The sequence below is a fragment of the Larimichthys crocea genome, chromosome IX (genome assembly GCF_000972845.2).
Source record: "Larimichthys crocea isolate SSNF chromosome IX, L_crocea_2.0, whole genome shotgun sequence".
NCBI classification, from domain to species: Eukaryota; Metazoa; Chordata; class Actinopteri; family Sciaenidae; genus Larimichthys; species Larimichthys crocea.
In genome coordinates, this window is record NC_040019.1 from 3047152 (window position 1) to 3191330 (window position 144179).

The 144179-nt window shown below is 41.7% G+C and overlaps 4 protein-coding genes across 11 annotated transcripts in view; 2 read left to right on the forward strand and 2 right to left on the reverse strand.

Annotated features, from left to right (window-relative positions):
• usp20 (ubiquitin specific peptidase 20) overlaps nt 1–11716 on the forward strand; it is a 14951-nt gene extending 3235 nt beyond the window's left edge. For all 3 annotated transcript variants that reach the window (XM_019269134.2, XM_019269136.2, XM_019269135.2), the window contains exons 10-25: nt 1–352; nt 461–610; nt 946–1058; nt 1379–1551; nt 3065–3159; nt 3250–3283; nt 3364–3409; nt 3518–3698; nt 3830–3956; nt 4037–4206; nt 6889–6970; nt 7716–7824; nt 7922–8024; nt 8101–8169; nt 8258–8426; nt 8775–11716. The exon at nt 1–352 is cut by the window's left edge and continues 165 nt beyond it. In XM_019269134.2, the coding sequence (XP_019124679.2) occupies nt 1–352; nt 461–610; nt 946–1058; nt 1379–1551; nt 3065–3159; nt 3250–3283; nt 3364–3409; nt 3518–3698; nt 3830–3956; nt 4037–4206; nt 6889–6970; nt 7716–7824; nt 7922–8024; nt 8101–8169; nt 8258–8415 (1962 nt within the window). In that variant the 3' untranslated portion in view covers nt 8416–8426; nt 8775–11716. The remainder of the gene's footprint in view (nt 353–460; nt 611–945; nt 1059–1378; nt 1552–3064; nt 3160–3249; nt 3284–3363; nt 3410–3517; nt 3699–3829; nt 3957–4036; nt 4207–6888; nt 6971–7715; nt 7825–7921; nt 8025–8100; nt 8170–8257; nt 8427–8774) is intronic.
• A 7452-nt stretch (nt 11717–19168) lies between these two features.
• ptges (prostaglandin E synthase) lies at nt 19169–21776 on the forward strand. The gene is made up of 3 exons (XM_010750942.3): nt 19169–19378; nt 19469–19551; nt 20878–21776. Exons 1-3 carry the CDS (start codon nt 19262–19264, stop codon nt 21125–21127), a joined length of 450 nt encoding a protein of 149 aa, XP_010749244.1. The 5' UTR covers nt 19169–19261; the 3' UTR covers nt 21128–21776.
• Nucleotides 21777–27101: 5325 nt separating this feature from the next.
• Nucleotides 27102–98148, reverse strand: garnl3 (GTPase activating Rap/RanGAP domain like 3). 5 transcript variants are annotated; one of them, XM_027282027.1, is made up of 32 exons: nt 97985–98148; nt 95473–96073; nt 74543–74612; nt 60032–60106; nt 58539–58638; nt 56733–56851; nt 55095–55159; nt 53927–53990; nt 53728–53754; nt 53290–53365; nt 52685–52783; nt 52482–52585; nt 49338–49446; nt 49134–49179; nt 48921–49027; nt 48719–48834; nt 48110–48214; nt 44501–44575; nt 43859–43973; nt 43689–43715; nt 43482–43586; nt 42590–42706; nt 41349–41509; nt 40316–40474; nt 39935–40001; nt 39614–39721; nt 37465–37583; nt 36758–36893; nt 34045–34104; nt 30963–31181; nt 30717–30837; nt 27102–30617 (listed from the first exon to the last, which is right to left on the reverse strand). In XM_027282027.1, exons 2-32 carry the CDS (start codon nt 95568–95570, stop codon nt 30452–30454), a joined length of 3135 nt encoding a protein of 1044 aa, XP_027137828.1. In that variant the 5' UTR covers nt 95571–96073; nt 97985–98148; the 3' UTR covers nt 27102–30451. The 5 variants fall into 5 exon arrangements, with proteins under 5 accessions (XP_027137828.1, XP_019124660.2, XP_027137831.1 ...); XM_019269115.2 differs by having other exon boundaries at nt 48110–48232; nt 97985–98146; XM_027282030.1 differs by lacking the exon at nt 34045–34104.
• A 26174-nt stretch (nt 98149–124322) lies between these two features.
• Nucleotides 124323–144179, reverse strand: part of si:dkey-34e4.1 (carboxyl-terminal PDZ ligand of neuronal nitric oxide synthase protein) — a 50524-nt gene continuing 30667 nt past the window's right edge. Inside the window, exons 8-11 of one of the 2 annotated variants that reach the window (XM_010750940.3) lie at nt 140947–141108; nt 139834–140038; nt 137773–138094; nt 124323–126384 (exon numbers count right to left, since the gene is read on the reverse strand). In XM_010750940.3, coding sequence (XP_010749242.2) covers nt 125820–126384; nt 137773–138094; nt 139834–140038; nt 140947–141108 — 1254 coding nt within the window. In that variant the 3' untranslated portion in view covers nt 124323–125819. Of the gene's footprint in view, nt 126385–130767; nt 131017–137772; nt 138095–139833; nt 140039–140946; nt 141109–144179 lie in introns of those variants that run through there. The other variant, XM_019269061.2, reaches the window with a different exon arrangement.

Sequence of the window (144179 nt, forward strand, 5' to 3'; positions counted from 1 at the left end):
AGCAGTGACCGGGGTGAGGGAGGAGGAGCGGGTGACGGCGAGCTGCTCCTGCAGGATGAGTGTGACGGGGTCAGATCGCCGGCGGGAGGGATGGTGGGCGTCGGTACCGGCGGCGTGATCTCGGAGAAGGAGAGGCTCAAGGAGAGGAGGGTGTCTGGCTCGCCTCTCCGTGGAGGCTCCCAAGAGATGGACGAGGATGCTGATGTGGATACAGCAGCCGATGAGGGGGCTCCTGAGAGGGGAGAGGAAGAGGAGATAACACCAACCACAAACACTGAAGCCCAAACTCAAGAGAACAACCAGTTATCTGATACAGGGCAAGGGCAAGGGCAAACCCAGAGCAACCCCTCAGGTATAAATCCAGCAGGAGTATGAAAGTGGACTACATTCTGAGCATCATTTGGCACTCAACTGTCAATTTTGTGCATCCAACATACTGTTTTTTAATTTATTTTTTTAGAACCAGACAATGAAGCGTCAATGACCCAAGCCCAGTCCACTCCCTGCAGTCCCGTGCGAACTCTCCAGGAGCTGCATCCCAAACTGTCCTCCAGCCCTCCTCGCTCCAGCCCACTGCGCTCTGCAGGACCTGCATACTCCTTCAAAAAAGGTAAGTAAAGGCGTGGGCTTCAGTGAATAAGATTGAAGATGCTTCATCAGTTTTAAGGTCACATTGGAGTCAAACAATCAAGAAGTCAAGGCGCCAAATGTGAGATGCTTTTTGAATTTAATATGAATTTGATTAATTCAGTGAAGGTTTCCAACACATACAGCCGATGTCTTTCTCAATGTCTCAACTATGTGTTTGCTCCGAGTTTAAGTCCCTAGATTTGGTACATGATCTCTAAAAGTTTCTACGTGGTGCACAATGTTTTTCCTCGATTCAGGTGCTCTGTTAATCTTTGATTAAGTTTGACCTCTAATATGCTGTCACAACTCTTCCAGCTCAGCTGATGCTCAGTGCCAGGAAGAAGAAACAGTCTCACTATCGCAGTGTGATCTCCGACATCTTCGACGGCTCCATCCTCAGTCTGGTCCAGTGTTTAACCTGTGATAGGGTGAGATGTGCCGCACACGTTTAAACACTAGATGGAGCTGGATATTAAGTCAGAAACCACAATGTACTGCAAAAAAAGTTTGTATTAAGTGACATTTAGATAAATTTATAGTCTAAATAAAGCTGGCAAGAGTGTTTTATGTGATTGGAATAAATAAAAAAAGATCTTTGCATTTGTTTAAACATGTAAATTCATTTTAATCTGAAACAACACTCACTGATTTGTTGAGATAAGCATTCATTTCATAACTTTCTAAGGAAGCTTTACTTCCTTCTGATGTTACCATGCTGTGTAAACTAATCCTTTTGAATCTGTGACAGGTCTCTACTACCGTGGAAACCTTCCAAGACTTGTCCCTCCCTATTCCCGGTAAAGAGGACTTGGCAAAACTCCACTCCTCCATACATCAGAACCTTCCAGTTAAGACGGGCGTTTGTCCAGACACATATAGTTCGCAGGGCTGGATCTCCTACATCATGGACTCCATACGCCGGTCAGTGGACCATGTTAAACCCAAACACGTGGATTCACTCGAATCCAGCACGATAATATGTTAATATGGTAACAGGATGCAGCTTTCGTTTTGACTTGACTGTTCGGATGTGAGCTGGGAGTAGCTTACCGAGGAAGTCCGACAAGTGGAATCATGAGTTGTTTTTATAAAAAGTTATACTACTGAAAAATCAACCACAGCGATGCATCCAAGCATTCATTTTGAGTTTGGCTTCAGTGAGGTCGCTCCACAGTGGAGACCACACTAGAAGATGCAGGTGACGGCACGTAGGCATCGGAGGGCTTTGCCAAATCTTTTAAGGCAATTTATGTCACCTTGTTTTGCTTTCTGCACTTCTCCTGGAGTCAGTAAACCTCTTGATTGACTTGTGTTGTGAGGTGAATCAGCTATGCATGCTCTTTACTTCCTGCTAGTTGCAGGAAGTAAAGAGATGCCACAGCTGATTATCTTCCATCCATCTCTTTATACAGTCATAAAACGCCTTATTTCAATCTTTCCATCGCAGCTACAAGACCTGCACCACGAAACGATGACCCCGCCTGATCAGACTTTACTCAGACCAGGAATCCAGCAAAACAGAGGTTATTTTTCATGCCTCAAAGCTGATAAAGACTTTGTGTCTGGTTCGTGCAGTGTGAAGGCCTTGAGGAGGTCTGGGAGTCAGCCCAGGACTGATGCACTGGAGAGATTATGTAGACTGAAGAGATCTTTAAAATGCTTGATCCAGTGCTCCAAGACAACATTTCAGAGCTCTCCTCAGTCAACATAATCTCTCCAGTCCATCAGTCCTGTGCTGACTGAGGAGGGCTTCGAAATGCTTGATCAGGACAAGATTTGAGTGCTCAGCCACCAGATTACCCAACAGTAGTGATGTTGCATTTTTAAGGGCTGTAACTGTGCAGTTAAATGTGTAGTTATCGTCAGCAAAGCTGTGGGTTTCCTGAGATTTTCTGACCCCTCTCATTTTCTGGTTTCTACTGATCAAAAGGGGCTGCTTCCTGGACATAAAAACCACTTCCTTTGCATTTCCACATACCTAAACTGTGTTTATCATATTAGATATTTAGGTCAACCACAGGCCAACCGGAGCAGCCCAGCAGCAAGTTGATCTGAAAACAGTGTTGTCGGCGTCGTCGGGTGCATTCTCCAACTGAACAATGATCATCAGGCCCATCCCGGTGCTTCTGTGTAACACAGTAACACACATATCGTCTCAGCATAATAATTTAAAGAAAGGGGAACATAATTCCTGCCTTGTTCAAGGGGTAAGAGAACTCTCTTATTTGAGGAGCAAGCATTTCAGGACACTGTGAGATCAGGTGTATGTAGGTCAGAGGCTGCCCTTCAAACTTACTGCCATTAAACATCGCTGACATCGCCACGGGCAGCAGTGCTTTTGGGTCATTTACTCATTAAAAGTTGCTGATCCTCATGAAGGTCATTGTCAGCACACAGACTGAAGAGCACGTCTTTGTGTCATGACTCTGAACAGGTTCGTAGTCTCGTGTATCCCCACTTGGTTTTGGGGGCCCATGGTAACCCTAGAGGACTGCCTCGCTGCCTTCTTTGCTGCAGATGAACTCAAAGGTACAACGATATTATTACACAATGCACTATTGTACTGTAACACTGTAGATGAGAGAGTTTTCACACAATTTACATTCATTCTTTTCCCAGGGGACAACATGTACAGCTGTGAGAGATGTAAAAAGTGAGTAAATCGAGGCGGATAAATTGCTTAAAAAGATATTTTTTCATTGATTTATTCACACAGCGTTTTGTTTTCTACAGGTTGAGAAATGGCGTCAAATATTGCAAAGTACTTCGACTTCCAGAGGTACATTTTTTTCTTTTAATCTGATCTTTCTTGCTGCAGATAACAAGTTTTGCGTTTGGCTGCATGAGGTGTTTTTTTGTTTTTTTAACAAACTCTCAACTCACGCAGATTCTGTGCATCCACCTGAAACGCTTCCGGCACGAGGTCATGTACTCGTTCAAGATTAGCAGCCACGTATCCTTCCCATTGGAGGGACTTGACATGCGACCTTTCCTGGCTAAAGAGAGCCCATCACAAGTCACCACCTATGATCTGCTGTCAGTCATCTGTCACCATGGCACTGCAGGAAGTATGATAAACCCTACAGATAAGTGCTGTAATGTGTGAAATGTTATTTCCGGACAGAATGTGCAAACTTATGTTTCGTCGACTCTAATCATCTTATTTTGATCATTTTTTACATTTTCTATGGTCCTGCAGGTGGACACTACATAGCTTACTGTCAGAATGTGATCAACGGCCAGTGGTACGAGTTTGATGACCAGTACGTCACAGAAGTCCATGAGACGGTTGTACAGAACGCAGAGGCCTATGTTTTGTTCTATAGGTAAGCATTTGGAAACCTGAATCAACGCCGATTTACTCGAAATAATGTTACCGACTGTATTTTTCTTGGGACTCCTGCAGGAAAAGTAGCGAGGAGTCGGTGAGAGAGAGGCAGAAAGTGGTGGCTCTCGCCAATATGAAGGAGCCCAGTCTGCTGCAGTTTTACATCTCCAGAGAATGGCTGAATAAGTTCAACACCTTCGCCGAACCAGGCCCCATCAGCAACCACACGTTTCTTTGTCAACATGGAGGCACGTGACAGGAAAATTCCTGCCTTATCACACGTCTACATACTTTAACAGATGTAAACACAACACACTAGTCAAGAAGAATACATCTTTGGCCTGGCTTTGGGTTCAAAGTGTAGCTGTTACTCACTATATTACATGATTAATCAAGCAGCAGCAAAGATAATATTACTTGTTACGTTCAGTTCTTTGCTTAAAAAGTGCCTTTAAATACCTCCACACACACACACATCACATATTCTGTATTAAATTCAGTGCCTTGCAAAAGTATTCACCCCCCTTGGCATTTTTTGTGTTTTGTTGCCTCACAACCTGGAATTAACATGGATTATTTGAGGATTTGCATCAATTAATTTACAGAACATGCCTACAACTTTGAAGATTATTATTGTGAAGCAAACAACAAATAGGACAGAATAACAGAAAAAGTCAATGTGCGTAACTATTCACCCCCCTAAAGTCAATACTTTGTAGAGCCACCTTTTCCAGGAATCACAGCTCCAAGTCGCTTTGGATAAGTCTCTATGAGCTTGCCACATCTTACACCACTGGGATTTTTGCCCATTCCTCCTTGCGAAACTGCTCCAGCTCCTTCAAGTTGGATGGTTTGCTCTTGTGAACAGCAACCTTTAAGTCTCACCACAGATTTTTTTTCTATTGGATTGAGGTCTGGGCTTTGACCTTCCAAAATACATTTTGGGAGTCTCCCACATGCCTTTTCGCAAACTCAAAAACGTGCCAATTTGTTTTTTTGCTAAAAGTAATGTCTTTCTTCTGGCCACTCTGCCATAAAAGCTCAACTCCATGGAGTGTACGGCTTATTGTTGTCTCTGTTGTGGAGCTCTGCAGCTCCTCCAGGGTTACCGTAGATCTCTCTGCTGCCTCTCTGATTAATGCCATCCATGCCCGGTGAGTGAGTTTTGGTGGGCGGCTGTCTCTTGGCAGGTTTACTGTTGTGCCATGTTCTTTCCATTTGGTTATGGCTAAGATTTGATGGTGCTCCTGGGGATCATCAAAGATTTGGATATTTTTTGAAAACCTAACCCTGACTTGTACTTGTTTGGAGAGTTCCTTGGTTTTCATGGCAGTGTTTGGTTAGTGGTGCCTCTTGCTTAGGTGTTGCAACCTCTGGGGGCTTTCAAAAAAGGTGTGTATATGTACTGACAGATCATGTGACGCTTAGATTGCACACATCATTTTACTAATTATGTGACTTCTGAAGGTTGGTTGCGCCAGAGCTTTTTATGGGCTTCATAACAAATAACAAATACATATGTACATGCCAATTTTCAGTTTTTATATTTCTAAAAAAATAGTTTTATGTATATATTTTTCTTATTTCACTTCACCAACTTAGACTATTGTGTTCTGATCCATCACCTACATTCAGATTACAAAAACATTGAACTACAGGCTGTAATGTAACAAAATAGGTAAAAAGCCGAGGGGGGTGAATACTTTTGCAAGGCGCTGTATGTAGAAACAGAAAACAAGACTTGTTTATACAGGCTGCCTGACATAGACAGGACTAACCAGAAGCCTTTGCTTCAACCTGACATCGATGAGGTTAGATGATGAGTTGATAGATTTATTATAAAACTAATTAAAGAACAGCCCCAGACATGAGCTTCAGACCAATGTTTTTGATCACAGTGGTAAGAGAACTAAGTCTTTTCCATATAAAAGTGTCCATACTGGACACTCACTCCGCTCTAGTATTCAGTACCATTAAAATGTGGTTTTGGCACCAGTGTTGCAGTACCCGAGACTAATTTCTGAAGCTCTCAGCCTTGTCTTGGAATCAGCTGCATTTTTAGTTGGCCTTATCTCAGTCTTGGACAAAGACGACTCTGGATTTAGTCTATTACAGCAGTATGTAACTTCTGCAATGCAGCACTTACTGAGACGGCTTGGACAACGCCTCACACAAAGACATTTAGAAAGCACCTAAGTCAGCTGGATGCTGTCTGGTCTTGACTTTGTCTCAAGCCTTCAAAGTCCTGGTCCTGATTCTCTTGTCGCTTATATTAACTTGTGGGATTCCCCAAGGATCGATTTTAGGACCACTACTTTTTTTTTTTGCATCTATGCATCTCTATAGATATATAGATATGCTGATGACACACAATTATATGTAGCCATGTCTCCTGATGATTCAGGATCAATGATGCTCTTCTTAAATGTATTTTAGACATTAATGCTCACAAAACCTTTTGACCGTTCTGTTTTTATCAGCTTCTTAGGAGTACATTTATGTTATGGAAGTGAAATAATCACGCGAGTATCCGTTTAAGAGCAAATACACACTGGAAATAACCTAATTTTTCCTCATGTATTTCATTTCAGGCTTTTTAAAACAAACCAACACATTCAACTTACAGTTCACACATATTATTCAGCAGATTTACATCTGGTAAATGATGGAGGACAGTGCTTTTAAACTGAATTTCAGCTCTTAAACTGAATAATTCTTGTCCCCACCCTATTAACAAAGAGTATTTCACATCAGGATGTACTCTCTGGATGTTTCTTTTTGATTCGTAGGAGAGCTACGAGCTGTTTTTTAGTTCTCTTTTAGAAAAAAACTTTATTGCTTTAATGTTTTATAGACCGTGTCAGCAGGAATCAGGGTGGGGAAGGTCATAGACTCCTCCTGTAACTCTAACATATTTTATCTCTGTACAGGGATCCCTCCTAATAAATACCACTATATTGATGACCTGGTCGTGATTGTTCCCCAGAATGTATGGGAGTACCTTTACAACAGGTAAACATGCATCACACTCTTATTTTAGTTCCCTTTTGAGTCCAGTACAGCCTCATCTGTTCAGTACTGTTTGTACTACGAGTAATACTGGCTTCCAACTGGTACAAGTTTTTCATTTGGCTTTATTTATATAAAACAAAGAGACATGGAAGATTAGGATGGTACACGATAAAGGTACCAGGACCCCAAACCAAGAAGTCCATTTATTCACCCTTAAATCCACCAGGACACAAATGATCCAGTGTTCAAGCACTCCCATTTTTATCACCCTTTGAATTACAAGTTGAGTAATGTGGGGATTGTTTTGTTGGTTTAGATATAGTGGAGCGTTTAGCATCCAAAGAGCCAGATATTTCCCTCAGGACTTGTTGTAGACCAGAAACAGGACTGTGAATGAATGCTAATGTCACTTCATGTCTGCTGGATGTGTAAATAGACGATTTAGTAACACGCTCACCACAAATTGGCAAAAACAAAAATCAGTTAATGCAATTTTTTTCCAAAATGTTGTGAATGATACTAAAGATTAGGAGCATAGCCATGTCAAAAAGTATTTAATTAATGTGATAATTGTTTAATCACAGCTGAGGACAGTGTGTTTCAATGATAGGTTTTGAGGTCCTTGAGCACTCCCTGCAAACTAAACATCTGTAGCTCTGCAATAATCTAATAAAACAAGAATGTATCTGAAATTAGTGCCTTTGAAATAAGTGCCTTTGTGTTACATTTTTTCCCCTGTCCTCAGTTTTGGAGGAGGCCCAGCAGTGAACCATCTTTACATGTGCGCCATCTGCCAGGTAGAAATCGAAGCTCTGGCTAAACGAAGAAAAATGGAAATAGACACATTCATCAAGGTAAAAGCCCGAATTCTTCAAAGGTTTTACCTGTATGTAATTATACCTTTCCGCTTTGTGGTTGGATGTTGAATGAGCGCTTCTCTCTTGTCTGTAGCTGAACAAAGAGTTTCAGGCGGAGGAGGCTCCGACTGTGATCCTGTGCATCAGCATGCAGTGGTTCAGAGAGTGGGAGAGCTTTGTGAAGGGCAAAGACAACGGTATGACCCCGCAGCTAGACAAATACAGCAGTGCATTCATGTCATTCTTGTGTCTTCACGTAATTTGTTCTCTCAGAGCCACCTGGTCCCATCGACAACAGTAAAATTGGCGTCATGAAAGGAGGACACATACAGCTTAAGCAAGGTAAACTGGTTTAAAAAGGATTTAAAATGTGGAATTAGGTAAAACAGATGTTTCTAAATGTTTTTTTTTATGTGTTTCTCCCTTCAAGGCGCAGACTATGGTCAGATCTCAGAGGAAACATGGCAGTACTTGTTGGGTATTTACGCCGGGGGCCCTGAGATCGCAGTGAGACAGACGGTCGCCCCGGCTGACCCCGACAGCCTTCATGGAGAGAGGAAGATCGAGGCAGAGACCAGAGCACTTTGAGATAAAAAGAGGTTGGAATGTTTACTTTTTGGGAAATGCTGTAAAACCGCCATAATCTGTCATCAGAAGCTACATTCCCCCTCGCCGTGTACACATAGCTGCATACAAGTTGGTTAATGTGTAGCAATTTATCGTTGTAATCATGGATCTTGTAGCCTGGCCTTCGAACCGGTCTTCCAAATCTACTTGGCTTACGTCAGCCGCATGAGTTCATAAATTCCTTCTAGACAGCGAGGATTACGATATATCCACTCAAGGGGCCAAGAATAATGTCGGCACCACATCCAGCCAATGAACAGCTGCAAATTCAATCTGTGCCTGTTCTCAACTTTGTTTTTCCAACTTTTCGTTATCTCCAGGTCTTCTGATTTCCCCTTTCCAACTCCTGCCCTCACAGGAAGCTGAGGAATTTGCACCCTGGTGAAGAAGCCTCGCGTGAGCACTTTGTAAATGTAGCAACGCATTATTCTGAAGCCGCGTCGCTTCGAGGGGTGAAGCGGTACTTAAATATCACGTAGTTTTATTTATTGGATAACTCTGATCCTCGATGTTAAAGTGTAAAAAAAAAAAAAAAAAGACGTCATGTCACATCTCTTCAGCTGTTTTTTGGTAGCTATGGTGTTTCAGTGGCTGCTGTAGTGACTAGGTGTCATGTACTGCTCAGCTGATGTGATGAACCAGTTCGCCGAGGAGGAAAACTGAACTACAGTGCGATGTTTGGTTTTGAGGACTATTTTTTCAGCAAACCAGGAGACATTAAGAAGCTTTATGTTGTTTGCCTGTTTACCACTAGACACATAGCAACAAGTTCAGACATCAATCTCACTCTTTGCACCTCCAACCTTAAACACACAGTATAACTGAGCCCTCAGGAATGGAAGTCTTTCGCTCGTTCAAGCTGGTGAAATGAAGGTTAGCTTTAAAAAAGCGTGCATGTGTTTTCAAAAAGACCACATTTTCATTTGTGTTTGAAAAGCTTCAAGATGCATGTAACCACAACGTCTTTACTCGGACCTGTAAGGACAATTCGCTGACGGGACGAGGTGTTTGCCTAAACACACAATAACTCCTTAAGGTGCTCAAAATGACGGAAATATTGAGTCACCCCTGTTCACCACTATCCATAAACAGACATTCATGCGTATAAATATATGGCTATAATTTCAAACAGAGTAGATTGCGTCGTACGCGGCAGGAGGTTTACGTATCGTACGTAGGGGGTTACGAGCGAATCTTGTGCAGCAGAATATCTTAACTGCCTTTTCTGATAACAGCCGACGTAGTGAGTTTGTAATTCTTCTGAAACATCACCGTGAATTACCTCGCATCAGTTTATTCCAAAACGATTAACAACGCAGTACCTGCATATACCAAAAGAGGGCAGTATTAAGTGAATCGCAGGACAGAAAGTATCTCGCAAAATCACGAAAATAATTAGCACAACATGCACAAATCCAGACCTGTTACAACATTAAGGTAATTTATGGTTACTGTTTTGATTGATCAGGTATATTTTCTTATTATAATTGTGCATGTTTCGTCATCAGGTCATCGGAAACATGAAGATGTATCCTGTGCTCGGGATTTTCAAAATTATATTTGCGCATCTGCAAAAAGAAATTGTGCATTTTATGTTGAAGATGCCTTTTAAAATTTCTCTGTAAATATAAAACATCCGTCTTCACTCCATTTAGACACTGTGGTTTATTTTCTGATGTAAGATCTGAACACCTCCGTCTAAACAGGAACCGATCTGTCAGAACAATCACATAACCGCAGCGTTTTGAGGAAACTAGATTCAGATCAGCTTATTCTGTTTTTTGTTTTTTTTTAATATCTTTTGATCGCTGATAAGAGCATGCTGTGCAAACTGAGTAAACAACCTCTGACTCCTGTTTGAATAAGCCAACGTGTCGAGTTACTTTACAGCGTTTTTTGTTTTTTTTCTGATCGTTGTTTTAATCCAAAGTATCAAAAGTAACATTATATACAGTTTTTTTTTTCTAAATTCATTTTTTTTATTTTAATATCTAATCTAAGCTCAGCTCAGTAGACCTAAAGTCCTCATTTCATGTCCTCCTCCGTTTCATTGTAGATAAATCACACGCTTGCCTTTTTTTAACTGTACAGAGCTGCATTGGCAACGTTTACCACAAAGCTCGGCTTTAACTGCTTATAATGTTGAGTGTAATTTTTAATATAAAACTCTAACTTATTGATTACTATTCATTTTCAAAGCCTAAACTAGAAGGAAATAAAAGATTTATAGTTGCATTTACTGTTTGATGGTAAAACCCCTTGAGCTATATTACACAAAGCTCCGATGCACGACTCACAAATTGTTCTTAAATCTTTTGGTTTATCAATAATCATGTAGAATCCACTCTGATAAATACAACTCCGCAGCTATTACCAGTCTAAATGGCCACAGGTTGTGATAGTAAACACAAACAGTAAAGTCTCAACAACAACGTCTCAAAGCCAAATCTGAGAGTTACGCAAAACGCAACGCAAAACTTGAATTAACACTGATTTTAATATTTAATGGCCGTGCAGTATTCACACAGGGATACAGTAGCTCTGTAATATAAACTGAAATGTGAAAAATATTATGATGTAATAATCTGTGTTCTGCAATATGGATTACAGTGCCTTCACGCCAATACACAACCGCAACGCACCCGCACAGGTGTCTTTATATATTTTGCCTGATAACAAAACTATATACTATATACAGACAGTGGTATAGTGACAGCACGGTAACTGAAAACACCCGTGTGTGTGTGTGCAGGCACTTCGGTGAAACTTCCCATCCAACTTGAATGGACTATTTAGCTGCGTACCACTAATCCAGCTGTATTACACTGGAAGATCAATCAGAAAAGGTGAAACTGATCCCAGAAGGGTACAAACATTAATTCAAATATGCGATAAAGCCACTTTTCAACGAGCTGACAAGTAAAAAGCTCATCCTCGAGTTGCATTTGTTCGTTGCTGGAGTCACTCTTAGCCAACATTCTGCATCTTGAGATCTGATAATTGCAATTAGTCCAGTAATAATTTATTAATCACAAGCTGAGCAGATATTCAGAAGCGTAATTATCGGAAGTTCTGTCTCCAACCAATAGACCGCAATACCCAAGATGTTTTAATGGACCTTTTTTCACAGCAGATACTTTGACCTGTCATAGTAGGAAAATCACAAGTGTAACTAATACCAACTTTACAACCAGACTTTCAGCTTTTAGTGTCTGGTTTTTAAAAGTTAAGCCTACTATAACTGTTTTTTTTATTTTGGCCATTTACATTAGATTAGATTATACTTTTTATTTATCCCACAAAGGGTAAATTCACTTGTTACAGCAGCAGAAAAGTGTAATATACACTACAGAAGTAGAATCAAATAAAAGGGCAAGAACCCACAGAAATTAAACAGGCAGAAATATCTGTAATCTGTAAACACGAAAAACAATCAACCTTCAAACAGACAAGTACTGAGGATGGAAATGGCATGATATATAATATATACAAACACCCAAAACAAGGTGTAAACACAACACTGACATATCATCACTTTTTATAGGTTAATATGATGAACTTGTCAGCACATCCAGAAGTTATGGATCAACATTATATTTTAGTTGGAGTCCAATATTCTCTCTCCTTTTACCTCCGTTTTTGGTCTCTACCAACTCTTAAAGGAAAATAGACTCTCAAGCTTCTGGATAATTGTGGGCTGGACGGCTAAACGATGAGAAACAACTCACTATAAAGATCTGTAAAGCCAAAGCAGCTGCAGATTCAGATGTAAATTCTCATCTGTCGTTATCTCAGTGAACCCCTTTTATTGTTTGTTCCGATCAGATCATAAAATATTTGAACGGATTGACGTCACTGAATCTAGATCTGCGGTTGAGATTGAGAGCTGAATAGCCTGCGACCAAATACCAGATAATTAAAGACTAAATGGAAGGCAGCCATCATCAATGTTATTAATTTCTCTTGATATTCTCTTGCCATGACATGTCAAACGTCAGCCATTGATCGTGGCCTATAGTGATCCATGCTTGCTGTTTTTTTTTTGTTTACGTGTCCAAAGAGCAATTCATCAACTTTAATAAGAAGCATTGTTTTGTGGTGTTAGAGTGTTTTGTTTTGTTTTTTCCCCACACACGTCCAGTCTGTATCTACAAGAGATAATATAAATACTACAGCGATGTGTGTGTGCTATGTTTAGATACCTTTTTTTGGGGGGAGTAAGTGCAATGAAAAAAAAATAAATAAATAAGAAGACAAATCTTTGTGCAATCTTAGCTGCGTCATCAAAGATGCACCGGACAGCTCGTAGACACAGAGCAGTTTGAACAGCTGACAGTAAAGAGTGAAAATTAGTGAGAAGTGCAGCATATGTCGAGAAATGTTGAGCAGTAATTACAAAGTTATCCCCTCAGGAGTTTGTTTGTGTTACAACACGTAGCTATGCGTGTGAAATTTCAAGTTTTTGCTGGAAGATCCGAGCGTCGCTGTGGTTGGACGAGATGGTTCATCATTAATATGATGCTCTGCAGACAGCATGAATACTGACTCATGTTTTCCAAACCTTTTACAGTGTGCGCCGGTTCATAATAACGGTAAAGCTTTGATTAAAAAGGAGGGGGGGGCTCAAGTGGTTCGACCTCAATTCAATGCAATGTCTTAATGTCTGTAGAAATGATGTAATTACTCATGACTGGTTAAATGATTAAAATTGCCTGGTCTTTGATTTGATGTGAATTTTCTTTGATGTTATGCTTAAAGACTCTTACAACCACACTCATGTTTTTTTCTGATGAATAGAGACAGCTTAGCATAAAGAGTGTAAACAGGGGGAAACTGTTGCCTGGTTTGGTCCAAAAGGGAAGTAGAAAACTTAAAGTAAACATGTCATTACTTCTTTTCTTTCTTTTTAAAAAAATACTAAACCTGAAGTGTAAAAACCAATGACAGTACAAAGAATGGAAACAGCCTGAGTGAAGTCACCCGTAGCCATCATGTTGGACGTGTTGCTTCTTTCACCTCCTGAGTAATCTAAATATTTTGGCAATGACGTGGATCATCGGTGGACTTGAGACCCAAAAAAAATAAGTTGTCTGATAAAGTTGGCTGTAAATGTGTCTAGAATAGGAATTCCAGTTTTTTAGCACTTACACATTTGCTTAATTTCCCAGAACCAGAAGTTCCCACTTGTGTACTTAGCTTTGAATGGCTATTTCCCCTTGTTACCAAGCTTCCCAAAATGTCTCAACTATTCCTTGGGCTTGAGCAAGAGGGGGTTTTCTAAACTATGATTGATATTTTTGGCCTCTGCTGCAAGGATTTTTTTTTTGGCCTTTTATGCCTTTAATGATAGTACAGCTGACGATAGACAGAAAGCAGGGGGCAGAGAGACACACAGTAAATGACCGTCCGATGCGGGATTCGAACCGGGCCAGCTGCAGCGAGGACTATAGCCTCCACACACGGGGCGGCCGCTTAACCCACTACGCTCCCGACCACCCCTGCTGCAAAGATTTTGACCAATATTCTTTTTTTTTTAAAGCTGTCTTTTCTGAATCCTCCAACTTGATAGGACTGAAATTAGGAAAATAGATACATAAAAATACAATGAATCAGCGAATGTATATTTTCCCTTGACTTTATTATAGTGGACGTCCATTTCAGCATCATCCCTGCTAATCTAGAGTAAAGCTTTGACCAAAAGGGAATTCTGCTGCTTCTTTTAGTCACTTTTGCTGTCTACTGTTAAAAATACAGTGAAGTGTAACAGACCGGGGAGAGTGAGAGAGAAAGGAGGGTTCACCTGTTTTCATTTGAGAAAGAGGGAGCTACTCTCAAGTGAGCAGCTGTGATGTCATCTCAAGTCCCAATCGTATGCTGAGCTGTACCCAGCCCAGACAGAGGCAGACCGGGAAGGAAAACACAAGCCGGGCTGATGGGAGGAGAATGATGCTGGGCATTGGTAAAGACGGGAGAGGAGACGCGCTGTACAGTCCAGGTAAGAGACAAACAAAAACCGCCTCGAGGGATCAGATTTTATATACAGTATATATATACACAGAGATGCAGCTGCAGCATCCGTCACCAAAACACTGGCATGTTTCCTGCACTGCGTGTGTGTCACGGAAGCTGTGGGTGGACTTAGTTGTACTTGTAAGAGATGCATTTTGCGTGACAGCAGATACACTGATGAATGATTAAGTGTCCCACAGCAGGAGGTGTGCAGGATATTGAATATTAAATCAGCAGATCAGAAAACGATGAGAATCCAGGACAGCAGAGGGAGGAAGCCTGGCTGGCTTTAAGTGGCTTGCCCCTGACGTTCACTGGGATGGGATGGGTGTGGCGAGTAGCAGCAGACCACTTGTCCTTTCCAGCCTCATCATGAATGTCATTTCTCACTCTGGGCAGCCGAAGGTCGGACGATAGACTTAGCAGGGCAGGCTGAGATGTGTGTTAATAAACTGGATGAATCAATCATGCGTGGAAATATCTGTGCCAGTGTGAAAGATATGTTGTCACACAGAAGCAACAGTGCTGCAGTGTTGTTGTTGCTGCAGCTGAAAGGACAAACTGGAATCTGTATATACATATTTAACATCACACACTATTAACTCTTGAGTGGTTCACACATTTGACCTCAGGATATCCAGTGGTTACCCCTTCTCTGCAACTCATTGATTTTTTGACAGCAAACATCCATTTTATGTTTCTACCACAGAACTAACAGCTGATTCAGAAGTCTGCTGACCAGGACCAGGAGAAGGAGAGAGCATGTTACATATGTTCAATAAATAGTTGCTGAAAACATGTGAAAAGACTACGATATGTCACCAGTTTTCAGTCCAGGATTTTGTGGGCGGTGCTTAAAGGGTGGCTCGATGACACGCTGAGGCCGCCCTGAGCATACCCCTACACCCCTAGCAGAGAGATAAATTAATCTCGCTCAGTGTTTCAAAGTTAGTCATGTCATTTTCTGAACATTACAGTCGCTATAAAATAGCTGCTTGACTGCTCCCATGAGTGGGCGTGGCTTCAGCGGACACACCCCCACAGTCCGGGAGCTGAGCTGCTCATTTTTTTATTTTTTTAAAGATTATTTTTTGGCCTTTTTTAATGATAGGACAGCTGAAGATAGACAGGAAGCAGAGAGAGGGGGAATGACACGCAGTAAATTAGCCGTGCGATGCGGGATCCGAACTGGGGACAGCTGCAGCGAGGACTAAAGCCTCCACACATGGGGCGGCCGCTTAACCCAATATGCTACTGACCTCCCCGAGCTGCTCATTTTTACCTGATTTTGCCACCTAATTTCATAAACTTGTCAATATTTCTAATTGATCAAATTTGGCTGTGTGGTTAATAACACTTTCTTCTGTAGTCTGACAAACTCAGAACACATATTTATTGTTTACACGGACTTTAAAGCGCTTCATGATCTTGCTGTGGTTGTCTGACAATCTGAACTAGCATTAAACTTTTAGTTTTAATGCTCCGAGTCAATAAAACAGTCTGACCAAAGATCTCAGAGCAGCTCGAAATATTTTGATTAAAATGTTACATTTAATTGATTGCATTCACTTTCTCTATTTTATTAGTTGTCTTAAATGTTTATTTTACTTTTCTGTTTTACCAGATGTTATATTATGACTTTTCAAGACACTTCCTTATGTCCTTAAACTTGTCTTGAAAAGTCATAATACAACATCTGCGTAAATCTGCCGCTAACTAACCTCCATCTGTTTCTTTCCTCAGGCATATAACACAACTTATCCGACAGCCATGCTTCATCACAGCAAATGGAAGACACCCAACATGACACGGGAAGACATTTATATATCAGAGCTCCAGTATGAGCAGGCCCAGTCGTGATCAGAGGATCAGCCTCCGGATGAGTCGTGTCCTGGACTAACTCAGCCCTTCTCTCTGTATTTTTTGTGACTCCTGTAAATATTTACATGTCGTGTCTGGCGGCTCCTGGAAACAAGACAGAGAACAGCTTGAAACACACACTCCATGAACTTTTTCACCAGTGGAAAGCTTGCGGGCCCTGCAGGCAGGGCTGGATACATGACTGCTGTGGTTTATTGGTTTTCGAAAACAGGAGAGAACAAGATCAGTACCTCCTCCTCTTCTTCTTCTTGTTGGTACTTTGTTCCACGACTCCTTTCCCCTCCTCGCGCTTGTCTATTTTCTTTCCCAGCTGCAAGATCTTTTACAGGAGAAAGCTCAGATAAACACACATTAGGGGAAACAATTACTCACAGGCTTCGTACTGCAGCGTCTGACTGTAACGCCCACCCTTTCCTTTCCAGAGCAAGCATCAAAAACACAATTCGATATATTAGAAACACGATTAAATATATTTAATCTCTCCGCATACTGCATATTATGGTATGCATGCATATATATTGTCATTTACTTGAATGTATGCCAAATATAATAACCATACATCCCTTATTTTTATATTTAGCTGGCAAAACGCATATGAAAAGTAAAAATCATTTACATTTATTGCAATAAATTGTAAATATACTCTTCAATATCTAAGTGTGTGCATATATATATATATATATTTCTCTTGCTTAGTTCGTAGATGTGTGTAGCAGGATTGCAACTGCAAACTATATCAGTGAGGATGAGTGTTTATACTGGTGCCTGTGTGAGTGTGTAGTAAATGTTTATACCTGTATAATCTGTCTCCGGACCTGTTTGCACACACACACACACACACACACACACACCATGGGCTGTGCCATGTGCTCCCAGCTGGTTGACATGTGGACTGTGAGAGTGAGCAGGACAGGCCGCAGGGCCATGGAGCTCACCGCCTACCCACAGATGCTGCAGGGAGGCTACCACAGAGTGACCGGCCTCCACTACATGTCCTCCTTCTCTGACGCCGAGGACTGCTGTGACGACACCAGCTCGGGCAGCTCTCTCACCTTGGACTGGCAGCCCGAGAACGACGGATGACCCTTGGCCCGAGAGGGCGTCGTTATAGCAACATGTAAATAAACATGATGAAATGCACAGGAAATGTGGCGTGTGTGCAATAAATGATGGGAGTCCATCCGCAAATAATGTCCTCTTTGTCATTCAGCTGTGGAAGGAGATATTTGACTTCAGTAAAGTAGCAATATAGTGTAGAAATACACAAATACAAGTACAAAATCTAACTTAAGCAGTGGTGGTAACTAAGTAACTGAGTAGATATGCTGAATTACTGGACTTGAAGACAGTTCTGAGTGTATTTTTTCCACCACGGTTCACTGATAAATATTGTACTTCTTCCTTCCATCAGCTGGAGTTACTGGTAACTTTTCAGATTAAAAGTTTACATGAAATACATATAATTACTTTATGACACATGAGTCATTGATATGTGTAACAGTATACTGTATATAGTGACTACCTTAACTAACTACTGTGTTAAAATGCTCATTACACATTAAAACATTATGAAAGTGGACGGAGTACTTTTTGCTTTTTGATACTTTAAGTACATTTACCTGATAATACTTTTACTGAAGTAAAAATGCGGATGCAGGATTTATAGTCATAACTAAGTACTTTTACTCAAGTACTACTGTATTCAATTACATTTCTGAGTTGCTTGAGTATTTCCATTTTATGTTTCTTTATACTTTAGATCAATGCAAAACATACACCAACTAATACATTATGACATATTATTGTAGGTTGAGCTATACAATATATAAAGCATTTAAAAATGAACACACTAATGCACCAATTATATCAATGAATCACTAATTATAAGCCAGTGTTATGTATGATTATGCATTTAACAGAGTACTGCTACAGACATAAATCCTTCTCACATCAATGAATATAAAGTGGAATTAAATGGAAACGCTCATAAAGTCACGTAACTCAAAGTTTCATATAATTTAATTCGTCAGTCATCATTAAAATGTTTTCATCATGCTGTTGAGCCACCATATGCCATGATCCGGCACCGTGGTTGCTCAACATCACCATCCGCCCGTCACCATTGCATTGCGAAACTTGTTTCTTCTTTTACAACCAACTTCCCTCCGGAAACATTATTTGCCAAAAAATCATTCCATGCATGACCACCGCAGTACTACGAAGTGAAATGACGGCTGCAAGCGTCAATGAACTGAGTCAGATCATATGAGTCTGCATTTGATTTGATTTTCCCCCAAATGCATTACGCAGAACACAGGACGTGTCAGCTCTTAGAAATAACCCCCCCGGTGTTTGTTACAGAGCAGATGGTGTTAGAGGATCACACTTTAGGTTGTAACTTTAGAAATAAATGTAAATACTCGAGTATTGTACTTGAGTATAAATCTGAGATACTTGCACTTACATTTCATGCTATTTTATACTTCAGCTCCACTTCATTTAATAGGAAATACACTTATTTAATGCAGTTTGGTGAAGAATAACTCCCCTCCAGACAATTTGTTCCATATCTAGCGAGCATAAGTAATAATACTCTGACTTTGTCTCATTTTAAATACTTGCTTTTTGAATGAACATGTTTTTTTTCTGGCGTCATACTGTTACTTTTACTTCCAAGAAAATGTGTGATTTATGACTGTCATCAGTGTCTGTATAACTTAAAAGTCGCCAAGAAAGTGTGATTCACCGAATACTGAATAATGAATGGGATCTTCTGTCTGACCTATCATCATGACAGTGGGTGGAGGCAGAGCAAACAAAACCCGCTTTCCTCTCCCCCTGTGGTCACTCCACAGCTCAGAGCTCTGCCTTGATTTTTTACTCCAGCCTCAGTTTTCGTTGATCATTCAAACAAACCATGGCAGTCATCATAAGGAATGAAGTTTTCTCCTGCTTTGTTTTCTACGGAGTGCTTCTGCTGTTAAAAATGTACATCATCGCGATAATAACGGGACAAGTGAGGCTGCGTAAAAAGGTGAGTGACTATCAGAGAGCAGAGAGAAATCTGATTTCTGCACTGAAGGATTTTCACTGATGCCAAGTTTTTTTTTCCTTCCCTAAAAAGGCTTTTGCCAACCCAGAGGACGCGCTGAGACACGGAGGTTTGGAGTTTTACAGATTGGATCCAGACGTGGAGAGATGCAGAAGGTAAGAGAGGAGAAAGTTTGTCATGCTTTTACTTTGAAAAGAAAAGTTATTAATTTATGTCCAAAGATTTTAATCTGCAAAAACAGAGACTATAACCACAAGAAAAAGATGTTTTGTAAATTTTTGAATTTTTGAAATTTTTAATTTTTAAAAAATGTTAGGTATAGGTATTTTTGAGTCGACTATCAAAAGTTTCTGAAGTATTTTGATCCTTTATTGAAGTAAAACTACTGATACCACACTGTAAAAATACTCTGTTACAAGTCCTGCACTGAAAGTACAAATGCAACATTGTAAAATCACTCTGTTAGTTCTGCATTGGAAATATTACTTAAGTAAAAAAACATTTACAATCAAGAAAATGTACTTAGAGTATTAAAAAGGAAAAAGTACTCCATGCAGAAAAAATATCACCCATGACCGACTTTTGCAGTCCTGCAGTCCTGATCATATTTTATAAGTTCCTATGTAAAGTCTAAAGTAACTATAAGCTTTGAAATGATAGTGGGGTTTAAAAAAAAAGTACCGCAGTGACATAAGTACATCATGTTGCTGTTCTAAGTGTCATTCAGTCACTGTGTCTCTCTGTGATTAGTAATTATGTTCAAATGTTAAATACTGAGTGTTCACAGCTCTCGTCCAGGGTTTGTGTGACTTATAATAATTAAAAAAAAAAACTCGGACTAATTAATTTCACTACAGTATTTCCTGTAATTGTTGATTTTCCATTAGGAGCACTTATTTTGTGTGTTTGTTTTTTTATGACTATCAATGAGGGCATCAGATTTCCTCTGTTGAGTTGGCAGCCTGTGTTGGAGCCGTACTTTGTTTTAACTTGTCGACGTGTGACAACAGCAAAGCAAAGCAAGATGCAAATCTTTCTTTAAAAACAAAAAACTTTGCTACGACATAATGTGTTCAAACAGCCCTCCGGCTGCCTTTTGCAAGAATAATATTATTGCAACTTTGGACCCATTGAGTAGAGAGGAAGTCTGACTGGGCTGGAAAGCCACAGACGTCTGTAGTGGAATGCAACTAAGATTACATTAATTCAGATACTTGTACTTCAGAAACTAAGAAACCACTTTATACTCATGATGCATTACATTTCACAGAGAAACATTGCACAACACATATAAAGAGGACCTTGTGATGACACTCTCACTACCAGGATTTCCTCCTCTGGTCTTCAATAAAACTGAGTCACCTTAATGAGAATTCACAGAGTTACACAAGAAGTGACTTTTACTTTTACTTCAAACGAATCACAGCATGACACGGGTGTTGTAAAAAACAGATGTGCGCTTGTGCTTTTACCTCCGACAGAGCTCACAATAACGACATGGAGAACATCTTCCCCTTCCTCTTCCTGGGTGCTATCTACTCCATGACTGGACCCTCGCTGGCTGTGGCCCGCCTTCACTTCCTGGTCTTCTTCTTGGCTCGTGTGCTGCATAGCGTTGCCTACTTGTTTGCCCTGCGAGCACCGACTCGCTCTCTGGCTTACACCGTGGCACAGATACCTTCTTTCTCCATGGCTGTGCAGATCTTGATGGCAGTGGCAGAATATGCCTGAATGACCTTTTTTTAATACGGGGCAGGGAATGAACTAGAGGTGGAAAAAAGCAGGAGGAGGAGGATCCCCTGAAAGGGCCTCTGTGGAGGGAAAAACAAGACTGTCAGTGCAATAATGTGTGGGATGACACCACAGCTGGGTTTTTTCAGTATTTTTTTATCATTTGTTACAAGATTGAACTGTGAGAAAGTCCTAAAAGTCATTTGAAGTTGTCATCTTGCACTGTATTTAATATGCAAAATGAAGGTTGTTGCTCTTTTGTGTGTGTGTGTGTGTGTGTGTGTGTGTGTGTGTGTGTAGCTTTTCACCTGGTTTATTCTGAAATGACTGAAAAGAGTTTAAAGCAGCGCTGCACTGTATGCCGATCCTCCTTTTGTGTTTATACACAACACAGACCACCATTCATGGTATCAACAACACAGCTATAATGGATCCTGACGTGACGACCGATGATGTGTTTTTTGATGTAACATCTTAAATTTTTTTACCGTGGAAGGAATAAGAAAGGACTCGCAACAACCTGCAGAGAAAAAAAAAGATGATGAAAGATGGTTTTTCTGTAATATTTTATTTCTATCTGTGAAAATGTATTTATTAATTTAACGTATACAATGTTTCTGTAGACAATAAAACAATTTACTTACTTGAACGTGTGTCAGTTCGATTGTCTTCCGGTAGAAAAGTTTTTCTGTCGCCTTTGCCAAGTCCTGCAGAGACAGTTTGTTCTAGTATTATGAGACAGGGCCCCACTTTGTGTTTGTGAGAGGATCCAGAAGTCTGCGGCAAAGCTCCAGCATTCCTTTACCTATTATGTAAGACCTTTGGCTGTGCTGTGCTCGTTTTTTGTATCCTGAGGGGACCTGGAATGGGGCTGGGAAACTATATAGAAATCTAAGTGTTCATATTGGGCACAATTACAGCATGTGTGCTCTGCATGTCAGCCTGCGTGAATGAAATCTCAACCTTTGGCTTGTTTATCTCACTCCTTTGTGACCTGCTTTTGGCTCCGAGCGAGCATTTCCCAGCCCTCAGATGATACTGTACTTCCAGAAGTTTAATTTACAGTGATTTTCCTACCAGTGATGACTAAAGAAAAGAAAAAAAACAACAAATCCAGAGAAGAAGGTGGGAGGAATGGAAAATCCTGGCCCTAATCCTTTGGTTTAAAGTCAATGACAATTAAAAATATGACCTGGGTGAAACATAAAACTAATTGCCGGGGACACAGGCAGGGGTGTGTCTGTATCCTGTATGCGTCAGCCGTGTGGTCGTCTCAACATGCCTATACCTTCAGGGTGAAAGGAAACAAGGCACATGTCCTCTTTCCTATACTCCTCACTTTTCCTCTCTTCTCTTCTCACGTTTTGTTGGGTGACTCACACAAAAATCACAGACCTCAATGTGGAGAAACGTGATGGGTAACAGGAAACGTATGGCTAAATACAAAACTTTCCCTCATCCTTCTGTTCAGATCAAGTAACAGCTCTTACTTTTGCCCCTGGCTGATCGTCGTCAGGAATTTATGTTAGACTAGGTCTAGTTTACAGGGTTTAGGCTCCTTTAATAAAAAGAGTGGAGAGTGGAAGTACTCGCATAAAACAGTGAGAAACTGAGCAGAAAAATCTGCAGAAAAAAGGTGCAGTTACGTCATTATTCATCCCCACCTTGTGGCCACAATCAACACTGGCAGATAAAGTGTTTGGATCCTTTAAAACAGCTGTGATCGATATTGTTATAAAAGTAAACAGTGTGGCAAGTTTCAGCTCATTATTCAGCTGTTGGATCTGCAAATGAACTGTTTTCATAGCGTTGTTTTTTTGGACTGCAGCAGGCAGCTGTTTTTTTCTCAGTGGAAAAAAAAAACAACCACTCCACATTATGTGATCCAAAAACAGTCGCAGTTAAAGACCAGCTCTGGAACATGGTGGAACATTCAGCAGCTAAAGAGCCTGATATTATCCTCAGGGGTTGGTAGAGTCCAGAGTGAACATTGGCCTTAGCGTTCATCACAGAGACACAAACAAATAAATCATCGTACGGCTCTGTAACTGGCAAAGTAGTTCACCGTAACAGCTTTAAATGATGATGTCGTGTTGCCTCAAAGTTTATTAGAGGTATCTAACTTCTCCTCCCTTAGCATGAAGGAGAAACTGTGAAATGGGAAATAAATGTGATTTAGTTTGACCGCTACTGTAGAAACATGGCGGTTCAAAATGACCGACTCCGTGGATGAGGACCCGTATCTGTAGATATAAAAGCCTCAAGATAATAAAATTCTCATTATCAGGCAATTATTAATTATCAGTCCATCTATTTCCTGTAACAGTTTTCATCCATATCGGGTTGCTGGAGGATGTCCTACAGTAGCTTGCATTGTGCAACACCCTAGGCACTTCGCCAGTTCATCACAGGGCTGACACATACATGACAAACTATGTGTAATTTAAAGTCACTAACTAACCAACCAAATCAAATGCATGTCTTTAAACAGTGGGAGGACGCTGGAGTACTCAGAGACAACCTGCACAGACACAGGGAGAACATACCACCATGCTGCCCGATTATAAACTAATGAAAACATAATTATTGACATTATTCTGCCATATAATTCTCTATATTTCTTGACATAATCTATAATTACAACCTCCTAGATCTTACATACTGGACCTTTAAGTTTTGTATTTATGATCGATATTGTATTTACTGTAATCTTTGCTTTTTAAAACTAAAAACATTCGATTATTTGACCATTTTTATCAAAATTTAGCTTAGTTTAGTGGACATGATGACATAGATATATGGCACATCATGTGTCACAAATCAGGATGATGCATGGCTTTTTATTTAACATTGTGTTTATTTTATAAGCTGATCACACGTTTCATTTCCGTGAACTCTTAATCTGAAGTGTAGTGGAGTAAAAAGTAGAATATTTCCATCTGAAACGTAGTGGAGTAGAAGTACACAGTAAAATATTTACACTACTGTTTGAGTAAATGTATTTAGCTTTGTTCCATCGCTGCTTATTAACAGTCACGTGACTTCAGTTTTCACCTTCTGAGGGAACAAATTGTGTGTGGCCTCTTACATAACCACACCCAAACTCCTCGTTAGCCTTCATGGCAGCACAGGTGGTACTTTGACTTTCCAATTTTGTTTTAATTACAGTAAATACCACAGAGGCAGACACAGTTTGATCTGGTAGAAATGAAACGTTAAGTGTGTGTGTGTGCTTGTATCCCTTTAGGAATCGTACCACCGTGTCATTAACAGCTCAAAGTGAGGAAAGGAGGCTTGAGAAAAATCGAGATTATACTGCAAAAATGTTTTTGATATCAGTTTTCTTCTCTCTAATTGAAACAAGCACATTTGGACGCCGGTGCAGAAAATGATTTTGACTTGATACAAAACAAGATTAAAGATTAAATTACTTACAAATTAATTATTAAAATAAGAAATTTTGTACAGACATTTGTGTTCTCCTCATAATATTTCCTTAATAACTCTGGTGATCATCTGCCTTCTTTTCCAGTGCTGTATATGTTGGCTTTTCCAGCATGGAGGTAAGGGATCACCAAAATTAATACAATGAATCCCATTTGGAACATGAATATGATAAGTTCATTTAAGTTGAGCAATTAATTAGGAAGGGTCTTCTGGACTAAGAGGCAAACAGTTAAATATTCACAACAGTTGATGGTTTAATATCAATCTCATTCAACATAGAAAGCACAACCTTGAAATACGTTTGACACATGTGGACGCCCTTTACATTCCTCTGACCTTCCTCTATTGTTTTTCTTATCAGATCCATTACTCATCTTATAGCTTCGGAAACAACCCCGATATATATTTGTCTTTCTTGGGCCTCCTTATACTAGGATTTCTACCAGATCTGTCAAAACAAACATGCTTTTACACAGGACATAAAACTTTCCTAACAACAGTCCATCTGTTGGTGGGCCTCCCTACAGAAGATGAAGTCACTTCATTTCAAATGTAGAGCCATCATCAGGTCCAAAAGAAGAACATAAAAAAGGAGGACCGCACAGAAACAGTTTAATTATTAAATTCAACTGTGCTTCAGCAAACTATACTGTGTTATGTCAGCAAGCAGAGCGTTGAGTATGGGTAGTTTACTATGAAACTGTAACCTGAACCAAAGCTAAACTAAACACAATGAACAACCAGACAAAAACCAAAGAGGGTGCACCGGCCTTTCAGGAGGGGCCGAGAACAAAACCAAGAAAAAAAAAAAGAGGCAAGACACAGCCATCTTGAGATCTTGTACTCTGAGTACTTGAGACCTGAAATAAAACAGAAGAAGGCCAACACAACACAGTCTTAAGACCTTAAGACCTGTCATGAGATAACATACCTGCAAAAACTTTGTGACTACATGTTGACCTTGAAATAACATTTGCAGATTGCTCTTAGTCACATATATAATAGACCTTTTTTACAGCATACCTTTTTTATTTTTTGGTATTTTAAATCATTATTTGATAGAGACAGCTGAAGAGTGACAGGATTATGAGGAGAGAGAGAGATAGGGGGAATGACATGCGGGAAAGAGCCACAGGTCGGATTCGAACCCTGGGCCGCTGCGGCAAGGACTGAGCGTTCGTACATGGGGCGGACGCTCCACCGACTGAGCTCACCAACACCCTATAGCAGCTATTTCAACGTGAAATACTCAGGTCAGCTCAGGCGTTTCCAATGATACTAATTAAGGCTCAGTTCCATTTAGTGCAGCAGAGTTTGCAGCGAGCCGCACCCTGACTCTGTTTGAACCTGAATGAGTATGATTAGGAGGTAACACCTCTGTTCTTTAAAGACTCGTGAGACATTTGAGTAAAACCAGTAAACGGAGCGCTGCTGGTCGTGAGACATTTGAGTAAAACCAGTAAACGGAGCGCTGCTGGTGTGAAACGGTTGCATGAATGATGGTTGTAGAGAGAAATATTTGGAGTTTTTGAGCAGATATAAACAAATCTGAACTGCTGATTTATTGTGTTGATCCAAGCAAAGACTGTATCTGGTGCCTGGTTGCACCAAACACCTTCTCAGACGGCAGAGACTCGACGTTTGGCTGATTACAAACATCCACCTGCTCACAGCAGCAGCCTCTGGACTCCTGGTGCACTCTGGGAAACTGAGTGTTTCCAAATAATAGCCCAAAAGTTCAAATTTCATAAATATTTATTACATATCAATGAACAGAATCGACTACTTTCACAGCAGTGGTCTACAGCACTTGTTTAAAATAATTGCTCAAATGATAATTAATAATAATAATAATAATAATATAGTTCAGTTTCATTTGAGGCCACATTTGATACACAAACATTTACAAGTAGTACTTGGCATTAAAAACGATGGCGATACAATATTTTAAGACACTTGGTGTTTTTTTTGTTAATTTTTCTTTCGTTTTGATATCACAGAGAGGTTCAGCAACAGTCTAAACAGTAAATATAGATTCAAATACAAAAAGAAAATAAAGAAAAAAACAAAACAAACAGTGAAAATGCCAAGGGGAGGTAGGAACAAAGAGTACTCGACAGAAATACAGGAGAAGTAGGAACATCATATGTGGGAGAAGCAGTGTCGTAAACTGTAACTGCCGGGCATCCCGCACTCATCCAGAGTAATAAACACTAAAGTAGAGTACCTTTTTAGTAAAAATCCCACCCCTGATTCCCATTTCTTCCTCTTCCCTTCTTAGTTTTTCTGAGTTGTGTTATAGTGTTGGAGGGTTTCACACTGCGACAGGCAGGAGGAGAACAGGGGGAGAAGGTGTGAGGGCAAAGGAAGGAGGGAGGTGGAGGAAGAGGAAGAGGAGGAGGCTCATGCAAAGATGTTGAAGGCTGCTGTGTTGTGAAACCACCACATCGAGGTGCTGTCATACCCACGTTAGAGTGATCAGAACCACAGCTCACAGATTGTGTGCGTCCTTAAAGCTTTCTCCTTTTTTTCCCCCCGACTGTCTAGTGTTCATTACTCATCTTTCTTGTTTCATGTTGATTGATTCACGCTGACTCACGGGACTGATTTAATGACCTCAGCGCTGAGTTCAAAGAAAAACTATATTTATGCAATTTCTGGAATAATTGCGTTGGGGATTGCTGGCTGCTGGGCGGACTTATGCTGAGCTGCATTGCTTCATGAGTAGCTGGGAGCTGAACAGCATTGCTGGTTTAACCTTTTTTAGGAGTGTGAACGGTTGGAATAAAGGGTGAGAAATAAAATGTAAGCAATGAAAAAGGTGTTGAAATGAGAGTTTTAGTGTAAGGAGAAACCAAGTGATGGTGACACAGCTGGTGTCTAAGCTACTGGGAGTTTAGTTTGTGTGTTCAGGTGTCAGTCAATTGTTTTTTTTAACATGCATCTATCAGTCATGAAGTGATGAAATGAGCGGAAATAAAATGTTTGTATCTGTATTAAAGCAGCGGTGACACCACCAGAGACCAGTCTAATCAGCACAGTCTCATTCAGCGCTTAACGGTTGTCATGGTGATGGAAATTGCCAATGAGTGACACCCGGGTCAGGCAGTTCATCTAATAAGAGAGTAAAGCTGAGAGGCACCACTCCATCTATAGCTCATTCCTCAAAGAGGGTCTTTGTGAGTGAGCGAGTGGATTCTGCTGTATAAAATCTGTTTGTGGTGTCCAAACGTAGCCAGTGTTTTGCTTTGATTATGTCACTTTGAGGCCCATAGGGCAAAATGTTTAAGTCTGTTTGCTGAGATTAAGTTAAAATAAGCAACATACTGAAACTTTTCTACCATGAAATAACAGATTTTTTTTATTATTTTGATGCTAATGATGTCTCTGTCATTCGTACGTGACTTTATGTTCCAGGTATGATCACCCACGAAAAGTACATAACATCCTAATAACAACGTTAAGTCGCACAGCACCAAATATTTCACTGATTTTGGGAAAACCGGATCGAATATTATGAGTTTTATGATGGACAGTGTAGTAAACTGCTGCAAACTATAGCTGCTGTTAGGTAGTCAGCTCAGTTTGTTAGTCGGGCTGCCCGGACTGTGAGCTCAGAGCACCGAGGGGAGTGTTAGTGTTTATGCCACAGGCGTTTTCTGGACCACCGAGGCAAATACTGACGGGAAGCAACACTGGTGTCGTGCCAGAACAGGAGCTGGGCAAGCAGGCAATGCAACCAGGCTCAGCAGCCTCTGTGGATATAATGGCAGAGGTGAAGAGACCGAAGGAGACATTGATGGAGCAAGAATCCGCCAGACAAGAGTCAATCTGGGACTGACTTTTAGCGGTGGTGCTAGTTTTTGATCCTAAGTAACATAATCATAACAAATACACATGTACAATGGTCCATATTTACGACGATGGTCTGAAACAGGGGGCACTAAATCTTAAAAATACCAATTTCTACCAAAAGGTTGCTTTACAAGAGAGAGAGAGGGGGTTAATTCAAGATGCTATCAAGCTGCATTGTGGGAAATGTAGGCGAATCAGAATATCTTCAGCTGATCTGAAACAGATTTTGCCTGATCAAAGACCTTTGAGTTCAGTTAGCGGCGTGTCTGATATATGATCAGTACATTAAACTCTTTGCAGGTGTGTCAAGACGTGTCTAGCTGTTTGTCAATGGGCACATGGTGAAATGGGAATAAAAGAAAATTGGAGTGTCAGCGGTGTCTTGTGAACTGGCCGACGATTCATAGCTGTAGCCTTGCACCAGGTGTCCGAGCTGTAAATCAGGACACCTGGAATGAAAACCAGCAAGGCATGTGGACTCTGAACCTCTGTGGATCACATTTAAAATAATACATAAAGCTTTAAAATAGTTAGCCCCAGTGAGCGCTGAATCCGTGATAGGTTTATTTCTTTTTAGTTTTAGTTGCTTTTCATGGACAGTTATTGATTTTTTTAATTCTACCTACAGCATGTATTAGTTTAGTTTTAGTTTAGTTGGCTAAAGATGACAATTTCTTAAAGATATCCATGTCTAAAATTCAGTATGCATTTGAAATGTTTCAACACCTTGGACCACTTCAAAAACACCAAAAATATTTCACCCCTTATTTTTTAGTTTAGTTATTTGTCAAGATAGTTTCATCTCTCTATACAATAATATCTTTTAACTTTAGTTTTTAATCTATAACTTGTGGTTTTATCTATAATTACCATCCATCATCACACGACAGTCTAGTAAAAAAAAGAAAAAAGCTTTTAACATCCGCACTCTTTCCGTCATCTCAGGTTGTGGTTTGCTCTATGCTGCTGTGTTTGATATGACGTCGCAGACCTCGTGGTTTCCAAAGAAGCTAATTTATTATTATTATTTTTTCTTTTGGCGCAGGAGACACAACACTTGTAGCAAAGGCAGGTCATGCAGATTTTATTATTATTTTTTAAAATCATTCTTCTTGGGTAAAAATGTCGCGTTGTGCCTCCGGTAAGTGAATTTATCCAAACTCAATGAAGCTGTGGGGTATCGCCGTAGTAATCTAACGTGGACCACAATCATGGCTGCTACTGTCAGACACCAGAATACGGTGAGCTGTTTAGAAGTGTAGTTCAGTGGAGGATGTTGTGGAGGAAATGGCACTTGTGGGAGACTTTGCCTCCAGCCCTGTCTACCTGTATACTGTGAATAAGGAGAGGAATAAGGACTAATATGTGCAGAGAGCATAAAACATCATACTTTTACTAAATATGGGAATAAAATGGATTTTTATAATATATCTATAAATATGCATCACAGGCATGACAGGCATACACGCCTGCCGCTGTGTATGCATTTTCATGTATAAACAGATGTACACATACATATGCATATCATACAACATTTGAAAGTGGATCGGAAATAACCACATAATATACAACACATATTAAGCTCTAGCAACGTCAGAGGGCATTGTGAATGAGATTTTTTTTTTGTCGTGCCTCGGTGCGCAGATTTACATTCAGTTTGTTGGTTTGGGATCAAACCGTTAACATTATCTCGAGAACTCTGAATAAACCACGGCATCTTACACAACCTCATCGCCTCTTTGGGTTATTTGCTGCGGGGAGGGCAACACAAACACCCAACACACAGTGGCTGAGGGGACTGCTCGTGAAAACAAACACACACACACTGACACATCTCCTTAACTCCCACTGCACCCATCTTGTCCGATGAATGGGGAGACCCAAGATACAGGGATATAAACAAGGAAAAAAATAAAAAGGATTCAACAAACGACAAAATTAAAAGCAAACCAACCAAAACAATAAAAATAAGTGTGACAGTACAGGAGTGGGTGGGCAGAGAAGTGCACGATGGGATTGTCTTCACTTTAGGTCCAGGACATCTTCTTCAAAGGATGTGGAGAGGGCGAATGCGCTGGCGAGAGGCGGGCTCTCCGCTCGCAGCAGCGCCTTCTCCGGCTCGGCCTCCGAACTGGACGAACAATGCAGCTGGACGTCCAGGTCTGATTCGACAGACTCTGAGGCTAACCTGCTGTGCACAGAGAGATATTAGCTCAGGTGACATCACGTTTTAAAAACGTACGATGCTGCTGCTGCTGATGCTGCTGTCGAAATCTGTCGGCGTCACCTGTCACTGTTCGTTGACGTCAGTGCTCGTGCTTTGGGCTCTTCCTCAGTGTTCTTCTTGCTCATCTTCCTCTGTTTGACTGTTCCACTGTCCGACTTCCCGCTCGGTTCCTCTGTCAAGCCTTCGTCGGTGTGAGGTAACAGAAAATGTGCATGAGTTAAATGAAAGAGTTCGACATTTGGGAAATACACAAGTCGCCAGGGCACAGAATACTGCTTCAATACATTCACAAGAAGTCAGTTTTACCGAGCAGCTCCTTCCGTGTGCGGCTGGCTATCTCTTTAATCTCCATGCGCGACAGTGAAAGCGAGTGCGTTGCGGAGATGAGGGGAGTCGGGGCCACCATGGTGGGGCCCGGCGTCGTCAGCACCTTGTTGACCAGGGGGGACTTGAGGGGTCTTTCAATGCTGCGGCCCACCAAGTTACACAGAGGGATCTTGAACATGTGCTTACATGCTGATTCACCTGGGACGAGGAAGAAATGGATGGAAAGGTGGAGGAGAGAGCGGCGGGTAAAGTCAGAAAGATAAAAAAAAAAAAAAGAGCATAGATGGGTTTAGGATGTCAGAAAAGAGACACATATAAAAAGGAAAAGGAAATGTGTGGCTGTTAATGTGAAATGTATGAAACTCACAACCTGACGCACTAAAATGCTTTTGCATGTTTTAGCTCATTAGCTACAGAAATGCATTATGTATTTAAAGCATAGCCTGTGCATGTGTTTCCATGCAGCCACTGAACATTTTGTGAAGTATTATATATATTTTTTCAAAATTACAAGACTCTTGCAGGATAATGCTGTTGGAAATAGTGATTATTTTGAAACTAGAGAAAGTTTAACTCTCAATTTCTTGTCAAGAGTTGAATAAGAAGATGGATACGACTCTCATGTCTGTCCGACAAAGATGAAACTAAATCCTGAAGGTGGTTATCTTAGCATAGTGATGAGAAAAAACAGCTAGACTGGCTCCGCCCAAATGTTAAAACATCTCAAAAATTCACTTAGTGACTTGAATTTAGCTAATTTATATAAAGACTGTAGCTTTTAATGAAATGTTTGTTAATTAAAGTTACTTAAAATGTTCATACAGATGGTTAGAAGAGTTTTGTATCATCACCCGGTATTTGTCCATCAGAGAAAAAGTTGTTGCTGTCTTCTTAAACACCTTCAAATTTATCAGACAGACATGAGAGTGGTATCAATCCTGGCAACAGCGTGAATTTGAATATTTCCCCAAATGTCAAACGACGCCTTTGAAACCCTCTTGGTGGTGCATTCAATGACCCTTTGACATTGCTCTCAGGTTTTATATTATCAGAAAAACAAAACATAGCAAGCAAACATACTGTGAGGTTGTTAAAAGCCTAATGCGGCCTAACTAGTCCTTGAATGCACCAATAGAGGAAGTTTTTGATTGCAACAGCATTTTCTTATGAAGCTTTAACAAATATAAAAAGAGTTTAATATGATTCAAGCGTGTTTCAAGCTCATTAAATTAATGTCAACGGATGTAAGAAATCAATCTAAAAAACTGAGGGTCATGTTGAGAAAAACGTGCTCGGTAGTTTATGAACTAAAAGATGCAAAATGGTAATTTTTGTGACTTTAAATAAAGTGTCTCTCTCTTTCTCTCGCTCACACACACACACACACACACACACACACACACACACACCAAACCTCACACAAGTCTGGAGGTTTTGACGAGCTGATACTAACAGAACCGAACCTCCATATCCAGATGAAGACACTCTGACATGATTAATAGTCCTATTTACCGAAACAGCATGTGATCTTAAAATTAATCATCCTTCCTACAGAGAGCTAATGTAATAAAACTGTTCAGTTGTAGCCATTTATAGCAGACCATCTATTATTCAGCAGAGACTATAAATGCGTCAAAAAAATCTGTTTGGGCCACATTAAATGGATGTTTTGGAGTTTTTCTTTTTTTTCTCCGAATGGCAACAATCTGCCCGCAAAAAGCTGCAGTGTGCCAACATGCAGTGCCCAATTATGCCATCAGGGCGCAGCATTGCAGTTCAGCAAGCCCGCACTCCTGGTCCACTGAGACAGGCTTGGTAGTAACATGGATGAGACTGAATTAATGTGAAGGCACAAAGAGAAGACCGTCTCATCCGGAACGTCAGCGGTTGAGAGGTGAGTAAAGAGCCACGGAGAAAAATAGAGGGTCACTGCTGTTGTTTGACAGGTGCACTGTGTTAGTGTTGTTACAGATCCTCTCTTCCTGTACCTGCGCTGTCACACAGCAAAAAAATAATAAGAAATAAAACAAAACAAACGTCAATAAATGCATAAAAGGAAAGCATGCAGTCATATGGAATATATAATCACGGAGATCAACATATTCCACATGCGTTTCTGGACCAGGGTGAGGTGTCACACTCCGTCGCACTGGCAGATTAATTTAAATATAAGCGTTTTTGTTTTTTTTCCAGCACTAATTGAGGTCGAATTCTCCAGAGCTGCTTTTTGCTGCAGGTCTTTGGTGTGTGTTTAAGCCAGCTGGAGGGAGGTGGCGGCAAGCAGCCACATCAGTAACAGCATCTTGTTCACATTACTGATGCGATTACATCAGATGAAACCCTCCCCGAGGAGCAGATACGGCAGGCACACAGGCAGTTAGAGGATGGGATTTTTGTCAGCACCCCTTCCACCTTTCTCCACCTTCTTCTTCTTCAGCCTCCTCCTTTTCCTCCTCCTTCTCCTCCTTGTGCTATACACCCCCTTCTCCCACCCTCATCCCCTCAGATTGTGGCACCGCTGTTTGGACTACCACTTTGGATCGAAGAGAGGGCTGACAAAAGTCTCCATGGCGACAGTGCAATCTGTAAATCATGCTGCGGCAGACGTGTCTTCTCCTTCCCTCTTTCCCTTCTTCTCTCCCCTAACCTCCTGCTTGTACACAACCCCTCCCATTTCTCCCCCCTCTTACCTTCTCTGCGTCTCCTCCTCCTCCTCCTCTCTTTCCCCCTCCGTAATTTAAAAACCCTCCACCCTTGATCAACGTTATCTCCCCTAACTCACTTTTTTACTTTGCACTCCGTCACCTTTCCTTCCCCCTTTTCACTCTCTCTCTCTCTCTCTTTCCTCGCACTAATGCTTTAATTAGTTAAGACAGAAGGGGGGATGGGGAAGACATAATGTTCACTTAACATTCAACCAACGTTCAAGTCAACATGCCGCCTTGGAGCAGACAGGGTGATACACTCTGGGAACATGTGCATGTTAGTGGGGCAGCGTTATGAGCGGTTTTTTTTTTTTTTTCATGAACTGAGGACGAGTTGCGGGAGAATCCTGCAGTACCTTCGGCATCCTTAGACATGTACAGGGAAAGCTTGGTACCATAGGGAATCCGTATAGAATCTGAACCAGGGATGAAGAAGAGGGTTACACACACAGTAACATACAGCACACTACACACACACACACACACACACACAGTAGGTTTGGTCTGTTAGGCGTTGGACTCCCGGTGATGCAGAATCATATGCATAACCAGCTTAAAAAAAACAGGAAAGAGAATGAGAATCCCTTCGAGAGAAATGATTACCCGAATCAGCCTAAAAGCATAAAAGCCTGCCCTCGGCCAATTGCGGCGGCGGCGACAGACAAACCTTTCACCCTGTTAGCCTTAATGGGACCTGTAAATATCCACTCCGCTCAGGGAAAACAGAGAAAGACCGCCTCTATGGTGCACACGACCAGAACATTTTAATAATTGTTTTCCTCTAACCCTTCCCTGCGGCCCGTCAGAGTGACGTGGATGCACCCGAGGATGACTTGAAGTCTAAAGCAAACAACATGATCCATCATGGCAAACCTGTATGTCCTAAACAACATTCATGACAGCTGAGCGTGACACAGTTTGTAGACGGTTGGAAGAGGTCAGCCTTTAGGGGGCGGCGGGAGTGTCGACTCCGAGTGGTCAAACACACAATGAAAGATGGAGGAGGGAGTGAAAGTGGGCTGGATGATGGGAGGGAGGGGCTCGTATTGATCCTCAATCATCCTTGAAAGCGCTCTCTGCCTCTGAGGACACTTATTGTGTCCCTTGAATGGTGGCGGCGGCGGCGGTGGGACGTATGTGGGTGATTAGTCTGTTCCTTTTAAGACTTTTAACGATGCTACAGAAAAAAAAAACATTTACATAAATGCCAAATATTTCCAATATTATTCATTTTTAAGCTGAATTCCCAACTGCAACAATAGATCTCCATTCATTTAACTATCACATGAAAATCAATTCGGAAGAGACACTAATCCATCGCAGGAGACAATTTTTTTAAAAGTAGGTTGATTGTTTTGAAAATTGGTGTGTTCAAGGATGCTGCAAAATCCTAGAGTTGGCTGCCTGAGAGCAAACCTTTTAAAAGGTTTAATGTGGAACATTTAGGAGAATCTATTGGCAGGAATGGAAAATATTATTAATATGTATGTTTTAATCATCTGAAGATAAGAATAGTTTTCCTTAAAATGAGCTCTTTATAGAGCAGGTCCTCTCACAGTGAGTGTTTAATCGTGGGTGAAGCATGGGCATCTACAACTTCACTGCTAGGTGTCACTAAATCCTCTAAAAGTCTAGATTTTTATTTAGATTATTATCAAAAAATCCCATGAAAAGACCAAAACCAACAATAAATTGATTAATACCCTGTGCTAACTGTGCAAAAACTGCAACAAGTACTAAAGCTGAATCCTTACCACGGCGGCCACAGCACTATTTACTCCTGATTAAAAAAATATTTGCAAAAAAACTTCTGTGCACAAAGTCTGTGTATCTAATCCTTAAAGCTTTGCATCTTTAGAAGGAGCCACCGAAGCTGGAGCCGCAGACAGAATAGAGAAGCTGAGTCAGACTTCAAATCAAAATTCTTGGTTTTGGCGTTTCAGTAGGGATTGCTGACATTAAGAAAAACATAAAAACACCAATTTTACTCCATAAAACCTCCAAAACAATTTTCCAATTATCCTTTGTTACCGTGTCCGTGCCTGTTTGTCTTCTACGTCTGATATTCTGACAAACATCTCTCACCAAAGCTCCGCTCCTCGGCAGTAAACTCTCGGATGTCAGAGGACGTTTGAACACACAAGGCAGAGGTAAAAAAATTGAAAATGACCCGGAACAGCAACGAAAAATGGAAAACACAGTCGGGGCAATCAATTCTTCACCGTAATAATGAATCACCTTCTCGTGTTTTCTGCATGAACACAAAGTTTTCACATCAGAGGTTTCTGCAACTCTGAGTATTAATGCTATATGTGTAATTATAAAAAAAGTATTCAAGTATAAAGCAGATAGCTGAAGATATATGTGAAGATTTGTATGTAGTGGGCTAAATTATTTAAAGGTCCAGTGTGTAATATTTAGAGGGCTCTGTTGACAGAATATATCGGTGTTAACTCTAAAGGGGCCTTTTTATATCTACAGATGCTGTGTGCATGTTGGGTCACCATATTTCTACAGCTAAACACTGACTACACATAGGGCTAGTCGCATGTTTTGCAGTTTCTCCTTAAACTAGGAAAGACGGGGTGAGACGAGAAGGTTGCAATCAGCAAATACACGTCTACACTGCTCCTTTAAAGCCATCAGTCGGATTATATTAGTTAATGTAAAAGAAGAATCTATGTGAAGGAGATTTGAAGCTCTGGGTCTTTTCCCAGTTTCATAACTGTGGTAAGCCCCAAAATGATGTCCGTATTATACAGTAGGAAAGGATGAGGTAATGGTGATGGGAGAGATGAATGCAATCAAATATCTTGCCCTAGAAAACGACCCATGATTCAACTGTGAGACGGAGAGAACTCTGGAGGAGAAAGGCTGCGACTTCAATGAAGCGTTTCTGCTGAGACGAGTTTATGTAAATGTCTCTCGAGCTCTGGGCTAACACAGCGGCGTCCAAAGTCAAACAGGTCTGCGGGCACGACTGACATTTGAAAACCTTTCATACCGGAGCATTAATATCAACATCCTCTGGTGCTCTCTCTCTCTCTCTCTCTCTTGTGTGGGGCTTACCATCACCGAGCGGGGAGGGGAACACGGGCATCTCGTAGCCGGTGGGCGTCTGCGGGGAACTCTGGGAACTGGTGTCTCTGGAACTGCAGTTGGAGGCCGAGCTCACCGGAGCCGACGAAACAAAATAGATGTCCGACTGCAGAGCGGGGAAAGAGATCAATAGAGTGACACGGCGGATATGTAACGATGCCAAGAAATATTAAGAGAGGTTAGAGGAGGGAGGTGAAACATGGAGAGAGAGAGAGAGAAAAGGAAAAGCAAAGAGATGGAATGAGTATTTGTTTTATGCCAGGCACACTGCGGTCTGTGTTAAATTACCTGCGTGTATGAATTATAAGTGTATTATTGCTTTGTAGCCATGCAGATTGTCAGCCATTTTTCCCACCAGGGTAATAAAGATTGATTGAAATGAGAGAGCTGAGACAGCTACTTCTATAACGCGGAGTGGGACCCGCTAACACTGAAAAGACTCACAGGAGAAAAGGGCTTTGTTAGAGTGAAACCAGAGTGTGTTGTATGTTCTGTTTTATTCATCTGGTGCCAATCTCAGAGAGCACGTCTAGACTGATGTATTTCCACTACCTGATTATCTCATTTCTGACCAGTTTTGCACATGAATTATGAATTATTTACAAAGTTCCTGCGTGCAGTGTTGACAAAAATCCGGGCACGGATGTGATATTGTGTTAGCTGTCAAGCATACTGACCCGTGAAGCAGCCAACTGTAGCTCTGGGACCACGGCTGTGTACACGAGGTTGCCATTGACCACCAGTCGGATCTCGATGGAGTCGGTCGTGAAGGCCAGGATGTAAGGAAACGCACAGACTGCAAAGACAACACGAGCATACGATCAACAACAGCCCCCCTCCAGGTTTGACTAGAAACGTTTAGAAACTCCCCCCTAATACGAGACATTTAAGAGTTTCACCGAGAATGGCATTTTGAAATGTCATCATTAGCCGATGATATATGCAGAACTGGGCTGAATATATCTCCTAGAGGCTCTAGACTCGAGGCACTTCCTTTCCTTCCTTCCTTGAAATGTAAAATAGCTTGAGAATGAACTGCGGCACAGCATGAAGACATCGTCGACAAGTTAAAGAAAATTCTCAAACAAACCATCTGACAGCAAAGCCTTTAATAATTCGTCTTGGTTAAACCTGCTATAACTGACTGTTTGGCCCCTTGGGAGCAGCACACCAAGCGTATTATCACCTTATAATATTGATATGGTCAACGTGTTAACAGATGAAGTAGTTGCCCATAAATCCAGCAGATACAGAGCAACATTAGCATTCATGTGGAGTTGTGTTTTCTGGCCACCTGATGAATCGAAGCTCTCCTGAGGGAAATGTGTAAGTAAGTGAAGATTTATTTATCTAGCACTTTTTTAAAGCACAAAGCTACAAAGTGCACAAAAAAATACATTACAAAATGAAAAAAACAAGCGCAACAAGAAACGGAAAACAAAGACAAAGAGAGGGATGGAGAGTCTGAGCGACTGGGGAAGGTGGTTTGAGAGGTTTGGAGCAGGGGATGGACAAAAAGGCTCACAAGATTTGAGAATCTTGTGAGAATCTTGGATCTTGTAGTTGATTTTATGAATGAATTTTAAAAGGAAGCCAAAAGGAGACCGGCAAGAGCAGAGGTAACATCAGACAGTTCAGATGGACTTGCTGACTGTGGTGTTGGAAAGGAGGATGCTGTCTAAGGTGTGGGCTATCTTGGACTATGACTCCCACCCACTCCATGAGCTGCTGGACAGACTCAGGAGCACCTTTGGCCCAGAGACTGCTGACACCAAGATGCTCCACAGAGAGACACAAGAAGTCTTTCCTACCAACTCCCCCCTCAAAATATCAGACACTCCAAGTCAAGTCCAGTAGCTATCGAACTGGTTTGTGCAATAAATAAGTGAAATCTTCCACACATGTATACTGCACTTACTGTTACTGGTTTTACTTAACTGTTATTTATACATGTGTATATAGTGTTAAAATAGGATATCGTATAGGTGTATAGTGTTAAAGTTTTATTTTCTTGCAATCACTTACTATTTAACTTACCGTTTGGGAGCTGCGGGGATTAATAAAGTGTTTCTGATTCTGATTCTAGTTAACAGCTGCATGGCAGCTGCATTTTGAACCCACTTTAAGTGGCTTGACTGAGACTGAGACTTATGATAAGATGGAAGAAAACTGGACGAGGACTGGACTGGACAAGCTTAGCAACAAGATAGTGTTTCTTTAGCTGCTAAAAGGCAAATTTCAAACCAGCTGTTTGGTCCCGTTATGGTCAATTAATCTTTTTTTTTTGTTTTGATATTTTGGGTGGAAACAGCTGCCTGTTGCAGAGCAAACCAAAATAGTTACAGGCTATAAAAACTAAAAACGATGAGCTGAAAGACACTAAAATGCTCAGAAAGGCTGAGAGCAACATATTCATTAGTTAACATAAAAAATATTGATTATAGACTGACTAAACAGTTGCTTTGAATCGGAGGCTCTCCGATATGTTTCAGAGCATCTGTTTTATTACTCAGCACATTTTGTTTGTTTTAGTGTGTGTGTGTGTGTGTGTGTGTGGACACACAGCAACCGAGAGCGGCAACATCATCATCAACAGGGTCAGGGTTACAGGTTTAGTAGCAATTGTGTTTGCTTTTCATCCCTTCCTGCATTAATAAAAACACACACACACACACATACACACAAATAATCACATAGGCCAATCGGATGCTTGTGGCTACACATGGTGTTTCCATGGCGACAGCAAGCTCCGGCCAGGCCAGCAGCAGCATGAGCATGGGTGGGGCCCCCCACCCCCCCAGAAGCGTTGTTGCCGTGGTAACCTACCGATAGCATTGGGCATCTGGTTCCAGCTGAAGTGGAAGTCGGAGGTGTTGGACTGGATCATCGGTGTGGAGCCGTTGAACGGACAAACTTTCTTATAGTAGCAAATATCTGGAAGAGGCACAAGAGGAGTTTATTTACTTTCTTCTGTTCAAGGAAGTCGACAGATATTTGTCCGATTATCCGGACGACAGTAGAAATTCGTAAATACTCTGAAGCAGACTCTGATTTTTCTTTCCAGAAATGTGTGATAGAAGAAGGTGAAAACATTCAGGCTTTGACAGCAGAGATCTGAAATCAAAAAACATTAAAAGGGAGACTCACAGTTGTAACACAAGAGCAGACCCGCCTCCCCGTCTTCATACACATCAATGGCTGCTACAAAATTTACCTGCAGGCAGAGACGAGTCAGCTTAGGCGAAGCGTTTTCAACTAGATCCAAAGGTTAAGATATGTTTTGCTCGTTCAAAAGGAGAAATATTTAAATGTGGTTAAATTAAGAGCGGCCGATTCATGCCACAGCCTAACTCGTTCTCATTTCTCCTCCGTCTCCTCTGCAGCTGGTGGCTGTGAACGACGACGTGTTGATTGCACAAAGCGAGCCTGTTAATCAGCAGGTAAATAACGCGACTAACCGAAGCCGGCTCAATCACGTGAAAACATAATACAAAAAAATGAGAATGTGCGTATGTGCGTGTGCCTCACCCTGTTGGCGTCTACGTGATGTAGCCGGTAGGCATCTCCAGTGCTCTCATTGATCAGGTCAAACTGATGTTTGTAGGCCACACAGATCATATTGTCGTTTTCCCCCGTCGGCCCGTCCACCAGCGCCATGACCACAGGCGGGTCGCACAGACAGATCTCCTAATGGGTGGATGGTACATGATAACCTCAGTGCTCACACACACACACACTTATTGACTTATAGGCTTGTCTGCGTATAATATTGTCTGACCTCACAAACTTCCATAGATACCCACATCGACTGGACATTCACAGCTCATGTCCAAAGAAATCATAGATAGATAATCATGCTCTAAGGTCTGGAACTACATTTCCCATAATGCTTTAGATATGGATTTGTGCATACAGTCTATGTTTTTATGTGTTTATTCACAACAATGCTGTCGACGTACCCATGCATCACTTGATCAATTCGACACTGAAGAAAACTTCAAAACGTCACGATTCTTGGGCGAGTTCTGGAGTTACGACGGGCGTTTTAGAAAGTATAACTCGCACTGAATTTGAAATTATCTGTATCATGTCCTGTGTGTTCTGATTTGATATGATATAAACTTTTTCCAAACGTATTTTTTGAGCTTTATTTGACAGAGAGAAAGGGGGATGACATGCAAGCAAAGGGGCCACGGGTCAGATTTGAATAGCTGCGGCAAAGGCTGAGCCTCTACTAGGTGAGCTAACCGGCCCCCCTGATATAATATAATATTGAACTGACACAAATCAGGACAATTAAGATACTTTAAAACCACCTTAATTGCCTCTATGAGCGGTGTGCCCCCTGCTGTTTTTAACACCTGCCTCTTTCACCTGCAGAATCTTTGTCTCCGCAGCTCCCTCGCTGTGCTTCAAAAATGTATATGTGTATCTAATATCTCCTTTTTTTAAATGAGAAAGCAGCTTTAAAAAGAGGAATTAACATTTTTTTATCCCGTTCATTTGTGAATCCGATTTCCATTCATTACTTTTTTAATAATTCATGCAGAACTTGTTGTACCCGTATGTACTGAAACTCCTCCACCGGTGAGTCTGCTCCCGGGGCAATGGCGCTGAAGCCTTCAAAGCGTTTCCTGGTGATGAGGAGGAGTTTGTTCCTGATGGCTGCTACTATCCTCAGCTCGGAGCCGTGGTGGGTGTTGATGGAGTACAAATGACAGCCTAGGACAAAGAGGAGGATGATGAGGAGGGGGGGGCAGAGTACATTGGACATGTGTTGTGCTGTAGGTGTTGTTCCCTGGCATCATCCCACAGATCGATGCGTCCGCCACAGACAGATGGCACGATACCAACAGCAGGTTAAATGTTACTAAAGGTCACAGCATCCTGCTTTAGGCTGATTTAAATGTTATTTTTCTTATTTAAATATTAAGAATCTTGTCAAGCACCATTTGCATCGACCTGTTTGCCAGGTTACAAACATATTGAGTTAATCTTTCTGCCAAAGCTGACAAGAAACAAGTCTGAAATGTGGATGGTTTGGTGGTGATGGAATATAAACGTCTATCAAGATACTGATTTTAACATTTTAACTACAAATACCAGAAAATAAAGTTCCATTTTTAAAAATCAGAGCTCAAAATGTCCTTTTTTGTCTATTATTATAGTACAAACCAACACACATGTATATCATCATTACTCCAAGTCAACCTTCTAAAAAATATTTCAAATTATTACTAACATGCTAAGCCTGCACACCTCCAAGTGTGACCTGCTTTAATGTGCAAAGAAACCTTATTCCGCCTCCTGACTCCCATGTTGATATCGAAGTCGGCGACACTATCCAGGTGAGCGGTAGTAGTAGTGTGAACGTCTGTGTGTTACATCCCTCTGCTGAAGCTCTACAACTATCAGGTGTAAAGTAAAATATGAACGCTATATACTTATTGGACATATAATTTCAAAGAGATCTTTTCCTAACAAGCTTTAAGATATATTGCAAAGTTTTTTTCTGAAGTTAATATCAGTTTAAGTTCATTTAAAAAGGGAAGTTCATAGTAAAATGATAATAACTAACTAAATTGAACTCATATTAACTTCCCACTACATATGCACATTAGGAATAGATCTCTTAATGGCCTGTATGAACAGGAGGAACGATTACAGCAGGCAGAAACTGTTTGAATGAACACGTGGGCAGATAAAATTAGTCAACACGTTCATTTAAATTGAGCTGAATCAAAGCAAATCCGTCCAGATTACAGTACACGTATCCGCTCGCATTCGTATGTTCCTGTGTACCTTTCGTCTTCTCCAGTTTATTCTCGCGGCTGTCGCACTTCCCTCTGACGAGCTGCTTCTCCTCCAGGCCTCTCTTGAGCGTGCTCAGTCTGAACACATAGAGCCGAGCGTCCTTCCCTGGAAACAACAAAAAACAAAAGCCACTTCTGGTTTTTCATGAAGGTTACTCTTAATTTGTCATCTCTTTCTCTCTGTTTTTTTTTTTTTTAAGCATCCTCCCACGGCCAGACAGCGGTGTCGTCGTACCGCAGGAGGATTACTCGAAGGCTTCTTAAGGCTCGTGCTCTCTCAGAAGCTTTATCAAAGCCCACACACAGTCGTGACAAATGTTTGCGCTGCCATCGCATAATCACTATCAAAACCGAGTCAGCCCTGTTTGTCAATATTAGGGTTAGCTAATCATCTGCAGGGTAATTAATTACACGCTCATCTGGTTGAGGCAAACATGGGACTAACCCTACATCTCTTTGTTAGTACACAGCAACTTCTTATTTACATTATTTGTGTTTTAATGCATTTTATTTCTGTCTATCTGCGTATCTGTCAGCCCTTTTTACACTCCACACAGTCAGTCCAGTCCTTGCAGGATAAACACACTCTCTCATACACGCACACCAACAAAACCTCGGCAGGGATTGGTTCTCTATAGGTCAGCTTCCTTAGATCACAGCGAGAGATCAATGTGTTCGCTGGGCCAATGGAAGTGGAAAAGGGTAAGTACGCACTCAAATAGCACAGAGAGAGAGATGACAGAGGTGAAATAAGAATAATGAGAGAGAAGATGTGCCGTGAAGACTGTTAAAAAAAAAGGACGGATGAATGAGAGGATGCTTCCAGGAGAGTGTTAACCAATAACCTTCTTCTTCTTCTTCTTCTTGTGGTCTACGCCTACCTTTGTCTGCCCGGGTGATGAGCAGGTCCTGAGGCTCGAGAACGTGCATCTGCTTCACCACCATGGTTTTGTCAAACACTTGCACCGGAGGCAGAGTCTGCGTCTCTGAAACACAACGTACACATCAGGATAAATGGATGAACATGTGAATTAACGTGGTTGAAATATTTGAAGTAAACAGAAGGGTCGGTCATTGTTGACACTCACCAGCGTTGGGCAAAGCCGGATCAGGGCCTGAAACGTGCACAACATCATTATCATCATCATGTTAGCTGTCGGCCATGGCATTCTGCTGAGTGCAGTATTGAATAGATATGGATGGCTGGCTTTATTTTAGAGGACATAGGGAGATATATATCGATTAGGCATGACCTCACCATCCAGCAGCATGACCCCCGCTGTGTCTGTGGCAGCCAGCAGAGACTGACCCCAGGAGTCGGCACACACGATCTCGTAGGGGAATGTGCTGCAGAACGACTGGGACTCCCATGGCTGCATCATACATGCACATGCAAACACACAAACACATGTAGATATACACAGAGACACGCATGATGGAAATAATATCCACTCGCTTTGGTAGAATACTAAAACAACTCTTCAACACTATAATTAAAAAGGGTGGTAAGTTATGTATACACTGCAAAAAAAAACCTTTAATTGCAAGTGATGTGAGATAAATCCACATTTCCAGGACACTTTTCAAGTATTAATATGCAAAATAAGACAGTTTTATTGTCTAATGACAATAAAACAAACAGAAAAAAGGAGAACAATAACAACTAACGAATAACGAATAATATTTCATCCTCGAGTCTGAAAAATAAGCGAGCGTATTGCACATTCATCTCTATATGTTGGCTGTAAATAACAACGGATTTATACTTCAGAGATGACAAAGACATGTTTGTGGTAACGGCACAGTTCATACCTTGATCACAGTCTTCGATCACCTCTTTGATTAGAGCATTTTGGGCTTCAGTAATACATTAAGATGAAGATTTTTTTTTTGCTCTCACCTCTTTTCTGCACAGGCCTGTGGTTACAAGGCTGGTCGGGGCATCTCCTCTCACAATGGTCTTCAGCTTCAGAGCCTGAAGATGAAACGGCATCATACATGAAACAGAGACACCTCTCAATTCTTTGATTTGCAGTGCTGCGGTGGAGGAAGTACTCAGATGATTTATTAAAATAAAAGCACCAATGCAAACAATGTCAAAATACTCCAGTACTCTTTACCTATATACAGCAGTTATGATTCTACATGTAGGTAAAAAGAAATATTTAAAATTCTACTAAAGTAACAGTACAGAAGTATTACGAGCAAATTGTAGTTCAAGTTTCAGAAATAGAAGTACTAACTCTTCACAAAAACATTAGACATTAATACATTAATATTTATGCAACAATGATGCTTTTGTGTGGCTAGTTTTAACTACTTTATATAGTTATTGTTGTTATTTAAGCCCAGCCCACCCAACAAAGGGTCACATGATAAATCTGAAGGATTATGACAAGATTAATGAGGGTTGGGAAGAGGAAGAACAAAATTATGCTGCCCAACGTTGTATTACTTTTCTCTAATCTTTGATTTTTAAAAATCAAATACTGGATAATTTGACTTTGGGCCTTGGACAGTTTAAATGAAACCACCTGAGGAGTTAAGAGTGGAAACCTCTCTTTGGTGTGACTGTTAAGAACTCAGAGACCTCTGAAACGTAACAAAGCGGCACCGACTAGAAACATCTTTAAATCGTTTTAAGCTTCTTTAATTGGGTCACACTTAAAAAGTATTTTATGGGCTTCTCGTGTTTCTTTTAAAGTCACATCTTAATTTGAAAATAAACAAAAGACAAACGTAGAGGAGGAAAAAACTACAAAATGTCTCTAATGAAATGAAAATCGCTCACTAAATAATGCGCTTGGTATTTAACAAACCGTGGACCCTGCATGGGATAAAGGAGTGTGCACCGCATGTGAATCATCCATATAAACATAAATGCATTACAAGGACAGCAGTGGACCGAGCTTGCTGAATTATGCACCTTGTATTCCATCACTAATATATAACAAGCCTGCCCTGCTTTCCATGCTTATTTAAGCACAGAGAACCGTGGCGACGGCTCACGGACGTGGAAAGGATCTGGACAAGCAGGCTGGCAAAAAAAAAAAAAGTGTCATGATACATTAAATAAAAAGGTGTAATTGCTTCAGCTTCCAAATACAATACAGTCTGCACGAATGCTCGAGCAGCAACCGTCTGATCGGATTGACAATTTCCCATCCAAGCTGCACAGTCAGGGTTTCTATTTACATATCTGCATAAACAGGCAGTCTGGAGATAATGAAATCAATACCCAGCAGCAGCACAATGGCTCGGCAGTGAGGTGCACTCCGACGCCCATGAGAAAATATCCATAACAAATACATATTCTAACCTATCAGGCATCCATGACGACGTGAAATCATTGTGTACAAACGCGCGTGACACAAACGAGCCGACGTACAAAGAGTCGGTTCAGTTGAGAACAAACGCCTCGTCTCTACAAAACTGGATAATCAATGACTCGACACGTCTTCCTTCCCTTTTGTTTTCACGCTCTACAGTGCAAGGTGTCAATGCGTCGCCCGGCTTTGTGTTTATGAGCCAAGGAAACGAGGGAGAAAGCGAGGAAAGGAGAACAAGGGTGAGCAAAAGGGAACAGGAGAGGAAGAAGCATAAACGTGCATCTTTATAACCTAATGACCTCATTTCTTGAGTCAGTTTCAAGATGATGATGAACGTCTCAGAGTGGGAACATTTAGTTTTTCGCACATATTAAGAGCAATTTCTGATTCATTACACAGACACATTTTCCCCCCTGAGGCTTTATGACCAAACTTGTTCAGTTAAGATAAAAGCACTCATTGTGCACAGTCTATTATCACGGCGGGCCGCACATTTGTCCAAAGAATATCTATTATCTCACAAACAACCTGAAACAAATGATTTAACATAATGCCAGAGATCATCCAGGACACTTCTTTACACACTTTTCTTCTTCTCGCTGTGTAATTATAGTTACATCATCGCCCAGCACAGAGGTGTAATGACGATTACATCAGCCACGTAATGACTACTGGACAGCGGCTCGGAGACCTTGTATCATTATTCTACTCTGACCCTCCTGAAAGCGAGAGAGTCCAACAGCTGGTCAGGACTTACGGACTTTGTCGTAGTACAAAGAGTCACAGGTCTTTTTAAAAGATGTCTGTAGCTTCTACTGCAACTGCAGTTTCTCTATTTGGCTCATCGTTATGTCAAAACAGGAAAAAAAACGCACTGGCGCCAGAAGATAAGTGAGAAAATCTCATTGTGCACCTGATTAGAGCAAAACCAGAACCACGTCCTCATCTATAATATATATTCTCCGTCATTTGAGCAGGACTTGAAGTCATTTCTACAATTCAAAGTGAGTTAAACGCTCACAGTTTGCTCACAGATCTTAAGTGACCGTATTAAATATGTATTTCTACGTAGATATTTCATTGCGGAGAGGTAAAACACACACGCGGCAACGTTTCTGTGCAGCCAAACGAGGTGATTTTATGACATACGGGGGTGTAATTTCCTCTGGGCATGTCGTCGGTACGCTCATCTGAGTCGCCTTCAATTATTACAGCGCACTCAAAGCAACAAGCTTAACGAGCGGCGGTGGGGAGTGGTACTTGGAGTCCCTCGCCGACGTGATTCTGCTACAAACAGGCAGCGATACTGTCCAGCTGGAGGTTGTTGGGGCAGTATGAATGAAATGAATACCTGTAGACACCACTCAGGGCTGAAAAATGTACATTACATTACATTCTTTGGTGTTTTTAATCTATATTCTTCTTCTTACTGTTATTATTTGAATTAAAGTTGATATTGTCCTATAAATAAAGACACCAGATAAAGATGCAAATGCAACAATTATAATGAGAAAATCCATAAAGGAAACTGATTTACAATAAAAAGGTTTGAAAACCACTAAAAATAAATTGATATACTGTTGTTTTTTTGATAGCTAAGTGCACCTTTCTCTTTTTTCTTTACTTTGGTGTTGAACTGATCTCAGATGTGTAACAGGTTTCATAGAGCCTGAAAGTCTTAATCCAACAGTCAGGTGCTTATAAATTAGGAATTTTGGAGCATTTTTGCACAAAACAAGGAGGACTCTGTCCCCTAACATAAAACAATGACATGAATATTGTTTGAAGAGAGAGTGAACCCACTGAAAAGACATTACAGTAATGCATAGTTCATAAAACTGACATGATTTCATCTGCCGATCTGCACAAATTGAGGAAATTGCAAAAGATGAATTTTGTGTGTGTGTGCATAAAATTAGATTCCTGAGCAGTTACATATTAGCTTCATGTATTATTATTATGCTCGGTCATAAACAATGTTCAAAGGTGCGTGTGTGTCGAGGTTTCTCAGGTGATCAGCTGTGTTTGTCTGCTTGGACATGCCCGCCTTTGTCTGGGTGTGTATCCTGGTTTCCATGTACGTATATCTGTGTACATGTGGGTGTTTTTGCCTTCATACTGCAGAGATCTGACTTGCTAATAACACTGTGTGTGTGTGTGTGTGTTTGTGACTGTGTTACCTGTCCTATCCTGACAAATTCGGCCTGCCGTGCTTCCTCCTTCTTGCGTGCCGACTTCGGAGACTCAGGCAGCACGTCGCTGAAGGATCGTCGGTTTAACATGTTCTGGGGAGAAAAAGGAACCTAAACGTGGAACACCAACCCACACACACACAGACACACACATAGAGAGACACACACACACACGACGAGAGGGGAAAAAGAAAGCAGAAATGGGCCTTAAGAGATTGACCCCGGCAGAGGGTGAGAACAGCAGCAGTGCAACACAGCGAAAACGGTGTCGTGTTAGGAGCAACAGTGAAAGGAGGGGGGTGGGAAAAAAACCAAAAAAAAAACAAGAGAAACAAGAACAAAAAGTGATGTGAGGAGAGAGAGAGAGCCGTGCTGAGAAAGTCAGCATTGCAGTAGTATCCAGTCAGTGTGGTGCAGTATGCAGTAGGCAGACCGAAGGGGGCTGCAGTGGAAACAGCAGAGCAGCAGCAGTGGCTACAGTCGCTGCCAGTGACTGAAGTGACAAGGAGGAGACAGCTTGGATGGCGAGAGTCCATCCCCAAGAGTGGACAAGAGCAAGGCTCAACACTAGATTAGAGGTCAGCGATGGAGATGTACCTTGTGCAGGTCAGGCATGAGGTCTTGGTAGAGCGAGCGGATCAACATGTCAAGGGTCCGCTGACGCTTCTGGGCAAACGTTGGCGTCTCCAGTGTGGCTTTCTCTCCATTGATTACTGCAGGACACGAAGCAAGATTAGATTATAAAACAAGGAAATATTGATGATATTCCAATATGTTTGTTCTTTGTTTTGTTTCTTACATTTGACTAATAAAAAGTCCCTGAATTCTTGGTGATCAGTAAACACAGGCGGAGACGGGAGAGGAGGTCCAAACAGTGGAACGCTCTCCTCTGAGAATATCTTCAACCTGCGACGAGAGCAGACACGGCGAACACGTCAGCGTGGTTTGAATAAAGTCAACTGCTGCTTTTAATCAAGGCAGAGCGAATTCAAGCGTTAATCACAGCACTCACCTGTAACTGTCATTCTGGCTATTATACCTAACTAATGCAAAAATATCTGGAAAGTGACGTCAAGGAAACGTTACGTTAGAGACACAATCACACTTATCGTATCACTTCAGCGTTGCGGCGATGACGTGATATCTGTCCAACGGCCAAAGCTCCCTCTGATTACCACTTAATTTCTCCGGCATTCATGGTCCGCGTGAAGGATACGGGTGAAGTGCGATCGGATCATAGACGGTTTGAAGGACGACGATGCGTCATCCCCTTCCTGGAATACTATGGTAACAATGTCATTTCCAATGTGTCTCTTTCTCTCCACCTGCCACAGAGGAAAATACCAAAGAGACACAAGTAGGACAAAACATGTAGGCATGAGATCACTGGATTACTTTGACGCTGAAGGAACTTTGAAAAAAAGTGACAATTTTCAGGCAAATTCTGAAGACATAAGGATTTCTGAGTGGATTTACTGATCTATGGTGACTAATAGGATCATTCATGACATAATATAGATACCGATATCTGGACAGTGACTGAATCTAAAAATATGTGTATCATGTCTGAATGTTCAGAATTGATTAAGGTATAACTCACATGGAGTATTTGATGCAAATTGCTGCTGACTGTGTTCATACATGGGCCAAATCAGTGTAAAACCCCCGCAGACCACACAGAACACAAACTACTATGTGACATTACATCCTGTTGACACCTGGTATTAAAATGTGATCTGTATCCAGTTAATAAACAATCTAATCTTGCCTCTGCGTTCAAACCTGGCATTTTTAATCCGTTCTTGTTATCCTCACCCATGCGTAAGTAATCTGAGGTGGAGATAAACACGTCTCAGACTCCCCAAATTGTTGTTGTTTGGTGCAGTAAATGAAAGTTTGAGATGCTTTCTACGACATAATCTTTATTATTTGTCTGCTTTTGGAAATTTGGCATAGAAAAATAATGTTTCAGCTTGTCCAGGTGACTAGTTTATGACACTAAATTATATGTTTTGTTGACAGCAGATCAGCTGCAAATGAGTCCAACACACACTGTGGTGAAAACATTCATTTCTTACTTTATATCAAAGTGATGCTTTCATTTTTCACGCAGTTCTGTTGAATAACACATTTTTTGGGGGGCTTTCATGACACAGAATAGACTTGTATTTAAATTGTCCCTTTTTCTGTATCAGTGTTATGTTGCGTACCGGTGCCGACGCGCTGTACAGATTTCGTTTACACCTACTTAAGGCGTGATCAGGCAGCTCCAATTATTTTTACATCTTGCATTAACATGTGTTGTTTTCTTATTCAGATAACATGTCAGGATTCAGGATCACATTTTAATACCAGGTGGACACAGGGAGTCAGTTGCTCACGCAGGTTTATCTGAGCTTTGTGCACAAAAACAGCTGCAAATCAAAACAACGAGCTGAAAGATGCTAAACGCTCTGCGAGAGGGAACTGTAATGACATCGTGATAATTGTCCGCGGTTTCATCATTATGAGCGACACCTTCCACATTACATGAAGTCATTTCATCCACTGTTGACATAAAAAATATTAATTATAGCTGCTTTAAAGTTAATTAGTCTGCATCACTCTGTGTGTGTGTGTGTGTGTGTGTGTGTGTGTGTGTGTGTGTATAAAAGGGTGTGATTCTGGCAGCAAACATTTTCCCAAGCTCTCGACACCACAAACACTTTGAGACGCGGTGATAATTTCAACTCTTTGATCCCAAAAACTTCAGAGGCAGCAACATCCACAGCACTCCTGTCTCACCTACTTGTTTTGTCATCTATGATAATTTATTTCCATTTTTTTTACAGGTTGTTCCACAGAAACTTTATCCAACTCTTTGGTTCATGACAACATATCGAGAAAATGAATAAGACCTGCATTCCCGTGAAATTTGCTGCGGGAAATCATGATCCGACGACGACGAAGTGATCATCAAAAGGCACGCGCACATCTGCTCAAGTTTTTATAGGTGCTGAATAAAAATAACCTGCACGAACAGATGGAAAAACTCTCGCTGCACACACTTGCTGTTCAAGTCTAATAAAAGAGGAAATGGGAATAATTTAGCAGAGTGCAGGTATTTGTTTTTGTCATTTCTCCAGAGGATGAATCACACTTGTTATCTCACCACCCAGTCGTAATCATCGCTTACACTGCACACAAGAAATACCAAAATCTTAAAAAAACAAATGTTGCCAAGAAGTTTAATGAGCACATTCATGCTCCCTGGAGAATGAACCATTTTAATTAGGGACACTGTCCTCAATTTGCATACAAGCTATTTCATCTTGTCCTCTTAATAATCATCACGATGAAATGTTTTAGCCAGTGAGGCTATGCATACCTTGTAATTAATGCTACAACTTCACCAATTAAGCTGAACTGATTTAACGTTGCAGACTGCCTCTCACATGTGGCACAAACACGGACCGTTCCTTATTATTGACCGCCAGAATGTCTTTTTCCAATTACGTGTCAGACCTTCTAAGCAGCAGCCCTTTAAAAATCATACTCACTAATATCAGCTCCACAGAATGGAGCTCTACAGTGAAGCAATAACGTCCTTTCTTCTCCCTTTATTCCTAAAGTGGGCACATTTTGCCAACTTGGCTGCCATTGTACTTGGCTTCCTATCACACCGTTAAAGTCGGGGGGGGGTGTCTTTTCTCTGGAAGATGACAGACAGATGAAGACCCGTGACTGATGTGCAATTAAACTTTCTACAATTCCTCCTAATAGCAGAAGATCGAACGGCAAAAGGAGTTCAATCTTTGGGCGGAGTTGGTGGTTAGAGGTGAAGGTGAAAAGAGGAGAGACGTATGCACGAAAGAGCTGTTTGTCTTCTAAGTATTACTCTTTCGGATGAGTCAGCGTAACATTAATTATTACTAATACTACACAAACCTCTGATGATGGGAATGCCATTAGCTTTCCAGGTATTTAGTCATCAACCAAATTACATATTTATCTTCTGTAATGTGACCAAACTTCACGACAATCTATCTGATAGTTGATGAGACTTTTCACTCTCCACCTGTCAAGCGTCATTCATCCTCTGGGGGTCATGAATTTAAAGATATTTTTGGGGCTTTATTTCAAACTTTATTTGATAGAAATAGCTGAAGAATGACAGGAAAGCGGGGACTGAGAGCGTGGGACGACACCGAGCCTTCGTACATGGAGCGCTCTACCATCCGAGCTAACGGCAGCGCCCTGGGGATCATGAATTTAAACCAAATTTCCTGTCAGTCCGTCCATAGTTGAGATATTCCATTCTAGGTCATAGCGGTTGATACTGCAATCCCTTCATTGTGCAACTGCACGTTCATGCACCCACCTGCTGTTTGTTCTCTTTAGAGTAGGGTAACATGGTGGACACATGGAACATGAGCTCATGGCCCTGATACACTGTGTAGATGGACTTAATTCCTGTAGTGTCGTCTGCAGGTAAAAAGAGACAGAAACAGATAAAGACAAAGACCTTTACTTTGAAAGTTATGCTGATTCAAAGTGATTCAGCAGACGTGGCCTCTCTCTTACTCTTGGTGTCTAGCCCTCCGCGGTAACCTGCCCATCCCTGCAGCGTAATGGAATCACCCAGCAGATTGAGAAACTTGTCGAAGCTCTCACTCCCCGTCTCTGAAACAAACACAGGACTTGCTTTTCACACTTAATATGAAGCTTACACACACACACACACACACACACACAGCAGCCACTAATTTTATCTTAGCACGACTGAAAACAAGTGGAAACATCGAGCCTGGCTCTGTCTGAAACTAATGAAATCCACATGAAATCCCTCTAAGGCTGCCTAATTAACATGTTTGTTGAATCTGTGCAATCTGGTTTTATGGGAGGGGTTGTGTGCTGGACTTTTTTCTTGGCTTGCCGCAGTAAACAAACGAGATATAAAATGTTAATTAGTGAGCTTTAGAGGTGCTGGTAGGTTTGTTACCTTCGTACAGAACCAGGCTAATTGTTTCCCCGTTTCCGTTTCTTTAACTAACTCGCTGCTGCCTTCAGGCTTCATAAACGGAGAGATAGGAAAATTCAATCTTCCCATGCAAGTAAGTGAATAGGCATATTTAAATAAATAATAATAACTAATAGACACTGAAAAAGTTGAACATAGAGGGATTTACCGTTGCTAAACATCTCGTCATCTGTGAGCTGTCCGTCTTTGGCATACAGGACGCCAAACTTAAAGTTGACAGAACCCTACAAAATCATAGTTATGAGTTAAAATGTTACTTTTTATTGACATACAGTTGTTTCTATGGTAGGAAATGCTCATAGAGAACCTAACATATGATGGAAAAGACACACAAAAGGCATTTAGAAGTCAAACTAAGAACATGAAGCATGTATTCACTGTGCATAAGAAGGTATATTGCTGTGGTTGGAGAGTATGGTAGCGACTTTTACCAGACAAAGAAACAAATAAGGAATCAAACAAGTGAGTGTCTGTGAAAGGAACCCAAACAAAAGAGAGCAGTTCTCTGCAAACAAACTCCAGAGCTCCACAGAAACCACTTAACAAATGAGATAAACCGTACTGTGAAAGCAGTGTCATCACATACCTCCTGTTCCTCCAACACCAGCAGATCCTGATGAAAGAGGACATAACAATTATCATTCACACTAGACAGCTCTCCAGGTAGAGATGACACAGGCCTGAGGATATAATTTAGTTCAGATGCTGCTGATCGGGTCTGCCATTGAAATGGACCGGTGCTACATTTCATTAAGAGCTGGTCGATGTTCTGGTGTTACTCTCACCTTCTGAATCTCTGGGTTGAGGATCTCCCTGGGGCCTTTCTCAAACCTGTCCATGTTCATCGCACTGGGAGTAAGGAGAGGAGGAAGAGGGAGGAGTGGAGGAAGTAGTAATGGAAAAAAAGGAGAGAAAAGGGTGTTTAGGATCGATGGGAGACAAATAGCTCAAAGGGCTACACAGAAAAATGAGCAGGAGACTTGATACGGGGGATTTCTCGTCCTACTTGGACCATTTATACTCATTCAGAGCTCGAGAGGTGACACCGCTCAGCCTGAGGAATTTATAAGCTCATGTTTCATACATCTCATTACGTCCTGTTGCTAGTCACTCATGAAATCTGCTACTGGAAACGTGATGCTGAAGATTTGAATTTGAACTCTCTCCATTAGACGTGACGTTCAGAGAAAATACGCGAGCTGTGTTGCCAGATTTGGCAGAACAGCTTTGTACTTCTATATATTGGGGTTGGTTTGTGATGATTTGGGCTACAATTTGTACAATTTTGTGCAATTACTCCAAATAGGAGGCTTGAATGACTGAAAAACAAGTCAATCAACCTAAAATGGGTATTTTTTTTGTCATAAATTATCATTAACTGAACTTTTTGGACTAAACAAACGGTAGATAATGTCCCATTGGGTTCTAGAAAAATATAATGGCCATTTTGCACAATTAAAAACATTTTAGACGGACAAAATGATGAATTTAATAATCAAGAGAAATAATCTGCTGTTCAATAAATTCTCAAATTTGTGTAAATGCAGTTAAATTCTGGGGTTCAGTTAAAACAGAAGTTTTGTATAAATGGGGGACAAACACAGTACTGTTCATTGTAAGTATGTTGTTGGTGTTTAGTGTTGGATAAATGCAAACATATTCTGTATAACAGAGTCAAAGTATGACTTATTTTAGACCTCCACCTAGGTATGATGATATTTCGTTACACACAAGCAGCTTGGGGCAAATATTCTTGCATTTACTTATCGGTTTATATATGTGTGTGTGTGTGTGTGTTTCCCCTCAGTTCCTCAGTGGACATACATGGCAGATTTGCAGCTCTTATTTGCTGTATTTGGTGTCTCAGCAGCAGCAGCATGCGATAACCACTAGTAGTGATTCTCATACATGTTTTGTAAAGAGTGAATGAGCTGCGTTGGTTTCACTTCTCACCTCAGGATGGATTTGACTGATAGTGTTTTGGTCGGGCTGTAGGGGAGGCTGATCTTCAGAGTGCCCTGAGAGAACAGGAATGACACAGATCAGAGATTACAAACGGTTCCTGCAGAAGCCTTCAATCGTCTTTTTTTTTTTCCCTTCAGTCATTCAGAATAATTACAGAGGACAAAATTAAACCAGAACAGTTCAAGCCAAACAAAGTTGTTCTGCTCAACAACAACAACATCCTGTACCGGTTAGAGTCTCACAGAAACAAGACAAATCAATGTGATCAGGCAGCGGAGGTGCACCGCTCTAATCAGGTTCCAGATGAGGCTGGAGGCCAAAATTAGATCCAAGCTATCTTGGTCATGAAGCTGAGTCACCACACTACAAACATCGAACACGAACATGCATCTCACACACCTACACACACACACACACACGGTGACTCAAAAGTGTAGAGTAGCATCCTCCCTCAAGATGCCATTTCGTGCTTTCTCGTATTAAGATCCCATAAAAAGTGCCACCTACAAACTCTCTGTTCTCTGTTCACGTGTAAGATTAACTAAATGTTTCAGCACTGAAGAACATCAAGTTCAGTTATGAGGTACTTATACCTTACTTGTGCATTTCCATTTCACTGCATTTCAGAGGTTATTATTGTACTTTTTACTGCACTACATAAAACATTTCTGATTTGTGCCCTTTCACACAAAAGCAGTGTCTTGTTAGGGATTCTTGTTACATTTTAAATATCCATATAAGTTGTATAAGCAGTTCTACCAAAGAGAGACTTGCCCTATAAACTGAAAACTAGATGAGATGATGAGTGATATGAGCAAAATAAACATGGATTAGATGTTTTTTTACACCACATTTATCACGTCATGATCTTCCAGGTTTATCTTCTGACATTTTGGAAATACCCGAACCCCTAACTGTCAAAAAAAAAACCCAGCCACACCCTCGTCCATCTTACAACAGCAAAATGCTAATTCTACGCTGATGCTTCAGGATTAAGTTTTATAATTTAATATGTAAGAACATATCAGTCACATGGGTCATTTCCCTGCAGAATACTTTGAAAACCGTGTGTCGGATTTAGTGGCATCTAGCAAGCGTAGTTGCTGATTGCAACACCCTCCGCTTGTCCTCCACCACCAAGCGTGAAGGAGGTGGAAATTCCCGATCTGGAGCCAGCGTTAAGTTTAGTTTGTAGTGAGCTACTATTAAAACAAGAAGCCCTGCAGAATCTGTAGATATAAATGCACACAACAATAGAAGAAAATCATAGTTATGAATATTATATTCTATAAATAGAGCCTCCTAAATCTGACACACTGGACCTTTGAGTACATTTAACAGATAATGCTTTTGTACATGTACTGACAGGTGCCCTGTGGAGTTTTCTTGCAGACGAATCAAAGTTATATTCATAAAAAATACTTTCCTGACTTTTGTGATGCATTTTTGCGTTTCTTGGCATATATACTGATATCAGTCGATCACTGTTTTCGTGACACCGCTGTCAGGAAAACACATCGTGTCTCCACAGGGGAATGCAGGATTTTGTTGTTTGTTGTTTTTTTTTACATGTAATGGAGTATTTTCACACTGTGTGTGCCGCTGCTTTGCAGATGGCAAACTCACCGTCTTCCTCCAGAGGATGGCTCTGTACTGTGGAACCCGCTGGTTGTTCTGATCTGAGAGGACGACCGACAGGTAGAAGGGATTCTTCTCTGCATCTGTACCCACGTAGTTCTGGTGGACTGAAGGACAAGGGAGGTAATATTCAGATCAAATCATACAGGCACACACTGGATATTAAAATGTGTGGATGTCAGGATGAAAATATCAAAAGGAGAACTGACAGTTTTACTTATTTAGGTCGAATCTTTTTCTCTTAGTGGCGTATTTAATCTTCTGCCACCAAAATTGTTATTATTCAACTCTCCCTTTTATCCCCTCGGGGTCTTGGCCTGTCTTTCTCTGCCACTCCTCCTTCGTATCCTTTCTTTCATTATTTTCTGCCTCCTTCCATTCATCCCCACCTCCCCATCTCCAGTTTTTTTCTCTGTGTGCGACATGGCCGCAGACAAAGATCTCCTGACGACGCCACGGCAGAGTCGCACATTCATGCCTCTGCCTATTCGGTTGACGGGGTAACATCTTCAGAAACAATGCTGAACAGACCTCCAAACCCAATTAGACGCAGGATATCTGCCTGCATGCTGTCCCTTTCTTTGTCCTGCTTTGATGCTTTCTTTTCCCTATTCCAAAATTGAACTTTCTTTCTATGATTCGGTTCTTTACTCTCTTTATTTCCCCGTTAGCCGCGCTTTTATGCTTCAGGTATAAGCGATGATTTCTGCAAGGTCGGGTTGCAATTATACACTTATTAGTTTGGACGGCTTTTCTCTGCGTGAGAACAAAAAACATATTGCAGTCGATCTGGGATTATCTTCATACCTGATCCGAGGCAACGGGGAAGTAAACGAGGACAAACTGTTTTACTATTCTTCGCCTAATCAGGAAGAAACTGAAGAATTCATGCCATTGTACTGGCTGCTTCATCTAACGGGAAGTACTCATGTCGGAATAATTGGCCTAGGGTTCATAATGTGTTGTGTTGTACTATGCAGTCAGCTCTGTTTCAGGCTGTGAGACACAGATGGCTCAGCTGCAGTCCAAACAGGTCGAGCCAACTTTCTGGAGACATGGCTGCCCATGCCGTAGCATGATTAGACCCTGGCTAGAGGAGAAAATGCATTTCTTTTCTTCCACCTATTGACTTTTTTTCCTTCACAATTATCTCCATCCATCCGGAGCTCTGTCTTTTTTATCTCGACCGTTCAGCTGAAGGCGTTCTTCCCGATTCCAGTCATGCTAAAGAAAAAACCCCCGGACAATGATCTTTTTTGTTGCACAACTTGCAGCGCCGCCCCCCTCACCGCGAGTTTGAGAACAGGCAGGGCGTTAATGAGGACGGCGAGATGATGAGGGGTCAGTAAGGTGACGGAGCAGGTGACCAATTATAATGTATGTCTTAACGGTCTCCGATGCTGCTCCCCGTTAATGGCCTCTGCTTGCCTGCTGCACGGCGCTGGGCTTATTTCAGAAGGCAACAGTCCGGAGGAGAGCCTTTGCTCCGCCCTGGGTGGTGCATAGGATTAGAGTGTAGTTGACTCTCAGTGGGGATATGGCTGGATGCTAACAAGTTTTGGCCTTGAATGAAGAGCGGTGCTGCACGAGGACAAGGCTGACTTCATAAGATAAGAAGCGTCCTGTGGACCAGGAAAGAGATTCAGAGGATGTTTTATTTCTGCAGAGCTTATAGTCTCTTTCTCTCTCAGCCTCACCCCCTGCATATTTCTCTCTCTTTTCACACATACTCCATGTGTTCATGTGTTTTCTTTTTTATTATTTTTTTACAGAGCACAGCCGAGCAGCACTGACCTTTTCCCAGGAAGTATTTAAAGAACCATCTGGTGTGGTACTCTGGATTCTCCAGATGGACGTCGGTTCTCCTCCAGGTTCCCGGAGTGTAGTCCAAAGTCTGTTTTGTCACACACACACACACATATCACACACACACACACACACAAACACCACATTGTCATAATGATGGTCACAGCTTGAGTCACAGCAGTCTTCTCTGTGGAAAACTGTTACACTATGCAGCAGTACCGATTACAGTGAAGGGCAGAAAATCGGATAGAGCCCGAGAACTGCGAGCTGCAGTCTTGCTGTTATTGTTGTATCGTGATGCAAATCATCTTGGGAGGACACAAACAGTACACATTCTGGAAGGCTAGAGTTTTGTCTCATGGAACATGACATCCTAAAAAAATCATACCAACAAAAGCAAGAGAATGAATCACATTAAGATAGGAGCCCACAAGGGACACGCACACTGTAGCTGCTGATATAAAAAGCAACAAAGATGTTCAACGAATGCTGGAAACAATTAAAGCTCTATGATATACTGAGGCTGTTTACTTTGATGTTAGTTACCAGAAGACACAAAGTGTTTCTCTGATCTAGTAATATGACTATAAGTGCTGTCAAAATGTGATGAATTGTTTCTATGCATTATTTAAGACTTGCTCTGATGCACTCCCATATTGTTGCATCTATCAATTTAAAACATGTTGAGTGAGTGTCTCAGTACATGCAACTGTTTCCTCAAGGATGCCTGTGAGTGATATATACATATATATATTTTTTTAAAGATTATTTTCTTGGCCTTTTATGCCTTTATTGATAGTACAGTTGAAGATAGACAGGAAGCAGAGAGAGGGGGAGTGACACGCAGTAAATTAGCCGTCCGATGCGGGATTCAAACTGGGGCCAGCTGCAGCGAGGACTATAGCCTCCACACACGGGGCGGCCGCTTAACCCACTAAGCTACCGACCGCCCCATATATACATATTCTTGAGTGATATGCAGTTCATACTGTATCAGAAATCATAATTGTTATCCTGATTTTTAAGATTTTCCTCCTGATTTTTGCAACCAGTTTAATAATCCATAACTCCTAACCTTTTCAACATGTGACCCTTCTTGAAGAAGTGAAGCAGGGTACACGACCCCTAATCAAAGGTGGAATACAGTATGTTTACAAGATATGACTCAGATATATGGCTCAGGTTTCTTAGTTTAAATCATTTTTTAGCAAACGAAACAAGTAAACTATCCAATTATACTAGTAGAAAGCAAAGATTAGACAAAGGTAATGTGGTAGGAAAAGAAAGGAAACAGATTGATCATCACCATCATCCATTTATGCAAGGAGATTTGTATAGGTGTACCGAATAATGGCCTCAGAAATGACCATCATTTTTGCTATTTTGTCTGTTTACCGGGGTTAGTGAGAGCCACGTGGAGGTAAGCAAACAAATGGGATGCATGTGTGAACAAAAGTGTATTATATATATATTGTATGTACCTCATCTGACGAGCCATTTTCCACCCTGAAGCGTCCTGCCCTCTGAATGGCCCCATCTGCGTCACTGGAAATTAGCTGAGAGGGGAGACAGAGAGACAGAGGGAAGGAGACATGTTTAAAATTAGACACCTGACAAACCATGACTTGTGGCAGACAGTAATAAGCAGGTCATAAATACATTAGAGTTGGCTATCATCACGGACAAAAAAGGGGAACCATGGCAGACACATCGCCTCCATGTGACAACAGCACCATGAGTCCTGCTACAGTACAAACATGTCTGTCCTCGCCAGAGAGTCTCCGACGTCTCCACACATCACGTCAATAATAACTCTCATGATTCCTCCGATTCCTTTCATGGTAAAAACCTTTTTTTTTTTCTTTTTTTTTTGTTTTGTTCATTGGCGCATCTGCCACCCTCTACTTATCCACCCAATTATGTGTCTGTTGCTGACTCACCTCTCTCTGCTGGAGAGGAGACATTATGAGAGTGAAGTGGGACAGTTAATGATAGTGGAAGAGTGAGAGAAACAAGAGAGGGCAAAGGAGGACAGCATGTATACTGTGTTAAACTTAAAAAAAGAAACGGTTTCGACATTTTGAGCGCTTGCTTGAGTTTCTTGGAGAGATTCAGGTGCCGGGTAGCCCCGTTTGTAACCGCAGCACTCCCTATGTGCGATTTTAAAGCGTCCCCTGCATGAAGCTTTGCAGAAAAAAGTCCAAGACATTGATGTAAGCGCTCTGTCACTTTGGCACGCACTCAAATATCTTCCAACTATTCAATTTAATTTGGTTCAGACGGTCACGTCAGCCTCAGGATGAATTGCGGTAGTGGTGGTGACTCACCAACCATCGTCAGATCAAAATTTAAATGTGTCCAATTAAAGCCTAAGCTTATATCAACGTGTTGTCATTGTAAGCATGTTCCCGTGCTAGTGTTGGCGTTGCAGTCTTCTTATTATAAAGAATACGGTCAACCATGTCCTGGTTGTAGCTTCTTAACAGACAGACCTAAGAGTGCCACCAGTCAATTCAAATCTTGACAAAAAAGCACAAAAGCATATTTCCCAGTATGTTGAACTATTCCTCAACTTTTGGGAAAATCAATGCACTCTTGCAAATTCAATAACAAGAGATTGAAAATGGTAGAAAAGTGTTATATTTTGCTGGTGCATGGACTTTTTGTTCGAGTGTGAATGTGTGTGTGTAGGCTGCAGTCTGTTCACAAGTCCAGATTTACACACCGTCGGACCGTTGACGGACTGACCTGACTGATGTATGACTGCTTTGTTGTTGGAAAGCAGACTTAAAGAAAGAACATACTTCAAAGCAGATATTCCACAAGCTACATATTAATGCGTGTGAACACAGTTAATGACATTACATGATATCTCAACACCAGTAATAACGAGTCAAGTGTTCAGTCAGTCAGCGCTGCTGGTAACTGACTCTGAGTGATTTCCTCTTTCCCCTTGTGAACATCTACAAAGCCCCCTTCAATCTATTCCTCTTCACATCCCCTTTTCCTTTTTATCCCCCCCAACACCATTGCACCGAATCATGCTTTGTTGCCAGGCAACGGACCGAAGAGTCTCTCTTTCTTTCTCCCTCCCGTCTCTGCGTCTTTGCCCTCTGCTCTTTGACCGTCTTCGCCGCCCTGCTCTGTTTTGCTCCCCTCGCCGATAGAGGTCTCTGCTCTGCCAAGATGTAAAATGTAAAAAAATTAAATAAAAAATAAAAATAAGTAGTTCTGGCATGGCCTCGGTATCCCTGCACACGCTGCGATATGTCCAGATGGTGGCCTGAAATGGCCAAGGAGGAGCCAAACAAGAGGAGGATACAAAGGAAGGGGGTTCCAGGTAGAGGAGGTGTGAACACGGAGAGCTGCTTAAATGTGCATCGTGATCTCCAGGAAGTCTGCAAAGAAAGACTGAAACCAGGGCTGCAGTTGTCTTCAAATGTCTCATTATGTTCGACCAACTGTTCAACAACATGACTATGTGCAATTTAAATGTATGTAAAGCAGATAAAGCAGGAAATATTTACATTCAAGAGGTTAAAAACTGCAATTTCCTGGTGTTTTTTATTTAAATAATTACTTAAACGATTAGTTGATTCTCAAAATATAATTTTTCACCCACTGTTGCAGCTTTAAATGAAACAGAGGACATAAAGGGAACAAAGCACTTCAGTCTTTATGTCTCGCTGTCATAGTTACAGCATAATATTGAAGCTTTTACCTGCTTATGATCAGGTTTTTGAAGTATCCTGGATGAGCTCTGATACTGCGACATGTAAACACCTAATCCAGGTTTCTGATCGCTCTCCGCCTTTGTCAGTAAAACAAACAATATGATTGTAATGCGATAACGATCATTATCAGATTACGTTAAAATGCAACGTGATGAAAAGGGGGAATTCTGACAACAGCTGATCATACATGAAATCGTATTTTCACTCTTGTTTTCTATTAGCGGCGATGAGATGGAGAAGATAAATCCAGCACAGTGTGAACGCAGCCTGAAACCAAACTGTGTTCATTATCAACGGTTGAGGCAACTCTTCCTGTCGGTGCAGAAATGAGCGGCTGAGACGTTCACGAATCAAAGACACACCTACGGGGGAAACGATCAGAAAACTGGATTCTCTTCTGATCACATACACTGCGATATGAATAACCAGATTTCTTTGTCTCCGTCTCATCTTCCAGGTAAAAGCATCCCAACTATGATCAAAGACTTAAAACCTCAAATAAACGTGTTTTTCTGCACTATGGCTCCGTGCGCGATGATAAACAGATATCTAAAACCATACAGCAAACAGAGGACACAACCTGTACACAAAAAGAAGCGGCGTTTATCAATTTGGAGAGTGGGTGGTGTGCCCTGCACTTCAGAGCCTCATTAGATCATGTCAGACGGCACAGTGATGAGAGAAAGTGCTGAGAGTGCATTCATCATGGGAAGAGAGAGGGAGGGGGTTAAAGTCCATTCAAAACATTCCTGCGGGGAAGTGAGGATGAAAGACGAGAGCTTTACATTCTGAAATAAAATCATTAATAACTGTCACACTGACTTTATTGTTCATGCTAAATTAAATCTGATATGTTGCACTGTGGCTGAGGGGGGGAATTAGAAAGCTCCTCAGTGAAATTTAGCTTTACTGGAGCTGGGTATAAAAGAGTCTGACATATTGTAACACAAAATGTAAAACAATTGACCCGTCGTCTGCCACTCAAGTCTGCGTGAAAAAAAAAAATCTATTTCTGCTTTTATTTTACTGAACAAAGCTTCAAATTATGATTATTTTCACCATAACATGCTGATTTTTTTCTTGATTAATCATTTGGTCTATTAGGAAGAGGAAGAGGAGGTTATCGGGCTCAGGGTGCAAGGGAATGCTGACGGTGAATGGAGCCAGTGTCGTGCCAGAACCGGAGCTGGGCAAGTAGGCAATGTAACCAGGCTCTGCAGCCGCAGGTGCAATGCTGTTGCACAAATCAGTGACTGACAAATGGACAAATGGCACTTTAACACGGGTCAGGTTATCAAACAAGACCATGAAATCCACTGATACCATAAAAATACTCCCATTAATATGACATTGATTTCACCCACTGTATTTTCTCCCCATGGTATACTGTATATAATGACATAATACAATCCCGTGGTTGAGAGCCAGCCATGTTTACTGCAGGTGTGAAGCTCTGATAAACGACAGAGTGGCTGCTGTGCAATAATTGGCTGTGTCTTAGGAGAGGCTGTAGGAAATACTGCCTTCTCCCTCTTTCATATGCATATTAATAGACCTGAAAAAGAAATATATTTTCTACACATTTCCCGCTGTGCTGGTATGTTCCTGTATTTGCATGTGTTTATCTGCGAGCGAACAAGATCGGTGTGCGTGTGTGCGGAAAAATGGAAAGTAAATGGTGAAGCTATAGGCCCCATATCTGCTTCAATTTCTCTCGCCTCCTGCAACATTAACTGTCCAATCGCAGGATAATGGAGGCGAAACCAACGCAGTGTTCAGACAGAGCAATGCACCGCCTCCCTATATGTGTGTGTGTCTTCATGTGAGAGAGGAAAAAAAAGTGTGACTTTCTGTATTAAATGTGTGTTTAGGTGAGTGTTTGTGCTGTTGTGTGTGAATAGGCTCTCCGCTGTTTTTGGGTGAAGGAATTGAAAATAGCAGGAGAAAAAGAGTGATTAAGCGCTCTGGGGAGTCTGCGCGTCTACGAGCGCACTCACATGCATGCATCAGGCAGCCATTGCTTTTAAATCATGCAACAGAAGAGTGGCAAAAAAAAAAAAAAAAGCTGTACTCCAACGATTCCCCCGTGGGCCGGGGGAGGCGAGGAGAAGAGGAAACAAGGGAGAAAGGGGAGAGCGTTATGCTTCTACGCTTTAACAAACAACCCATAAAACACCTCACCACTGCCGGGGAGTAATAGTGGATGGATAGGGCAGAGGGAGAAAAAAAAAAAGAGAGAGAGAAGGGGCATCAGACGTAAAGAGAGAGAGAGAGAGACAGGGACAGAATGAAGGATGAGGCCACTGGGGAAGAGAGGCAAAGAGCGATGTGTAATGACAACAAAAAGCCGAATGATAAAAGAATAATAGCCGTCTCCACTATGCGTAACCCCATGGGAAAGAGCCGAGGCTTTTGAGTTTTATAGACGGAGCAAGGATGCACACACACACACACACACACACTCTCTTTTGCACACACACTTAAACAGCTCCCATTTTAGGGCATGACTTGAACATTTCACAAACACAATCGGGCTCACGGCGTACTCAGAGAGCCTCTGATTTCCCAAAGGCCCACGGGACAAAGGAGCGCTGCACTGCAGAGAGAGAGAGAGATGGATGGATGTATGTATGTGTGTGTCGGGGTATTAAATCAATACTTTTGTGACTGCTGATAGATAATTGATCTCATCAGTGGGCCTGTTCATGCACACTCACAATCCTCCAGGAAAGCACAGAGAACACGGAGGCGTATATATATTTATATATATAAGCAGCGGAGCAGGAGAGGAAGTGGCGGCGGGTGAGGAGGGAAGTAGTAAGTTAGCAGAGGCAGGTGCACAGTCAGAGAGAAGACACGAGTGACTAATGAGAAAAAAAGAGAGATGGAAAAAATTAGGCAGGCGATAAATAGAAGCAGAAAAGAGGATGAAGGAAGGAGGCAGAAAAGAGAGAGATAAAGAAAATTAAACAGAGAAGGCTCTGATAAAAAAAAAAGTCTTTTTCTTTATTTATATAGCACCAAATATGAACAGAGGTTATCTCATGACACGCTCTCCATACTTAGCAGTTCTATATATAATGTTATTTTACAGAGACCCAACAGTTCCCACCATGAGCAAGCGCCTGGCAACAGTGGCAAGGAAAAACTTCCCCAAAGAGGAAGGGCAATCTAAGTTTAGCAACCTTTAACTGGCCTGTCAAGCATGTTATCAAAAAACGACAAACCAAAGAGTAAAAGTGTAAAAGAATTGAATTAAACTTAATCTTACTACCAACATTACCAACTACATTTTGTGTGGTGACAATCAAGGATATGTCGTAGTAGTCATTCCTCATCACTAACTCCCATCTTAAAAGTAAAATATACAGTTTATTTTAAAACAAATAACATTTAACTTATGTTCCATGTATGATACTGCATTGCAAATATGTTGCTAAATACAAAAACATGAGGTATGTGGCCATCATATGAATGTTTTACATGCATATATGGAGTTTTCCTTTTAAAACAAATAAGCTGCAAACAGCTGAAGATGACGTTTTCAACCAAATGATGCAGATTTTGCATCAGCATTGGCTAACACTAGCAGGTTATAGCTGCTTGTGTTTATTTCTGTATGAAATTTAGCGTTTTATGGATGTTTTGATAAATTATGGTGAATTTTAACTCATATATCATGAGCATCACAGGTAATGCATAGCAGCAGTAAGAAGATCAGTAAGGACACAGTGAAGCCAAACACAATGTGCGTGCTTGTGTGTGTGTGTCTAGTTGTTTAAGGTTATATCTTAAAAGGGTTGAACATGAGTTCAGCAGAGTCATCATTAAAGGTTGCGCTGATCGAAGAGAAAATCTGAGAGGTGTATGGACATAAATGTCTCAGCGTGTGTCACAAAAGGTCATCCAATGACTCAGACGGTCCAGAATAAAAATACTACAGCTGCTGCATTTAGAGAGAAATGGGAGTGAAATGTGGTAAACAAATACGAAAGACTGTTTTAACCACCTGTTGCTTTTCAAAGTTACGACATGACCGCCGCTCCCCAAACAAGCGAGTCGCCGCACAGTTGTGAAGTTTTATTATTTGATATGGTGATGTACGATGTTTTATCTCAAGAAATCCAAAGAAAGACCAAAACCAACAACTAAACCATACCAGTAAATAGTCTGATTCATCTCTCTATGGCACACAGGAACAAGCTCTATCAGCTCGATCAGGCTTTAGAAACACAAACTAATCTTGTTAGTGACATTCATTGTTGACAATAAGGAAAATATATAACATGAGCAGACTTATCTTTTAAATACTGTATGAGTTTAGTCTTCTAATATACAATAATGAGATAAATATGAGTTATATGATGAAATATGGTGCCTATACATGCGGTGGAAGAATCCTGCGATGCCGATAATGTATAATGCATAATGAAACTACCTGTGAAGGGGAAAATTAGAGGTCAAAATGTAAATTAAAGACAAACAACATCTGTAACATGCTTGTTTGCCATTGACTGCACCTGATTAGCATTAACGCTGCCTGTGGCTAGGACAAATCCAGCCACACTAACAGCACCACATCGATATTTCCCCCATTTATACCACAGCAACACTGCCGATGACTAATCTAATGACTAGGACTGAAGGCATCGGGGGCCACCCACCCACCGTCCCACCCTCCCAGGAGTCACGCTGGTAGGGTGCAAGCAGCTTTAAGAGCCCTCAAGAGTGGGCAGATGCTGCAGCGAAGCCCGGGATCACAGAGCGCAGCAGCAGAGCGCCATGCATCACCTGCTTTAATAGACGATTAGTTATGTATCAGGGAAAATGAGAGGAGGAGGGACAGATGGAGAGACAAGAGCGTGAGATAGAGGGAAAGAGTTTAATCTTTGGTTGTTTGGATAAGCACCCACTATGACATAGACTTTAAATTACTTTCAGAGGTGCTTGATGCTCAAAACTGAGTCGTCTAATTAGAACTTATGCAAGGACAGAGAATCAATTATTAAGAATTTGACATGCATCACTGTATTTTTGGAACCTTTGAAGGGTAGATGACAGCACGCCTATGTCTAAAAGAGACATAAAGTGACATAAAAGCGAGAAAAAAATTCAAAATTCAGAGGAGCTATAACAACCTCTGTTCTCCACAAGCCCAGATTTTGAGTTGCGACTGGCCCCCGCAGCTTCATTAAAGTGTCAAACAGGCAACTTCAACTTCAACTTCAACAGAAAAAAACTTCAAGTATAGTAAAGTATAGGCAGCCTCACAGAAAAACTATGATCATTAGCTTCACAGACAATAAACAGAGTAAGATATCTGACCTTGGGTGACATATAACATCCACCCACTGAGCCAAAAGAAGATAAGAAGAAGATAGTTAGCTGATTTTCCATTATCAGTTAATCCATCCATTAATTTCTCACTTTTCTCAATTTATATGCTGATGATTGTTTGTTTAAAATGAAAAGTATTCAAGAAACCTACATTACACCAAAAGTAGAAACAAGCCATGGGAAATAAAATGCATCTTTGCTCAGTTCAATACAGTATAAAGAATGAACAGCATATACATATTGTCACTGTAGGTTTCTGAAGAGCTGGTTTCAAGCTCAAAATCTGTTGGCAAACATGTCTCTTTTGCCTTACAGGGATTATCGGTGGACCTGTGGTGGGCTGAATGGCACCCATGTCAATTCTGCATAACTTTAAGCCTTAATATAATTTGAACAGGTGAGTTGAATGTAAATTCACCCTCAGTACAGATGTTATGAACGGGGAAATTAGCTACAGAGACCAAAACTATTTTGTACCAGGCTGTAAACATGTTTATTTCTGCTGTGAAGTTGGACATTTGAACATAGGCGCTTATGGAGCCAGCCTCAAGTGGCTGTTTGAGGAACTGCAGTTTCTGGCACTGACACTCTGATATTACCGAGAAGATCTACCGGCTGTATCAAAAACATAAAGCATACATAAAATCACACTGGGTATTATGTTGTAATTGCCACTTGTGGCCACAGTGGCCGCTGTTTAGCATGTTGTATGTCAAACATACAAACAGACGCAGTCACACACACACAGTGAGATGCTCACACACGCTGAGGGTGAGAATAAATTCAATGTGACGGTGCAGTCAAAAGCCTCCGAGCCAGTGACGGTAACACTGGTAGGCAGGTGAGAGTGGAGCCTTCTGCTCACCAGTCACTGTGCAGGACTGACAGCTGACCTCTCAACACACACACATGCACACAGATATTCACACACACACACCTCTCAGTCACATTCATTGACGTGAACTACAGCACAAAGCCGAGACGACTGCACAAGCCCACACGTTGTTGACTGTGTGCGTCTAAAGAGTTTTATCCTCAATACCTCCCACTATTTTTTTTGTGCGATATATACCACACAGCTTCGGAGACAGCCAGCGCCCACCCTCCTATCGCCTATCCGTCACCGCCTTAATCTCCGAGCCTCAAATAAAGACAATTCAATTCACTGAGGAAAAACACTGCCACGCTCTGCACGCGGTCGTGTCAGGATGAAAACGGCTTTAATTGTTGCCGGGGCTTCAGCTTTTAGTGCTCAACACACAATTAAAGCTTTTGAAAAGTGGACCGTGGAGTCACTGAATGAAGTGACAAGACAGGGCGGGGAGTCGCCTTTGTGTTCGTGTTGTTGTCTCTATCTATGAATGCAGGTGCCATCGTGAAGCATTTGTTTGTTCATTTGTGTAGATAAGTGTGTGCTCTGGCATAGAGGTTAATAGGAACCTTAAAATGTCTTGACTAGAGCAACTCTGGCATGTAATATAGGCTGAGGGCCAGTGTGTGTGTGTGTGTAGCAGCAGCAGTACTGTTTTTTGTCTATTCCTTTGTGTACTTTCTTACTTTTTAAGCCTCTTTCAGGAGAACTTATCCTGATAAATTCAGAGTAAATATACGTAAAGCATGTAACTGGACTGGGATATATTTTAGCGTGGCTCTAGCAGCTGTTGGCCGGTTGGTTGGTCCACTGCTTTGGTTCAGGCTAAAACATCTCGACAATCATTAGACGGTCGCTGTGAAATGTTGTACAGATGTTCATGCTTCCCAGAGGATGAATCCTAATGAGTGACTGTTCCTCCAGAGTTTGTCTGAAGTGTGCCGTCATCAAGTCGAATTTTCATCAGATCAGTCCAGAACTGCAAAACTAATGATATTCCCTCTCGTTGCAAATTAGTAAATATTACCCAACATGCTAAGCTATGAGATGAACCTCAGATGAATAAAGAGAAGTCAATCCACTCTGTTCATTTTTATGGTTATATTGGTTGGTTGGTTGGTTTATGGTTGGACCAAATATGGAAGGTGGACTGGTAGCTGATGAGGTGCCAGTTCACCTCCTGGGTGAGGTCCCCTTATGCACCTGAGCAAGGCACCGATCCACCCCAACTGCTCACTGGACGCATCTCAGGGGGGCTGCCCATCACTCCACCATCTCTCTCCAAAAATTGCATGTCTATGCCTTGTACTGCATGTGTGTGTATCTGGGTTAAAAAGAATTTCCCCGTTCGTGGGATTAATAAAGTATATCTTCTTCTTCTTCTTCTTCTTAGGGAAGCTGTTCTGAAAAAGTTTGATTACTGTACACAAAATTACCCGGCTGCATTTGCTTCCACATTGTGGCCCATAAAGTAGGCCGTCTAAGCCACTAACTTCCTGTTTAGACTTCCACAAATTTGAAAGAGCATAAAATTATTCAGACTGAACAGATCAAACTCTGACAGTGAAACATATTGCGGACATACTGCTATTCTTACATGTTTTTGTCACAATGTTAGCCCGGCACTCTTTATCGGGACTTACGGTGAACATCGTAAACGTTATTCCTGCTAAACATCGAACGTAGATGGTAGAATACTGTCTTCAACCTTACAGAGCTGCTAGTTTTGTTGTTGGAGGGACTGAGTCGTTCTGCTTTCCTACTTTCAATCATATCCCTGATGATGCGATGCTCATGAGGGTGCACAGATACAGACGGATAGATTCACTGAAAACAATCCTCATGAACTTATTTCAAAAGCCTCCCTGGTTCTTATATCTTCATGTGTCTTTATCAAATGTGCTAAGAACAGAGTTTCTATTTCGGACTCTTCATGAGAGGCTGAAATGTACCCAGATCTTATACACTTCTATAATGTCAAAAGTAGTTTCTGTGTGTGTGTGTGTGTGTGTGTGTACTAGAATGAATCATAACGCGACGATGCTGTCTGAGGAGGTACCTGCCCTTACTGGCAACTGCTACCGCCGCTTCACTGATGCCAGAAATAAAACAAACACAGAGAATGACTCACAACGCTGCTTATGCTGGTTTCTCTCTTATTAGGGAGACCCTGCTTTGAATCACTATCTCCCACTTGTGTTGAGACATTCGAAAAACACGTTCTTCAAAGTCGAGTCGAGCTCACGTCGAGAAAAGATGCGACACAAAGGGGGACGTGATTTGTAGTCGAAATAATGAGGTGTATATGTGTGGTGCAGGGGAAAACGGGGGCAGACTTTTATCATATCTGAGACAAAAATATGAACAAATGTAACGATGTTTGGACAAATCTTGCAGGAACAGTCGACAGGTGGCACGAATAGAGAAACTCTAGGGATTGATTTTTAACGTTTGTTTATATTTTATTTGGAACAACAGAAATGTGGAAGTACAGGATGAGGAACATTTATTTATTCCTTCCTCTTCTCCACCAACGATCAAGAAATTCATCATGCACATACACTAAAACATAACCATCATCACGGCTGTTCCTCATTCTCATACTTCAGGAAAACAGTTTATATATCTTCCCGAAACGACTAACGTAATATGTAATATACAACGTAAAAAACATGCATATTTATTCTAGTATTTTTAGCTTAAAGATTGTAAAATCAAGAAATCATTAAATTAAATTAATTGTGCACAGAAGGCTTTGCCACATTAGGCCAATAAGATTTACAAAAATTGGAATTAAACAGTGAAATTATTGTTAAATCATCCAATCAAACATTTCTTTGTAGGGGAATTTAAGCTGATGAGTATTTGTAGGTTATTGAATCTTCTGAGAAAAAGTATATGTCAAATAAAATCAGATGAAATCAGGTGAAGGTCCTAATTTGGTACATTTATTGTCTTTTTAAAGGACTGCAGACACCTTATATATTATAACCTGAGTGATACTCTGTGATACTCCCCTCAGCTTTGAGGCTGACACAGTGTCAGTATTTCTAAACATACACATGGATGTTTTTCACAAGAATAATTGTGTTTCTTAAAAAGTCGTGTCAAAGATATGCACTGAGCTGCTTTTTATTCTTACTTGTTAGCGCTCTCTGGTAGACAAACATGTTATTTTTAAACCACCCAGCGTCTTTTGGGCATTTCTGTGCTGACATTATAGGCCAACACATACACTGATACGAAATATATCAGTAAGAAGTTAATATATTCCACCTCTGTGCATATTTTCTGATTTTTATGGACATATCAGGCGCTAATATCTTGCCCGACTTTACATCAGACAGAAACACAGAGCAGGAGCACAACACAGATTTAATACTGTCAGCACAAGAAGCTGTTTGTTGGCTATAAGGCATCAGGACCTGAATTTCCACCGACTCTTTCCCGACCTTTGCACAAGCCTCCCCTGGAGACATACCGCCTTAAACAGCGCGAGCACCAGAGTCGACAATAACACTTTCCTTATATGTTCACACAAGCAATTATATTCTCTTTCCAACAGAAAAAACAAAACAAAACAAAAGACTTAATTTCACTGCAGAGTCAAGGACTCAAGATAATTGCTAAAATGTAAGCTTGGCATCATGTGCTTATCCACCCTGAGGTTATTTGTGAAGATCAGCCTGGGTTTATCAAGCCCTGCCATTAATTTTCCATTATCCACTTACTCTTCTATCAAACATACCACACAGCCTCTCGTCCCTTCAGGGATAGTCGTGTCTTAAAAACAGACTCAAACCAGAAATGATTATTTTTTTTGTTTTATTTTGGTAAAACACGTCAAACTAATTATTGCTAATTAAAACGATACTGCAGTCTAACTGACCTAAAGACTAACTATCACTAAGGAGGCTGTGCTGGTGCCGGTTAACATAAACTACTCATCAAAACTAAATAGGAGCTTTTAGAGCTAAGTTGTTAATGTCGATTTTACACAATGACGTTGCTACTTCATGCTTCATGCACAGTCACCTACAATCTGTGCAACATGTCTTCCATAACTAACTGACAAAATGTATTTATTGTGTAAGTTCTTGACATCAGAAAGCCAGATAACATTATTAATACCACTCTCGGTACGCTAAATATGAAGCTGGAGCCCGGAGGCACTTAGCTTAGCTTAGCATAAAGACTGGAAGCAGGGGGAAAGTGCTAGCCTAGCTTTAACCTTGTTGTACTCACCAGATAACTGCTCATTAAACTTTATGTTTTTATATTTCTGCTTTTCTATAAATGAACTGCTTGAGCTTCACATTTACTGTACAAACATGTGAGTGGTATCGACCTTCTCATCTATCTATCAAATATGCAAAACTTTTCTTTTTTTTTAAACTCAAGCTCAACTTAACTGATACAAAAACACAGAATTTTTAATGTCCGTCTCCTTTTAGTGCTTTATAAACTGTTAGAAACACTATTAGTGGTTCTTTTCTGACCTGCCACCGCTATGGTTATACGTTTCAATGTGGTTTAGTCTTAAAAGGTTTCATTTTAAATATTTAACTGCCTCAGAAAAGATTGTAGTCATGGTTAAAATAAAACAGCAATGATCAGTAGTCACACACTTTGCGGACCCATCCATGAAGCCTATGAAGGTGCTAACATCACGCTACACCCACTTGATTAAACGCCGTCATAATTCACATGTCAGCTAAGAGTCTTTGTCACGTATACATAAACATATAGGTCATATTACATAACTGAACAAATGAAAGATGAGGTTATTTTCTTTGTAAGGACCAGAACACTCTCAGTTAATGAGCACTGCTGTGATCATTAGTCCAATTTGATATTTGATTAATCGTTGAAGTCGTTTATCAAGCAGCGATGGTGACGTACGTTGATTCCGAGCATTTCAAATGTGAGTACTTTGTTTCATGTAGATGTAAATTGAACATCTTTTTGAACTAAGCTCTGCTGATATGGCCAATTTACACTGTGATGCAACGACTAATAGATTTAACTATTAATAAATTAATGATTAATGATGATAATTATCAGTTGCAGCCCACGGTGAGCACCTAAGGAGGCAATTTCAACAGGATGCCTCATCAAACCAGTGAAATAAACGTGTTTGCAATGTTTTCATTAATCATATTAACCTACGGATGCATATTTTCTTATCATTGATGGATCAAAAAAGCTTTCTAGATGTAGTTGGTGCAGCAAAAATGTCTAATTCAAAGTGTAGCAGAGGTGACGGAGATGATAAGACACCACTGACAAAAATCGTCGTCTCACACCGCTGTGAGATGCTGGGAGATGGGCACACTTTGCATATTGACGCTATCAGTGACCTCATCCTGGCTCACGCTCACACCACAGTGTTTGGATACCGCTCCTCTCTTTTTTCCCCTCTCACATGCACACCCCCACACACAGCAGCATTGTGCGTAGTGTCAGTCTGCTCGTACTGATAGGCAGCATGTGGTTTCTCCTCAACACTAATCAGTCGCACACGTGGTGCACAGCACTCACGTACAAACCCACAATATGTCTCGGGTAGGAAGTACGATCGCAGTGCGAAACCCTAGGACTTCCTGTCCCTCTGGGCTATCGGGATGTACAGACTCAGCTCACAGTGGAGGGATGTATACTCACAAACACACACCCCGAAAGCAACAATGACTCAACACCTTAGTAATCAACCACAGACACACACACACACACTGCGCTGCAGTAGCATCAAAACAAAACAAATGAAGTTTGTAAGGAGGCCGAGTCCTGCATCACCGTGAGTAGAGCACCCACTGTGATCCACGCTGGCAAAGCACATCGCTTGGACCACACCCAGTACGTCATGACTCATCAGTCCCCCTCTGTTGTCCATCCATGCCAACAGAGAAGAGGGAAGAGGGAGAGAGGCAGAAAGGGAGGGGAGATCATGAGAGAGAAGACTCAACAAGGAGGATGAGGAGAAAGAGGATGAGGAGACACAGTCACGCTGAGAGGAAAAAACAGACGAGTGCATCGTGGATGGGACTCACCAGCTCGACCGAACCATAGTGTTTCCTGCTGAAGTCTCCACGCCTGCAGCCCAAGTCCTCCGAGGCAGAGCTGCAACACAAACTCATGGTCAGACACATGGCCTGTCTGTCCTCCATCACACAACTCAGACGTACACAAACCGTGACATCGCTCATACACAAGTGGCAGCTGCAGCATCTGCTTTTCTCCTGTCTTTTTGTTTGTTTTTAATCTCACTTCGTCTCCTTCTTCATGCTCACTTTGTTCACCCTATGTTCTTTCTTTCTCGTAGCCCCCCCCCCTTTCCCCTTTTTCTGTCTTTCTTTCTTTCCCTTTTCTTTCTGTCTGAAGTCTTTGTCGGTGTGGCGGGGCCGCCGCCGGTGGCATGGTGACTGGCCGGGAGCGGCAGCCAACCCAGTTCTGATTGAGACACGGGTCCTGATTGAATTAAGCCAGAGTGATAGATGGAGACTGGCTGGGAGAGCTGACTGCTGGTCAAATGCACACACACACACACACACACACACACACACAGGGTAGATACAATTGCTTATACATAGAAACTAAAACACACAAAAAGTAATTCTATCATGGACGTCTTTTAATGGTTGTACATTTTGAAGTTTTTGAATTATTTAGAAGTCCATGATAGAAGACGCTCGAACTGACTTAAACATGTTAAAGTATCACATATAAGACAAACAGACGTGTCCTATGAGTCCTAACTGCTCTTGGCCAAGAAACAGTCGCACAAAAACAAACATGATATCCTGTATTGTGTTCATTGTTTACTTTGGCGAGGCTAACCGTTTCCCCATTTTGTTTTTTTTGCTCGGCAAAGCTAAACAGCTGCTGACTGTAGCTTCATATTTTAAAGACTTGACTTTAACAGTGAGAAAATTAACAAGTATATTCTTTTTAAGGTATACAGTTTAAACCTGAATCATGTAACCGCTCTCAAACGTATGTCCATCTCAACAAACACCTGTAATCACATCAACTAAAGACTAAAAGCAAAACCCCAACAGTAAAATACAACGTCAGAAATTGGTGACTGGCTCGTGGATTGGTTGCCATGACATCCTGTGAAGATATTCATGGTCCCCAGAAGCCTAGCCTAATAGCTTAGGTGAACCCATGACTTTTTCCAAAACAACTGTCTTTATGCACGGTTATGTCCAGCCCTGTTAGGATAGTAAACCATTTTATACAACATTATTGTGAACATTATACTCACTAACCAAAGAACAGCCCCACTGTTCGCTCGGCTATAGACTCTTGAGCTTAAATTCAACCTTCTACTTGTTTCAAGCCCACTAGTATTGATTAAAACCAAAGACACAACCTCCTAACACACAAAGAGACAATATATACTATATATTATAAACTGCCACAGACTAGCTGCACAAGGGTAATATTTTAGCACGCAACATCCTAAAGCCACAACAACATCAGGGTGTGGAAAGGGCCAACCAGTGCTGCTACTCTGAATTAATTGTTCTGTCCCCCTAAAAAAAGGATTGTTTTACCCTTCTTTATATTTATTATAGATCTAAGCTCGACCCAGATATCAGCCCACTGGCTTTAGGGATCTATGAAAGATGGCAGCGAGTGGTAAACCGTCTGTGTGTGTGCATGGTGGGGGGTGTTTTGTGTTTGCATCTATCTATAAGATTGCCTGAGTGGTGCTATGACCTGCATGCTTTTTGCTTCCCCTTGTCTCTCTGGACCACATCCCCCACTCCTCTTTATATCTCCTCCTAACTCTTCCCTCTCTGGTCAGGTTTCTCTCTCTCTCTCTCTCTGCAGAGGAGATGAAGGCAGAGTGGGGCTGTTAATACATAATGCACACTCAAGCTTAAAGGACGCATTTTAAAGTGCGTCTGTACTACAGGATGTCTCCATCACTGTTTCCTTACCCACTTCTCCTCCCGCGTGCACGCTCCCTCGACATACTAGTGATCGGGGTGGGGTCTGCTGGAGCGCCATCACAACATGTGCTGCATCACAGCTTTTACCTTTGTGTGCTCACCCCGGGTTTCTATCTTTCTTACCCTTCAACCTTTCCTCTGAGAGGGGGTCATGGAAAGGATTGTGCATCACAGGGGGATGATTAATTGATACCACCCCACCCACCATCTTAATGAAAACCCCCTACATCTCCTTCACTAGAGGTTTGTGAAACTAGGCTTTCAAAAGCCACGACACAAAAGCTTCCTGTCCGTTGTTCAATTTTAGCCTCTTTTTTCTTTGCGCTTTTAAAAATGAAACACATGTAGGAGGTGCAGACTGTGGTGAACTAAGAGCCGTTTGTACACAAGGTGGTGTCTGTCAGACCAAAAAGCTGCGCTGACACCTATTAAAAGAGGTGAAACGAGTTGAGAGGAAAGTGCCTGGGGTCTGATGAGGAACGTGTACCTGTCAACGGAGCGGCGTGACATATTCAGATTTCAAGAACAGTAAGTACGAGGAATCAAAGAAACAAAAAGATGTCCTCCACAGTGAGAGCGTGTTCGCCTTGGTGGGAATTCTTGTTCCAGTCACTGCAAACTAAGAGCTGAAATTGGTCCCAATCATATTTTGAGCTCTTCATATTCAGTGTCCTTTCTTTCAAAAATAATAAAGCTTACAGAGCGGCATTGTAGAAATGGTGGCAGAGGAAGCTGCTGGATACAATATACAAGTATATATGTTTTAAATTTTATATTTGGGCATTCAAATGTTGGCGGCAAATGCTCTGTCCGGTTGCAATTTTAGCGTAGAAGATGAAGAAAAACTGGTAAAATGTTGAGATCGTCATGTCCAGTACGTGCACAGCAGCCGTACTCAAATTTACCGAACCTCTCAAAATTAGCGCACTACAACAGGAAGTACACAGTGTACTACATATAACTGAGACACTGTTAACCTTGTGATAATAAAAAAGTGATTATAAGTCCCATCATGTAACCTTACGCCCACATGTTGGCCTAATTTCGATATGACACAGATGAACCCATTAACCTGCATTCAAAGCCTGTCCCATGTTTGGACATCACGACTTGAACTCTGCACCACAACAGTTCACTTTCCAGAAGCATGAAGAAAAATGAGAGCTCGGACCAAAGAGAACTCACTCCGAAACAGAGAGAGAGCTAAAATGGATATTCATCACTCAGCGGCTGCCCTCAGTAATGGAGTACAGCAAAGGTTACAAATTGTGGTTTCTGTCACAAAGACAATGGACAGTGGCCACTGAAAGACTCCATACAGTACAATGAAATGTGAGGTATAACTCACAATGCCACCCATCATACTAAACCCTCATAGTGCTGCTCAAGAAAAAAGCCAATCCTTTTATCGCTTCTGTTAAATACTGTATGACTCTTTAAACTGTTCAATCACTCTCTCTATTCGAAAACTGTGTCAGAGAGAAAAGCCAAACACACCGAAAGACCTTGATGTCAAGAGGCGTTCAAGTGTTGCCGAGCACAAGATTGTTGAGAGCAATAATAAAGCGGAGCATAAAAAAGGCCCATCAGCTGGTACAGAATTCAGATTTTTTTTTTTTTTTAAATCAAACATCTGCCAAACACGTCTGATATTTTTAAATTTCTTTTGCAGCAGTTCTCAGGAATCACTGCAGACATGTGAGGTCAAGTCGTCTAACACAGTTAACAGGTTCAATATGGGGAAATCGCAGTCCGGATTGAATCCATCTTTTTATCTGATTTGAATTCATCCGACGCATGCACCGAAGGCTTCACCGCTTATCAATTCGTAATAACAAAGTTACAGATGTTGCTCGGTGCCCAGAGACTCAGAGATTAGTCTTAATCAAATCAATCATTTTTGCAACAGCGATAGTGTAGAAACTAGACGAAATGAGCAAAGCTGTGATCGGGGATGAGCATGAGCAAAAAAACAAAAGAAGAAAAATCCCCATAACAAGCCACGACAGCAATATTATCAGACGTTAGAGCATTTTCATGACAATAAAGAGCTCTCCTCCCTCGCTCGCTGCACAATTGGTGCAGCATGGAAAGAAGCCTCTCTGCTATTGGTAGCACTGTGCCATAGGAGCTGTATGGTCACTGTATGATCTCTCTCTCTCTCTGTTCAAGTGTCACTGCAGCTCCAGTCTCCTGTTGCCACTGTAAAGAGCTGCTGCAGTGGCGGCATTTTCAGATCCACCTGCGAGGCTGGAAATGAGCTATAACCACCGAGTTAACCTTGGACCACATCTAAACTCAGCTGCTCACTTGCACACTTCCAAGCCAGATGCCTGGCCCTCATATTCTGTCGCTGTCATACAGGCAGAGCTGCATGCACCTCCACTCTACCTTGAACTGAAAAAGCATGTCATGAATAATTCAAAATTTTCCGTGTATATACTAAAATGTCTCCTCTCCGAGAAAAGAGAGAGAGAGAGGAGAAATAAAAGAAGGCTCACTTAATAAGCAACAGAATATTCAGTTTTGGCGACAAAAAGCTGCACATAAACCAGAGCTGTGGTTTAATTAAAAGCTGTTGTGGGCTCAAAGAGTCTGTTGAGGAGCGTCAATACTTCCAGACTGTGAGACTTGTGGATTCAGTGACGCTCAGTTTGCCCAGCCACCCCCAGAGTAAATGGAAAAAAGATCAATAAATCATGCACTTGATACATAACTAGACAAGTATCACAAAAAAAAAAAAAAAAAACTCCACCCAAACACTCGATGCACTGCAAACAAACGTTAGAGCCGAGCCAAAAAAAAAAAGGCACTTTTACGCACGAGCAAGTGTCTCCAGCTTTTTGTCTAATTTGCTCCAGGTGAGGGGGGGTGGGGGGGTTGCATAAAATATAAGAAGCAGTGCTGCAGGGATATGACAGAGCGACGACAGAGAGCTAATGCATTCAACAGATGAGAGGTGGCATGCAGAAAACACAGGTAAGGTTTTAGGTTTTTTTTTTTTTTTGGATATTTTTCTCTTTTTTTACCGCTGATTGAAAGTCAACAGTTTGTTAGAGGCTGGATCCACACTGTTCATGTCCCCATGCGATGTCAGTCCAGCGGACAAGGCGACAACAACAAACCGGCGTCTTCACCTCCTCTCTCTCCCCTTCCCTCTCTCTCCCTCTTTCTCTCTCAGTCTGTTTCTCCTCTCGCTAAGAGCGCAGGAACATCACTCCGGCGCAAACTCCAACAACAGCTGATCAAAACCCGGTTGGTGGTCGGACTCTTCTTTCTTTTCCTTTTTTTTTTTTCCTTTTCCTCTTTGGCTCTTCTCTTTGCGCGCAACTCACTGCGCGATGATGAAGCGGAACGGCTGTGCCATAGGAGCTGTGTGTTTACTGTGTGATCTCCCTCCTTCCCTCCCCCTTTCTCTCTCTCTCTCCCTCTCTCACTCCCTCCCTCTCTCTCTCTCCCTCTCTCTCACTCACATCAATGGTGCATTTCAATCCACCACATTTTCTTTAAGCTGGAGGCTCTGCAGAGCAACAAAAAAAAAAAGCAGATTATTCTTATCAGCTTTTTCTTTGAGTTGCTGTTACATCACCGTCAATTACGCGAAGCTTCTTCTTCTTCTCCTACAGTTACAGTATCCTGGAGCGCAAAGTGATGTCAGGATGCAGGTTCGCATCACATCATCCGGTTGGTGGAGAGAAGATGTGCTCTAAAAAATCTGATTCCTGGTCAGTTATAGAAGCAGAAAAAAAGCGCAGGGGATGTAGTCTGTGATCCGCTTTTATTTTGAAATCAATTAAAAATCATCACATAGTGACAAATCAATCAGTTATCAAAGTATTTTTGAGTTGCCATGCTGTGAAAAATCTTTTTTCCTTCATAGGCCTGTATGCAGCCACAAATGTTGGTAATTCATTAACACATACTGGTTTCCTACTTCCTAATAAGTTTAAACGGCATTAAATTGTTAATAAATTGAGTCTGGTCCCATTAAAGAGACTTTGGGTAACATTTTGATCATAAAATAGATTTTAAATCATTTAGATGCTAAACTCATAAATAGCATGTCCACTACCAAACCTGGACATGCTAAATTTATCCCCTCTTGTATCTTGATTGTTTCCCGTTTTGCACAAAGGCGTCAGCTAAACGACTAAATCTATGCCTGTGTCTGCAGGGTGTAACTTCGTGCCCCTGGGTACGATCACTCAGCACACAACACCAAATATTTCTTTTGTTTTGTTTTGTCGAAACATGGTGGAGTTCCCTGATGGACAGCAAAAGTAAACTGCTGCCAACTGTAGCTGCTGTTAGCTCAGTTTGTTAGCCAGGCTGCCTTAACTGTAAAGCTTGAAGCACCAGGGGGGGGAGTGTTAAGTGTTTGTACCACCATTGGTGTTTTGGACCACAGAGAGAAGACAGGCTGAGGGGCAGCTGAGCTTGTGTCGTCCCAGAACCAGAGCTGGGCTCAGCAGCCTCTATGGACACAACGACAGAGGCGAAAAGATCGAAAGTGATGTTGACAGAGGAAGCTAGGAAGAGAAAAGGAGTGAGTGACGGGCCAGACAAGAGTAAATCTAGCTCTGACTTCTAGTCATTAGTGAGAGCTTGGTGAAATACATTTTGCCAAACCAAATGTTGTTCCTATTAATGACTTTTAACTGACTTAATAAATTATTTGATAAGCATTATAACCTATAAAACGTGTAAAGAAAATGGCACCACATTTTCAAACATTTGTTTTCAAGGAAAAACTGATCTTTGTTGTTTATTTGGCCTCTCAGATTCTTTCCAATCAAATCGGCCTTATGGGCTCTCCAGGCTTTACCCATAATCCCACTCGACAGCAGGTCCAGGCGGCGATGAGGTCATTCATTCATTCATTCATGCAGCCTCCATCCTCTCCCTCTCTCTTTCCTTTCACCTCTTCAAGATGCACTTCTCTGCTCGTCATTGACTAAATCTCAGCTTTATGGAGTCGGAGACGTGACATGTACAGGAACGCACACAGACCTGAGATTAGCTTTTATTACACTGCCGCCACGTTTATTAGAGGAAATGAGTGACGACAAGGCGCAGCAGACATCAGCTCTGTTTGGTTAACGCTGGCATCCGTTCTTCATTGTTGTGTCAATACTGTATGCACAAAATCATAATTACAAAATCATTCATTTTTCTTTACTTCTGGCCTTATTAAAACTCAATACTTAATATCGTAGTCACAATTCTTAAAAACAACAACAAACAAATATCAGAATTTATTATCACAATTCTTGTTTCGTGTAAAAAAAACAACTTGAGATCACAAATTTAGTAATGTGACAAATATTTTACAGGCTGTGAATGAATAATGATTTCCCCTGTTTGCCAAAAAGTATCCTTCACAGTGACGTTGCAGTAATTTTCCTTCTAAACTGACGCCCGACTACTCACGTGCAAACTCCAAACATTAATAAGAGTTATTCAAATAAACTTTTTTTTGTGATTTTGGGAAGGTCTGAGCTGTGGAATGACGACAGACGGGAGGATATCAGCTTTCACTGTATCTTAGCGGAGCATAAATGATGTGTCATTCTCTGCAGGCACTTCTGAAACATGTTGTCCTATAAGCAATTCTAATAAAATCAAAAGAAAAATCACCTGTTGTAACTGATGTTTTTTTTTGGGCCAGCAGAAATAAGTTGTGATCACAACACTGACATATCACTTTCTACGTTTATTTTAGCAAACAGCTGCTTATTTTACTCAGCAACATAATCGCTGTCCACTTAACTGCGCCTGTTTCTGCACTATGAAACTTTGTGCACCGGGTTTGATTACGAGAAGTCTCACACCACGAAACATTCCACTGATTTCGGTGAAACTGCTCTGCATCAACAACACGACAAAGGTGAAAAGACAGAGAAGAGACGATGTTGCTTGCAAGAATATAAGTCCAATATTGGCTCTTTTAGCTCCGTTTTTGGTCCCTACCACCTCCGGGGAAATATCTAGCTGCTAAATGCTGCACTATATGTTAAGGGGAATAGTTCATAGTGGGTTTTCACTGCCTGCTTTAAGAGTGAACCAAAACAGTAAAGTTGTTTGCTAAAGAGCTAAACAGTTGAAAGTTGCTTTATCTGCAGAATGTGGCTGATAATTCTCTGTAAGTTTGTTATATGACGGCTTTCACGTCACAAAACCGCAGTTTTAAGTATCGAGGTGATAAAAATTTCAGTTTAATGCTTCAAGCGTGGGGAGAATGACGTCACTTCTCGGAATGTGGAATATAATGATGGGGAAGGACACAACAAAAGAAAATATCATAGCATGTAAAGGGGAAGTACCCAAAGAAACATACAGTAGCAGAAACGTATGACTTAATTTTTGAATACGTGCTCTCATACACACACACACATAAACACAAACACACACACACACATAAAAACACACACACAAACACACAGAACAGCAGGTGAAACTTGAGCTTGAGTAAATCTGATACCTTCACAATAGCTCAGCCACAGCCTGTGTCTCGAGCTCAGTCCACACACACACACACACACACACACACACACACACCATGAAAGAGTGCAGGAATGCTCGGCTCAGGCTACACGGCACTCAGCTGCTCATCAATTTTTAATCAGTAGAAACCCCCCTCTGTGGCGCACCACACCACAGGAAAACACCCAAAGCTACCAACACACATGTATTTGCTCTCTGTCTGTCTTTCTCGTTCTCTCTGAATGTGACTCCCTTTAAAAATAGCTCATGTTGAAATGCAGCTGAAAGCCTGAAGTAAAATACGGGCCCCGATTGAAAAAGAGACAACTGGAAATATCGCCTTCGTTCTCTCACGTCAGGATCGCGTTACAAACTAACAAGGTAAGATACCTGAATACACCAACCACGGCCTCTAATTAGGGCCCAGAGGCCAATCACTCACACACACACACACAAACACAGACGCATTCATACATGTTGCATAAAACATTATCGCACACACTGCCATTGTCACACATTGGCACGCACTGCTCACATGGCCTTTGCACAAGGGCTTCTGTTTTTTTTTTTTTTTTTAACGGTCGCCTCTGAAGCCGGTCTGTAACAAGGGAAGTCGAAAGGGGAAGACTTCCTGTTCAAAGATCAGTCTGTTAATGTGGGCCAGGAGCGATGATCCTGACTGCATGACAATGAGAGAAATAAATAGGATAATGTGACAGCGGTCTGCTCCAGGTGATGAATATAATCCGCCGATTCCTCGCAGTGGAAAACAAGACGTGAATCCATGAAAACACAAGAGACGTTCATGTGTTAATGTGTCTTTTTTCTGAGGTCTCGCTTCATCTCCACTGTTGTTAAATTATCACATGAATATGGCTGCAACTGCATTACAGATGAATCATTTGGTCTGTAAAACGTCAACAGTGTGAGAAAAATTGCCACCACAATTTCCTGGACCCTAACGTAACGTCTTAAAAAAAGCTTTCTGTATTAAACCAACACTCCTAAACTCAAAGAAATTTTAATATTTGCTCATAAAACTGTTAAATCATTTAGTCACAAAATAGTGGACGTGGCCCACTACAGTTATAAAGAGAAAGTCTTGACTCACAGGTAAGATGCAGTTGCCATGACCAGACTTGGACCCTGAGGAGAAAGAGTGAAACTGAGGAGGACGACGCTTCGCAGTACGGGGAATACCAACGGTCACGATGAAGCATTATCTTAAAAATCCCAAGGAAACCGATCGAGTTTGACACTTCTGGCTGGTTTTGAGTCAAGCGGACTGCCTGGTCACATATGTTCTCGTATTATAGCAGTACATTAAAATATGTTTCAGGAACAGAACCTTTATCAGTTTCTGAGGTAGCCACACCTTAAACCTGCTTCATCATCTATTTCACTGTAAACGGACGACCCATTTCACAAACCGAACGTCACGCTGTTTAATCAAGACAATGAACAATGTAATAAATCAATGGAGGGGGGGGAAGTAAGGTCATTTCCCCATAAGGCTCCATATAATCTGACTTTATTGTTGCAGCCAATGGAGCTGCCACCTGCTGGCCATTAGGAAGTAGGTGCAGGATTAAGACACTTCACATGTTCGCTTCACCGACCTGGAAGCTCTGTCCACTAATTACACACAAGTCAGTGCTCCTGTTTGTATCACGTGCAGCTACATACTGATCGACAGTTGGTGCCTGTAACTCGCCAAGAAACGAAGCAAAGGCAAGTAAGAGGAAGACTGATGGGAAACACGGTTGTAAACACTGTATGAAGGCTTTAAAGAAACACAGTGCAGCTTTAACGCTGCTACGCGTTACACTTTAAAGTTTAATCCTGACCTCTGAGAGGCAGCGATGATGTAAGACATGGACACCGCCAGAAACCGAAGAGTATTTTAATTTATTATGACAAAAAGAAGAAAGAAAGTCTCCTTTAAAAAGGTGCTGCAACCTGCAAATTATAATCATTTATCAATTATCTTTAGAGATTAATCAGCCGTATTCACGACAAAATGATCCAACCATTTCTCTTCGGGATGGGTGTCACTTTTTATTTTCACGATCACGCCACTTGATTGATGATTAACTTAATGTGCCTCTATATCCTGTATTATGTCATTAAGCTACAGGGTGCTGTTAAAACAAACCGAAAGGTATCACACACCCCCAAAAGCAACTTTATCCATTATGCTTCTAACCTCTGAGCCTTGTGGTTTGGATCTACTAAAGCATCAGTTAAAGGAAGTGAAATATAAAGTACAACCTCCAATGTTGAACTCTTGTGTGTGTGTTTGCTGGGTGGGACCCAGCAGTGCTGGACTATCCCAGGCTTTGCGTTCCCCAGACAAACACAACATCAAAAAGATCAGGAGCTAAACGTAGGTGTAAGCATTATAGCATGTGGGTTCAATCTATGTGTCCGTGCCGGTGAGGTGTTTGCAGTGCACAGGTGTGTGTGTGTGTGTATGCACAAGCATTTGCATGTGATTCCCGTGAAGCTGCATGATGCGGATCAGGAAGCTCTTGACTCAATAGTATGCTAATCCCCCATCGGAGCTACGCCGCCTTCTCTCTGGACAGCTGCCACTCCGGCCGTGTCTGACCGCGGCACCTTTCCCACGCGCAGGATAAACAAGATCTCTGTTACCGTGTGCTGGTGTGATTAGACGTGCAGTTACAGACACAAAGCACATTATTTATATATATATATATCACAACTTAATGCAAAGTGTATGACATGACGCTACAAATATAAACACAGTGGGTGTTTTATCTGGCACACACATGCCAAACATGCAAATCAATGGTTGTGCCATGATGTCACTCTACTTTGATGGCGCCACTGGATAATATGTAACCCGGAGGAGGAAGCAGCGATGATAGACAGCTTTATTTGACTACGGCATGGTTCAACTGTATCATGTGGAGCTCATGGTGTACACTTTTAAGGTATTTGTACTTTACTCGAGTACATTTCGTGCCGCTTCACACATTTCACTGGAAATATTTACTCACACATTCCCACTTTCACTTTCAGACTTTGCATATAATAAGCTCATAAAATGCAAAACATTTCCTCCCAACGTTTTTTGTTTTTTTGGCTCGTGATATCTTCATATGCGAGTTATTAGCAAATCCACCAAACTGTGATTTCCTCTCTAAAACTTCTCAGATGGTTTCATTTACTGTAAACAACTTTTGGAGGTTCGAAATCATCCAAATTTTTCACCAAGAAAGAAGAAGAAGAAAAAAAAAAAAAGAGCTGAAAATCTTTAGCAGATTCATCGCGTGACCCCAAACTGTGTATAAATGAGTTAAAACCAGCAACACGTTGCCCACTTCTCTGCATAATGAGCGCTTACTTTAATTTAATTTGTTAATACGTCTGTGCTTTGGCTTTGAGTGGGAGTTTGACTGTGGGACTTTAACTTTCAGCGGAGGAGAGCTGCAAAGTTTATTTGATTAAACAAGTGACATAAAAAGTAATGAGCGACTATTAATAGTTTTTGTTGTTTACAAGTGAATGTGCCAAACGCTCACTGGTTACAGCTTCTCAAATGTGAGGATCTGATGATTTATCGTCATATATAAAAGTAAACAGAATATATTTGTGTTTTTTTAAACAATTTTTTGGCATTTTATAAACAAAATGATTTGAGTATTTGTACACTTTATCTCACATAAACGACCTGAGTACTTTCATTCTCAGGTTTCCTGAATAGATTCATAAATGAAACCTCTGGATGGAAATTTCAATAAAGTTTGCACATGCAAACACACACACACACACACACACACAAACACACGCATACACACATGCAGATGATTTGGATTCAGACCTTGGCCCTCTTTGTTTCTAGTGCATCCCAAATACCAGCAGGTCATCGTGTGGCCTCTGTGAAATGTCACAGTGTCAGGCTGCGGCGATTGATTATGGCACTCTCATTAAACGTGATCAGGTGAATTAACCTTTTGTCTGTAACGATCAGACCGGCCCTGGACAACACTCTGCCCTTGGCCCTTTGGCTTCATGTGTTGTGTGTGTGTGTGTATATATACATATATATAAATGTGTGTTTTTGTACATTAATTTTTGACGCTGACGATGCACTTTACTGCTGAATAGTGTAACAGAGTTTGGATAAAGAGATTCATTATGGAATATAACAACAAACAGAGACACACAGTGAGCTTGTTGTCTGCGTCTGAATGAAATCTTCAGCCTGAAGCTCCTCGAGTCCACCTGCTCTCCACATAAATGTCACTGCTTCTCAATGCACGTACTCCTCCTAGTGGAAAAGTATGAATGACCAACGTACTGGAAGCATTTCTACACCGTTTGCAAACAACTCACACTCTGAATCCTTCTGCAACTCATCAGCTTCTCAGAGTTTTGCCACACAAGAAGCTCAAACTAAATGATAAATATCATTATTTTTTACAACCATCCATCCATCCTTCCACTATATGGTAATATTACTGCTTTTACAGGGAGAGTCTGCCCTCTTGTGGTTATAACTTTTATCACAATTAAATGAGAAAAAAAATGGGAAATAACCTGAAATAATATACTGTAATGCAACATGTTAGAGTTGACGTCTATCAGTTTCAGAAAGTATCGACAACAATGTTCCATGAGAGCATAAAACATATGTATTCAACTGAAACACACACATGGACACTTGTTTCTTTATGATCAAGTCAGTATGTTGTCATATATTTTGTGTGAAGCTTCAGGAAACCAGCGTTGCAAAAGAAATACAAAGAAATACAAAGACTACGCCATCCTATTCCACCCACCACTTCACAAAACGTTGTTCGTACTATCATGGATCATTCCTGGCTGAAGGTGTATTTACGGCGCGTTGTCTCTAGATTGGTGAAACCTTCATTAACTGTCTCTAAAAACTGATCGTGGGATCTAACAGGATCCTCTCACTCACGGTCTTCAGCAGGAAAAGAATAACTCACTCGAGCTCCTTTGGATCAAAACATGCCCGTGTCCATTATTGCCTTTGAATATTAGCAAGAAAAACTGGGTCATTATTTTCCATCATAATACATTCCCATCATTGAGAACTGTATTGTGTTAATGAGTACTCAAAGCAACAAATGGACAGCGTAGGTATATATATGGAAAAAACTAATCTTTAAAGGACCAGTGTGTAGGATATAGCAGCATCTAGCAGTGTAGTCGCTGAATGCAACCAGTTCGCCTCGCGATCCTCTTCGTAGTGTGAAGGGGAATAAATAGGAGGATGCATTTGGAGCCAGTGTTTAGCTTGGACCTTGATTAATTACATATACTATTATATCTCTGTAAGTGGGAGGGTGTGAAGATTTTGTGTCGTGTTGGGGGAAACAAAGCGCGGCCTGTTACTCGTGCCTTTATGCACCTGTGTCGTCTTTTTACAAAAGCTAGGAAGCAACGGAGAGGAAAATAAACACACCCGTTCTTATTTGAGAGTAGCTCAGAAGAAATAGAAACATGCAATATAGTGTAATCCATATACGCTTTTCTAACCGTAGGAGGCGTCGGGTTGGGGAAACTCCCTTTAAAAGTAGTTAAGTAACAGTGTCCACACTTCAACAACTTCATTTAGACCACATCTTGACTCTGAAAATACATGTTTCTACATGCACTTCCATCTCTTTAATTCTTTCACGCTATATCTTTCTCTGTTGCTTACTCCCGAGCCATGAAGGGGTTTTGGGCTGGCCTAGCTCAAAAACCGCAGGGTAAAAATGTACAACAGTAACCCCCTCACAGGCTCCATTTCCTCCTCTGTCTCTCCTGGATCGCTCTTTCAGGGTTATGCAGGGGGCAGTGGGCTGGTGTGAAGCAGCTCACAGTGTACACACAGACTGTGCCCATACTGTGCAAGACTCGCTTTGATGTTTCGTACTCTCTCCTCCGTTCTCTGGCTCGCTTTCACTTTGCGTCATCCTTGACTATAAAAAAAAAAGGAAGTTTATACAACTCAAAAGAGAAAAAGAAAACGCTCCCATAGAATATGACTCTTGTATGCAAGTGGCTTTGTGGTTTGTGCTCGAACTGGCCGCATCTCCAACCGATACCCTAACTTTAAGTACAACTCGCTCTACACTGTGCATATTCCAGCCAACTATAATGGGAAATGTTTTTCCAGCCTCCAAGCTTTCCCGGAGCAGTGCACAGTGCATTTTAATGTGTAGGTATGTGTCTTAAATCCCTAAATGGAAGCAGATGTTCTAGTCAAAGAGTTAACGTTTACATAGGGCTGTAATCAAGCGAGGGATTTTTTCTTTTAGGTATTTTTTTCCTCTAGTAAATTGAATCTATTTTTTCTGTCTAAATGAGCCTGGTGCACTGCATTGTGCGCATGGCTGAACTATGCCGGGTTGTGCTGAGCTATGCAGCCACATATGGGAGTGATTACAGTCCAGTGTTTATCAGACCTCACTGAGGGACTGACTGTACGGCTGAGCAGAGCAGAACCAGCCTTTCGATTTCCCAGCTACAACCTTCTATGGAAATCAGACAAAAGGATACAAATATTGCACCAGCGCTGTGCACGAAGTCGTGATTCCTGGGGGGCAACATCTTTTTAGAGCTGAAACTTTGGTTTGGTGACCGATTAATCGTGCACTGTTTTCAGACTTGGACTGTGAAAACAGCTGTATAAATCCTTTTGTAACTGCAGGGGGAGCTGTGTGAACTATAATAATATGTGATGTCACTTGAGTCGGCATCACTTGAGGCCGACAACTACGAGAAAATAAAAATTAAAAATTAAAAATCTGGGGATGTGGAGTTAAAAGAGAAGTGAGCTTACCAGACCAGATCAGCTTGAGGCTAGCAGCACAAGCTGCATTGTGGGTAATGTAGTGGTCACAAGGTCTGGTTCTGTGGTACAGATTATTCAGCTTTTACTGTCCAACAGCATTATAAGTGCTGTTCTTAAGTCATTTTAAGGCAAAGATATGCAAATATAAATATTGTCAAATATGAAGATTTCCTGGTTTTCTCGCTCTTTTATGATGTCAAACTAAATATCTTAAAATTTTGGACTGTTGGTTGGATAAACTAAGCAATTTGAAGACATCACCATGGACTCATTTCTTGCTGAAACAGTGTCTGAAGACGATCTTGCTGATACGTCGTTAACATCATATTTTGTCATTTGATATGGAGCCCCTGTAATGTAACGAATGGCATGCAATAAAATGAAAATGCAGCCCTACATCTTTCACATCTAATCTAATGTGGACTGTCTAAACTACCTCCGATCTCTGTCTAATGTGCGTGTGTGTGTGTGTGTGAGAGAGAGCTATATACAGTCGTGTTCACAGTATGCAAAGCAGCGGAGCGCCTTAAGTCAGCAGAAATGTCGGTTAGCCCAGCTATTCAGCTCCCTGCTGGGTGTTTTATGACGGACTATAACACAGAGGGAGACCCCGGCAGCTCCAGCCTATCACGACTTTCACTGTCTCAGATTCGAGACAGCACATCGATGCGGTCGTGTCCATGTACGGTCTTCGTGCATGTGCAGATCTAAAAAAACATAGAAAAACATGTCTGACGTTCAAAACACATGTTCTTCATTCACATACCGCTTTAAAGCCTACTGTAAAAAGCTTCACCAGGAAACCACAAGAGGACAAACCCTAATACATATTTCCTTCTCTTTTTTTTCCCCCCTCGCATATGCTCAAAGCGCCCCTCGCCCGTTCGCCCCTTGTGAACGCAGTAAGATGCACCTCGGCTACATCTGGCTCCAGTCTTGTGCCAATCTGACAAGCAGCAAGCTACAGCAGAACACCCCTGGCAACAGCAGTCACAAAACATTCGTGGGTTTGGCAGTGAGCGAGGTTAATGAAGACACTGATAGCATTTCAAAGTGAATGCACTCAAATAACCTCTGAAGTAAGAAGGAGTGAAAGAGCCCGTCAGAGTCACGGTGGCTGCAGCCCACCGAGGATCTATTTTTTGCTCTGGGGTTAATGTGGCTCCGCAGTTTGCAGGGTTAAGTCATAGCTGCTTCATGTGGAGCTTTTTTGTTCAGGAGGGTGAACCGTGAAAGCAAGGAGGGGCCCCGGATTGATTAATGAGCAGCACACATTTCAAAGCCGACTAATCTCGGCCCCGTCAAACCTAATCTTTCCTTTCCTAGATTGTGGACAGGCTTCCTTATCGGAACGTGTTTGTTAGGTCCACCTTACAAAATTAAAAACCATAGGAACAAGTTCTAATCACACATTGCCCCGCGTTAGCCCGATGATAAATGAGCTTCTCTTTCCCCTCATGGTCCAGTAATGTACCCTGCCAGTGCATGCCTTTCCTTAAATGAACTACAAATGTTCAGTTATGGATTGACAAGTGAGCGCAAAGATTCCACACAATGAGGTTAGTTTCCACCGCATCAGAATTTGCTGATGTCGCCACTGAATTCATAGAAAGCACGCTGCTGACCTCTTTCTGATTTTCAATACTGGCTTCATCAGTGGTCTCCTCCAGTGGTCGGCGTTTGTATGTTTGTCGGTTCGTAGTAATTTCTTTTCTTTTTTTTACAGCCTAGTAGCAGTGCCCGTTCACATACTTTCCCTTTGTCTCTCTGGCAACGTCTCCTTAGAGTTATGTTTGTTCTGCCAGTTCGTGGTCGTGGAGCAGAGCCAGTGATTTCTTGGCTCCTTCGAGGGTCAACGTGTAGCCCTAATCTCATTCACACACACAACTAGCCAGAGGTTGACTGGAAGTGGAGTTGAGACAGAGAGAGAGAGAGAGAGAGAGAGAGTTCAGTGACAGGCGGAGCTGATTGTCTCAAAGAGACATGCCATAATTGTTATGAAAATGAATGGAAAAAAAAAAGACACTAAGTAGGTTAGGATTTGTTGTTCCTGGAGGACGTCCAGACTCTCCTCTTGAACTCGAGACTCAAGGGCAAACAACTTGCCCAAAGTTGTGTGTGTGCTTGCTTATGTAGCAGCATGGTGAACTCAGATTTCTTAAGAAGTACTACTCACGGTGGAAATAAAAAAAAAATGCAGCTGAAGCAGAGATATCATCTTCTTTCATTACCTGCATTCTTTTCACCTGTCGAAACCTTGGAAACTACGTTACCCACAATGCGTCACAGACATTCAGGCGAATTATACTAGTAGCCTGGACTTGCTTGCTTTAAGCAGAGATGAGTAATGGACTATAGAGGTCTGATGAACCCTTGTCTTCAGCCCCAACCGATGCTGACTCACGTGACATCACCTGAGGCAGTTTAATTAAACAAAAACACATTGGCATTCGTCGTTAGAAGTGTGTCGCCAGCAACAGCGTTTGTTTTCCAATGGCGTGCTTGAAAACTATTACAGCGCAAAGCTTGAAGTCGCACCGTCCGTCTATGTCACACCTGGCCCAGGCAACCAATCAAATCAAAGCGAGAGGGCGGCTTTACCACTTTACCACTTCCTTTGCGTTCTGATGCCAGCAGATGTGATACAAGCGAAAAATACAACATGACACACATGTCATTTCCTTTTTTTCAGTATGTTGTGAAGCCAAAAACCTTTTTATGTTGTTTTTTTTCCCCTTCCTAATGCAATAGTGCAGCAATGGCTAGAGCTCGATGTCAGCTTGAATCCATTTTTTTCCCCCGTTAATCATATTTGGTTGCACTGGTTGTGTACACAGCCCTGCTTCACAGGCGCACCAGCTGTTTGGCCTGACGGGCTTTGCCAAGGCGTTTTTTTTTTTTTAAGCAGCCCGGCCTGTAGCGATGCCTCTCAGTCTGATCGGCCTGTAAACAGACTCTGATGAGTAAATCAAGTTCCCCTTTAACTCCTGAGGAACACACACAACATGGACTGTTTACATCCTGCAGACACACGTGCAAATAATGAACTTTTGACGACGATCTGCGACCGGCACAGCAAGAAAATCACCAAACACTCCAGTGCTTCCAGTTCGTTCAACTTTTCTGCTTTCACCTGCAACTCTGCAGCTACCCGCTGTCAGTGACAATATCAGCCAACTGGCAGTCCGCTGACTTCGTTAGACAAGGCTTAGTCACCATGAAGCGGTGTCCAAAACACAGAGGGAAATACTGATGTGATGTGATGCGTTCATCCCAAAGCAGATTACCGTCAAGAGATTAGCACAGAGCATGACAACTTTAAGACTTAGAATCATATTTATTTGGATTTCATTTGGAGATTATTAGGATGTTTACATACTCTAAGAAGTCTTGCGGAAAGTACACTTACTCAGTGTAATAATAAATCAGCCAGAGAGGCTATTTTCTGCATGACGTGTACTTTTACTTAAGTACATTTTGCAGATAATACCTCATTAGTTTTACGTCAATCAAGGACTTGTAGTATTTTTACATCATAGCGTTGGTACTGAAGTAAATCTGAGCACTCATACTGAGACAGTGTCTGTAGCCTGGAGCAGAAAAACAGGACAGATCAACGTCTGGATGAAACTACCTCATGACATACGTCCACAGGCAAACATATGGAAACACACACACACACAGTCATTGTGTGTGTGTGCATGCTACACATGTGAAAGCAGCTTTCTAACAAACTGTGTGTGTCCTTTATGAAGCCATCCACATGTGTTCATGTCATGCATCCCCACAGCACAATGAATTATACACAGACTTCCCTGCAGCAGCCCTTCACTTGAGTGTCTTTTTAAACCCACCCCCCCTCCTAGTACAGCGGAGAATCTATTTCCCAATGCAGTAGCACTTCAGGCCCGGCTCTGATTGATTGTCTGTTAAACTGCTAGTGTCTGAGAGACAGTCTGCCAGGAAGCCTTTACAGTGTGACTCCGTTTCCACAATGCACAGAGGAGGACGGGGGGATGAGTTTCCGACCTTCGCTACACGGGATAAATCAAGCTAATTAGAACCGATGTGTAATTTAGAAGTAAGTGCTTGGCATAAAGCTGGTCAAATCTCACCCGCGTGCGTATGCGCCCTGAATACAGTCCTCTATTTGGAAAAGGAGGACCTGGCAGCCTGGCTGGAGTCATCTCCAAAACACACCTCACACACACACACACTGAGACAAAGTTATCAGCTATATGAGCAATGAAGCGAGATCCACGTAGAGTATATTTGCACTTGTGTGCACACCTCCGCAGATCGTCTGAAATAGCAGGAAATTATAGTGGTAGGTGGGAGGAGGGGGAGATGATGTGACCAGAACAATAATCTACAGAGACAATGTGATCAAGATAGTGAGAAATGGAGCCACTGCGATTAGTCAATGAATTGATTAGTTGATCAGAAAGAAAGAAATGCCAATATTTGGATGGTTTCACGTTGAGAAAACGCTTTCTTGCCCTTTTATCATGGTAATTTGAATATTTTTGGAGGTTGGACTGTCAGCAGGTGCTCTTGGTTACTCGATTAGACACTTTTCATTCACAGCAGAAACCACTGGGTCATTTTAACACCAACAAGCGGACACGTAGACCAAAAGATAAAGTGAGAAATCGATCGTAAAAATAGTCGCCTGTTGCAGGATGGATACTGGAGTGTGTGCTAGAAACAATCTCCAGCTAGGAAGTCTTGTGTACAATGCATGATCAGGCAGAGAGGAAGGAACTGGTGTGAGTACAGCCTTTAAATAATACCAGCTGGTCCAATGCTTCTGGTGGATGACACAGAGCATGGACCGCACAGGGATAAGGGCAGGTTGGTACATCCACACAGCTCGGTGGCACACAGTCGGGTAGTCATCCTGTTTCGGAGCTGCCCGCAGAGACCACATATCTCAGAAAAGCTCCAGGAGGTTCGCCAAGAAAACCAGTTGTACCACACTGAGAGGACATATCAGCTGCTCATTATGTGGCCTATCTGTGAGACCACCTGCCTCCATGTGTCTGTTGCCTCAGGATGCGTGTGAACTCGAAAGGTGTCCAGCTGTGACTTGGTGGCACAAGAATACAGTACATGCAGCAGGTGACCTGATCCCTGTCACATCATCTCCTGTTGGGGATTTTTTTTTTGGTGTGTGTGCGCGTTATTCTCAGCTCTCTTTGGCGCATGACTGGACAGCTGGACTGCCCAATCAACACCTGATTTGGGCTATAAAACGAGGATTGACGGCGTCCTGCCACCAAGGAGCTTTTGCCAACGTTGCAAAGTCAGGTGCAGGCGAAATGTATCCGTGCGTAACGCGTTCCCACCTCTCTATCCCTCTCTCTCAATAGGAGACGTGAACGCGCTTTGTTTGGGTACAAAAATGATGAGATGAACAAATGATTTTTTAGCCATGAGATGTAAAAATCAGATCCCCTCTACACTCCTTTTCATTTGGATACAAACAGTACATTTTGGGGCATCCCTCCGGCTCCTTATCAATGCGCGCACACACACAGAGCAGATTCTGGCTAAATCCACAAGGTGAAAGGCAACCCGTTAGAAACTCATTCAGTGGGCCCCTTCTGTAAAGTGCCACTTCTACGTGGGGAGATTGCAGTTTTGTGTAGTAGATAGTCTGAACGGTTTGTCCCGGATGAAAACATAAAGAAGGACCTACCTGGTAATCTCGAAGCTGCAACCTTTCCGAAGGAGCAACGCTCTCTTCCGCATGATGCCTTTGTCCCTGCCGAGGTATACATTTTTATCTGAATTCATGGGTGCTGTGCGAGCAGGTAGACCCGAGAGGGGGTGGAGGTGGAGGGGGGACAGAGGCTCTTTCTTTCCAGTGAGGGGGAAAAAGAAAACCCAAAAAAAAAAAAAAAAAAAATCGAGTGCGGAAGGAGAAAGAGAGAAACGCGCTCTCCGAAAAAAGAAAAAAATCCTTTGACGCTCGGTGGAGCAAAAAAGCAAAGTGATCCTGCAGACTTTTTCTTTCCCCCCCTCGGGCTACACAAAAGACGGTGTGTTGAAGCGTTCAGAGGTGCATGGTGTCGGTGTTGGTGGTATCTCCATGCGGACTTTATTGGAGCAGGGTGGTGGTGGTGGTGGGGGTGCTCCTGCTGCTGCTGCTGCTGCTGCAGTTGACAACCTGAGCGGACTGTGCCGAGAGAGGAGTCTCCGCCGCTCCAGAGATCCTGTGATCCTGAACTGTGGAGCTCACAGCGCTCCTTCAGCTTCAGCCCGGCACTGAGTGGCTGCGAGGCAATGACTTCATGAAACTGATGGAGAGAGAGAGACACACACACACACACACACAGAAAGAGACAGAGAGAGAGAGAGAGAGAGAGAGTGTGTGTTTAGGGTGAGAAAGTGACAGTATACATGAATCCTTGTGTTCGAGCCTACAGAATAACGCACTGCTGTTATTTATATTAATTAAGTCAGAGGTAATTAGACCCACATCCATCTCATAATATGGATTTATTGTCATTTGACCTGTTTTATAGCCGAGTTTAAAAAGAAAGGTGCTTTTAATTTGGAGGATTTGGGTGAGTTTGGTCTTTTAAAAAAAGCAATTAGTAGTTTATTTTGGACTCTAAGTACAGACCTGAGAAACACATTTTCAAATGCATAAATAACTTATGTTGTAATGTGCAGTACAATATTTGCAACCTTGATTTGGGGGATAGATGAGGATTTTGTCCCCCATCACTGACGCTTAAAGGATCAGTGTGTAGGATTTAGTGACATCTAGTGGCGTAGTTGCTGATTGCAACCTCGTCGTCTCACACTCCTGTGTGAAGGATGGTGGTGGCAACTTCCGTGTGCCAAGAACTGCAGTTCCTCGGACGGCCACTTGAGGCTGGCTCCAGAACAAGTCAGTCTCCATAACTATATATATATATATATACTGCGTTAAAAACGAAAAAAGAAGGATCTCACATGCGCGTTTTGTAGTCCATCTTCTGAACTTTGTAGTTTTACCGCAGATCACGTCAATAACATTCGCCGTCGGATGATGACGTAGTCTCAGTCGGATTCTCTGAACACCATGGTCGTCTTCTCGTAACTCCTTATGAAGTCTCCTTCACAGCTTTCCCTGACCTTGTGACGTTCTCTATCAAGGTCAAGGAAAAGTGGTTAGGAAAGGATTTATGAGCTATTTTCTTTGACTATTCGACCGTACCCCAGATCTTTAGAAACCTGTGGATGATGTTACGGATCCATGTTTTATGCTGTTTATGGGCAAAACGTGAAAAACAAATAGCCTCATCTAGAGCCAGTGTTTAATTTGTACGTTCTGGGGTACTGTAGAGACAATATGGCAGACTCTGTGGAAGGGGACTCGCCGATTAATGAAAACATACAATTTCTGCCATATTCTGTAAATAAAGCCCCTGTAAGTCTGAACACACTGGACCTTTAAAGCACATTATGAAGGCTCTCTCTATGCCCAGCATGAACAAGAGGAATTATTACAACAAGCAAAACTGTTAATCCCCAAACTCCCAAGTAATTTAAAAGCAACACAGAAAAAGAGATAAAGACGCCACATTTAGAGAGTTTAGTGGTGAAACTTTAGAGTGCAGGAGAAGCTTAAAAAGGTTCAAACAATTAATATTTCAAGCAGATTTACAACTCAAAGCGTGCTCCACCAAATGTTTACTCTGCTGAAACAACACTCTGCTGCGAGTGTACCCTGCTGCGGGTGCTATGGATTAGTTGATTAGCTCTAAAAATACAATGGTGTGGGTTGATTGTGCATCCTGTGCTTCATTAGGGTGAGGCGTCGAGGGGTGATTCATAGGGCACGCAGAGGGTGATTGGGAAATATATGGGTCGGTTCACATGAGGTCTAATGAGCCTGCACAGAGAGACAGATATCATCCCTGCTTGTCTCAGACTGACTCATATAAACACAAAAGTTGTAATCATGTACAGTGTTTAATATCTCGACAATAGATCAGTGTGAAGAATAAAACATTCTGCATACATACAGTAGGTCTAGTTGTTGGTGTCTCTATAACTATTCTTCGCTCTATATATTGAAGAGCTGAATAACTTTGAGAAAATGTGAGACAATCATTATCAACAGAGGACCTACTGTAAAATTGAGACTATAAAAAATGGCAGAAGAAATATCACAATTCTCCTCTTACAAATGAAAAGCTGAATGAAATTAAACTTACCTTTGCTTAATTCAGTACACTCAGTTTTGCAGCTGCAGACTAACTCGGTGTTGTACGATCAGTAACTTATTAGCAGAGGTGTATCCAGGCATTTTTGACTGGGGTGGCCCATGTGGGGTAGTAAATTTAAGCAGGTGAGAGTGGCATACAGTCTGTTTCTGAGCTTTTTATATCTACATACACTGCAGGTCCTCTTCCATGAGTCCACCATGTTGAACCTCCATGTTTCTACAGAAGCCCAGAATGGACAAACTGAACTCTTTGCATGCTTTGTGGCAACTACAGTTTCTCCTTCATACTTGGAAGTAGAGAGCGAGGCACTAAATCCTGCACACTTTCATAGAAAAGTTAAATAGATGTACCAATGTCAATGTAAAAATGTAAATGTAAATGTAGAAATTGTACCCCTAAATGTGGCTTACATACAAAATACAACAATGCACAGTATAAAATAACAACAAAATGTAAATATATAAGCCCGTGTGGACAAAATATTACACTGAAAAAATATGGCAAAGATCACTGTGAAATATCTGGAAAAGCTACAAGCTGCCTCTTAGAGATACAGTTGTCAAACCATGCTGCACATTTAAATCAATTTAACATTTTATAATCATCAAATCAAACTGTTCGTTTAGACTAAGGTCCTACCACTGACTGGGTAGATAGTTTCAAATAATGGGGTGGCCAATCAGGAAACACCCTGACAGTTTCCAAAATTTGGATTTAATCGCTTTATAACTTTTCTCTGTCTAAGCCACTGTGTTGGCACATCACAGATAAACACTTTATTCACAGTTTATCTCTTTCAGATTATGATGCCGTCACTTTAAATCTCATTGTTAGGCGGTTATAATTAGTCTGAAAACAATTTGGCAATAAAAACCGTGTGCAATCTCTTCCCCTTCAGACATCATCATCATCGCTGCTGGACCGCGGATGGAAACGAAGACGGGGATCTGCACTCGCATCCAATAAAAAGGCGATACATAGCTGCAGATCATCTCTGTAGTTTGTGCTTTGATCAGTAAATACTCGTGTGGTTGTTGTTTGTAGGATGTTGGTTGTATGTTTCACCTTTTCCATCCAATAGGGGGAAAAAAGGAAAAGTAAGCTGATTACTCCCACATATGTACGAACACACACACACACACACACACACACACACACTCATCCTGTCTAGTATGTCAGCCCACTGTTTAGATGAAGAATTCTCTCAACATGACTCACAGCTGCATTCAAAGACAGACCCGGGCCATGTTTGTGTGATTGGAAAGACTTCAGTTTTTTTTGTTGCTCAAACCTTCTGACTCACTGTGTAACAGTACTGCCTCTTACCACATCTCCTCGGGTTAGAGACGCCTTTAAATAGCCGCTCTCTTGCTGGAACGCCACTTCTCAATCTCGACATGTAGCAGGTGTGTTAACCGCAGAATAAAGACACTTTTTTTTAGAGACGTAGTACTCACTGGTTCAGAGGCAACCTGCCTGACATTAAAAGTACAATTATTCTGTTTACCACTAACATAAAAAAACAGCATGTTCTCCAGATAAATACCATATGGCTCATTGTGTTTACTGAACAAGACTGGAGGACACTGAAAGCCTTTGAGCCCTGGCAGGAATTAAAACGAGTATTCATATTCTGGTCTCTTGAAGAAATGTCGCCGTGGAGCTGGAATAAAATAAATATATGATTAAATCATATTATAACTTTTTTTGTTGTTGTTACATTTGTAACTTGACTGCACCAGACACAGATTTGCAAAGGGCAGGGCAGATACAGATTGTTACTCAGAGCCATTAACAAAAAGGGCAGGTGGTGATTGGATGGATTGGAGATCGCCGGCGTCTATCGTGGGCGAAGTTCAGCCAATCAGATCAAACTCTTACCGAAGCCGGTCAGAGCGAAAACATCTTTACCATCTGGAAAAGTCTTCAGTGCTGTTCTTCGCCCTGCTTTTAATGAAGAAATACTCTCCAGTCATAATATAACTGATGCTTAGCAGCATCTACTCTAACCTCTGTAGCAGCTGTCATTGTTGTTTTACGAGCAAACGGTCACTTCTCGGACACATACTCACACATGTCTAGCATTAAATTGCCCTGTAGGCCATGCCGTAACTGCCAGTAGGACGCTGATTGATCCCTAATCACTGTGTTGGGACCATAGACTGTATAAAACACGGATGTAGTATCTGTGACGTCACCTATAGGTTTCAGAAGAGCCAACTTGGCAATCTTTGCCTCTGCCGCCTCCCGGCTAATCCAAAGATGCCCAAAGACGTGGATCGTGGGTGGAGCTGAGACGATGCTGAAGCAGCCATGGTTTGAATTATGGATCATTTTAAGTTTAAGAGTGAATTATATAAAGACTGTGGTGGAGCAGCCGGAGGACATCATAGGGAACAGCAGTGAAATGGTGATTTAGTGCCGTAAAGAGTTATGTAGTTCTCGTGGGCGATCATCCCCGGAGCACAAGTCCAGGAACAGACGTATGGGAATGAGGAAAAGACACATCTACCCGATTACAAGTGAATATAGCTTCAAACTGATTGAAATCAGTTATTTCATGGTAGAAAAGTTACATAATGTTGCTTTAAAATGCACATACATGGAAAAAGTTAGGTGCAGCAGTGTCACCAGTCTAAAATTTAGCATGCAGGCCTGGTTATCCTGAATAATTGAATGAGTCTTCATCCGTTTCATCAACACAGTACTGACCAGCTGCCATTTTAAACATGCATGTGTGACGGGGAGCGTGGCCTTTGAGCTGTTGCCAGCTTCCCGCTTTGATTATGGCTCAGCCTCTGTAAGCAGACCGACCAGTGTCCTCTAGATGTCCGATTTAAGGTCATTTTCATCCAGACTGAAGCAGAACATAATTCTGTGTGCAGCCTCCATTTGTCAGGAAGTGGCAGTTTGAGCCAGCGGTGGGAAGAGGCAAGGACGAGAGGTGACACACATTCAGTTAAGATAAGAGGAACCCACGCTATCTGAGGAAGGGATAGTTGATGGAGAGGTTTTTAGGAGCTGCGTGTGCAGCAGTCTGTTTGCGAAGGTGTTTCGCTTTATCTGACACGTGGAGTTAAAATGTATGAGCTGTCCGTGACAGACAGGCAGACAGGAAATGTGGGTGTTAACAGCACCTCAACATTTCAAACAGGTACAAAAGTGTAAAGTGTTTTCTTTCTGAGAGTTAAGTGAGAAGATCAATACCACTTTAGTTTGTAGAGCCAGGAGACTTAGCTTAGAATAAAGACTGGGAAATAGATTCACTCTGCACAAAAGGTGACAAAATCCACCAACCAGCACCTCTAAACCACAATTTAACATTTTATTTTATTTAATCTGTACAAAAACTGTAAAAATGAATTTGAAATCCAAACAATGTGGAGTTTTCTCACACCATTGCACCTGGGCAAGAAATAAGTAGAAATTTAATATTTCTATTATTTAATCTATAATAATTGGTGACTTTTGGAGGTGGATTTTGTCTCCCACCTCCAGCCTTGCATGACTTTATACTCTTGCATGACAGTTAGATGACAAGGTTGGTACTGTACACTAGATATGAAGCTACACTCAGCAAGAAACCATCTTCCATCCCATTCATCCATTTCTTTCCATTTATCCTTTCCAGCAGGTTAATCAGGCCCTCCCACCACCCCAGTAATGTATTCCAGATCCTCCTGAGGCATTCCCAAAACCAGATGGGTCATATAGTCCCTCCAGCAAGTTCTGGGTCTCCTCCCAGTTGGACATACCTCCAACAGAAGGCACCCAGGAGGCCTCCTAATCAGATGCCCGAACCACCTCAGCTGGCTCCTTTCGACGCAAAGGAGCAACTCTAATCCGAGCTCCTCCCCTTTAGATGTCCCAGCTCTTCACCCTGTCTCTAAGGTTAAGCCTCGGGCTGCTTGAATCCACAGTTTCATTCTTTCGGTCACCACCCAAAGCTCCTGACCATAGGCGAGGGTTGGAATGTAGATAGACTTCCAGCTCACAATAATCCGGTACGTCTGCATTGCTGCTGACGCTGCACCAATCCACCTGTCCATCCCGCGCTTCATATTCTGTCTTTTTTAAGTAATACTTCTCAACAACCTGCTATGGCAGGGTCTGTTCCTGCAGGATACTGGTGCTGAATGATTGTCTGTTCATTCCCATCATGTCCAAAGAGTTTGGCTGAACAATGGGGTTCTGTTTCACTGCCAGCACGGCATGAAGTATGTCTCTGGAGAAATAATTGTATATAACCAGACTCCTCTAACCTGCAGCTGATGGAGACGAGGTGATAGGGAGAGAAAAATACAACCTAGCAACTTGAATGTGTAGCCCCCTCTATATCTCTTCACCTCCTGTCTCAGTCGCCTGTAAATGGACAGATTCATCGGTGTCTTGCTGACCTGAGCAATAAAGAAAGAGCAAGGGAGGAGGAGAGCAGACACAAAATGTTGCCAAACCACAGCTGAGGTGAGTCTATCAATGACACCGGGTCCGATGCCAACAGACCACAGCAACCCAAATCTCAAATACAGCGTGGTGACATTTAGCAAAATGATGCCAACATTGGCACTTCTCTCTGGGTCAGTGTCAGCAGCCTGCCATCCCCCGAGGAGGCTTGGTGCCAAATGCCACTGCGGAACCCAATGGTTTTTAATAGAAACACAGAAAAAGACGCTATTATTTATCTTTGAGTCACCCTTAAATGGTTTCATCGCTTTGTGAAACCTGCAGCCAAAGGATATGATCGTGAATTAAAAGCAGCCGTTCCCAATAATTTGTAAATGGAAGCTCTCATGTTCCCATAATCACAGATGATATCTTTTGTGTGAGCAGGTCAACCAGAGATGACCCTTCCTTTAAAAGAGGTATTTCAACAAACAACCCGCAAAGAGTCCCCGAAAAATTAAAAGGAAAGCTCACTGACAAGCTGCAGGCCCATTACAATATGATAATTATTCACTTTTGGTCCTAATATTTATTCAAATCGATTCATAGGACGCTGACAGCCAAAGACCAAGTGTGTGTGTGTGTGTGTGTGTGTGTGTGTGTGTGTGTGTGTGTGTGTGTGTGTGCTGATCTGTTTGTAGCTGTGTATGAACAGGTGCAGGGGTTTCAGTCGGGTTGACGCTGCTCATTCAGGCTGAGGAAAAAGACTTCAAGGGCGATGAAGGACAACCTTTTGTTTACTTTCTTTTCAATCTGCTGCCCAACGCTTTAAGATATGCACACGTTGACACATACACAGACAGACCTACACAATGTTACAGTTAAATATCACACACACACACACACACATCCTCTCCTTCTGCTGCCTGATTAAAAGATCACACAGACAATCAGAGAAGTCACAGACTGAAATGATAACAAGGGAATCAGCAGATGAAGAGCCGTTAAGTGTTGGAGTTGCCCATACATACGATTTTTTTTCATTCAAAGAAATCCTCTTTGTCCTCTGATAATGAACGTGAGCTACATGGAGTTGAATAAATTTGCAGTATATTTTTTTGGTCTCTTGCAAACAAGTCATTGAAACAGTAAACACATAATATATATGCAGAATCATCCTGGCAGGCACGACAAGACGTCTCATGTCCTGCAGTGATTTGTTCTCAAATTGCAGCTGAAAAACAATCATGCCATACCGCCGCGGAGCTGCTGACAGCCGGGTCTGTTTGGGCACTTTAGAGCCATTATCACTTGAAGGAATAAAAGTATAAACATGAAAAAATCTGAATCCCATTTAGACCATCTGCCCCGAAGAGAGGAAATATTCTGTGCTGAGTATTTCTGACCTTTCGTGACACGCACAAAACACAGTCGAGATGTTTACACGTATTCTCCAGCTGTCCGAAGGGTGTGCTTAACAGCTACGACACAAAAACAATTACGGGAAATAGTGATTAGAAATCCCGAAACGAGATTTAGAATAATCCATGTCATGTTTATGGATTACTTCATATTGTGTCGACGAATCAAAGGCCGGTGCCTGCTTGTGAATTGTAATGTCCTTGTCCATTTGTTTCATCTCAGTTGTCCCACGGGAGAACATAACCGTCTGTGTTCCCATTCAGAGATGTAATTGGAGTCACCGGTTGCCAATTAGGCGCTCAACATCTTTATTCTACCTTCCTTGCACCTGCGTCAACCTCAGTGAAGCTTATCTTATTTCTATCCAGCATGCTACTTCTGGTTTGACACTAATCCGCAAACCTCTTCGTTACGCCACTCTTTGATTGATTTTTGTGTCCTCTTAACACGACTGTTTACTGTTGTCAGGTATGTTCTGTGGAAGGCACAAACATGAATGTATAAGTGGTGTAAGTGCAGGTACTCTATACCGTGCTTAAACATAATTATTATGTACTTTACTTGACCTGTTCCCATTTTAATCGACTTTATCCTTACACTCCACTCCATTTGACAGATGTGGTCTAAAGTTACTTTAAAACTTTTAACATAAAATGATAAATCTGTGATTTCCAAAGATAAACCTGTGGTTCTCGATCTTTTAGGGCCCGGTGTCATATTTTAAATGAGACGTTAGCAGCTCAACCAAAGAGTGAGTTTCCCTCTAAATCTTTCAGACGGTTTTATTCAAATATTTAAGAATAATACAGAAAACTATATCAAGTTGTACCCCGTGAGGCGGCAGTAGCTCAAGCAGGATTTGACCTGGGAAATGGAGTAGTTCAGCATAGACCACAATATGGATACTGGACTGGTAGCTTGAGAGGGGCCACTGCTGAGGTCCCCTTCAGGCGTGGCGGCTCATCACTCCACCATCTCTCCACGTTGGTTTTATTTTTGGGCCTACACGTGTAGAAGTTGAGTGAATAAAGAAGTAAAAAAGATATTGGTAACTGTTGGTAGTCTGTGTCTTTCTGGGGATTGATCATTATTACTTCAGTTTTGGATACATTTTTTAAAAAAGTCCAGCAGAAGAGCCATAACAGAGTCATCAGTAGATTTTATAATACTGTATAGTGTACTTCTATACAAAAATTAGACCAAGAATCTATAGCTGGAGGCTTTCCTTGAGATAAATGCACACTAACATGCATGCATATTTACTGTGTTGGTTTTTGCCAGTTAGAAATAAACAAACCTGAGCTCTGCTGGAAAGAAACATAACGAGTTAATGATTTAATTGGGAACAAGAAATAATCCTTTCTACGAGTACGTGTGGTTGCAAACGACAGCCTCAAAATAACCATTTAGAGTCAAATCAACAAGCTCTCAACCAAAAGGAAAGTTCCATCAAAGCTTGAGAAAGTTAAGACTATTGTGTTTGGTTCGACTGTGCAGGTGTTCGTGACATTAGGTCCTCCCCTTGAATCTAGTTAAGTGTCGGTTAAAGCCTGAACCCTCATCAGCAGCAGGATGGAGAATGGGACAAAGCAATTATAGTCTGGTGGCCTGTGATCAGAGACTTAATGACTGTGTGAGCGTGTGCAACACTATCATGGATGTATTCTGCATCTGTGCCGGTTTGTTTAAATGTGGTGAACTGAGAATTTAAAGTCTCAACGAAGCATGCACATTTTTACATTTTGTGTGACCGGGGTTAGTCTATAATAAAATGAAACTACTGAGGTCAGACAGAGGCAAGTAACAGAAGTCTTTGTAACAATGTTGGAGTCCATCCTAAAGAATGAGGAGCACTGCTGACTCACTGCAGATCTTGAGTAAACTCTGTCTGCCAGTCTATACGTACCTTGGCTTCATCCTCCATCCTTCCTATTACAGGGTGACTCATATCTTATCACCACTGTATGAAGCATCTAAAATACACACATATACACACACACAGTTATACCGAGTCCTCGCCGGGATGCCAGTAAGACCCTTTTCCACTCAGCTCATCAGAGTTGGGGTCGACAAGAGTGGCAGTGTTGAATGGGCAGATGGTGCCACTCATTCGCTTTTCCCTCCAGGAGTTCTGATAAGAGAGAGCATAGATCGAGGCGATCGCTTGGGTTTGTGCCTGCCATCTCCCAGGGGCTGCGTCTAAAATAAACCGAAATGGCTGCAGGATGAGGCGAGGCAAAAGTTTAAAAAAACTGGAAATTTGAAACAGAGAAAGTTACAAATTCATGATAGGAATTAAAGGATAAAACTGCTGGTAATCTACGTTTTAATTATGTTAAAAGACCAAAACAAACATTGTGTTACTATCAATACTTTCCAGCTTCCAACAACAATATTTTTAACAGACATGCATGGTCCGCAGAGGATGAAATATAATACATTTGGTGATCCTTTAACTTTAACAACCTCAACCTCTAAGTACAGCCTCAGGGAGACATTAGTTTGTCCTGTTTCAAATACTTAAAGTCCTGCCCAGGTGTTTTAGGACATTTTTAAGTTTCATAAATTACCAAAATATGAGTAAATAGTGCATTTGTTGGGGACTATTTTCAGCTGTGGATTAATACACATTTGAGTATGCGGTAGGACGGTGTATGTCAGAATAAAATCAACGATGGTATCCATCTTCATGCTCATAGTGAAACTATCTGGCTTACTGGTGTGTTTCGATAAAAGTAAAGTAAGTGATACATACTGTGAATCTGAGATTTAACTGAAATACAGGCATAGAGACATCTACTTACACTATAACATACACACATGTTAAATGTTCTGCCGCGCCTCCGATAGAGACACGGATGAATAAATTCACCCAGGTATTACGTGTCTTCCACCTTTTCTTTTACCTACATTAACATGTCGATATCTCTTTGGCTCACAATTCGTCTGGTGATTTCCACACATGATCCTATGCACACTTATATGGGATGATTCAACATAATTACTCTCATCTGTAGAACAAGTCATACGAGCAGAAAACTATGCTAATCAGTTACTTCCCTCACTTTCCAGCCTCTCTGGCTGGTGATGGCTTCCCGGGGCTGTGGGAGGATCAGAGGAACAGATGTCAGTTATTCATGAGGTCGGCGTGTCACAGCGGCTCAAAGAGATGAGGTTAAGATTGTCTGATGCGTCCATGTAATCGCCCCCCATCCTTCCTCCTCAATGTCACCCTGACCGTTTGGATGCTGGCGTGATGAAAAAAACCCATCTATATATCTTTTGGCGTTTAGGTGCATCAGATGTAGCAGATGGGAACACTTTGCACATGCACACATGCATATTTGTTCATGCGGTGTGTGCATATGCACAAGAGGAACAACATTATGGCCGGTTTCCTGGGAACCCGAGGTGAGCAGGTGCAGCCTCGGATACCCAATCCACACAGCTGTCAATCACCACGGTGACGCTGTAACTTGGAGGTCTTCCCCCATCTCCCACCAGTGCGTGGATTTAATATTAAAAAGCAGAGAGACTTTCACAGACTTATTTCTCTTTTATTTGTGTAATATTGTCCGCCACATAAGAAAACGAGACTGTCACCTCTATTTTCAGCCTCTTATCGCTCCCACTCACCTTCCTTTTTAGCATCCGCTGTCTGGGATTTTAAATGCTGCTCTTTATGAATAGAAAAAAAAATACTTAAATGTATGTTAATGAGGACATTAGGTGACTCAACAAGGGCACTTAAACTCAATTTATTCCACTTAAAATGTGGAATAAATTGCTGTTTTCTCCGTTATTTATATATATAGCTACAGTCATCTATCACAGGAGTTCTCAACTTGGGGTTTGCAGACACGATTGCCACTCTATAAAGGTTGACAACCGCTGATTGATCACATAATATCTAATTGATTGGAGCAAAGAGATGCATGACGGTTGTGCTGAGCTGAAACACTGAGCCTGGTGCAGCTGTTATTCATAGACAATGAGAAGCTGCATCAATGGGCTGCCACCTTGTTAGAAATCAATTAGCATTCATGAGAATGCTAAGATGTTTCTCAGCTTCTTGTGTTGTCCTACCTATCTGTGTTGAGACAGAATCAAGGCGTGACTGTGTGTCTCTTCACACAGGAAGACACTGGGTGGAAACTGTCACTTTTACTTCAGTGCAGGCTGCAGGAGCGACCCCGTGTGCACAACAATCATGTGTGTGACAATCAAAGTCTGTCCTCCACATCGACGTCCCCGTGTGACGGTTGCTCTTTGTTATTCTGCAGCTCATTACCATAACCGAAGACACATCTTTGCCCTTCGACACAAGGATGCATGTTCGCTCTGCCACTTGCGAGCACAAAACGACAACAGCCGCTGACAGAAAAACCCACGCCCATTCATAACACCAACCAAACCACAGTGCCTAACATTTCTCAGCCTCTGAAGAACACAGTGACAAAGAGTAATTCATGAAATGAGGTTAAAACGCCGATCGCTCAGGCTTTTTTCAGCCGAAGTAAGAGAAAGGCACAATGTTTTGTTCATTACATACTTTCATCTACGTGGTTACTCATTCAGCATTTGCATAATTGTGTTTTCCTCTCACACAGACCACATGAAACCACACAACAGACACACACAAACACACTGTCCCTTCCTTTCTGAATTCAGATAATACAAGATGAGGAGGAGGATGAGAGAACAGTCACTCAGTGAGAGATGTGAAGGTATCCAGAGACCAACAACATCCACTATCCTTTCATCACAGACTGATCCAATGTATCACTGCTTAATTTTTTATTTATTAACATATTTCTTTCAAGATAACAGTGACTTAATAAGTAATGTCAGTTTTCTATTTTAGTAACGCTCTTAGAGCCATGTGATGCGGAGGTGTTGAGCATCTGTTATTCACACAATGACCAAGATTAGTGTTGTGTGCTTCAGTGTAATGAATCGCAGTAACTTCATAACAATAACTTAAATCATACCCGTGCTCCCTCTAATTTGCCTGCTACTAGCTCTAACAGGATTGCACTTGCAGGTGTTCATTTTGGTAACACCCGCACAGACATTGAACGCTCCATGAAGCGAGGGGCTTTACTCAGAGGTACCAATCTTTGAGGTCGACAACAACAACAACATCAGTTTCATATTAGTTAATCACATTCATTTGTACTGTCAGCATGATCTTTGTGTGGTATCTGTTATGTTGACTGCATGTGGCATTGGTCCATGGATAGAAATGTAGGTCCAGGTTCAGTCTGAAATATCTCGAAACCTATTGGATGGATAGTCTTGTTCATGGTCCCCAGAGGATAATCCATATAAGATTTTCCTTTAGGAAACCCACTGTGCCTCATTGCAACCTCATAGTCCTGTTAGCTTAGCCTTTATGGCTCAATCCCATCGCTCCGGCTGCATTCTAGATGTTTGTGATTCCACCAGAAGTCTCCCAGAAACATCTCTCCGACGGCATAGAGAATCTGGTAAATTTTCCAATTTCGTAGCCTACTTAGCCGTGGTAGAAGTACATAAACCAAGAAAATAAATGACTAGATCTGAGCAAGTTAAAAAATTCTGGTGGGTAAAAACGCTCTACTTCTGAAACAGTCCTGGTTGGATATGAAGATGCGTGGACAACGGACCAAAACAACGCACCACAAAGCAGTGTCCGGCGGAATCCAGACATTAGTCTAGTTTACTATTCAAAATGTATTTAGATGGACAACTTTCTGTACACTAAACATATAATACATCTTGTGGTTACTATCAGCTATCTTCCTTATACAGTAAGAAAAGAATTGAGGTTACACCTACAGTGATTTTACACACAGTTACCTGAGAGGCTAAATGTTGTTTGGAGGTGGACGGCTCATCGAAATGAAAAACACAGGATGGGTGGAACCATCGGTACATTTGACTGACTTGAAGTCAAAAGTTGAATTATTCATACAGAACTTTGCTGGCAGATTATTTTTCTGTACCCAGACGAGATCACCAAGCTCAGACATTAATTTGGGTAATATTCCCCCTGGGTCCTTTTTACTTCAAGCATGAGACAGTTTTAACAAAGGCAAATCACTCTGGCTGCAAGGTGTTCGTGTCAAGTGTAACTTAAATACTAATCACAGATCCTGTCAGCATTCGCAGATAAAGTCTTCAAAGTGTAATAATGTAAAAAATGAAATGTCATTTTTTCCCCTGCACTGCTGACAACAAAATCAAAAGGTCTATTTGAAGAGTGATGAAAGCTTTTCATCATATTTCACAACTCTATGCATAAGTCTGCAGCTAAATCGACATCAAACGCTCCTGGTGTCGCATGAAAAGATGTGGCGAGATGTGGCTCGTACGCGAATGCGTCCGCGTCCTGGCAGCTGCACCGCTGAGTGAAATGACTCCGCGAGTTGATTAGAGTAAACAGATTAAGCCTTCATGTTCTGCCTTTCAGGTTACAGCTGCCTACATCAATTAAAGCCGAATCTAACGAAGAAATCCCAGGTGACATGCAAACAGGTGTGTCAGAGACGCATTCAAGAGAGAAAGGAGGCTATTAGGGAGAAAAATTAGACTGAAGCGTGGATGAATGGGAGATGATGGAGCAAGCATTTTGGAGAGAAGAGTTTAAAAGATGCATATAGGAGGAAGTAAGATGGGAGGAGGCGAGGAGGATAAAGATTTTTTTATAAATGAGAACAGTCAGACGAGTCTCTAAGGTCACGGACAGGCCACAGTCAAAGCACAGTCATCTATCTGTATGAGTCTGACGGGCTGATGATACTGCAGGGAAGAGCAAAACACAGCTGCAGTAACAGCTCGGGGGCTCATCGACACTTTGAAACAACAACATGAGAACATCATCTGCTGATGTGGACTTTGATGCGGTGATGGTAGATGAATGTCGTGTGGCTGCTGCCTGGCAACATGAAAAGTTGCTTCAATGATGCTGTCAACCCCGTCAAATAAAAATAAAAAAACACAGAGAGAGAGAGGCTCAAATTAAAAGACATAAATCAGACTTACCGAAATAGATAAATCAATGATTCCTGGGTGTGTGTTTATGACATGATGTGTGTGTGTGTGTGTGTGTGTGTGTATGTGTGCGTTTATGTCCACACTATCCTTTGTGACAAGTGTGAGATTGAGTGCTGCAAATGAGAAGGGATGTTTTCCCGCTATGTGTCCCTCCAGAGAGTGGTGCACATGCTGCTTCAGCATCACTCCAATCAATTTGTCACCTTGCTCTGAATAATCTGATTCATCTCCATAAGAGAGGAACTCATTTGAAAAAGTGTGACCGGAGGGAGAGGTGCAGCTTTAAAAAAAAAAAAAAAACGCATTGTGTATGCCGCAAAAAAGAAGTCTGGATTAAAAGCTTTTTGGTGAGACTGCTGAGTAATATATTCAGAGGGGATGAGCAAGTACGTGCAATTTAAAGCGACAGGAACTGGGGATAATAGTGAGGAATAATAACGATTAAGAATGTAAATTACACACTTGAATCAAAATGAAAATTGGCCCAGTCATTATCATTATAATTCTCATTCTCATTATTGTTTTGATGTTATTTTTGGCTGACTCAGAGCCAGTTTAAAACTGTCACAAACTGTTTAGCGGTGGTTTATTATTTCTAATCAATAACAAATGGTGACGTGCATGATGACATTTAAAAAGAGCTATAGTAGATTTTGACCATAGACATTATAAAAATAGACGTCGTGTCCGTCACCAACAGGTTTCTAAAGGGCCGTAGTAAAGGTCAGAGAGCCACCGCCATCTTAACAGCCTTGCCTCCTTTAGCTGAGGCGGGCTGAATGACCCTGTAATGGCACCTACCTGTCAATCAAAGTGACCACATTGATAATAATGCATAACTTTAAGCCTTAATATAGTACGGAAGCCCTAAGAGGCCATACATACATACATACATACATTTTATTCCACCCGTTTTCTCGTGACGAGATAAATAACTCGAGATCTTGAGAAAACAAAACGATAGTCTAGTGTATTAAATCAAGTGCTCCCGTATTACAGAATGTATGGCAAATGCATGAAGTCCATGATACGGAGCGAGCAAACCTATTACGCCACTGTAAAATCCCTTTGATTCATAATTTCTGACAAAGGTTTGTACACTTGATCTCAGGACCATCCTGACTGTTCACTCACTCAGTATAAAGCATATTTACTGTATCATTTTGGAGCAATTCAGCCTCAAAGTTCATTATTTTGAATTGAAAAAGGCATTATGTGCAATATTTACTCTACTGTAAAATCCATTTGATCCATAATTTTAACATGGGGGACTTATGGAGATTGACTCGTTCTGTTGCCAGCCTCAAGTAGATTGCAGTCTGTGTGTCGCCAGGTTTTGCACTAACTGTAGAATTTCCCCATTCCTACGCAAACTGTACTGTACAACACTTGTGCCATACACTGTATTACGCCACAGATCAGCTGTTTGTACGATCAAACGTCACATTTCTAAAGATTTCAAAGATGAGTACTAGAGTTTCTCCCGCTACGCCTTTGTAACTCTGATAGAAACACGCTTAGTATGCATAGGAATACGGTTGGTGCCAGAGAAAAAGGCAGTGAAATATTAATAACAGATAGGGTGGGCCTTTTTAAAATGATTTTTCTCTTGCTAACCCTGTCCACAGCAGTGCTCTGCTTCTGTTTGCTCGACTCGCTATGGATGAGCACTTCAAACAACCACATTTTAGAGGGTGATGAGGTTTTTCTTCAATTATTTCACAGGATGAGTGGAACAGAAATATGAATTGTTCATTCTATTCATTAATACAGCTCTACAGTGTTTCAGCTCACCGTGAGGCTGATTAAAAGACAACCCGATCAGAACAAAAGGTAAAAAAAAAAGAAGCTTAAGTTGGAGGGCGCAGCGTTGGTTGCATTTTCCAAAGACGGCTCTTGTGCTGCCGTCACATCCGATCTCTCCTCGGGATGGGATGAAATAAATTGAGTGTGAAAACATATCAGATTTAGAGAGAGCTGAAGCAGCACAGCAGAGTGAGCTTATACTGACTGACTCACCGTTCTGTGTCACTGATATTATTACTGTCAGGCACACACACACACACACACAAATAAAAGCCAGGCACATGGGGTCTGATAAGAGGTGACAGGTATCTGATTTAATGAACAGGGAGGTACAGGAGCAGGGCTTAAAATGCTGACTCATGCTTTACTATAATGAAGATGGCATATTCTTGCGAACCTTAAACACGCTTTTTCAGCGTTTACAGCCTTGTCGTATTGTTCAGTGTCTGTCTGGAGAGTGAAAATATGTGCCGTGATTCATCTAAAGCTAATCGGTACCTGCCAAGCAGACTCTATCCGAGCACTGATACAACAATCTAACATTTCTCTATTAGAAGTTCTGCATCCCAAATCCTACCTCAATAAAAGTTGGAAGTATAATTTTCAAAATATACTTCATCAACAGTTTAAGGCTGCAGATGCAAACTGTAGACCAGAATCGGTTTAAATAAATGGTTTATTGACAACACTGGTGGTTGTGAAGCTGAAGGTGGTTTTAGACGGAGGTCCAGGATGGTGCAGGTGGGTGGGTGGTGCAGGGCTGACAGATTCTTCAGGTGCTGGGACAGTAAGGTTGGAATCAATATTAAGTTTGTCTGATGCAATCTGACATTAAAGAACTACAAATATGGCCGCCTGGGGGAACAGGTCCATCTTGTTTGTGTTTGAGCTACATGCGAAAATGGCCGAACTGACTTCAGACCAAGGTAAATGTGATTTGCAAAGTGTGTCAAATGAAATTTAAATAATTTGGCAACACAACCAACACGAGGAACTGTCTCTTATGTTTCCACCTGGAGCTGGAAGAGAAGTTGCAGAGTTGGTTGCGGACGTTAACCGGAGAACTATTCTACAGGAAGCTGAAGCGATTGCAACTTTTATTGCTAAGGATTTGCGTCCCTATTCACTTGTGGAAAACCAGAGCTTCTGCACTATGTTGCAAACTCTGGAGCCAAGGTACAACACACCATCTCGTCATGTTTGATGCGTCGACATGCATCAATAATCACTTTAGAATCAAATCATAGCCCTATGAATCAGAATTGAAACTAAATCATGACGTGCCTAGAGATTCCCATTTAAGACTTGATGTGTCCAAACTTTGTCTTACGTAGTTATCACTATGTAGTCAAAAAACAATCTGGCGGTGACGGTCTGGAAGGTTGAACTGCTCTTTATATACTGTGAGGGTTGATTGGTTGATGAGCTGCAGGTAGTTTGATAGAGAACGAGTGAGGGGAAGACCAGAGACCACACCCAGCAACACATACACTGACATAACCTACAAGAGGAAACAAGGAGGGAGAAGGAAACAAGCTTGCACCATAACATGAAGTTGAAGCTGAGTTTTTACTACTGTAACACTTTGGTAGTAGTTTAGCCCAGGATTTCTCAACCTACTCAGGCCCCTTCACAAGGGTTTTTACAGAAATCTGAGTCATGTTGACATGATTAGATTTCAAATTTACACAAATATTTGCTTATTGCACAATTGTCTAATCATTTAAATGGTTTATATCCATTCAAAACTGTCTTTTTTATGTTATTAGTGAGTATTTCTGGACTAGCAAATGCATCAGTGGAACCTCACAGGGATTTCGTAGATGTAGCACTCTCGGATGGATAAACCAGGCTTTCTGACGGACAATATTGCAGGTTCAGCAAAGCATAAAAGGCACATTAGCAACCATGTCTCCTGATCTGGGTCAGCTAACAAACATCAACAGCTATGCTTCCTTAAGATCTCTCCAATGGGCAGGGCACTTGTGCACTCTGTGAGACTCCTGGACAAACTGTAGCAATATCACATATTTTTTTTATTGCAAAGAACAAAGAGCAATTCTCTCCCACATGTGCTCAGCATCTCGTCCAGATGGCAGATTACAAGCAAGGTCACACACACACGCACACACACAGAGGATCTTAATGAAATTATTGTTCACTGCTGGAAAATCCATGAGTGGGATGCACCTCTGGTGTTTATTTAAGTGCTACTGTGTTGGTAACTGTGAGAAGGAGTCTGAATTCTTGAAAAAAATGTTAACAACACCGTGAAACACTGAAAAAAAACACTTGTGCTGAGGCAGGGAGGCTGGAGAGAGGCGGGTAACTAAAGGGAAGCTGATGAAAATGGAGCAAGCTGAGCTGAAATTTGTGCTTCTGGCCCCTCTGGGCTGTAAGAGCATGTATGAGAAATGAATGACTTGGCTGAGGAAATGTCAGCCATCATTTATAGTTTTATATATTTGATTTGTGAGTCAAAACGAAAAGATGAAAAATCGAGTTTCATAATGTCATAATTTCATAATAATATCATGCATTTAGTGTAAACTGAACTGACAAAACACATCAGTCATGCCTGATATAGGAGGTTAGTGCACCTTAAATCTTTCTCCTATCAACATATTGAACATACATGGACTGAATAAACTTATTTCTTCTAAAACAGCATCAGTTATGTAATTAATGCAAGTTAATTTGCATATTGGTGAATGGAAAACGCTGCATCTGTGTGCCTGCCCCCTATGATAGTGTGCGATACTTTGAATTAGCACCTACACAAAACATGAACTCATAATTGGTTCCATCTATTGAATCTGCACAGGCAGAATTGGGTGCTTTTAACTGGCGTCCTCCAGGAGGCTAATGCATTGGTATAATTAAAAAGCACTAATTAAAAACTGAATAAAAATATTTAAAATCGTGAAAAATCGGAATGAATGAATGATGTATCTGTCAGATATGACAAAAAGTATACACCTCATACTGGTCTGTTGAGCCGGGACACAACTGGGAGAGTATCACAGTTTAACTCCACCTGGATCATGGTCAGCTTCTGCAGCGTGACGTCAGGTCCTGTTTCACCCAAAATCTTGTCTGGCATAACTTCTTCATTGCAGGTCGCTGTAATTTTTTGGCACCCACCGCAGCCAAAATAACAGTATTCAGTCTGAACTGGGCCTCAAGGTTAAGCTTCCAATTTGAATCCACTTTAGAACAGCTGTAAACATTACACTGATATCAGGCTTTTATGTTGATGTGCTTCACTCTTGTTTTAGCTCCGTTTTGCTCTCCACCAGCTATTATCCCTCTCTCCATCAGCTAAATGCTCTAATTTATCAGCATCTGTCGCAGATAGCACCCTGTGGATTCGAACTGAGAACTGAGAGGTTGTGGTTCATGGGTAAGGTCATGACCGAGGCGTTCTTTCCACAGTGTTGTCAGTGTGTAGGGTGGTCACACTCAACTCTCTTCTTTGGTAATTTGCACTTACAACACAAGCTGGATGAGATGATAACAACAAAAACAAGTTTAAAACGGACATTGAGCAACACGTTTCACTAACACAGCTGTTAAATCTGGACAAAAGAGGAAGAGAAACAGTCCTTACCCAGGACAGAACTGGGGTGTGTTACAGCTACAGTATGTGTAGAAATCTTGACTCAGTGGAAACTTCGTGTGGTGTCAATGTAACGCACTAAAAATATAATATAAGAAATATCAGTGTCAGTTAAAGGTCACAGAGACTCATTCCATCTCCATGCTATAAATGTGTATACAACATATTAAAGTCAAGATAATATTGGACTCTATTACAGGTGCAAATTAAATGTATAAACTGGAATGAGTGAAAGGGGTTTGTATTTCTTTATTATTGAGAAGAGAGGATTTAATTACGCAGCTGGTGGAAGCTGCACTGAAAGCCTCATTGGAGAGATGTTGATGTGGGTGCAAAAACAGCATCAAATAAAATTAATCTGTGATCCGACATGAAGATATCTAGTGTCAGAACTCAGATAATCATTAGATTTAGTGTGTGATGTTAAGAACCCGCTGTGCCTAGTTAAATAAGTCAAATTAAAAAAAAATGAAATAAGACCAAGGACATCATGTGAAAGACTCACATTAGGTTAAAGAAATAAATGAGGAGGATTTTCTAATAAAGGCTTTGTTATGCTTGGATGGTCTGACTATAACACTTCAACACGTTCAAGAGAAAGAAAGCAGAGGAACCAAAGGAAACCGGTAAAATCCTCACAAATTAAACCCCCACACACACACATATATAGGACGAACAATGCTGAAGGTGAAATGCTTTAGATGAGATGTGACCAGCTTCCCCCTGATTGACCTCTCTTGCAACAAAGGTGTCTGCAGTGGGCAGGATGGTCGTCTTTTTTTTGGCTTTTGTGATTATTTGAATACGTGCAGGGAGCTGCATGATAATAAGACCTCGTGGGTAACGAGCAGAACAAAGGGTGGCTGATGTACAATGGGCTGAGTGATAATTATTTAAGTTATATGACCTGTAATGGTTCTATAGTATAGGTCAGTATACAGATAACAAACTAAGTCAATGTGCTACTGGTTTAGGGAGTCCAAAAAATCATGGCTTTAGCCGTCTAGTAGCACGGCTTTAAGGGCATCACTTTTAATTTTTATGAATTGGCATGCTGATGCCAAAGTTGCACATCAAGTTTTTTCTCCAAATTTCCACTGAGCTGTAGTAAGACTTGCCAGCTGATTACGATTGGATTCATTTACAGCTACGTGGCAACTTGTTTGTGCAGTCACAGTTGAGACAGTGTGTGTGCAGTCACAGTTGAGACAGTGTGGTGAGAGGTGTGTGCAGCTCCCGACAGGTCAGTACTATCAATATCTGCAGACAGAAAGCCAGCATAGTAGGAATGAAGAGGATTTGTGCTGGCTTTTGTCTTCACCTTGTAACCATGGGCATACTGTTGTAAGTTTTATTTCGTTTGATGCTGTTTTTGTAGTTTTCAAAGCTTGTAACTATTCCATCTTAGTGTTTTATATTTCCTTTGTTCCAGATCATATCTGCTCCTGCTACTTCTCGACGTAAACAACCCTGACTCCTTTTGCTGTATTTGTGGTAGTTTCACCATTCCAAGTCAGAGGAAAGCAAACATCAGTGCATTTGTCAAACAAGCATATTTTGCATATTTTAAAGTAAAACTCGGTGATCCAGACAACAAGCCATGGGCCCCTCACAAAGTGTGCAAGCAGTGTGTGGAGAGTTTACGGATGTGGACCAAAGGAACACGTGAAAAGTTGGCATTTGGTATCACCATGGTTTGGTGAGAGCAAAAATGATCATTGCACAGACTGTTACTTCCGTTTAGTGAACACAAGCATGTACAGTATTGTTCATATTTTTTAAGAAAACAGGAATCCTAAAGTTCAAAAACTTGACGTGATAGAGAAAAACTGAGATCAGTTTTAGATTCCGTTTCCAAAAATGAGTTAAAAACAGCTGTCAGACCTAACTCAACAAAAATTGTGTTCCCCAGGGTAATTTAACTTTTTTCTACTTAAAATACTTTAATGATTTGACTTTTTATCAACGGCCACATAAAACAGGCTTCATGCTGTACTTCATGTTTACTGCAAATAAGCAAATGATGACATGTTAACACGCTAAAAACAAAAAGGTAGTCAACCTGGTTAAGAATATACCTGCTAAACAACAACAACAACAACAACATGTTCATTGTTGTCGTCATTGTCATTTCGAGCATTTAGCTCCAAGCACTGTGGATCTATGTGCGGCCCCTCCCAGAGCTGCTACCGTAGCTGGAGAATGGCATGGCAAAGACATTTTCAGGATGCAACACTAATGAGGTGCTCAAACTACGTTTTATCTTTTTCACTGAGAGCAATGCTCTCTTCTTCCACAAACATCGTAATCACATTCACACCTAAAAAGACCACAGTCTCATGTGCTGGCTCCCCTTGGAGCCGTGGTTGGGGTTAAGGGGTCCTTGCTCGGTGGTGTTAATGAGCGAGCGGCAAACACTGCCTTTTTATTTCCACATTTATTCTGTCAGTCGAGGGGATTAACCAAGGACTTTCTGGTCACAAGCTTGTTTCTCTAACAGTTAGGCCATCACTTTGATTTAATATATTAAAATTAAAGGTCATCGCGAAAGGAGGAGATGGTGACTAAGAGAATTTTGATTTATTAAGTGAATTGTGAAACACCAGCAACTAAATGTAGTGGAAACAGCAACCGGAGACTGAGTCACATTTAGGCAGTTTATTGGTTTCATGATGGGGATGTGCAGTGCAGGTGGGGGAACAAGTGACAAGGGCGTCCGGGATGGTGCATGGCTGCTGGTGGGAGGATAGCAAGATCAAAACTAGTCAGGAATCACACAAGAACAAACTTTTAACAAGCACTGAGCCGACTACTGTACCACAAGGGAGGTGTCTGGAAGGTTGAACCAGGGTTTTATGTTGGTGCAGGTCGATTGGTAGATGAGGCACAGGTGGTGAGGTGATTAGGCAGGTGAGAGGGAGCTGGAGGTCACATCCAGAGATGTACAAACACAGACAGGAACACAAGCACTGGAAAGAGAGGAGGCAAACAGCCTTCCCTTGAGTGATAAACTGACTTGTTGGAGTTTGTAAAGTGAGAATTATCAGTGCTTGCTGGCTGTAGACTGTAATTTATTGGCTGTTGTTTTAATAACCATCTGAGAACAAGTTGGTCTGGGTGTTTTGAGGATTAATGAAAGCCCTAAAGTTTACCACTCCCATAATTATCTTGCATCCCGGCGAAGGTTAAAAGGTTGTGAAAACACAGATGTGAAATAATCAGAGCTAAACGAACTCCCTCGGACCTTACAGTCCGGTGACGTTAACGCTCTCCAGGCGGCTCGAGACAAACACCGCATTACTATTCTGCGCCACACCACGTGCACGCTCACAAACACCAACCGGTGCCAAAGCCTCCGACTCCCGTGTTAACTCCTCCGTCACATGCAGCAGTCCCCCCTGCTCCTCCCCTCTTTCCCCTCTGATCTCCAGCGTGGAGATGGGAGGCTGCAGCCCATCGCCTACAGCATGTTGGGACAAACCACACTGCTTTACAGTCGCAGCTGCCAGAGATAATATTATGCTGTACTCCATATACTTCACTTTCTACGCACGACCATCAATTATCATATTCAGGAGACTCCCTCTGGATATTTAGCTTTGGACAAAATGTTTACATCCAATAAAAGTCCAATAATTCTCTGCAGTTTTATTCTTCCTCATATCCCATCTCCTGAATTACTACACTTTATTATTTTTCCTACTTCGTCGCTGTATAGCAGTCCGTGTGTGGGCGTTCACTCGCTCGAGATATTAAATCATTCTTGTTTCGTTTGTTTAAACCTGCACGAAAACATAAAAGTGTCACAACATGGGGTGCGGTGACTTCCTGGAGTGTTTCTGCTCTGGCTATAGCTTCATATCTAAAACAGACAAATATGACAGAGGTATTCATCCTGTCATCTTACGCTCAGCAAGAAAGCGAGTAATCCTATTTCCCAAAAATGTCAACAGCACTAGCAGTGTGTGAAAGCTCTACGTCATGTCAACATCCTGTGGGGGTCAGTGGGTGGTAACAGATTAATACTGGTTATCTGCACACATGTTTGCTCTGCCAAAATGTGTGCAGATAACCAGTATTAATCTCTTTTAATTAGGTTTTCCTCTCTGGTTTGCAGTCCTTAACTAACCGGCTTCTGGCTGCAGATTAATTTAACCGGGTTGTATCGATCAAACTCCCAGCAAGAATGTGAAACTTTCCCCAGAATTAACTATTTCTTTTGGAATCTACTGAGCAGATTTGATTGCTACTATGTTAAAAAGGTGTAACTTCCACTCAACTCCTCAACTTTCTCTCTCTTGGCCTCGACTTCAACCCGTCTGGTGGACCGGCCAAGCATCAGCAGCAGCAGCTCTGGGGCAGTATCTCCTGCAGAGCTCTTGTCAACTCGCTGAACATATTGAGTTTCTTTCTTTGGACAAACGCCGTTAGCTTAAAAAAAAAAAGAAAAAAGAAGCAAACATCACTTTCCAGTCTTGTCATCACAAACTATATTTAGCTTTTGAAAAAAAAAAAAAAGAAGAAGCTTATATTAGATCTCAGTGTGCAAACAAGAGCTTCTTGGCTTTCAGACTGTGGTTGACCTTTTTGGGCAGGTTGTAAAAGAAGTGGGCGGATACTCGGAGTATTACTTCTCCACCACTTGACCGCAGAGGAAAAACATTTCTGTGGAAGGGAAATGGTTTAAACTCAGGGGTTATTGTGTTCCCTCCGGGGGCCCCCGACTCCAGTCATGCCTCACCTAAAGCCCTAACTCGGAGGTGCCTCACAAGCTTTTCAAGCAACACACTCAAAACAAACTCTTTATGCTTCTCTATTCTGGTGTGGCTACAAGCTGCAATAAAAAGGGGAATGCAAACAGAGAAGCGATAAACCGTGTTTGTGTGTGCATCAGCCGTAAGAAGAGCAGAGAATATATCCGCTCGTGTCATGAAAGGGAACAGGATGAATGTCAAAATCTGAAGATGTAAGAGATTTTTAAAAAAGCATAGCAGCTCCGTGACACTTGCTGTCTGCTACATGTCTCCACGCACCCACCACTGTTTCCACCTATTCCCAGCTCCATGCGTCCGCCTGACACCAGTGTTTACATATCTGAGATGACTGTCTTCCTAATAAAGCCATGACATAGACAGACAAAACTCCGGCTAGGCAGGGCCGGAGAGCAAACGCTCCACGATGTCTGTCTGCGGCGTTTGCGCTGGCTTTAATACACACCACTGCACCGAATCCAACAAACAGACACTGACATGATCATGTTTTCTGTTTTAACTTTCTCTATGTTCGATAATAACAGATCTATTTAGGAAAGAAAAAAAAAGCCTAAACTTTTCAGACTCAGTCCCACTGGGAGCATGCCAAGAGGTTATACTCAGAATGCCAAATAATATAGGCGGACTCCAGACTTATAAAAATGGATCCTCTGATCTCTGCTAGGCTGGTTGTGGATGAGTCTAGACAGACATGATTAATTCAGTATCAGTACTTTTAATATATCTTATAGTTTGGCTGGACTACACAGCTAAACGAAAAAAAAACCAACCCAAAATATATGTTTTTTGGGTTTTTATATATATATATATATATATATATATAAAGAACATAATAATATATATATATATATAATATACATACATACAACATAGAATGGCTAAAAGTAATCTATTTATCTTAATAATCAAGGGTACAGTTAGAATTTTATAACTCAGCTTTTGACTCAGGTAGACTTCATGAATCGATGAAGCTTCCTTAAAATCTTTTTTTTTTCCACTCAGAGAGTGGAAATAATAAATGTATGACTTCTTCCCTGCACTCAAAATGTTTGCCTCTCTCAAATTTTTGTTCACAAGTTCGTCAAAAATCATTGTTAGTGAGCTTTTCTTTCCTTTGCCAAGATGATCCCTCCACCTGACAGGTGTGGCTGATTAAACAGCATGACTGTGACACATGGAGGTGGAGGAGACTTGGTCATCTTGGCAAAGGATGAGTGCTCACTAAAAACAACATTCTAAAGGGAAATTAACCTTTTGTGCACATAGAAGTCATCTTACATTTTTACTGGCTGTAAATGTATTAAATTGTGGATACATTTTTGTGTATACAGCGTTCTTGTCTTCTGATTTTTGGGATAATTTGATGACCAACAAAGTAACACCCTGGACCAAGCGGTAGCTTCTCTTCTTTTTACTGTACCTGAAAAGATTGTCGAAATTAATCCCCAAAATATGCGTTATCGTGTCTTGTTTGTGTTGTAAAATGTCTTTCCTTAATAAATAAATGCAGACTGGTGTTGAGGCTCTAAAATTAACAAACCAAATGCTGTCTTATCTTCTGCTGTCTATCTTAGTGTCTCACACAAAAAGCTTTGATCACCAGCCCCCCCGTCTACACAGAGAGACTAATGACATTTCAGCAGCATTAATGGGCACATAAAGGACGACGGCCATCTACTTTAAGCAGCCATGTGAAGCCACAGAGCCAAGGTTAACACTCGGGAGTCAAGCTGCGTTCTGGAGGTACTGTCGGATTGATCGCAGATCAGATGGAGTCTGGTATCGAGCAGGCTCAGGTGGAGGCCACCTCTCTGGAGAAAAAAAGAACAAGAGAAGAGGGACTAGCCCGTGCTATCCTGAGCCGCAGACATCCTGCATTATTGATTGTGCAGTTAGGGAATTCCAAGTTGAAAGAGAGAACGAAGGCACACAGGAAGAAATCCTGTGTGCCACAAATAAAGCACACCATGCACTTCATCAGTTCTCTTGTTTAGGGGTGGTGTTTGTACTCCGGAGATCAGAGCGGCGCAGGGGAAATAACAGCTTGAACACCTGAGAGCTGAAGAATTTCCTATCGCCTCCATTCTCATTACTGCATCCCACTTACAGTAACGCCCTGAACACATTAAGCCTGTCAGTCACCTTCTCCTGCCTCGCAGCGACAGTGTACACTGCAGAGGCGAGCGCTGTATGCTCAGGGGTTAACACAGATGAGCAACACGCCTTCAACTGAGAGAGAGTGGCAGAAAGTCTCGAGCATTGAAAGTGTTACGGATGTGGGAAGGAGTTCAATTATTTTATAGAGACAGCTGAAGAGTGACAGGCATGCAGGGAGGGAGAGACGGGGAATGACATGCGGGAAAGAGCCACAGGTCGGATTTGAACCCTGGGCTTCCACGGCAAACGCGGAGCCTTCGCACATGGGGCGGCTGCTCTACCAACTGAGCTAAACGCCACCCCGAGAGACATTTATTTTTAATGCCAAATGTGAATGTGCGGAGATAATTAATGCAGAGTAAAAAGGCAAAAGAGGCGAGCAGATGAAGTCTTTCAAAACACAATGAATATGTTGGAAAATAGTTGCTAAAAACATGTGAAAAGACTTTGAACGACATATTCCTTCAATGTGGAGTTAGAGGTTAAAACTGTTTTTCACCAGTTTTCGGTCCAGGATTTTTGTGGGCGGTCCTTAAAGGGTGGCTTGATGACACGCTGAGGCCTCCCAGAGCATAGCTCATTACTTTATTTAAACTTCCCAAACATGAAGAGATGAAGAAGAAATTGATTTATATTGAAAAAGATCTGAAGTTTGTGTGTCGGACACGCCTCCACAGTCCCGCAGCTGACAATATGGCTCATTTTTATCTTATTTTGACACCTAATTTCATAAACTTGTCAATATTTTTAATCATTTAAATTTGGCTGGGTGGTTAATAACACTTTCTTCTTTGGTCTGACAAACTCAGAACACATATTTATTCTTACTTTACAAGGTCTTTAATGGGTCTGTGGTTGCATTGTTACCTGATGTTTTGAAGCTGCTTGTTGCTGATTTTCTCAGATTCACCTGTTTGATACTACTGCTGAAAAAACAGTGAATAAAATTATGCTGACAGCACTTCAGGAAATTACATCGAAGACAAGTATCACCAAAGAATCATGCAGTGACGGTAATTTTCTCTTTCTGTTATCATCCTGCGTGCAAGATCACACAGACAAGAGTTGCGGTCTTGTGGTTTTCTGCATATAATACAAACTGGGAAAAAAATAAATAAACACAGGTAAGTTCTTCAACTATTCCTCTTTATTATTTTTTTCTTCCACCAGTTATTGCTGTCATATCTCCCTGCCACGTGTGATGTTGAGAAGAGCCTCGTTTCCGGGTGTTACAAGCTTCACCTGTGGGTATTTTACACCTTTAACACCGCCCCTCTCTCCTCGCACCTCAGCTGCTTCCTCTCACTTCAATCTACCGTCGCTTCTACCTGTCCAAGGTCACACCAGTATGCTTAATTCAATAACACACTATTCGCACATGCACGTTTGATGCTACATGTTCAGTTCTAGGGCGGCAACTAATCATTACTTTGATTTTCAAGTAATTTGCAGATTAAAAACATTAAATATCCTGAAAATGTTTACATTTGAGACACTGGAGCCAGTAATTCATTTAAAATTCATGATTCCTCGTCTAATCGTAGCTCCACACCAATGAAGCTGAAACATTTTCCAATGTTTAGATGAAGCTACACACAAATAAAAAGACTATATACTATATATACCGATTTGCTGGTTATTCAGGATTTCACAAAGCGAGACCGAACAGAGAAAATCCATCTGCCGAGCTTTCTTTCTTCCATCCGAGGTCCTTTGTGATTCCTCAATTACCTTTCCTATTGAGTCTGAGGGTTCATTTTATGACAGACTCTTCACCCAGACAGGTGCAATCCAAAGCTTTTATAGCCATTGTGTCTGCTTTTTTTTTTTTTTAAGTGTGCGGTTTCTAAAAACTAAAATATTTTTAATTCAACGTGTAAATCCTTTTTTTGTTTTGAAGGATTACATCCATGCTATCAGCAGAATCAACTGCTTTGAGGCCTACCAGTCTGAAAAACCCAAACACGAGTAGCAACGTTCTAAAACCCTCTCAACCCTCATGTTTAAAAAAAAACGAAACATACTACACAGCCATAAACGGATGCGTATAAACCCAGAAAACAACTACATCTGCTCATTTCTTTGTCCCTTTGTCTGACTTTCTTGTTCTTTTCTTTCCACCCATCATCCGGGCAGGTGCTTTCCAGTCGGAGAGGCTCTTCCCAACATCCGCGTCAATCATCGCGTATCAAATCTGCAAGAAAATCATTTCAGTCATTTTCCCACCGCGGCGACGCATCATACAAAACAACGTTTTAATGTTGACTACTAGCAAAAATAAAATGTGTTCCCTCATTGGCTTTGAATTCTACGGTAAATTACGCGTGACCTTAACAGTGCAAGAATTGCTACATGTATTCTGCTTAACATTCTAGTCACTACAAAGTAAATTAAAGATCATTAATTTCATTACAAAAATACTAAATCTGTCCGTCGGCTAATAATTTATACGATAGATTATTTTTCAGTAACTGGTATATGCTATGTCTGTACTGTGTCACAAGTGGACGGAAAAAAATTAAAGGTCCTGAAATGGAGCCCAGTGCAAACATAAGAGGGTCTGACAGTGAGTATTGCATTAAAAGCTGATTGAAGGACACAGTGAGGGGCCTCTCAGCTCATCCTCCTAACTCCGCTGTGGGATGTTGGGGTCTTCCTGGCTGCTCTCCAGCAGCTCATCCTCAGAGAAACTGATGTGAAGGCAGGTGTCGTTCATGGGAGAGGAGAAGGGCAGTGGGTGCTCGTAGGTGTCCGAATGTGAGACCAAGTTGGGGGACTCGGCGGGATACGACTCGGACGGAGAGAGCACCTCTTCGCACCTCTCCTCCAGGGGGCTGTCGCAGCCGCTGGAGGCTGTCAAAAACGTCCCGCGGTCCCCGAACAGGTCGTCGTCATCGCGCAGCGGAGACAGCAGGGACTTGGTCTCGGAGCGGACGCCCGAGTCCTCGCTGGCCGAGCAGGAGCTGCTCTCGCAGTTGCTTAGCGAGTGGAAATCAGCGGACGACAAGGAGCCGGGGGTGCCGTCTGGGAACGAGAGGCTGCTGCTGCGGCTGGCGGCCGCATCGTTAGCCGTGACCTCTCCCGGCGTGGACGCAGCTGCGAGGTCCACCCCCGGAGACAAGGTCCTGCTGGCCCTCTTGCGGTTCATGGATGGTGGCGGGGGGTCAAGTTTGGGGATCATCTGTTTACACCTGCCACAGAGAGAACACAAGAGTTGGTTAGAGACTTCATGGGTAAAAATATGCTGCAGATCCATAAAGACATTTTCATTCTCCTCATTTTGATCATTCTCTGTGCCGAGCAGGTGTATGAGAATAAGCCTCAAGCCAGTTTTCCTCTCCATAAGTCACATTATACCCCATTAACCTAAGTGTAATGTGACGCAAACTGTCACCAAACAAGACAAGTAACTCTCTCTTTCTCCTTGGCTCCCTGTTGTTTCAGCTGTCTGGGGATTTATCTACATCCCACAGCTCCCCTGCCGAGAAAATAGAGGGACAGGGAAAGAAAGGGATTTAAAGAAGAAGAAGAAAAAGAGTGTGGGGGGGATGAAGGAGCGAGGAAAGAGCTGCAGGCTTTCCAGCCTCCTCATACGCACACCAGAAATAGCTACATTGCAGTGTCCCTGACTGTACCAGAGAAACGCCTCGACAAGCACCAGAGCACACAACCACACACAATCACACTCATTCTCTTGGAAAATGAGTCCTGACACACACCCGCTAACAAGCCTGGCTTCCTACCCGACTCCTCCCTTCTACATTATGCTGGTGGCTGCTAACTTCGTCCCCCCCCCCCGTCTGTGAAATCTGCGGCTGTGGTCTCTGTAATGAACTTACATGACTTGCTGATGTATTTACTGTCTCTGCTTCTGTGCGAGGTCGGTGTGGACGGCTGCAGTAACAGACAGACTTGTGGGAATGGTGCAGGGAAACCATCTTCCAGAGATGATTATACAGTGTTTCCCCCCTTATTAACAAATGGAGAAGCACGGGCAGCAATGTGGGGTAAAAGTCAAGCTGTACTCCACTGAGTCAAATGTCAAAGCCATTCTAGTGGTGAGGGCTCGAGGGATGGTGGTGGTGGTGTGGTCAGTTTGGCGAGTCCACCAATTTGGTCCAGACAAAAATATCTCAACAACTACAACCATGAATTTTTTGTACGGACAGTCATGGTTCCCACTAGATGACACGGTTTTGTTAGAGAAATGTTTAAAAAGCTACCGGATCGATTGACATGAGTGACTAATGACTTAGATCCTGATTTTTTCCACCAACAGGTCAAATATTTCCCTAATAATGTGAAATATCTCAACATTTATTAGATGGATTGGCACAAAATTGGCTTATTCATGTATATTATTTGGCATATTCATGATCCCCAGTGGAAGAATCATCAGGACTTTTCTTATCCCAAGACTTTTCCTCTTCACATTTATGGTTTCAAGCTATAAATATGCTACCTGTTCAACTAATGTGTTAGTAGTAGTCAGCGAACATAAGCATAATACTCTAAACCAGGGGTCCCCAAACTTTTTTCGGTGCGGGCCACATCAACTTCCCTTTCTGTGATGGGGGGCCGGGGTCAGTCTAACCGGAAATGATATCAGTCCCACCAGACCTTTGCGGTGCTTTTTACCTTTTTGTTTGCGATTTTGTTGCGGGAGGAAGCGAAAGTTGCGATAAGTTGCGATAAGTTGCGATTCGACAGTCGCGGAGAGGGCGCAGCGAGCACTAAGTCCACGACCCCGGGAAGTGGCGAGGTCCGGGCAGGAGGGCGCTGTAAAGCTCGCGGCTGGAGCCGTGAGCCACCTTCGCCCCAGAGCCTTTCCAAGCCGACCCAGTCGCGGCACACCGCCGTGTGGCCATCCCTGACCCGCCGAGTTGAATCCCCCGGGCAGACTGCGCGGAAGTTGACCACGAGCAAAGTCACGTCGGAATATACCATTGTGTGAGTAAATAAGGTCGATTTTAATTAGAATGCCAAGCTTAATCATTAACCGTGGATATTTTATAATAGGAAAATGCAATTTTGAAAAATAGGCCATGTTTAGAGGGATTGTTTGGGATCGTTAAGTGGGCCACTCCAATTGTTTAGGCGGGCCCGGGGCCGTAGTTTGGAGACCCCTGCTCTAAACTAAGATGGTGAACATTGTACCTGCTAAACATATTAGTATTGTCATTATGAGCATGTTACATCAGCATTTAGCTCAAAGTACTGCTGTGATCACTTTTACCTTGACATGTTGCACAATATATTCACATGTTGCACAATATATATATATATATATATATTATTCTTAATCTTTTTCTACCTGTGTATCTAATATTTGTATCTGTATATGAGCTGGTATCTATTCAAGGAAGTTTTCCCTTGCCACTGTTGGCAAGTGCTTGCTCATGGTGGGAATCGTTGGGTCTCTAATATGGAAATGCTTTATAAAGAAACTGTCCCTTCTACTGTGTGTATCTTTATCTTGGTGATGTCCTTGTGTGGTTTTGTTTATTTTTTACATGAATGATGTGACTATAAGTGGCCCTTCATTCAGCTCTGAAACCTCGGATATTTTCATACTTGTATTGTTTTCTCCTCTGTGGTAACACTTTGTAGTTTCTTTGTGGTTTACAAAGATTAACAGTCCAGTTCCTAGTTTGATTTAGATTTGGTTTCTTGTGCGGTTATTTCTGAATGAGAATGTTTGTGCTGTCAAGTTATGGAGATGAATTTGCAGCTGGATCAGTGAGCAGGCCGCCTCTTTGCCTCCCTGGTCTCATTATCATAACTTTGACTCAGCACTCCTCTTTTGTGTCACACTGACATCCCCCTCTCCACCTCACTGTTTTCCCTAACCTCCCTCTGCTGTGTCTTTGCTTTCCATTTTCCTCCGTCTCTCCCTTTATTGCTCCATGTTTGTCACTCCATTCATCTTGCTCTAGTTTCATTCAGTCTACCTGCCACGACTCTCGGCTGCTGGCGCCGAGTGGATTTTTATTGGGAAACAGAATGTGTGATTATTGGAATCGAACGACGACGAAAATCTGCCTGTGCCATTCAAAACATACTGTACAACTTATCGCCTTTCGGTGACAAACCACAACAGGATGTTCTCTCTGGCTGTAGGTGTTTGTGCACAGACTGAAAGACAAGCTAAGGATCTGTGACATGGTGCACGGTACTCAAATCTTCCAACACTTTACAGGAGATTATTAAGAGTTTATCCAAGCCGGACCGTTTATGACAGCACAAGTATATTTCATATTACTGCTAGAGAAGAACATTTGAATTCTTTCCTCTGCTGTGCCACTCAGGCAGCTGCTTATTAATTTCAACGTGGCACAGAAATGAACTTGCAGGGACTTGAAATTTCCTTATAATACGGTCAGTAATCCATCACAGCAAGCAGTTTATTGGGTTTTCTTATTTAAAAGGAAGATATTTTCGTGCTAATGCAGCTGAAAACAGATTTAATGTCGTCTAACTGGGTCCATTTAATTGTGAAAAGCTCGGAGAATAAGCTAACATGTCCTTATTAGGGCCCGAGCACGCGGGAATGTTTATTATTATTATTTTTTTCTTCATCTTCCTAAAAGTAAATCACATTTTTGACAGCCTATATGTACTCGAAAACTACGTATTTCAGGGGTCTCACACATGGATGTACAAAAATGGCTCTACATCGCCACCTAGATGTATGTTTTCGGAGGGGCCCCTCGCCACGGTTTCATCAACCTGTACGAAATTTGGAGGGAGTATGTAACATACCGAGACACACAAAAAAGTCTCTTGGTGACCCGGGCTACAGCGAAGCGTACAGTGTCCATTTTGGTTATTAAGATCAATGTTATGCACATTTCGACATGAGCACGTGCGAGGGCCCGACCATCGCTGCTTGCAGCTTTAATTTTGGGGTTATAATAATAATACATCAATACATTCTGATAGTTATTTCTATCCCAAGTGAGTTTACATCCTTATGCTGCTCTTCTACTGGCTGCTGCAGCTGTACAGTATGTGATACCTCTGATGCCTGAGGCTGGGCTTATTACATTCTCCACCTGGTGATTTTGTAGCATGCACATAACAGAAACACACACTCACACACAAATATAAACTGCAGTGTAACACAGTGAGTGTAAGACAGATGCATCAAAAGGTATTTCTCCTCTGCCTCTGCCTCTGACAGCTTTCAGTGCTCAGGTAGAAACCTCTGCTGACAATGTAATCCCCGAATGTTGACACAAGAACATTTCACCTATTTTGGCAAAAGTACGTGAAACAAAACAAGCTTCTCGGTGTGCGGAAACCCCGACAAACACACAGACATGCATAAGACACGTGTGACTCACTGATTACATCAGAGCTAATGCGGTTATGAATTTGCAGAACCACATCCGCATGTAAATGGAGGTTATTATGCAGTCATTAGCAGAGAAATCACTGGTGATACCTGCACACACACACACACATACACACGAGCCAGCAAACACCCACACTGTTCACCCACCACATGCCAGGTCTCATGCTTGTGCCACAGACACTGGTTCCACATGCTGGTAGTCATGAGTAATACTCACATAGGAGGGAGGAGAAAGGGCAGAGAGGAGAAGAAGAGGAAGAGGAGGAGGATGAGGATGAGGAGGAGAGGAAGGGGGCTTAGGCAGTGGCAGAGAGCTCCTCAGGCTCCTAGGGAGAGGTGGGGATGGGGACGGGTTGATGGGATGCATGAGCTCGTTAGGTTGAGTTTGTTTGTTTGAGCAGACCGATGAGGGGAATGAAGGGATGGTTAGATGAGGAAGAGGAAGAGCAGGAGAGGGTCCTCGCACCTGTACCAAAGAGAGGCAACAGTTAGACCACAGAGGATCAGGGAGCTCCTGTACGTGACGGACTAAAGAATTTAGGAAGCAAAGTAAGAGAAGTGAAGAGAGAGAAGCTGCTGCTGGTTTCAAAATGTTTCTTTTAATGATATCCTCAATGTTACCCAAGATAGAAACACACACACACACACACACACACACACACACACACACACACACACACGTTTCCTCAAAATAGAGGAACACTCCTACAGGTTTTTTTTTTTTTTTTTGGTCATGGCCTACGGTTTTAATTATTTCAGCTTGGTTCCTGAGAAATCGTTTCATCAGCCAGTTGCCATGGAGAAAAAAAACAGTCGGAGGCAGAAATCTGAGCGCTGGCGGATACAAAATGTTGAAACTTTGAAGTTATGAACAAAAAAAAAACAACAAAACAAACAAACATGCCATTGTTACAAAAGTACGGACTACTTCCCGCTAACAGTGGCACATGAAACAAAATTGTTAGGTTGATGTCTTATAAAAAGGCACCTCGGGAGTCGTGCACATAGACTTGCACTTTCAACTTCTTTATCAAAAAAGCGGCTAGGTTTAGCGAAACTGTTAATCTTTTGTTGTGATGATTCAGCTGGGAGAATTTCATCCCCATCAGGGCTCTTGGAAGTAATCCAACTGTGACTCACTGAACACCTATTGAGAGAATTATTGGGACTTATATCTGGAACCAGAGGTGCCTGAAATAGCTCCCTTCACAGATCACTGGAACACCGAGGTGGTTGCTACTTTCTGCGGTATTGTCGCCACAAGATGGTACTGGAACTCACTGCAACTACGTGATCGGTTACGAAGCTTTGGTTTTTCACTAAAATGAGCACAAACAATGTTGTGGTTAGAGCAAAACTGCCACTGGGACGGTCCTTAAAAAGGTGAAGCATGTAGGACTTAGTGGCATTTAGTGGTGAGGCCGCAGATTGACACCAACTGAATACCATTCGCCTCAAACAGTGAATTCTGGGCTACTGTGTCAACATGCTGGACTCAAAAACACAACAGTTCTTAATTTTAAGGATAAAAAAAACATGCTTCTAAATATTAGATTCAATTCCTTGCCAATGTATCCCTCCTAAATGTTACACACCGGACCTTTTAAAGCTTCCCCTTTTTATGCTCAGCATAATTCAAAAAGGTCATATGAAAATCAATACAGAGACCAAAGAGGCCAAGGAGTTTTAGAAGTTAAAATGAACCCCAACAGTGTCGGCAATCCAGATGACTCATAAGCACAGCATGCTTATCTGTTTCCAACATTCAATAAATGGCAACAAAGCAGGCGATCAGAGGCATGGCATGAAGAGTTATCGCAACTTCCTTTTTTCAAAAACCCCCCAGCAGGAGCTCTGCAGGTCATCAGGTGGAGACAAATCACAGAAAAATATACCTATCTACCCATTTAGTCTTAGAAAAGAAGGGTTACCATTAAAACCGTTCATACTTGGCCCTCGAGACGCCTAGACAAACACACACAAAGCGAGTGAAAGAAGCAGTAGGAGGCTGAAACTCAAAGAAGGGACACTGAGCCTTTGTTAAAAGCATCTTGCCTTTGTGAAGAAATTAACACAAAACACCCATCTGAGTGTGTGTGGGATGTTTAGGCATGTAGGTGGATGAACGTGAGTGTGACGGGAACCACAAAGTGTCTTAAAAACTTAAAAAATAACAAGGAGTTATATTCCAAAAAGCATCATTGCCAGGAAAAATATTATTCAGTGATTGACAGGTTGACTTTCCAGCTCTCCTGACATCATGTTCGGCCCCACCTCACTCTGTAAACTCACATAAATCTTCCCCGCAAACGACTTTCTATCTCTAAACAAACGGCGTGTTGCAGTGTGTAAATCCCAGCTGACAAGAGCCGGCTCCGCCCAAACGCTTGGAAAGATCATCCATTACACTCCGATCACATCACTGCAATTAAATTAGTGGTCAACGAGGCACTTTATCACGAACTAATGATGAGTTAGTGTCAGTTTAACTAATGATGAAAAAGGGAAAACAAAACAAAAGATGGAGGTGGAGGGAAGATCACCAGATCAGGACAGTGATTATGCAACACACAATAACACTGTCAGAGAGAAAGAGTGTGAGAGCGGTCTATAGACTACAGCAGGAAAACATGACTCACTTGTGAATAATATATAGTTGAGCGTTTGTATGAGCTGGTCACCATATGTGTCTGTTTTTGCTCGAGCAGCACGGCCTTAGAAATGTTGATCTGCTGTATGGTCCGGACTGAATTATGTCAACAACTTCTGGATGATAGATTGCTCTGAAATACTGAATGTGCTCTTGGTGTTTCTCTCACGCCACCATGAGGTTCACATTTGTGGCTTTTGGATGAAATTTCTCAACAACTTTTGGATGGATTTCTATGAAATTTTGTTTTCACATTCATGTTCTCCTGAGGATGAACTGTACTGAACTCTCTTTGGTGATTCCACCTGACTTTTTCATGTGTTGCCACCAACAGGCCAAAACATTTATATTTGTTGATATATCTCGACATCTACAAGATATTTATTGTTCCCAGAGGATGTATCCTACTGACTCTGACTGGTGATCCACTGAATGATCCTCTTGTGCTAGTGGTTATGGCTAAAATGTGTTGGCAGGAGGTGAACTGAATGGTTCAAAAACACTGGAACTGATTGCCATGAAATTTGGTGTATATATATTCATGTCCCCATGAGGATGAATCATAATCTCTTCTGTGATCACCTGACTTTTCCTCTGGTGCCACCAACAGGCTAAAATATTCATATTTGTTGATATATCTCGACATCTACAAGATATTCATTGTTCCCAGAGGATGTATCCTACTGACTCTGACTGGTGATCCACTGAATGATCCTCTTGTGCTAGTGGTTATGGCTAAAATGTGTTGGCAGGAGGTGAACTGAATGGTTAAAAAACACTGGAACTGATTGCCATGAAATTTGGTATATATATTCATGTCCCCATGAGGATGAATCATAATCTCTTTGATGATCACCTGACTTTTCCTCTGGTGCCACCAACAGGCCAAAACATTCATATTTGTTAATATATCATATCTACAAGATATTCATTGTTCCCAGAGGATGTATCGTACTGACTCTGGTGATCCACAGAAGTAAGTAAATCACCAATACTTTTGCTTATGACGAAATACCCACAAAACTAATGACATTTGCATCAGCCTCAACTGTGTTTATAGCTAATTAATAGCATATTAGCATGCTGACATTAAATTCTACCTGCTTAACATGTTAAGCATTGTTATTGTGAGCACGTTAGTATTTATTTCAAAGTCATTGTTGTGCTCGGTACAGCCTCACACATCCACTGGCTGGCATGACTCTTGTTTTCATGTTTGTTAGAAAAAGAGGTTGATGACTCAAAAAGGTTGCAAATGACACAGTATGTTCAGCGTTGTGCCCACAAAGTGTATTTTAAATCTACTATTCCATCCTGTTTTGTTCCGTCTTCAGTTTCTCTCTTTGTTGTGTAAAGTGTGACTCGCTACACGGTTAGATATAATGCTGCCGTGCGGGTGCCAACATGCCATATGCAGTGATCATATAGTGCTCGAGTCAGCGGGCCAACTGGAAAGCACACATGGATGTGATCCATGTTGGGCGATGACGTCTGTGTGAAGCGAAACTACAGTAACAATGTGTGGGGGGGGGTTCAGCTTAGGCAAGGGGAGGAGAGACAGTGACAGTGACAGAGGATGGCAGAATCTGTCTGATAGTTCGCAGATCATAAAATAAGACCACTCAGGCTGTAAGTATTGATCCGCTGGGAAAATCTAGAAAACAAAAGCAAATGGAAGCAATAAAATACGCCGGGCAGTGGAGGAGGGAAGGTGCACGAGTCCAGCTTTAAGCTCCTTTGCATTAGCTTTGGCACAGTCGAAGTTTCCATTTCTCTGAATCTTATTTTCCCCCTTATTTTTCCTATACCTGTACTTTAGTCACATTAAAAGACATCGTTCAGTCACATGAGCTGCGTAACAAAGCTGAAAGGTTCTTTGTAAATATCCCATTTTTCTGTTCAGCAGGAAGATAATTATCGTTTTTTTTACTCTGCGCCGTAATAAACTGACGTTTCATTATTTTTATATGCCATTTGTGTACAAACCTCGCATAAAATTTTATGTTTACTGTGTACAGAAAGATGATGTCACTCAGGAGAGGAGGCAAACCAACGCCAATAAAAGAGGGGGAGGATGACAGAAAGGGAAAAGTCACTCCCAATAAAATAAAATCAAATCCTGGGTTGTTTATACTGTATATATATATTGAAGCTACAGTACTGCGCCTTTGAGACAGAAAATAGAAAAGCTCAGATGGAAGAGAGGCAGACAAAAAAAAAAAAAAAGGGAGGGTTGTTACATAATTATGAATAAAGAGGGGGTTTCAGTCTGGCACCACAACACACTCCCAGATGAAACTAATGTTCAGATGGAAATGTACAGTAACAAGATGCCTCTCTTTGGAAGAGATTTAAAGTTCCCTTTTGTCTTTCCTTTTATTTTTCCCCTCTGCACATGCAAAAAAATAAATAAAACCTGACATATGTAGTGGGTAGAGTTTCAGGTTGTGAAGGGATGGGGGATTCGGGATTGGCGGAGAGTCTGCGCTACAGGAAACCACAGGATGTGAGTCTGGCTGTAGGGAGCAAAGCTGTAGCCTCAGACAGACGAACACACACACACAAAACAAAGCAAATGTACAAAGTTACAACGAATCGCAAGCACGCCAAGCACACACTACACCGCCGAGTCAATTCCAACTCCTTATTTTTCTCCTTGTCTGTTTTAAAATCAACTTTAACCCGCTCTCCTCGGGGAGTTCACTGTGGATCGCTTTTTACAGAGAGATGGAGAGAGAGAAAACAGCAAGAGGGGAGACAAATTAAGTGAGAGGATGAGAGAGAGAGAGAGAGAGAGAGAGAGAGAGAGAGAGAGAGAGGCGAAGGAGGGGGATAAAAGGAAAAGGAGTAGTGGAGTCTGTCCTGCTTGAGAGCTCTGCTTGATCTTATGTAGTAAATGTTTTATTTTTGGACTACAGCCGGTCTTTGTGGTGGGCTTTAAAGGAGATTAAAAGCTCATTAAAAAGCTCATTAAAAAGTAATTACATGCCGTGGCTGCATGTATGCATTCAAGGTAAGGGCTTGCTTGTGTATCGTGCCGCAGCGTTCAGACGTTCAGTCCAAAAAGTACAGTTGGGAAAAGCTCTTGACACGGCGAGAAATAGAAACTCAAACGTCCCTGAAAAGCGCAAAACACATTCATCATAAATTATTCCAAAGAAAAATGAATCCATTTAGTGTCTCTGCTCTCTCGACACACGCTTTAATAGCTTCTCAAAAACGAGTTATTTCATGAAACAGGAATACGAGTTAAAGCTGATGGACTTTCTGTGTTTCCCCTCTCTCTGAAATCTCTGATCCCCTCTTTGTTTTTCTAACCCCGACCCTTTTCTCCCCGCGTTCTGTAATCCTCTGATTACAGTCACACTTTCATTAGCTGCGGGCTGTTTTCTGCTGAGTTGAGCTGTTCTACACTAATAACGCTAAAAGCTACGAGGCCCATGTGTGTGTGTGTGTGTGTCACCATGTGGCCTGGTTCCCTCAAACACAAACTGGCTGGTACCACATCGGTGGGAAAATGTGTACGCACATTAAAAGGAATCGTTTGACATATTTGCTTCCTGGCGGAGGTTTCCGATGAGAAGATTGATATCATTCTCATGTGCGTGCATTAAATATGAAGCCAGCTGGGCTCTTAGATTAGCTTAGCACTGGAAATCAGGGGGAAACGGCCCTAAAGTAACAAAATCTTCAGAACCAGCACCTTGGCTCACAGGGAAGAAACAGACCGTCAGACTTCCCCTCTATAAAGTGTTGATTTGTCATTTTTTTATACTTTTTTGTACAGATTAAACCAGATTTTAGTGAGCGTTAGAGTTGCTGGTAGGCTGATTTTATCACCTTTCCCCACCCTGTCCCGGTCTTTATGCTTGGTCAGAGGATTTCACGCTGTGCGGGTGGTGGGTCACGTGCAAAATCGACGGAAAGTTACTGTATTTGTCCCGTTGATTTGTCCTGTTGCCAAAGCAGAGAGTGTTACGCACAGCTCATGGAAGCAATTACAGCCCACTTTAAAACCCCCCCTTTGCTCCCGACTGTCAAAATGTGTACTGTACACAGACATATCTTCAGATTCAGTGTGACACAAAGATGTAATTATCTACATGTGTACTGCAAATAAACGTAAAAAAAACGTGGAGTACACGCGTATGTTGTAAAAAAAAAATGTTTATAGCTAATCCATCATACCTTTAACGATGCCAATTTGACACAATGTAAACAAATACAGGCTAAAAATACATTTTCTGATTTGATTACGCAAAACCTAGATGCAGATGACTTCCTGTTTAACATCCTAAATATGATTATCCCTCAAACAAAAGAAAGAAATCCATTTTTATAACTTTTTTCATTCTACACTATCATTTTTTTTGGATGTTACAAGCATTAACATCCAGATATTTAAGAATCAGTCCATATACAGACCAAAAGCGGAGACATAGAAAGCCAATAAGCAAAACTAAATTATGGATAAACTATTCCTCTAATGTAAAAAAGCTTCACTGCTTATACTACATGCTGCCAGACTGTGATTCCTGCATGTTGCTTCACTACTAACAAGCATTTTCTTACTTTTCGTCCATGTTGGCCGAGTTCCTGAACGGGACGATGTCATTGCACGAGCTCTCCTTGTTATCGGCCGCCGCGTTGGCCCTAATGAAGGAGTCCAGCTCTCCGTTGACCGGTGCGTCCGGTTTGGTGCTGTTCTCCAGGTTTAGCAGGTTCAGGTAGGACTCGGCGCAGTCCACTTGGGTCGGGGAGAGGGATGAGGTTTGGAGAGGCCATGAAGGTGTGGAGGTGATGAGCTGGTCTAAGGGCGTCTGGCTGTAGTGATTCTTCAGATTCAGGGACAAAGACTTGGCTGATGTGGAGCCGCACGATGACTGTGGACCATCTGGAATCAACAAATGACAGAGAAGATAAATCAACAAAATGCCAACGTTAAAAAAAAACAAGTAAAAGTCTCTGAGTACTGACTCTCATTACAGAAAAGGAAGAGCTGGCATCGTGCCAGCGGCAGCACTTAGGTCAGCCGTGTCTGAGATTAGCAAGATTACCATTTTCTATCAGTGGGGACTTAACATGATTAACACAAGCTTGGAGCATGGTGTGTTATATTCAAAATACACACATAAAAACACATTCACAGAGCCGTACACACACAGCTCTGCCCACTGTGTGTGTGTGTGTGTGTGTGTGGTTATTCATTATGATTTTGGCAAGACTGGCCGCTCTTTTAGCTGCTGTAAATACATACCTCCTACAAAAATCTTCCTTTGGGACAATGTGTGTGTGTAAAGACAATGAAAACTCTCACAGAGTCTGAGATCCAACAGAATGTTTGAAATCCAGCGTGATTATATAATCTGCTATGTAAATATAAAACAACAAAAAAACAAACAAACTCTAAAAAAATCTAATCAAAATCTAAGCCAAAAGATAATGAAGTTAAATATATATATATATAGATATAATATATAAGATATATATATATATATAATATATATTATATATATTATATATATATGTTTATTATTGAGGTTGTAGTTTGCAGTGTGGTTGAACTGGACTGTAGTTCTAATGTTTTGGACTTTTGATCGGCCAGAATATTAGAAACACATTTCAATAGAAAGAAAGCCTCAGTCTGAGTTATATACTTTATACATCTGAACACTTCATTGAGGTTATAAACAAAAACTGAACATTACAATCTTCCTAGATGTAGAGTTTGTGGCAGATCTGTTGAATTAAACTGTAAAATGTATCTACTAAAGTGGCCAGGGTTATTTTTATTAGCTGCAGTGGCTGTTTGACTCTACAGATGGCAACTACAGGCTGTCGGTTGGTGAATTCAACACTTTGGTCCACAAATATCTCTGAAAATGAAATTGTATTTTCATGTTCATGCTACAGGGAGGTCGAGTCCTGCAGACTTTTTCCCGCATCGATACTACAATGCTTCATAGAGCCTCACAGAGCCGTTAACATGACTGTAGACCCTCAGTCTTGTCAATATAAAACACTTGTTTTACACAAAGTAGTATAACAGATGAAACTTGACAATCAAATCTGACATTAGCTACAAGACGACAGAAACCAGGATTTGGAAATTTAATAAAATTAAGATGAACATGTTTAAACTCGAGCTCTCTTTCCCTTTTCTTCTCACTCTTTCATTGAAATAAACCGGACTTTTGCATCAGTCCTCATTATCTGTGACTTCAGCGCCTCCTTTGGTGCTGTGACCCGGCAAGAATACTTTCAACTGGTTTCGCTCACACCTGCAGGACGATGCTTTTTCTCCTCAGTGCAGATGACACAAAAAAAAGAAAGAAAAGAAATGCTTGATCAAAAGTCAACCAGGTGACGCAAAGGGAAAAGCACTCATGTTCACCTGCAGATGGGGTTCAATCACTGGCAGCTGTACTTCTGCCCCATCAAACACACCTGACGATGTTTCCAGGCAGGAAGCCAGCGAGGGATCATGGGTTTTTTTTATTTGTCATGAATGACTACACCATCCCCTTGCCAACAGGGGAGTGAGCAACGACGAGGACTGCAGCACACGGTGGGGGAACCTGACCTGACATGAATTCATCCGAAGGATTTACACTGTTCCCACCGGTCACTTACTGTGCCCATTAGCCTGAGGCTCCTGTTGTGGCGGCTCTGGTTGTGTTGTTTTTGGGGAACGGGCTTCCAGCTCTTTCAGCTGCTGCACAAGTAGGGCCAGGTGCTGCAGCAAGTCCCTGTTCTGCAGCAGCAGCTGGTGGACACGGGCCTGAGCCTCCATACGAGCTGCAGTCTCCGCTGCCATCTGATCCTTCAGCAGCTGCACCTGGGGTGGAAACAAAAGGACGAGGGGTGTCTGTTTGTTTGTGATTTGATTATGCAAAACTTAACAAGTTAACAACACGTTAACAAGTTATTTTTCCTGTCTCGAAGTGATGACTGGGTCGATTTTGCAGTGGCAGACATGAAACAGTAATGTCAATATTCATCTGTGCTGCAGCTCCTCTGATGACGACAGAAACTGGAGGCTCTGGAGCTGCTCTGATGCGAATGCATTATTATTATTATTATAATAATGCACCGCTTTTATTTTGTCACGCTGCAGCGACTTGTCCTTCCATTTCTGCGCTGGTGCTGCCCCCTAGTGGGAGAGCATCAGTAAGAGACATACAGCACAGAGAGATAACACGGGGCTCCTTATTGTGAACAAGAGATACTTGAAGGAAGCAGCTAGGAACAAGGTTGCCAAGATGAAGATCGCCTCCATGGGTCTTTATTCTGCTCGAATGAAGTGTGTATGAGCCTCGAGCGCGGTAAAGATGCAGCATGAGTGCCGTGCGAGACGGTCTGGGTAAAATAAATGTCAATATTGCAACAAAAATTAAATTAGTTCCCCAGAGCTTCACCGAAATAAATATGAAATTGCTTGACAGACTGGATGAGCCAAATAATAGTTAATAATTCATGTGGTACCGGATGAGGTAAATCCACAACATGAGTCAGAATCAATGTGGCAGGTTCAGCCAACTGAGAGGGAAGTCAGTGTAAAAATAAATGGTACACGTCCAGCTGGCTTTTTTTACTGGAAACAGACGAGCATCAAGGTGAACTGATCTGATATTTATCACTGGGTTCCTGAGAATATTAAACTCATTAAATAAAGTGATTAGAACTCTAGCAAACTAAAATGATTGATTCATCGATTAATCAATTATCTATCTATCTATGTCTTACCTGTGCGACGGCCACCTGCGTGTGCTGCTGCTGCTGCTGCAGCTGCTGCTGGAGAAGCTGCAGGTAGTGCTGCGACGCCAGCGGGGTGAGAGATCGGGAGCAAGGGCTGCCGGGAGTGACGCCTTGGGATGTCACAGTGAAGAGTGACCTTCGATCAAAGTCCTGAGCGCAGAGAAAACACACAAAAAGAAAAGAAAAGTTATTTTCAATGGTTAAAAACACGCTTTGAGCTGAAACGTCGGGTGTCATTTCTCTGGCATTAGATTCCCTGACACATTAAACAAACAATGGACTTCAGTGTTGGCCCTCAGGAGCCACAGTGCTGCCAGTTTTTCATCTTTTCTACATAATAGGAGCTATTTTTGGACCCTGGACACCAGATGAATGCAATTAATGAACCAGTAGGATAAAAACCACCCAGTCTTCCGAGTCCCCGAGCTCAGGACTGCGAGCCACTCATGTGGAGCTCCCCGGAGCCCTACCAGAACTGTAATAATCTCTAAGCTCATTATCATACACTACACTCTCTTCCTCTGTTTTGTTCCTCGCTGGATTTTTCGATGATTTTTCCGATGATCTCTGCGATGCACGGATGTCGCCTGGAGAAACAGGATGTTTCAGTCTCCGGAGATATCAGCACTGATCAAGAGAGATTTTATGTGCGGAAGGTTAAAAACATAAAATTCACGTCTGTATGACAAACTGCTGTCATGCAAAATGACTTGGTGCAATGGCAGTTTGTAACTTCGACATCGCACCACTAGAGGGCGAAGCAGCACACAGTAAAGTGCAGCACATTGAAGAGAAGCTCCTGTCTCAGTCCATCATCAGACATTTGAAATACAAGCGTGAAGAAAAGTACATTTTATTGCAATGATGTAAAATTATATTCATGGTTCATATCTACAATTGATGTGAATTATAAACGCTGCAGTCACGCTCTGACAGACGACAGAATATATCAGAATAGAAAACTTGAAAAGCTGTTTTATAAATCGGATTCATGCTTTGAATAATGACGTCGTACATCAACACAATATCTTCTGACAAAAGTTTGGATGATTTCTGTTTTCGAGTTTTTGTCTGTGGTTTGAATTTGAACTGGATTTTGCAGCATTTCAATCAAAACGTGACGACAGCTGGCGGCTGAATAATAACTAATAATGTGTTCTTCCAAACTGTTGCAGAGAAAAACTTGTCAGACTACAAACTTATGGTGCTGAAATCAATTAATCAGCTGTCAATCAATTATATGACTACGATTTATATTTACAATGAAGCATTTAAAAAAGGTCCAGTGTGTAAAATTGTAACGCCAAGTTTCTACAGTAGCCCAAAACGGACAAAACACTGGCTCTAGATGGGGAGTTTCATGTTTTTTTGCACGTCTCGTTCACGCTTGGAACCGGAAGGTGAGTGGAAGGATTGCAATCTGCAACTACACCCACAAAATTCTACTTAAAAAACAGAAACATTTACAGGTCCTAACTTCTCAAATGTGTCGATTTACTGCTTTTTGTTTAGTTTTATATTAAAATAAACTGAACATCTTTGTGCTTTAGACTGTTGGCCACACAAAAGAAGCAATCTGAAGTTCAGACGTTAGACTCTGGGCAGTTTTAATGGGATTTCTGTCATTTTGTAGACAAAACAATGAAATACAGCAATGACCAAATTAAAGCCACTAAACTTATGCAACATGAGATATTCCTGATTAAATAAGCAACGATAAAAGCTTTCTTGGTTATTTTTTATTCATTGTTCAACACTCAAAAACTCAACAGCTTCATGACAACATAATGAAACAACCCACCGACTGTCACTGGACTTTGATAACTGGTGATTGGTGGATGTAACGAGTCCTGCCCACTTCAACAGACAGAAATACAAATACATAAACTTGAAATAATCAAAGCTGATTCAACTTTGGCAGAAATTTTGTGTTTGGTTTTGTACTGTCGGATATTGTTCAAAGTAAAAACCAGATTGCGAAAATATATTTTCACGGTCCAAAAAGTAAATGTCCAAAACTTCCTCAAAAAACACCTAAGACGTTATTTCGTCCAGCCCGTGTTTACCCACCAATACAACCAGCATCGTGTGTAATCTCTGTCTTTTTTCTGATCTCTCATTGTTCCTTCCTCCATCTCTCTTTTTCTTTTTTTCCTTCCCTCGCTCCTTGCTTATCTCCACAGAGCAGATGTTCGTGAACCCCTCAATGGGATTATGGTGGCGTTTCTCACAAATCAAAGGGAACAGACCGGGGGTTTTTGGGATTAGGTGTCCCCCTTTTCCACAGCCAGTAGGAATATTCAGGTCTCCTCCCATCATACACTCTCTCTCTCTCTCTCTCTCTCTCTCTCTCTCTCTCTCTCTTTCCTTTAGCAGCATGATGACAGCTGTATCTACCACACATACGCTGTGGTGACAAATCCAAAAAGGAGCACGTCGTGACACACCAAAGCCTGTATGTTTGCATCCTTTTCATCTTGTCACTGTCATATTAAAAGATCGCTTCCTAACTTGATGAGGATTTACAGTCAGAACTGTAGCATTATTCCACACCTATACGCAGAGCCGCAGATCTGGTCAGGTACTGCGGCAGATGACAAAGCACTAAACTCTTTTACTTGAATGAGCTATTTGGCAGCGCTACGTCGAGATCAAAACCAAACTAATGCCAAAGCTGTGAATCAAAGCAGAGGCAGAGACATTTAGCAAGCCGCAAAGTCGGAAGCAGTCTGGAGGAAAGAAAGCTGCAATCATTAAAATGTGGATGCTGCTGCTGGAGTCAGTAATAAAGAGCGGGGACCTTCACTCCAACCGCAATGGAAACAACGTCTTTACATCTTGCTGGCGTAAGGATTAGCTGTCCATGACCACGACAAGAAATACAACCACTATGAGGATTGCTGGAGCACTGAAGAAATCAGTATATATGTCCTCTGTGTTTGTTTGGTCAAAAGCACGGTTATCTCTTTCCCTGCATTGGCCGTGAATGTTTAGTATTGATTGACAACGTTAGTCTCAGAGCTGGTAACTCTCCATGGGGCAAGCACTAAAAATAGTTTGTGATATCACATCAGTTTCACCGTTTAGTGTTGCCAACTTGGCAACTTTTTTTTTTTTTTACGAGTTTTACGATCCGCTCAGTGACATTTTTCCCAAAAATGTCCCCGGTGACAAAGCAACTTTTTTTTTTTTTTCTTCCTGGCAGACCTTACCCTCCTCTC

Bases quoted from the DNA above. Each gene is read 5' to 3' on its own strand.
- ptges (XM_010750942.3), top strand. From the start codon at position 19,262: ATGGCAGTCATCATAAGGAATGAAGTTTTCTCCTGCTTTGTTTTCTAC. The intron at 19,379-19,468 runs GTGAGTGACTAT...TTCCCTAAAAAG, and splicing joins AAGTGAGGCTGCGTAAAAAG to GCTTTTGCCAACCCAGAGGA. The intron at 19,552-20,877 runs GTAAGAGAGGAG...TACCTCCGACAG, and splicing joins GACGTGGAGAGATGCAGAAG to AGCTCACAATAACGACATGG.
- garnl3 (XM_019269115.2), bottom strand. From the start codon at position 95,570: ATGAATTCAGATAAAAATGTATACCTCGGCAGGGACAAAGGCATCATG. The intron at 52,586-52,684 runs GTAAGAGAGAGG...TTTTACCTGCAG, and splicing joins CGGAGGGCTAGACACCAAGA to ACGACACTACAGGAATTAAG. The intron at 41,510-42,589 runs GTACACAGGAAC...TCTTTGTCCTAG, and splicing joins TAAACTGGAGAAGACGAAAG to GCTGTCATTTGTACTCCATC.